Consider the following 144179-nt stretch of genomic DNA (forward strand, 5'->3'; position numbering starts at 1 on the left):
ACCTGTAAAAAAACGATTACATTCTTCCAGATTTCAATATTACTAATGTTAAAAAATAAAATTCATACAAACAATTCCCTTCATGTAAAATTAATATATTAATATTGTTAAAAATTCAAAATATGAATCTTACCTAACCTAATTTTCAACAATATTTTTTTATTATAAATACTTCAATTTTGTTTATTTATTCTGAATTCTCTATTAACATATAAACAGAAAACAAAACTTAACGATGTAATACTAATTTCAAAATAAAGTAATATAAATTAATTTATATTTGTGGATATTTCGAGAACGGTTTCATGTATCATGAAATAGTAAACAGAATTAGACTAGAATGAAGGCTCATATCATTGTCTTGCTTAATCATCATTATAATGGAATTAACAATCAAAGAAGGAAATATGAGACAATATTTAGTGATTAATTATACTATGTAATTGCTTAATTATACAAATGATTAAATGCTTTCCATTTAATCTGAATATATTTGGACAACCGACATAATTAATTTTATACAAACTAATTCATTAAAATTATATATACTACAATAATAATAATAATTTAGAGAGAAATTCTAGTAAATACTAAATTCTCAGAAACAATACTGTGATATTACAATGATTTTGAATTATACAAGAGCACAATAATCTATTGCCTTTTAGCTCCAACCAAATAATTACCAGTACACCATAGAAATAACAGATAACTCATTTATTTTACATCAAAATATAAAAAAACAAATTTGGTAGATTTATTATCATTTATGTAAAAAGTTTTAAAAAACTGAGAAATACATGGTTTTTTTTTATTTGAGAGGGTTGACTGGTATGTTGCTATTGTCCATTCCTTTGTATTCTATGATAATCTTTCAACCTTATGTCCAATCTCCTCAATTTCTGTTTTATTTATGCTAATCATTGTCTTTATTTGCAGCTATTATTCTCCATCAGTTCCTCTGTCAAATTAATTTAAATCTGAATGTCTTAATTCACGGCCCACCAATCTATTTACTCTTTTAAAAATTCTTTTTACAAAATTTCTCTCCTCTTATTCATCTGAAGACCTCTTCATTTTAACTTTGACTCACTAATTTTCAGGCCTTGTAACATTACATTTAAAAGGCCTTTATTATTTTCCTTTTTTATTTTATGTCAATTATGTTTTCAATTTCGTAAGAAGATTTATAAAATCTGAAAAAAAGATTGTTCTTATTGTTAGAACAGTTGACTAGTTTGATGGAATTCTCCATTGTTTTCTGTTATGTGATAATCTTTGTTTAGTTCTGTAGTAGAATTACATAGGTGGAGCTTTTTTCAAAACGTTTTACCTACTTTACATGCAAATATTCTCAAGAATTTCTTCTTAATTTCTAGAACTAAAGTTCATACTATACTCATTATCATTTATATAGGTCGTTTTTTCCACCACCTGGTAGCATTTACTTGCCTTGTCACTCCCCACTATATCCCAAAACTCCTACTCTGCATGACTGTATACAAGTTACTATGAAAACAGTGCCATGCTTTCGCTGTGCAGTGTACGTGTCTTAAAAACTGTGATTGTAGGAGTGTTTTCTTGTGTGTGTGGTCTATTCTTAAAAATGTCACTACTTTTAACTGATTTATGAAGTCAGAATGCTGTGTATAATGTTTATTGTTATTTTCAACATTGATTTAGTGATGCTTTTTCACGAATATATTTCAACGTTCAAAAAGCTACAGCAGTTGCTTGTTGTGCTTCTCTCAGAACTGTCGAGAAAATTATTGTACAGGATAATAAAGGCGCTACCAAAAAGAAAGTTGATTACAAAAAAGTGTAGATTCTTTTTCTTCTTTGAAGAAAAAATGACCACATAAGAAAACCTGTGACAGATCTGAATGATTTTGATAAAGACATGATTCACAAGAAAACACACGTTACAAGAGAAAATTAATTGCAGTGGAGAATTTTTAAGGATCTCTTGGTTTGCAACTTAGTCACACAAACTATTGATGTTTTATGTGTGAATGGGGATGTAGGGTCAGAAAAAAGCATTTCATTAGAAAGGAATGGTCTAAAAGTGAATCACTCCCACCTCAACAGGAAAATGTGAACATGACCCATTGTGCAATAATAAAAATGTTTATCTACTTCCGTTACATATCAAAGTAGGATTAATAAAGAATTTCATCAAGGCCATGGTCAATACAACTGGTTTCATGTACTTAAAACAGAAGCTTCCTAAAACTAGTGATGCAAAAATTAATGACGGAATATTTGTGGGTCCACAAATACAATCATTAATGCAAGATGAAAAGTTTCAGGAACTATTGAATACTCTGGATAAAGCAGCTTGGCAAGCATTCAAAAATGTTAATCAGAAGTATTTTGGTAATCGAGAGGCGAAAAATTACCGTGATGTTGTTGACGATCTTATAATAATTTGGGTTGTATAACATATCCTAAAAAGTACACTTCCTGCACTCGCACCTAGATTTCTTCACGGGAAATCTTGGCGCAGTGACCGATGAGCACGGGAAAAACTTTCATCAGGAGATTTCAGCTATAAAACAGAGGTATCAAGGCAAATGGAATCCTAATATGCTGGCCGATTATTGCTGGAGCATCAAGAGGAATGCTTCAGACGAAATATTGCAGAAAATCGTATTTCTTACTTTCTAGGTGAAATGTTTGAATATTGTGTAGTTAAGAATGCAGTAAGTATTAAAATGTTTGAAATTATAAATGATCATCTCTCGGAAACCTTATGTGATCGGGAAAAACCGATATCATATTTGAATTCAGGAGAAAAAGTACTATCAGAAGTCTGTATAACGACGATTTAGAGAATCGTGAAAAAATAATGAATATTATATTGCTTGAATTTATTGGAATACAATAAATAGCATTTGCAAATGAAAATAAGGGAATATTAAATTAGATAATTCAAATTAATATTTCGTATAAATTTTTTATCGAGAAAAAATTAAAAACGTTATAACCATTAAACATTCATTTATTACAATGTCGGCAGATATAACTTACCAAAGATAAATCGTATTTTCCTATAGAAATTATAAATGCCTGTCTCTCGGAAACCTTGCGTAATGCGGAATATTACTTACTTTCTAGGCGACTCAAATGTTTGAATATTGTGTAGTTAAGAATGCAGTAAGTATTAAAATGTTTGAAATTACAAATGACCGTCTTTCGCAAACCTTGTTTTTTCCTATTCCTGAATATTTGAATTCAGGAGAAAAAATACTATCAGAATCATATATTTTTTTTGTTCTACAGTGTTATTATTGAGTAAAACATAAATAAAAATTTTTAACATCTGCAAAAAAAAAGGAACAATTTAGAAATTGCATAAATGACAGTCAATTTTTTATCTGAAAATAACTTAGTACAGAATAATAAAATTAAATAAAAAATCTTTTCTTTTTTACTTTTGTAAAACCTTCTGTTCAGTTAAAATAAAATATGTAGTAATTTTAAAAAAAATATAAGACTTATAAAGTAAATTACTTTGTAATTAAATTGTAAGATATTTAAATACATTTTCTCAACTACATCCAAAGAGAAATGATTTTAAGATAAACTTTCTATATTTTCTAGTAAAAGGGGGTATTATATAATTATATGAGATAAGGAATATATATATATATATATATATAATATATATTGATAATATATATATATATATATATATATATATATATATATATATATTTTTTATTTTCCCTGTACTTTATATTTTTATATTTTTTAAAGTTTCATTAACTTTACCTTTGATTTACTTCTAACTCCAGTCATCAAAAAATACTAACAGCCCAAAAAATGATTATTCTCATAGTCACTTCACTTAATTCAGAGAAAGAAATGTAATTTTGAAAAACATATATTGTATTTTATACCCTCTAATTTATCTCATGATTATTTTATGTTAAGTTAAGTAACTAAACAAGATAACTTAAGGTAGCTGAAAACATGGTGCAGGTGCACAGTACATTCTGTAAGGATAAGATGTATTGTTCATTAAAAATTAATATGTTAACCGCACTTAGTAGTTAATGTTTGTGTCATAACTCAACTCCAGCGATTAGCACTACAGAATGCATTACTATCATGATAAACAAAGTAAACACGTACATTATATTCTCATTCCATTGCATGCATAAATTGCACATAATATTCAGTTAACAAATTAACAATTTCCACCAATTATAAGTCAAAATTCCTTAACCTAATACTAAAGATCAACTATTTATTTCATAATATTGTTATCATAATTCTGATAATTGTGTTTGATTTTAAATAATTGTCTTATTAAAGTAGGAAAAAAAATTAATTTTTAAAAGAAATTTTCATGAACAAAATTTTGTAGTTTTAAAAATAATAATTTTCTAGCTTATATCAAACCCACAAAAAACAACAGAAAATTTGAAAATTAAAAAAAATATTTAAATAAAATTTACAAAGTTTGATGCAATAATTATCGCCATCTATAATAAAATTATTGTTATTTATTTCATACCTTCTCATTTTAATCGTAAATCCTAATCTGACCTGTCCTTCTGGTTACTTAATTGCAATCTACTACCTTTAATTTTGAGACTGTATCTTTTATAAATAAAATAATTTAATGTTAGTTACAGTGATTATTGATTGCACTTTATTCTAATAAAGGAAATTACATTTTAAGTACCTGTATTTGTGCTTTTTGCAAAAGCTGTACTATGATGATAAAGAAATTGACTTAAAAAACATTAATAAAAATTGAGCATCTTTTTTTTGCATTCTGTTGAACAGTTTGACTTTGTTAGCTTATTACCAAAAAACCACTGGACTTACTGTGTTGACATTTTCACTTGAACTAACCAATTTTATTATTATCATTGGTTCTGACAAGTTAGTTACCATCATCAACGTATGATGATATTTTATAAAATGTATTGTTAACCATATGTTTTTCATGAATTTCTATTTAAGAATTTTTTGTGTCAAGCCACTGAGAGAGAAGAAACCGTTCTGTAGGAGATTCATTCTTTTTGTTTTCTAATAGCTGTTAGGTATTGAAGCTACCAATCATTTTTCACTTAAACCTCATTTTCCTAATAAATTCCTTAGATACATATTAAAATAGGAGACATTTAAATACTTTATATGTAATAATAATAATTGCTAGTTATAATTTTGTTAAATTCATTATATAAAACATTTTTTTTTTTATTTAAATTATTTTTACTGCATAAGAAAACTACTTCTTGCTAGCAACTAAAAAATATTTTTTATGTGGGTTTTGTAATTTAATAAATCTAAGGCCTGTGGGTATATATAAATTAATATACTATACTATTACAGTGTTAATTTCTTTGAGATTAATTAGAGATTATTTTTAATTTTCAACGATTTGACAATTTACAATAACAGGTTGAATTCATGGAATTTAGTATATCTTTCCAAGTTACAAGAATATGGATAATTTATTCATGACAATTAATTTTATTTGGATTTGTATTATTAACTTTCATAAAAAAACGAAACAGTGAAGTAAAACTGACTGAATGAAGAAAGAAAAGTTAATAGGTAAGATGCGATTAACAATTTCTGTAAAAAAAAATTTTACATTCTGACACCTAAATTGTGGAAAAAATTGTAATACACATTCAAATGATTGCAGATTATTACTGGAAAATGGCCATATCGCTGAAAAAATTCTACAAAGTTCAATTTACTGCTAATGAACAGCGTTCTGATTCCGAAAGCAACTTGGAGGATGAAGAACTTCCTGATGACATATCACATGAATTAATGATCTATACAAATATGTATCGTTATAAATATATAGTAATAAAGTAACTGTAAATAAAATTAAAAATAAAAAAGAATTGGTTACATTAAAAATAAATTAAATTAAGGACCTTACTACTTGTCACTAATTGAAAAATATCAAGTAATAAAAAAAAAATTGCAACAGCAAAAGTGCAGAACCTTACAGTATGTACAATATTATTGTTGCCCTGAGTTGATATGATGGAGGTGCTACGATGACACACTTAGCAACCTACTTCCATGGTCAATGAGAAGGTTTTTTGTACCTATGAATATTATGTTTTTCTTTTCAATAGAGGCCAAAGCTCCAAAAATTTTCTAAATAAATAAAATCCTAAAAATTCATGATTAGCAACTCATTTATCAAATATCATAGTAATTAATTTAAGAATAAAGGTAAATGAGAATTGTACATGTATGTACACAGTAAAGATACAAAGATAATATTCTTTTATAAATTAAATATAAACACAAAAACAGTTAAAAATATTCAACTGAAATTTCAGAAATGTTAAGTATATAGAAGTTTAGCTTGTGTAAAAATTTTAACACAACTGTTCAAATGGTTTTTTGATAACAAGTGATCAAAATTGAGCTAACTACAGAACACTCGAGAAATCTTTCTTTTTAACAATGATAAATATCTTAAAAGTAAAAGTAAAATTAAAAGTTTATAATCATCTAATGCAGAAAATAATCAAAAAGGTGATGTAATCGCTTCTGAAATTGGATGACTGGTTTAACTTTAAATTATTAAAAGCTTCATCAGCAAATATATACATATATTTGCTGAGTAACAATAAGCAATTAATAGGAGACATAATTTTTTTTTCAAAAATAAAAGTATTTAATAATATAATAGATATAAATAACATAATGTTATTTAATTTTTATTGTTGTTTTGTTTTTTATCATTTTAAAAGAAAATTATTTATATCATTTAAGTATAAAATGAATCTTAGACTTGAACAATATGATCAACTGACATTTGGTAGGAACTTTCATACAAGTGTAGGAGTCAGAATTACAAATTTCTCATAATTATTTTCAAAATTGGTCAGTCATTACATTTTTGGAAATTCGTGATTTTTTTTTTTTATTTCATGAATCGGCAAAGTTCAGTTTAGATAAGACTTTCAAAGTTACAAATTTAATTTATTAAATCTAATTTTACTTAAAACAAAGGAATCCATACATATTTAACTTTTTAAATTTACTATGTTTAATATATAAATATTTAGGGGAACCTAAACTATTAATCAAATAATAATCAAATCAGTAATAAATAATAATACAAGCAATAGTAATAATAATAATGTACTAATGTTAATAGATGTTTCACTTAATTTACAAAATTCTAACAAGTCAGTGAATAATAAAAAATAATCAGGAGAGCTTTATTAATTATTTTTATTTACATATTAAAAAATGTATTTTCTCTGGGTATTATTTTGAAACATGTAGGAAATGAAGATGCTAATAAAATCGTACAGCTTTTCTTAATTAATAAAATCCTTCATTCTAAACAAAAAAATAAATCATGAAACAAGTTCTCCATAAATATTGAAATATTATTCATCACAATAAGACTATTACTTAAGCTTTCCACAGCATTAGTATTCGTGAGGATAAACACAACTTTTGCCTTTCACCTATAATTCTATTGAAATTTAAATAACTGAAGTTACTTCATTTAAAATGAAATGCAAAGTTATTATGAAGTTAGAAAAAACAAATTTCACACTGATTGATAGAGATCATTATAAGAAATTATATCAATCACCTAACTGTGAAATTTTCACAATTTTCTATAAAATTTTTTATATATAAAGAACAGTTCATCTGAATTTAATAAATAGGGATTAAACAATTATCTTAGAAATATATGGAGATTATGATTTATACAAAAATATTAAATTATTTTTAGACTATTTACCAATTCATCTACTTTCTATTTAAAAAACAATCACAATTAAGCACTTCATAAAGTATACACTAGTTTATATAAATAAATATATGTATATAAGTGGAAAGTATGGAATGTCTCTTTGTTTGACACCCTAAATTTTTGCTAAAGAGTATGAAGCTTAACTTCACTTGAATTTGAAGATTAAACTTGCTTTATTATAAAGACAAAAAAAATTGTGGTTGGACAAACAATTTTAATTCCTAATCTGATTTTTTTTTTTAATTTCTCATAGGAGGAGGAAGAAGCTCTGCCAGCTACATCCAACCACAACAGATGGTAGTGTTGGGCTCTCACCAACTAAAAAATCTCCCGTCTTCTCATTAGAACTGGACCTAACCATGAGGCATGAACACGGTTCCTATTTATGGGTGCAGGATACACATACTGTCAGCTTCTGAGGAGCAGGATCTGACATTTACCAGGAGTCATTGGCAGGTGGCAACCCGGATGGAACCCTGCTGCCCACTCCCAGAGACTGGCCGTCACCCACTACCTATCTGTCAGCTTACCCTTGATGATGTCCATGACCATACACTCTACCACAGTCCAACTCCTCCTAGAGCAGACCATGCAACCCATAACGTTATTAGGATCAGATGTCCCAGAGTTTGATAACATTCTGCCGCAATTGCTTCCAGTGGTGGCAGTTGAAGATGGTAACTTCAATAGAGACAACCTGTCTGCAGTAGATACACAGATCTGACTCCATCTGTCTGAACCTCTTCAGGTACAAGTGGAAATACCCATGTACTATAAGGGACTGGGTTAGCTTATACCCCACCTTACCATAGGTTCTCTCCACTCAAGGTTTAATCGTAGGGAGCAACCGCTGCGTCCAAGCACAAGCACTGTTCCTAGATTCCTCCCATCTGGCCTGCTACCTGTTCATCAGCAGTTCCTGTGCCTGTTCCTTCTCCATTCCATAAGATGATCATTTTGAGTCTACCTAATTTTCCTCAAACAAGACTTTACTGTAAATGCATATTTTATGTACATTATAAACTGTATGAATGTATATATTCAAATGCATTAGACTTTCTTTTAGTCAAGTTTCTTTTAAATAAATCGAGGGTTGACACCCCTCAATTTTTCTTAAAATCGACGAGAATTGTCAATACTTGCTTCCTCTGGCATGTACAAGAATTTGAGAGAGGCGGCACTGTCTCCTCTTTAATCTTTAATATAGAACTTTTTGATGCCTTCCATACCTTCAAATTCATATTACTCGATAAACAAGAATGATTTTGAATAAATGAACCGAGTTTAAGAATCCTGAATAAAAATTTAATCTCAAATGGTCAAGTCCCTTATGTTTTTGATTGAAAATAAATCAAGTTACAATGTGGGTTACTTGGTTGATTCAATTTTTTCTAACAGGATCCCATTTTAAAAAGAGACATATTGTTTTTATCCAACAACAAATTCTACAGGATGAATTCACTGAGATATGAAACACTATTAAGAATACTATTTAATAATAAATTGTGATAATTTACTTCACTACATCACTTTTGTTCAGATCTAGTACATAAATGAATAGCAAAAATCATTACCCTAACATAAATATTTTTAGGCACAGAATTGTATGTAGAAAAAATGTCTCATATTGAAACATAAAAAAAAACTTCATGTAGTAGGAAAACGATCAAATGAAAGTTTAGGCTTGAATGAATGTGTTTTGATTTCATTTTACATATAGAGTTGAAGATGGAATTGTCCATACATTTTCATGTAGAATTAATAAACATTATCTTATATTGAAATAAAAAATAAACTTTATGTAGTAGGCAAATTGTCGAGTGTTAAGTCATTCATGAAATATACTTGATGGGATGTGTTTAGATTTTTAAAACTATAAATTATCATCAATTGAAAATAGCTGGGTGAAGAAAAATTTTACACAACCAAACATCACCTGACTTCTTAACATCTCAAATTTACTCCAGATTCTACATCAGTATAGTAAAAACTGTATGAATTATGGAAATTTTCAAAAGTAGTTTCAATTGTTCAAAAGTGACAGACTGCCAACTCAGACTAGAATAACAATTCTGAAATTTTGCGAAGTTGAAATTTCTGGGAAACAGATGAGTTACATTAGAAAGAAGTGGTAAAAATTTTAATTACATTGATATAGTGTAATATGCATTTTCACAGTTCACATAATTATTCACTTCAAAATAATAATAACATGTTCCGAGCCATCAAAATAATAATAATCAAATAATCAATACACACTTATGGTTCCGAAAACAATAATAAAAAAAAGGTGTTGTGTTCTGTATACAACTCAGCCTTGAGGAGTATATGGACTTAATGAATTCTGTTTGACTGAAGGAGATTAAACTTTGGAAATAATAGTGATCTTTTTGTTTACATCCATCAACAAGAAAACAACAACGCACTGTAAATTTTTATTGTTATAGATTAAACATACGCTTAAAATAAAAATTAAAACTTTTTTCTTTTTATATATATATATATATAAAACTTTTGGCAAAGATTTAAATTAAAATGATGTTTGACTTCATTTAAAAATGTATATATATATATATATATATATATATCAGCACATATGTTGGTGCCGGAACTGAAAGCTTATGTACTACCATTTAGCATGCAATGACCTCTGCTACAAGCAAACTAAAAACATTGTAATTTTCTATGTCTTTATGGGTATGGTAATAGATACAAAAACAGGTTTCATAAAATTTCTGCAGGGGATGTAATTGTTGAGTTTTATTTTAAATTATGTACTGATGTCGTGATCTTCCTGTTGTATAGCAACTAATAATAGCAGAATCATTCTACTATTGCAATACTGTGCCAATAATAATAATAATAATAATTGCATTTACTATGGCAATAATGTGCCATTTACGAATTGTAAACACAACACACAATTCTAAGAATTTCAATTACTTATTTTTAATCTACTCTAATCATTGGGCTTTGAAGAATCATATGTCACAACGTTTGTAATTATGTTCTAGAAGTGATTATTATAGAAACATTTCTTATGGAGTATATTTTACATAATGAAGTGAATAGGTGTTAGTGATTTATTTTTACTATCTGTTGAATTGTTTTCATTTAAGGCTTTGTCATAAATTCAGTCATTTAAATTTCTAATATTTCAATATAGATATTTGCTTTTAAAATGCCCACATTATGAGGAAAAGGTACAGTAGTTCATAGTCAGATCAGGGAAATTGTATTCTATGTTTACAATTTCTTTTTACTAAACAATGCCAGAACTGGAATAGTGAGGAAAACTGAAGTGCTGAATGCAGTTCTTCAAGTGACAAAAGTATCAAAACGAAGAGTCCAAGGAGTTATAGCAGAAGGGATATCAAATGAAACTGAGAAGCCATATGTGTTTGTTTTACAGAGAAAATGTGTAAATTGCTCCAGTACCGTGAGCAATTTAAATTTGTTTGACACAGATGCTTTGAGGTGTTTATTAATAATTGTTCATGCCTGCTGTAATAAAGGATTCATTTACAGTTCTTTACTTATGTACGAGTCAAATAAGAAAGAAGATTATCACAAATGATGGATTCTGAACCGATGAATTCACAAAATGGTTATGGGAGAAGTGTATCCAACTTGCCACCTCGGTTGATCATTGTACTAGATAACGGATTGTATTGCGATACAATCCGTAGAATATTTTGTAGTAGAACAATTTGATGTTCTACCACAAAAGCAGACAAATTCTAACTCTTTAAAAAGTAATATGACAGAATGGTAAACCAAATCCTGCTATGACAAAGACTGAATTATATGATTCAATTATTATAAAATTACACAAAGAAAATCAAAAGAAATTTTTAATAGATTATATTTTCAAAAATTACGGTCACACCGTTCTACAGTTGTCATCTTACCACCCTGACTTAAATGCCACTGAAATGATTTGGAGTCAAGTGAAAGGGCAAGTAGCTAAAAAAATACAACTTTTAACATGTCAGACGTTCTTAAGTTAGCTGAAGAAGAATTTCATAAATTGTTTGAAGTCGAGTGGAGCAATGTTTGTGAGCATATTGTCAAAGTTGAAAAAAAATTCACTGAAGATAAACATTTATATGATATGCATATCAACGATTTTGTGATAATGTTAATTCAGAATCGAACATGAGTTGTTTAGAATCTACCAATGACAGCAACCTCGGAATTTGCAAGCTACAGCAATTAAGTGGATAAAAAAAATAATTATTTAATGTACTTTAAAATAATAATATTAATTGGGATATGGGATACTAAAATAGTTTTAATTAAATAGAATCGTATGTATTTTTGGTTACAAATAACATCTATATTAAACAATGACAATGACAATGTTTTCAGTCGGCCTAATACTGTGCCAAATGTATGTTGAGTTCTAGTAGTTTTTTGTGCCAATTTACATGCTGATAGTTCTAATAACATGATTGTATGTTCTCCCATGAGGTCTAATGGTTAGGATATCTGGCCTTCAACCAGGAGTTCCAGGTTCAATTCCCAGCATGGGAATTTTTTTTTGCTAGCATATTAGGTACGTAACTATGTTTTGCATAAAAAAAAACAACGGAGAGAAAGTTAATGAAATAACTAATTTTTATTAGTTTAATTAGTACACTATTTTAAAAATTAACAATAATATTTGCTTTATTATAGTTACGGGACTAAATAACACACTTATGTACAGTTTACAGCTTCCTTTAATTATTGTACTGAAATTTTCCTGTATTTATAAACGAAATACCTTTTTGGCAGACCAGTAAAGTATGGTCAAAGTCCCATACTTGACTGGGGGGAGAGGATTGCTTATTGTTCAATAGTTTAATAGATTACAATCTACACATTAGGGAAATAAAAAATATTGTAAATTGTACTGAAAATACACTCTAATCTTATAATTTTATACACTAATATTTTCAGTTGAGTACTGCAGAATCAGTCATATTAGCTTTATCCAATAGGCACTTCACCATTAGATTTATTGTCCAGCACTTAAAAAAAACAAAACTGATCCATAGACAGCCCTCTCTCTATTTATCCTCAGCAAGGAAAAACTAATAGGGTCAGGGGTAACCCAAATAACTGGTAATGGGGAAGAAGGCATCAAGGATAAGGAAGGAAAATGGGTGCAAGATGAGAAAAGACAATCTATTCAAATGGGTAGATAAGAATAGTTTACTGTCTCGTCCAAGAACTTAAAATGATAAAAAAGCAACCCAGTATATTAAATAAAAAAAACATTCACACACTCATAAACAACAACAAAATGTTAATAAAAGATAATTAAAAGTAACTTAGAATAGAAAGTAGAAAATAAATAACATAAAGTATTTTTCAATTTGCTCTTTCACTATTTTTACAAAGTTAATAAACCCTCATGTAAAATGGCACTGACATTACTTACGATGAATGTTTTGATTTAAAAAAACTTTTGAACAAATCACTTAAACTTTCACAGTTGTTAATGTCACAAGATAATTTCTGCATTTCATCAGGTACAATATCGTTAAGAATATTTAAACATTCAACTATTGAATTTACAACAGTATTACTGTTAAGATTATCACTATTTGAATCTTTATCCTCGATTACATCAGATAATGATTTAAGAATTATTATGGTTATTTCATCAAAATAATTGGATGTTCTTGGCCAAGTCACTGATATAAATGTATACATTACCTGGAACAGGAGAAACAAAACCAATATATTTTAAAAATCATACAGCAAACTATTGGTCAATAATGTTATTCTAGAGGAACAAGCTGACTACACTTTTAAAACTAAATCTAGAATGATTAAGAGTGGCAAAGAATAAATATACTTTGATGGATATTCAAAAATGCAGGTGCAGTACAATTTTACCATCAATTAAATTACATTTTAAAATTAAAAACTTGTGCTTTCGAAGTGATTTTCAATTATTAAAAAAAAATTTAAGAAATCATGAAATTTTCCAAAAGCAGTAAACACAGGCCAATTTTCATAATTCTTCCAATTGAGTTGAAAAAAAATTATCTTCAGGTATCAGGTATTTTTTTTAATGGAGATTTTAATTAATTTTGTTGCCGTATTCAAACATTTTATCAGAATTACTGAACAATGTCAATGTTTTTACTTCCTTTACACAGTAAAGCAAGTATTGTGATCATGAAAAATCTCAGATTTCAGATTTTAACGGAAGTGTCCATTTTGACCATCCCTGAATCCATTTTGACTAGTTTCGGTGTGACATCTGTACGTATGTATGTATGTATATACATACGTACATATGTATCTTGCATAACTCAAAAACTAGCTGTAGGATGTTGAAATTTTGGATTTAAGACTGGTGTAAAATCTAGTTCTGCACCTCTCCTTTTGATTGCAATCAACTGAACCAAGTGTCCAAAAAAAGTCCATAATCTGATTTTTTTTTGGATTTTGGACTTTTTCTTAACTGCAGTAATAAGTCCTCTTTGAGAGCTTTTCAACGATATATCATAAAATGTGCTTATTTTCATTGGTTCTAGAGTTATAGCCAAATGAAATTTTAATTAATGAAATACAGTCAGCAACACAAATCCAAACCCGTAACAAAACCACTACCCAACACTGTTTATGAAAGACTCTCTTATTTATAATTGCCATTTGTCAGGTGGTTACGTGTCAGTGCAGTATACATTTTGTTGCAGTGTAGTATTGTAAGTGCAGTTGTGTTTGTGTAAAATGTGTTATTGAATCCAGGAGAGGATAGCAATAGTTGATGCCTATATTCATTCTTGATTGTTTGAAGAATCACGTCAAGTATTTGTACAAAAATTTCCGAATGCCTGTATCCAAGCGAAGCATAGCATATGCAATTTATTTAAAAAATGGCATACAACTAGTTTGGTTTCAAATGCAAAATGAAATAGAAAACCTTCTGTTAGGACTCTATAGGCCATTGCCGATAATGAAACAATTATTGCCAGTCAAAAAAAATCACTACACAAGTTATCCCAACAATCTGGTGTTAAATACACATCTTGTAAAATCCTTCATGAATTAAAATTGAAACCATACTATGTTACAACTATGCAATGACTGAAGGAGACAGACAAACTGAAATGACTTGATTATTGCAACTGGTTTCTCGAAAACATTGTTGGTGGACAGATAGACCTGATGTAATATTTCATGTCAGACAAGGCATGGTTTCTTTAATATGGCCATGTTGATTACAGAACACCAGGTATTGGATGGTGAGAGATCCTCATGAGATATTTGAGTGTCCACTTCACGATAAGAAAATTAGTGTTTGGTGTGCCGTTTGCAGTAATCGTATAGCGAGACCAATATTTTTTGACTGGACTGTCAATACACAAGTTTACCTCACAATTTTCAAAGAATTCTATGCACAATTAACTGATAATGAAAAAGAATACAGCTTCTTCCAACAAGACAGAGAAATATGTCATACAACAAACATTTCACTGGATTGCGTTCATGCAGCTTTCACAAATGAACGAGCTGTCAGCAGAGGATGGTGGCCTCCCGTTCCCCAGAGTTGCCTACTTGCAATTTTTTTCCTTTGGGGCCACTTAAAGGAGAGTTTGTGCATCTAATCTCCACAATATTGATGAATTGAAGGTGAACATTCAATGAGAAATCGACGCAATTGACAACAATGTTTTGTGTCAGATGACTCTCAATATGATCAGGTGAGCACAAAGGTGCATCAATGTCCAGGGTAGTCATTTTGAACATCTTTTTTAACAATAAGGTAAATACATTTAAATTACATTTTATGTTTTTCTTATTTAATTTATCTGTCATTCCAACATAACCTAACGATTCTGCAGCGGTTACATTACTGGTTCGGTTTTATGTTGGTCATTCTGAATTTATATCTTACAAGGGGGAAGGCACATCGATTCAAATCAGACTTCATCTCCCTTTTTTTTTTTAATGTTAATATATTGATTTTATTAATAATTATTAACCTCTGATTGTAAGAAAAAGTTTTACGATAAATAGTAATTCAATAACAATAAAAATAAAAAAAATATAAGAAGATATTAATGAAGTAAACTTTTATGTACTTTTCATTTTAAAAAAATGTGTATAATAGGCGTACAAAGAAGCCATGTGGGGCCCACATCAGAATTTTTTGATATAAAGAATATCATAATTACATGGTAAAGCAGATCATGTTTACTCACAATGCATATAACAAATAAATTAAACTGTCTGATAAAATTAATATCTATTTGTATAAAATCAACTAGATGTATATTTCTTTAAATATAGATCCACTGAAATAATAAAAATAACAGTTTTTTAATATCTTACTAATGGAAAATTTTTACCTTTACTTGTTAAAATATGATGATCAATTTTTTTTAATGTATATTTATGATTAATTTATTACTTCTAAACCAAAACCATAATAATCATACATAATTCCAGGAGCCCATTTGCTGGTAATCAAAATATGTTACTGATGAAAATGTTCACCTTGCTCATTGTTGATAAGAGACAAAATTATATAGAACAAGGAAGGAAGAATGTAAGAAATGGAGTTTTAATTAAAACTACATCATAAACAATTTATTTACCAATACAACATATTTTTCATCCTTCTGTTGCCAAGAAAACTCCACGATATTACTGAAGACCTTCCACGCGGTAGGCGCAGTTGGCAATTCTATCATTCTTGGTCAAACTTTGTCTAGAGCCAAAAGAAAAATCTTCAAACTTTTTTATAAGTTCAAGCTTTATGTCAACCAGGGCACTATTATGATTTTATCAGGGTTTACATATTTCCCTGGCAATAAAATTCTGTCGCAGTAGCCGGCCCTTTAATTGGTAATGACTTTTTGTATCATGACTACCTCATAGACAAAAAAAAGATAACAATGGTTCCTTAATTCATCAAGTAAACCATGAAGTATTACAGAAACTTTCCTTTCAGATTAAGTCATAAACATAAGTGGATCAAAAATTATAATGAAGTTTTTAAAATAAAATATGTTGAAAGAGTTTTATTTCTGGTTCTACACATATTAATATTGGTTTTTTCTCTAAAAGATTTCATATTATTGTCTACACAACAGAAGTTCAGCTTGTTGATTTGATAACTTCAAACCAACTAAATCATTGAGAGCATCTAAAACAATGAACTGAACCAAAGTTCATCTTAATGAATTAAATGAGAGGATTTATTACCAAACAAAAGGATGAAAGTCTTCAATATTCTCTATACCATCTGATTCTTGACCTTCTACCTCAGTTCGACTGAAGAGAGGGCATTTGGAGCTCTTCTACATATTTAGATATTTTATGAAGTTTCTATTTTTCAAAGAATAAACAAATATGTTAATCAGAGAAAAACAGCAGTCAATTCAGTTCATATTATCAGTATAACAAATGGCTCGCTCACTGATATCCCTTAAGGCATTCAGTTTGAGTAACTGAAACAATGAGCAAATAACAAGAGCCTCTATTTTCTCTTGATCCTACAGTGTACTATCAAAATAAATCTTGCATGTTGTTTTAATCAAATTAGAAGTAGTCTTTCTTTGGCTATATTTAACACAGACAAAACAAAAATTATCTAGATGATTTACAAACACAAACCTTTGCACCAGCCAAGTAGTTAGTGAATGTAAAATTGTGACAAATCACTTTTTTAATAAATAAAAATTACAGTAGTATACTAAAACTTATATACAAGACAAAGTAACACAAGTCACATTAGAGTACATAAAATTTAAATGTTCTGGAGTAAGAAAACAAAAATACACACATGTACAATGACTCTGTATGTGCACAACTACTGTACAATGACTTCAATAATTTAGGCTCATATTAACTTATTTATTACCTTTTTTTTGTATAAAGCACGTATATAAAGATAAGAAATAGTTTCTATTTCAAATTGTAAGAAATAGTTTCTATTTCAAATTGTAAGAAATAGTTGATCAAAATCAATTTACACCCTACAATTTGTCAAATTTAAATGTAAATGTGTCATTTATGTAAAATACTTATGAGATATTACAACTGAAATACTACATTTGGTACTGCACCAAAATTAAAGACATTCATAAGATAACAATTAACATCAGAAATTAAAGTCAGAACTAAATTCAATCATGTTAAAAACAATTTTTTCTTTCTTGACAAGTAGAATTAAAATTGAATGGTCATTAAAAACTAAAGTGGATTCTTGAAAAAATTCTATCATTCAATAAGAGTAACTGAATATTATAATTTCACGCTCACTTTAATAACAATATATCTTAAAAAACATAATTGAGCAAGCAGGGCAAATACTTTTTTATAGATACACTTAGCCAATAGAATTTTACTGTGTATTTTTTGAACTTAATACTCATAAATTGTATAACTTCAAATAAAGGAAAAAGTGGAAAAAATAAAATTAAAATACAATCTTGTAATTCAAATATACAATTTAAGTACAGGATTTCTTAAAACACAAAAATAAACTGACACCAATTAAAAAAAGATGTTAAGTACTTACTTTAAAGCAATTTTCTCTATCAATAGGTATAGCAGCATACTCATCAAAAATTCTTATTAGTCTTTTTGACCATCTTACACAACTTAAACCCATTGACTGTAAAAAAACTGAAAGAGATTCCATATGTGCTGACCTAAATGCTAATTTTTGCTCCATTTCAATGGAAGGTAACCAAATGTTCATTACATCATCATAATGTGTCCACTATAAAAATTAATAACAATAAATATCAATAAAAAAGTTAAACAAAAATGCATGACATGATGTAAGAGAAAGAAAAATAATGAATGCAGAACATTTTTTTTTTTGCAAAAGAAATTTCCGAGTTCTCATTGCTTAGAAAACAAAAATATGAAACATAAAATAAAAAATAAAAGCTAATAAGACAACAACAAAATTAAAATAAAATAAAAACTTAAACTAAAATGTTAAACATAAAAATATTCAACTACCATAAAAAAAAAAAAACGATTAAAAAGTATGTAAAATACTAATACTTTGAAGAAATAAAAACACCCAGTCAAAAATGATATGATACAGTTTCACAAAAATATAATAGATTCACCAAACCATCATCATAAAAAATAAATCATGATGATAAACAAAAGCACATATTAAATAATATACACTATCATTGTAAACAACTCCAAACCGAGCAAAAGAATGAAGAAGGTCAAATACTCTATCCTAGAATCACATTTTTATAATTTCTTCAACATTGTGTTGAAGAATACTTACTTGTATTTTAGTAACAGAGATTAATAACCTGTTTTAAAAACGATAAAAAAATTTCACGAAATGAACTGCCAAATTATAAATAGTATTACAGTATATAATAAAGCAGTATAATTTTAAAATGAAAGAATATTTGAAAGTACCAGTCCAAATATCATTCTCAACTAAGCTCTGCTGTGCACAACAGTACCGAGTTCCTTGTTTTATGAGAAAACACACAAATGTCAAGATACGTAAAATTAGAAAAAAATATGATTATCAAGAAAAAAATGTTAAATAGTAATCAATGTGAAAACCTTTTAGAAAAATCAGAAAGTTTACGGTTAAATAATTCCAAACATAGTTCAATATATCTAGAAAAATAAAATTTATTACTAATAATTGAAAATCATTTATTCATTTTATGTTAGGACAAACGATGTAGGACATTCAAGATGTCCGAATGAGGCCTGCAGCAATGGCAGAAGCTGAGTTTATAAATCGCTGATGTAGATGTATACCGAGGCATTTACATCGTTGGCATCCCAAAGAGGCCTGGCTTATTACTATGAGATGTAAAAAGTTAGAGGGTGAAAGACAACTCCCATTAAAGCCCATCAGGGCTAAGAACAGGGGTGTGGTGTAGAGACCGGAAGCGTCATAAGGGGAATGTCTTCCCCTATGGGGCAGGGTTGGGAGCATTCTTCTACAACATTCTTTATGCGCTCTTTATTCTTCTTCAGTCAAGGATTCAGTATCAGACTTTTCAGCTGCAAGAATTCTTTTATATCTGCATAAAATAAATGTCTTCTCAGCAGGTTGTACTTCTCTTCTATTGTCAGTGATGTAATTTGTTTCTTTTCAAAAATAAATCTCATTCTTTTCATTTTATTTTATTAATGTGATTCCACGGAGACATGTAACTATCTCTTCATTCCATGTTCTTAATTTCATCTCATAAATCAAACAATCCTTAACAACTTATAAAAATTGCATTGCTAAAGGTTGACCAGATAATATATATGATCAGCCTTTATAAAGATGAATTTACAACTAAATTTTAAGGCAATGATTAGCTTACTGAGACTCTTTTTGCTGTATTCTTTCCATTATTCTGGAATAAATTGAAGTAATACCCAAATGGAGGGATTCTGAATGTCGCAGGTAGTCCTCTCTCTCTCATTTTAAGCAAATACATGACAGAAAATGCAGTCTCAGAAAGATACATAGGTGAAACAAAGAAATCTCGCTGTTATTTCATGAATATGTATATAATAAATTTCCATTCAAATTACTCAGAGAATTAAAAAACATTCCTGGCCTTTGTCCAATAATTCAAAAGTTGAAGAGTTTCTTCGCGGGAAAGGGGTATGCACTCCACATATTGTGCTATGAAGATCCTTATTTTTGAGACAGTACTATTCAATCGACATCTTCAACTGGGTTCGAATAATATCTGAAACTGAATTCTGTGAAAAAAATATCAGCTGCCACCAAAAAATAACCTAAGCACAACCAAAAAATTTCATTACTTCTTTTTTTTATTTTACTTATTTTTATAATCATGTTAAGCAAAGTTTCTTTCTGAATGATTCAATCTTGTTGTATGTGTACCTTAATGTTTTAAATTTAACTTGTTTAGGTAAGAAAACATGCTAAAGTATTACTTTATTTAAGAATCAGATACAGACTGCCTTAGTTTTACTCACTACAAAACGTTTCTTTATATCTCCTCACAGACTGGTTACTGACATGTACAATAAAAATGTCATTTTAATCAATTTTGAGAACAGAAATTTTATTGCATTGATTTTTCAGTGTAGTTGTTAGTTGAAAATGGAGTACGTATTAGATGATACTACCCATTATTGTATTTGGGATGCAGGTAATTTTTATGACCAGTCGTAATGGCCGTGGTATTCGCTTTCATGAATGTTGAAATATTCTGATGTCTAAATATTCCTAATCATTCATGAATACTTGCACGCTTAAAAACATATGGCTTAGTCAATGACATTTTCTGCAAAGATATTATTATGTATGTGTTTTCTCGGTTGGAGCTTTTAACATATTCATGAATATTAGTTTCTTCACAATATTTGTATTATAAAATATTTATTTATGAAAGATGCTTAGAAGACTAAAATAAATTCCAGAAGAACCTCCTGCAATCCAGTATAATTAATTCCAGGGCTCAGTAGTTGAGAAACACTGTGTGTGTGTGTACACACACACACTGCACAATAATTTAAATTAATATGAATATTTCAATCATAACCAAATTGTATCACATTCTAGATTTTTAAAAGATTGTACATGTTTTAAAATGCATTTTTTAATTCAATATTCAAACTTAAAGGGTAGTTGCCAATAATCGGAGAACTAAGACTAAGCTGTTTAAATTCTAATTAAATTTGATAAGTAAGCATTATTAAAATTTTTTAGAAAATATATTAATGTTAACTGAAAGAATGCAGTCAAGTTTATTACATAAAAGACAAGTGCATCTACAATTTATCAATCCAAATGTTGATTTAAATCTCATCAATGCCATTATAAGCTATTATTTATGAAAAGCCTCAAAAGCACTGGTGAAGTGTACTAGGTAAAAAAAAAAAAAATAATGAAGCAACAGCAAATTCATTTTCTCCTTAATAAACAATAATTTGATTTTATAACAATAAAAAATATTATTGTTCAAAACATTTACTTGAACCAGTATAACGTTCAAGGAAGAGTTTTGTAAAATAATAAAAACAAATTAGGCTTACATTTTTTAATAATTTAGAATAAACAAATAATGCCTGGTATTAGAATAAGTGTAAAAAACACACGTGCATCAAACAAAGTAAATCAATATGATGGACAGGTGGATTAAGTAATTTCAATTAAAATTCACTTACCTTTAATTTATCCTCATTTGACACAATTTTACTTAATACAGTAATTAAACAATTGATTAAAGAATTTAGCAAATTAGGTTCTAGACTGTACATCATCGGTTCTAGTGTCTTATAAAGTATTTCACCTTCACAATACCATGATAGCTCGGTTTTAGTCTGAAATAGAAAATAAAGTATTAATAAATTAATCTTTCCTTCATTAAGATATAAAGTGTGTGTGTACGTGTGTATATATACATATTTTACACCTTTAATACAAACTAGCATACCAACTAACCATAAATCTCATAGAATATTTGTCTCAGATACAATAATCATAAAAAATTGCTATTATCTTATAGTCAAAAACACAGTTGTATGTTTTTATGAAACCAACCCAATCTCATATATGGTTAATTTAATATATTATAATAACTGCACTACCCCTTTGGAGAAGTAAAGAAAAAAGAAAGCAGGAGGAAAACATTCTTGATTAAAAAGAGGGTTTTTTCTACACCACCTCTGAGTGAAAGCAACAGAAAAAGGATCCTTATCTTTGGAGTTATTTAACAATGATGGCCATTTCATAGATAGCTCTGTAATTCAGTAAAGGAGTTTTAAGGTACAATAATGATAAGTATGTATCACTGAAACTGATGTTATCTTCATGATAACAACCAGCAGTATCTATAATGAAATAAGATTTATGCTGTAATGGTGTTAATCAAACATTAGATTTTAATTATTTGTAAGGTTTACAATCAGTTTATATACCTATATAGACATTTTTGGTAAATATGTGTTTTTTTTTCTTTTTTAACTGTATCTACATCAGTTTCTATTCCATTCTAAATCTGTAACAAAAAATCATCAGAAAATTTAGAACATGATCTTTATCGATGACCACACCATTCTGGTTTTAGACCCAGGAATACTGGCTCTAATAAATTTCACTTCTGGGAGTTTTTTGGTTGTCTTAATGCCAACATTTATCGTATTCTAAGTAGCAACAAATGACCAAGCAAACTTAGCACGCAATAAGCTATGTTTAAACCTCGGAAAAAGATGGATTCAAGTATGTGTAACTGTATTAGATATGCCTGATTTTCCAAATCATACATATTATGCCTGTATTAATCCATCCATTTTCCAAGTCAATTAAACGTATAGCTAAGAAGTGAGCCTCAGGTGTCCCCTGCCATTTGTAAAATAACCAATTCTGCCTTGCCCTCACACATATCCTGTTCCCTTCTGTGTGATGTGTATGAAACACACTTTTTTTCATAAAAGTAAGTGTAAGATCTCGTTAAATTGAAATTTACTCATATTGAGAAATTTGATGTTATGGTGTACATAAAAAGAAACAGTACCTGTTATATTATGTATAGATTTGCTGGTCAGTTCTTGCAAGGAGTGAGAGCTCACTTGGGATTAATGTTCTATATCATGTAATACCAATTACAAATTAATTACACCAAATCTCTCTGAACCGACCTCCAGGACCAACAGTTTTTTTTAAATTAGAAAAGTTTCTAATATAAAGAAGTCAAATAAACACAAAAAATCTAATGCATAACTGTTATTTTACTAAATTTTATACAATATTGCTACTAAATTGAATATTTTTTAATTTGTAATATGAATTTTACAAAAACCCACTTAGCTGGTCTAGTGGTAACTCATTGCAAATCACTTGTTTAACAGTAGATTTTTAAAGTCAAAGGTTCTGAGGTTCAAATCCCAGTAAAAGATAGCTAAGTTTATATTGTAACAAGACTGACATAACATATTCCTACCAATTAAGAAGAAAGTAGTAAAAGATACAATAATGGGAGGAATCCAGAAAGGGACTAAAAAAACTCTTTTAGTCAAACTAATAGATCTGTTTAACAATCGTCCTTGTAATACTGCTCGCTGACACAACTAAACAGATGTTGCTCAATGAACAGGGGTTACCAGACAAGCGTAGGAATCTCATGGGGAAAATGTGAGGGTGGACGATCATTCTCATGCTTCCAGTTAGGTCTGACCCTGCAGTTCAAAAGGATAAGAGGATAAATACTCTAAGAATACAAGTTGACAGTCAGTCTGTGAGGAGAATTTACAAGACAGTGCTACAATGAGTTCTGCAGGAATGTTCTAAGCAAGGAGTTATTATGACTGTTTGAAGCAAGAGTATTCTACGAGGAGGTCAATGAAGGAGTGAATTTCTAGTGTGTACATGTTCGAAGCAATTAAAGTGACGTCACAAATAATTCTAGTGTAGACAGACATGAAAACAAAAAATGGTTCATTGAGTTACTGTTAGACTAAAAGTGAAAGAGATAATGCACTAAATTTCATTCATAAATTGTCAGGGTAGTTTTATTTGTGAACAGCAAAAGTATTTGCAGTGAAAAAACTTTATACTAGTCTTATCTGTTGTACTATTGTTGTAAATGCAAGACTAGTAGTTAAAAGTGTTAAGATTAGCGGTCATGCTAATGTCTTTTATCAATGGGACTGAATTCAGGTTTTCCATATTAAACTAACTGCAAATAAATCCTGACGATTACTTAAAATTCTGTTTTGTATGTAATTGCTGTTCATTATTATTATTGTTGTCATTGTGATTACTATTGTTATTATTTGTTAATTATTGATTTGTCTTACTTATGTTCTTAAACTAATAAATTGTTAGTCTCTCAATATGCTAATCGAGCAGCAAACACGTGACAATATTCATTTACATATTAGACACTGGATACCCCAGTATACTTTGATGGTTGGGGTTTAATTAACCACACCAATGGTTGTTTTGAGTCTGTACAAAACTACACCTCATCTACATGTCATATGTATCATTGTGCCATGGGGGTGTTGCTTATTGTTCACTTAGTTGAACAGACTGCAACATATACATTAAGAATAAGGTATAAAAATACTTTACAAAGATAAAAAAAATTCACAGTGTGTTACTGACATTCGCAAAATCCTAAGAGTAGCATAAAATAAATATGTATCATGATACAATTGTGTAATATGTAACTAATAATCCAAAACCACTCATAAAAATACAAAACATAACAGCAGAAGAAAAATACTAAAGGAAAGAATAATCTAGTAAGGTAAACAATAAAGTAAACTATGTAAAGTAAAACAATCATAATTACTGTAATTAATTCACATCAGGTTACTGTATAACCAAAAATACTTCACAAAACTCACCAAATAAAACTTAATTTGTAGTAATGGATCTGAAACAACTGTACCAAATTCTTAGAAAATGCATTTTAAAAACTAATTAATTGCTTTTTATATCTTATTTATACTTCGTATTTAAGAAAATCAATATTTCATTACATATAAGATAAATCAAATGTATGCTTGACAAAAGAAAAATTTTTATTATTCAACGAACAACATTAAATTCAAACACTGGATATTTATTAAATAGAAAGAAAATTATTTTTTAAAAAAATTTTGTTTAAAGAACAGCTGTCTTTTAGTTCTGAAACTATCTTGTAGCTGGAATATTTGAAAATAAAAATCCAGAACAAACTGTAATAAGAAATACTTGAAAAGAATAGAAAAAAAACTTGGTCTGATTTTGAAACAGACTCTATAAGAGAAAAATGATTATGAAGCAATGTACTTAAGTTAAGCCCGATTCTAAAGATAAGAAAAAACTACTACTTGACTTATTATGACAAAAAATCAATTTTCATAAATGGCTTTTGGAAAAAGAAAAAGATAATAAAATAGTTTAGCTAGTATATAAGGCGAATAAAATTTATATTAAGTCCATCAAGATAGTAAGCTAAGTGACTATGATAGAAGACAACATGACCAGAAATACATTTAATCTATTGAAGAGAAACTGTCAATCAGAAGAAAAAGTTATGGAAAATGATTACCAAATATTCCCTTGTCAAAAGAGAAATATTAAAAAGATATTAGAAAACAGACACAGACAAGAATTCTTGGTCCACAGGAAGAATTGTCCAAATGTCATGAACATCTTGCTGTAAAGAAAATAGATTTTACACTCTGAAAAGATTTCATAAACAATACCAAAGTAATAACTGTTGCTCCTGATTTCACAGAGCAATCAGATTTATCTTAGAGAGAATAAAAACAAATTTGTTTTTCATAGAGAAAACAGAAATCAAAGTGATAAAATATTTCAATGATAAATGAACTGCTAGCATGCACGCAAGGTTTCAACAGCTCTACCTACATCACTCATACATCACTGTTTTGTATTTATAAAGATACCTGCATTTAAACATGTTTACTATAAAGAAAAACATTAGTTCATAAGAACTAAAAATTTTGAATTTTCCTTCTGTTTATTAAAATTATGTAGCATTTTTTAAAGGAATTTTTGAATAGGGAAGTATCTGCATAATGGAGGATCAATTTAGAAAGGTTTGACTGTATTATTCTATTTCATTTTATACTGTTTATATGAAAATCATATGAAAATTTTGAGTCAAAACTTTTTAATTTTTTTTCTAGATTAATGATTAATAAATAGTTGTACTACAAAATTAACTCATTTATTTAAATTGTTATTCAAAGTTTAATGACATGATTTCAAATACATAATTAGTAAAAAGTGGTTAAATGTTTGTTTTAATATTGAGAAATCTGATAATATTAAATTAAAATTTCAGAAGTTTTTATTTTTTGTAATATTATAATAACTAAATGCATTTATCACTTTCTTATCGCTGTAAACTGACAGTTCTTATTATTCTAAATTTTAAAAGATTTTGTGGTATTTACTTAAATCAAATTATTTCATATTACTGGTGCTAATGTTTTTCGCCACTGTCATGCTCATTTTATCAGTTTATTCATTTCATAAGACTATTTAAATATTTTGTAAATTTTCTGTTTGTTTCCACAACATGCCACAAAAATCATCAATCTCATTTAATCAACAGTTATTTCATTCAGTTCATTTTGCACATTAAAACAAATTTGTATGCATATGTTATAAAAACATAATAATTAAATATTATAAACAATTATATTCTAAAATCCAGTAAAAGTAAATCACCTACATTTCCACATACAATGAAACCTGCTCATGAAGACTGGTAAACTAAAAGTAATAACTGACCTAACGGACCAACACAAAATTTGCATCACCAGATTGCTGAAAATAAAGATACAGTAACCAAGATGCTGTGGAATCTCAAGGATATAGGCTGTACAAAGGTATATCTGGCAAGAGAATGATGAAAAGTATCCCACACTTTGGAACAGGCTAAAAATAATAAACTCTATACAAGAATTCAAGTCACAATCTCCAAGAATCTTAACACTCACCCTAAAAGCATCTAATAAAATCTACACCATAATTATGCCTATGCTACCAATAATAAACACAAATCACCAAAAAACCATAAACCATAAAAGTTATGGGACCTACTCAACTAGACCATAAATAACATCCTCAAAATCACGTTAGACAAGTAATCGGAGACTTCAACGTTCAATTAGGCAGAGAAAGATACTGTGACATTGTTGAAAATGGCCCGCAAAAAAGGAACAAATGAAAATGGAACAATCTCTGCAGAAACCACAACCTTATCTTGAAATCCACATATTTAAAAAGGTCACTACAAAAACTCTGAACCTGGTGACACCCCAACTACACTAAAGGTGAATACAACTAGATCATGTCTTCATGGGCAAATGTCACCACAAAGAGATCTACAATATAAAAGTCCTCAGAAGTATAGACACAGGCTCAGATCATTATGTAGTCAAAATTAAACTTAAATTCACTACCCACAGGAAACAACAAAACAAAGCCCGTAAAACTAAAAGAAAAATATACCCAACCAAACTAATCAAGAATGAAAACCACCAAAAAGCAACCGAAAAAATAACAATCACAGATAAACTCGAAGACATAGTCGACAACCTTAAACAAATCGCAAAAGAATTTGGCCCAATAAAACCCAGTAAAAAACATGAATAGCGGAACAATGGATGCAACGAAAAAAAGGAGAGGAGACATCAAGCATTGCTGTTACACCAAACCCAAAAATTAAAAACATCCTTCCAAAATCTAGTAAAACAAAGAAATCAAATCACCCAAACCCTAAGGAAAATAAAAAGATAACACCATAAAGATACACTAAAGTCAATAGAATTCAATAAAATGCAGTCGACAGACTACCTCAAAACCTTCAAAAAACAATTCTATAAATATGAACCCCAACCCTAGTAATGAAAGATGGAAACCACAATCTGGCCCACAACAATAATCACAATATGGAAATCCTAGCTAAATATTTCAACAAACCCATAAATTGCAAGAAAACTGACAGAACTCCTAAACTTTGACATCAGCACCCCAATAACAACAACAAAACATCAACCTTCTCACAATAACAGAACTCTAGCAAACACTGCGTAAGATGAAGTATTACCAAGTGACGGGAGAAGATCACACCTTTTAGAGATTTGAAAATATGCAGGAAGATAGAAAAAAATCGCCCTTCATCAATATCTGTTAGCTTGCCAACATCTGGATCAAAGAACTACCAGAACATTGGACAAAAGTCCTCATCTACCCACTACACAAAAAAGTGGACAAAACAGACCCTAACAAATATAGGAGAAACTTACTCCCAAACACAACAAACAAAATTTTTTCAAGAATCATCCTCGACAGGATCGGTTTATTACTTGAGAAAGAACTAGAAGAATATCAAGGAGATTTCAGACCCTGGAGGAGCTGGCCAGACCAGATCTTAAGTCTCAAGCTAACAATGGATTACAACAGGAAAAGAAACAGAGACATGGTGATAACATTTGTAGATTTCAAGAAAGCTTATGACTGCATCCACAGAGAATCCCTAACCGTTTGATAAATCTTCTTACCAGTTTATTAAAAATATAATTAAAATAGTTTATTTTACGAAAACAATCTCTGTTGATTAATTTTTAAAGAATGCTAGCTAAACATTTAAAAAAACCTATTTTTTTGCATCCAATTCAATGTAAACAAAATCATGTACAAAATAATTTTCAGTAGCATCTTGTGAATTATTTTGAAGTAATTTTTAATATTTAATATATTTACGTAACATTTTTTCATGTGTTTTGTATTTAAATAATTAATATGAACTTTAAACAAATCTATTTTTTTATCATATAATTTGGTTTTATTTTTTTAATTTATCTTGTATAGATGTGTTCAAAATGTGATAAAAATAAAAATTTATTTATCACAAAAATTAAGCAGTAAAAAAAGTTATATAATCATGAACTCAAAGTTGCTCTATTAATTTATACAGGATATTTTCCACTATAGAATTGCACAGCTTAGACTGTGCAGTTTCTTTCATTAAGTTGATATACGTATGATTCTTTAGTACATAGAATCAATATAATTCAACCAAACATAAACTACGCTATTTTGCTTGCTGACCTTGTGTAATTAATGTTAAATGCACAACTTACATCTACATAACAAAAGTAAACTAAATACAATAATTACTGATACTTAAAAATCAGTACAATAAATTCAGTAATTATACTTATGGCAAGGTTATTTTAATATCAGACTTCTACAGTAAAAAGTTAAAGCCTTGCCTATAGTGATTGGAAAAGATTCATTATACAGATAAATAACAGAGAATGCAAATAATTTTTTTTATTAAAGAATAAAAACAATAATAATAATGATAGTTAAAACATATTTGTGATAAGAAATTTTCAGACAATTAAATGAAATCTTAGAATGGTTAGAGATAAAATTTAGAAAATATTTGTTAAAGATTGAAAAACAAATTATTAAACAAAAAACAATTGAGTAAACAATAATATTAATAATAGCAACTTAATGTCCAGATTTAAAGTGACAAGAAAAATAAATAAACGAGCGTAAAATAAAATTCATAGAATTAATTATATACAATGTGGGCGTGTGTTTAATAAAATCATTTATAATTGCAAACTGTTATTATACTGATTGTATCATAGTATTGTTATATTAAAAAAAAAGGCTTTAGTTTACATTAAATTACTTCATATTTTAATATTAAATTTTATCTTAATGTTTTATTTCAATGATGTATATTGATTTGACCTTTAAATTAAAATTGTTTAGGTCTTTTATCCTTATCCAACAAATAACATTTTATTTTATGTAGAAAAATTAAATTTTCAATAAGAATTGAATGTTTGCATATAAATCATTCTTGTTATTAATATTTTCATTTAAATCTTCCTTGTATGACAGAAATGTTGTTTGTTTATTTTATTTTTGGAAAGAATATTTTTATTACAAAATTTTGTATATACACATACACACACACACACCAGGGTCACTTAATAATTAAATAAACAAATACATGTACAACAAGAATGGTTTATTAAATAAATACAATTTTTTGTTTACTTTTCCATGAAATCCCCACCAACTTCTCAGCACTTTTCCCATCTTTTTACGAGTCTTCTTATCCCCTCAGCGACGAATTCTTTATCTTGATCTCGAAACCAGTTTTGTACTTTTTTCTTTACCTTTACATTGTTGTTGAACTTGATGCCATACAATACTTCTTTCATTGGACCAGGGCTATAAGGAGGATGAGGTAGGAGCTCCCAACCCAGTTTGCCAATAGTTTCCAGTGTCAGTTGTGTCGTATGAGGTAGAATGTTGTCTTGACAAAGAAGCACGCCTTTCCTCTGCCATCCCAGACATTTTCTCTTCAACGTGGGCTTGACTCTCTTCTCAATCATGGCTGAGTAGTATAGGCTGTTGACTGTGAGTTACTCTTTCAAATAATCACAGAAAATCAGACTATGAACACTCCAAAAGATGGTTAACATGACCTTACCAACCGATGGTTGCGTTCTGAATTTCTTATGGACAGGCAATTCAGGATGTTTCCAATGCATGCTTTGATGCTTGCACTCCGGTTCAAAATGGTGTATCTAAGTTTCATCACAAGTTAAAATCCTGTCCATAAATGCATCACCTTCATCACTGAAATGATTTTTGAGATCGGTGCAAATGCAAAATCTTTCAGCTTAGTGATGAACGGTAAGCTCCCTAGGAACCTACCTTTCAGAAGTCTTACGGTAGTTCAGTTTGTTTTGAATGAAAGAATGATTTGTGCCAACACTTACTCAGTGTTTTTCAGTAATCTGCTCAACTTTAAGTCATTGGTCTTTTGGATAAGTGAATCAATACAAGAATCTAATGCCAAGGTCAACACTTATACCCATAACGGTGCTCATCAGTCATGCTTTTGTGGCCACTTTTGAACTTTTCCACCCACACGTAAAAATTCCCACGGTTCACGCAACTTCTGCTGTATTGTTTGTTCATCCGAGAGAATATTTCTTATTATTATTAATCATGCCCCGTTGGTATTGATATAAATTAATTATATAATAATTTCCACTTACCAACTATTTTTATTATTATGTCTGAGCGCTTTCAGATATTAATCCATCATAGGAACATTTATGTGTTATAATTATTTCCTTCACAAATTAATATATTAAATGAATTTTAAAAACAAAAACTATGAATACAATTAATCATCAAAAGGTAAAAATAATGTTAACGTTGTCCGTCATGTCAGTATAAAGCTCTTAATTGTTATTATTATTTGTTGTAATAGAAGAATATTTCTGACAGTTGTATACTTTCTGAAAGTAAAAATCAGATAACAGAATGTTGTTCTTCAAAAGTACTTTCTTCGAGCAGACACATCACTGCAACTAAGACATTAGAGGTTATGTTTATGTAAATATTAATCAAACAGCTGACTAACACTCTTCACAAGGTTGCCAACTAACATTTACACAAGTTTCAATTGCCTACATTAAGGGTTTCCTTCACTAAAAATATTTGTCTAACTAATTATTGAATGACCCTTGCATATATATATATATATTATTAATTTTTTAATCATGTTGTCCTGTGTGTTGAATTATAATTAGTATTTATAAACCACCAGACACACACATATAAAGCAAGATTCATCTTACCTTCAATCAAATAAGGCCTTTTCAAATACATTAGATTAATTATCAGTTATTGAAATACTATAATTATCAATAGCAATGAGCTTGCTTGATGAAGTAGCTCATATATATATTTTAAGTTAAAGAAAAATAAAGATTAGGTAACAATTCTTTTTATAAGCAAACAATAAAAATATGAGTTCCAACAGTTCCCAAGAATCAAATAGGGAAAAAATAGATGAAATTTATATCATTAAATAATTCTAACACTTAAAAAAGTTATTTAAAAAAAAATTTGTTGGTCTTAATGAAAATAGCTTAAAGGTCAAGTTATATATAATTTTATAACACTGCTGCATGACCTAAACATTACATCTGGAATTGACCGGCACAGTTCTGCGATCAACACTAACATACAGTGCATCTAATTTAACTTCACGTATGGGAAAAGTGTGTACTAACAGATGACAATTAAAGCAGATGAAATAATCTACCTGTTTTTCATCTTCAAAATATTTAACAAAACACAGACTAAATTTAATAATAACTGAAAATTCTATAAATAATGCAAAATTAAATATTAATAATCACATTGAATAGAAATAGTAATAATAAAAGGTTATTATATTTAATAGTAATAATAACAACAGAAAATAATGCCTAATATTCAATATATACACAGCTGTAACACACACTCAACGTGTTTTTATTTGACATCATATTCTAGTCAACTGGCGGTTTAGAACTGTTTAGTTAACATTTTTTTCTGCATGCAATGTTAACTTGATCACACTGTAATTATGTTTAAAAAATTTTAATATAAAATAATAATAAAAAACAAAGAAATTAAGGTAAAAAAGTAGAAATAAGGTTGAACATAGAATGTTTGAAAATACAAAAACTATGGATAAAATAAAACAAAATGACAAAACAATAAAGAAAAACAGTGTAAACTGTATTGTTCTACTTGAACCATAATAAACATAATCAACAAGATATATAATGTCTCAATATAATATTGAGTGATTAAGACTGCAAATAAAAGAGTATTTAAAATCCTTCAGCACTTATAAATCATTTGAAGAATCTAAAAATCTGTAATTCTCTGCAAAACAATGTGATTGAGCACTTTACAAATCACAACAGTTCAACTAAGGGTCAACTTATATCAAATTACCAAATTTACTATTAAATAAGATGCTTGATAATTCTATAATTTTTTATATTTTATGTGTAATATTGCCAATATATTGACCTTTTAGAACAAAATTTCATATCCATAGAACACCATATGCTATATTTTACAAGACTCATAAGGAAGTAATAGTAATTGGAAAATCTTATAACATTATAAAAGGAATATACAATAACATTTTTCACATAAATAATATTTAAATAAAACTACAAGATAAACAGAAAATAGTTACCTTACATTTTTCAGTTATTATTTTTAATGAATAATAAATATTTTTTACAATGTATAAAACTGACCTTTTAGGACCTTAATTAAAAAATAAATCAGATAAATTTAATTTGTTTATGTTATTGTTTTTACTCATTCATTGTAGTTACATATATATTAATTTCTTTTAATGAGAACTAAAAGCTCAATTTCCTTTTTCCCCACCATTTTCCTTCCTAGTAACTACCCTGATTGTAGTTACTATCATGTGTGGACTATTAAGCCCTAATGACAACACCACAAAAACACACCTGCTGTGGCTAACAAAATGATACACTGCTAGCTGTCACCATGAAAGAGCATAGGATATTCTTCAGATGTCCAAGAACTGCTGAACAAGATGACCTCTTTACAGTTTCATCAACCTATAACCCAATAAAAATCAATGTCTCGCAAGTATTCTGAATGCCTGAGGAAAACAATCCTCCCCAGCAGTGTCCTACTGGTAGCAAGAAATTTTTATTGGGAGGCGGATCTCCACCATATTGTTCAAGGTCCAGTTTTAGGAATGGTCAATTTACCATAACGTAACTACATACTTACAGCTGATTTACCGTGTAACTGTTACGTGGGATAGTATTAGGACAGAACTACCCACTAATAGACAGGATAGACAGAATAAATAATAGATAGGATATATTTACCCAGCAACTAATCAGAGGGACTTGAACCTGAACCATTAGGATTACCTGAAATTTGAAAACTAATAACTCAAGCAGAGCAGAGCCCTGGGTCTGAAGCTCCAGTCTTACCACCTGGTTAAGTAATAAGAATAATTACTACAGCATCCATGAACTGAAACCTCAATCTGCTGTCACATTGATGTTAACTCTATGCTGCAGAACTAACAGACACCAGTGATAAAAATACCCACATCACAGTTTGTACATGGATCAACAGTCAGCCATCTAACTAAACTAAGTGCTTTTTGAATGTAGACATCTGCACTAAAACTTGTAATTCAGTTAGAAGCAAGCTCAAAGTAAGCTGGCCAGCCAGTTTGTATAGTCTGTTATTTTTGACTAGACAGTTAGCCAAGTTTTGAAAAATAAAGGATCAGATAAATAAAAAAAGCCCTACCAGGAAACAATTAAAATGAACGCAAAAAACTATATTATATAAACACTTTTAGATTTGGTTCATGTATTAGATAGTAAACTAAGCAGTTTTATAAAAAAAACATATTTTTCATATTTTTTTTTAATGAATTTTTGCACTTTAAGATAAAAAAAGCTATTATTTACATTACAAAATAACCTCATTATTACTTACAACATTCTCAATTATATGGTGAAGACAATTGAGACCATTTATTCTATTGGCAATTACATAATCATCTAATAATATCAATGTTGTTGGCATACCTAAATGTAGCACTGGACCCATATTAGGGAACTATAAAAGAAAAAAAAGGAAAAAAGTTTAACAATTTAATCTTTACTACATAACATTGGAAATAGTTCTTACAAACATTATTACATTGTTTTCAATCAAATTATGCATACATTATGATATATATGATATAATATATCATAATATATATCAATATATATCATATAATATATTAATCATCATATAAGTATGTCATTATATACATACATTGTTTTCAATCAAATTAAAAAAAAGTTGCTCCTTAAAGAAACTAAATTAATAAAATTTTTTTATTAATATAGATTTTTTTTAAATAATGTGCCTGAAGGGAGAATTATAATAAAATACAATTTATTGAAAACAACCATAAGATCTGAGTATTTAATTTTGTACTGAGAAAATCAAGAGTAAGTCAAATTTACTCTATCCAATGCACTGTCGTTGAGAGAGAGAGAGATTGACTAGGAAGGGTACATCAGGAATAGAGATGATACCATAAGTTCAGTTTTTCAACAATGGTAGCCTTGCAACAGTTGAAGACCGAGATCCCCTCTACCACAGTCTTCAACAATCTTGTCCAAGAAAGGTATCTACAATTTTAAAATATAGTTCTATAGAAAATTGTTACACTTGTCATTCTATCCAATAAATATAAATTTTATCACAAAATTTCATAAGGTAATTTTTACAATTCATTAAACCATAACTGTGTTACATATACACAAAAAGATTAAATAGCGAATGGCTGAGGTAGAAGTAGTTATAGCAATACTTTTATATACTGTGAGTGGTTAAGTTAAAACAGGATCTCACTGCACTTGTCAATTATTTATACCAACACTTTTATAGTATAAAAAAGTATTTTTCTTAGTATTTTCCTTTAAGCCAACCCAATTTATCAATCTTTTCTTGGTTTAGATTACACACTCTGCAGACCGACTAAACCTACGGTGTAATGTCAAATCTTACGTATCCTTGATATTCTCTTTTTATTACAAGGCTTATTAGGCCTTCTGCAGTTTATTTATTCAAGCCTAATTGCCCTTCTATCAGATAAATTTAGCTGTATTACTTCACCAAGATTTGAATTTCCCCATCTTCCTAATTCGTCTGAGGTTTGTTAATGCCTAGTATTGGCCATGTTCTCAATTTTAGAACTGATATCCTCCTCAGACCTGTTTTTTCAGCAATCTCCATCAAGATGTTCAATAATTCCTCCACAGTTTTTAGTCCTCTGTTAGGATTGCAAGGTTCTCTACAAAAGTGATACAATCTATGTCCAGATTTTCTTTAGCATATCCTAATGTAACTTTTATAATTTTTTTTCTTCACAGATTAATGACCTTTCCAAGACCACAATGAAAAGAAGCAGAGATAGGGCTTCTCCTTGCCTTACACACGTCTGAATGCTAAACAGCTGTGAGATTTTTCCTTTGAACTTAATTTTTGATATTGTTCCTGTTAGGGTTAACGTTACAAGGTTCAATGTTTTTTCACCTGCACAAAATTCTCTGTTATACAATGATGAAAAATTGTTCTCAGTAAGTTGAAAAATGATGTTCTGTCAATGTAATCATACGCCTAAAAAATCCATACATGACCACTATATTTTTACTTGGAACATTATATTTTCTAATTATCAATTTCAGGTTAAAAATCGGTTCAGTACAAGATCTACTTTTCCTAAACCTCCTTGATACTCTCCTATGCATGGATCTATTTGTTTTTCTAATCTGGCGAGCATGATTTTCAAGAGGAGGATCTTGTGTGTAGTAGGTAACAGTGAAATTCCTCAGTATTTACTAACAATTCTTCTTGTTGCCTTTTTTATGAAGTGGTTGAATTGAAGTAACCTTTCATTCCTCTGTCTTTCTCCCATATTCCCATAATAATCTTGTTAAATGTTTGAACAGTATTTTCACCTGCATTCTTATACATTTCAGCCACGATTCCGTACCTTGTTTCTTGAAGGGCTGCTATTAAAATATTTTGGGCGTTCACTATCATGAAGAATGTTACAGTGAAAAGTGAAAAAGGACTCTATATTGAATATAATAAACATAATACAAAGAATTAAAGAAAAAAAAAACAAAACTGAATACAATTGATATTTTTTGTCAGATGATATTAATAGATATAGAACTTTCTAATCGCTAAAACAAAAATTAGCTCTACAGTTAAAACAAATTTAAAAATAATACAGTTAAAAAATTATTGGAATAAAAAAAATCTTCCTTACAGTTACTTAATAAAATAATAATACTAACCTTAATTTTAAAAACAATCCAAGTATAAGATGAAACAGCAGCTGGAAAACATTTCCATGTATCTTTCAAAAGTTTTGGTTTCAGTTTATTAAACAATAATGGTAGCAATTTATTATTATTAGAATCATTTAATAACTCAATGATGTTTTGACAAGAATAAGTTTTGCACATAAATTCAATGATTAACTGTGAATATTTTACTGTATCACTTGTGGTCCATTCACTCTTATCATTCTGTAAATGTTCACCACATAATAACAATAAATTAACAGTAACATTGTGTATTAAAGTTTTCTTTAAATTAAAAAACTTACCACTGCCACTATCATTAAAATTTTTACAAAGCAATTTATACAACAAATTAAAATTTTTAATTAATATAGCTTTCTGCTCAACAAAATCAGTTTCTTCAACGGGTCTTTCCAAGCCAATATTTACTTTTTTTACATAAGTTTTTTCTATTATGAGTAAAATATTTTCCCATACTTTTTCATTATCGTCATTATCAGATTCTGAAAATGAATCTTTGCAGTTATCAAGTTGACCTTCCATTTAATTTATTTTTATTTCAAATGCAACTAAATTTAATAAAACCATCACAAATGTTGCAGAATCTTGACAGGAATACCTGAAACAAAAATATACAAAAATTAACAATACACAGAAAATTAAATTAAAAATATCTATATAATTTATTCTGCCGGTTTCTTATTTACTCTTCTGAATATATTTTTTATAGCTACTACAAAAATAAGCCCTTTTATATAGTTTATATTTTTTATGATACATTTTTAATTATATGTATAAAAAAATAATTGGTTGAGATCATTTATGAAGTTGATAAAAAGAAATATTGCTTTTTTTTACCAAAAATATGTTACGTAGAATTTTCTGTAAAAATCTTTGATAATAGGCATAATTTCAAAAAATTATATAAAATGTGTAAACAAGCCTGTCCTACTATTCAATCCTCAGTACAAAAAAGATACCATCTCTACATTTCTACTTATGTTCTGCTATAAACTCAATTTACTCCCACTCTTAAGTTACAATTATTTTTTTAATATGTAATACCATGCAAAGGGTTGCGTTCTGATAAGTGACAGATTCCTACCTAGTTGAATTTATATGGCAACAAGGATAGAATAGATGTTGATTTTTTTTTAGTAAAATAGTACCCAAATAATTCATGTACTTTCAGTAAATAAAAATTTTACTGCCTTGTCACTTTATCCAACCATCTGATTTTTAACATTCTCCTATAGCACCACATTTCAAAAGCTTCTAATCTTTTCTTCTCAGTTACTCCAGTCGGCCAAGTTTCAATTCCATATAAAGTTACCACTCCAAACATATACTTTCAAAAATGTTTTCCTCATGTTTAAATTAGTTTTTGTTGTAAGCAAATTATATTTCTGACTGAAAGCTCATTTCGCTTGTGCTATTCAGCAATTTATATCACTCCTGCTTCGTCCATCTTTAGTAATTCTACTTCCCAAATAACAGAATTCTTCTACCTCCATAATTTTTTCTCTTCCTATTTTTATATTCAGTGGTCCATCTTCATTATTTCTACATTTCATTACTTTCGTTCTTTTTATTTTCATGCGGTAGTTTTTGTGTAGGACTGTATCCATGCTATTCATTGTTTCTTCTAAATCTTTTTTATTCTCAGCTAGAAGTATTATATCAACAGCAAATTGTAGCATCTTCATCTTTTCACCATGCACTGTTACTCTGGATCTAAATTGTTCTTTAACATCATTAAATGCTAGTTCTATGCAAAGATTAAAAGGTAACAGGGATGGGAAACATCCTTGTTGGACTCGCTTTTTTTATTATGGCTTCTTTCTTATGTTCTTCAATTGTTACTGTTGCTGTTTGGTTCCTGTACATGTTAGTAACTGTTCTTCTACCTCTATACTTGAATGCTAATTTTTTTAAAATACTGAACATTTTATTCCAGTGTACATTACTAAATACCTTTTCTAAGTTTATAAATACTAAGTACGTCAGTTTGTTTTTCTTTAATCTTCTTTCTACTACTAATCTGAGCGCAAAAATTGCTTCCCTTGGCCCTATACTTTCCTGAAACCAAATTGGTTTTCACCTAACACTTCTTCCACTCTCCTCTCGATTCTGCTACATAGAATTCTAGTTAAGATTTTTGATGCACGAGTAATTAAGTTAATTGTTCTGTATTCTTCACATTTATCTGCTCCTGCTTTCTAGGTATCATCACAACACTCTTTTTGAAGTCTGACAGAACTTCACCTTTATTCTAAATATTACACACCAGTTTGCATAATCTATCGCTTCCTCACCTGCATTGTGCATTAATTCTGCAGGTATCCCATCTATCCCAGAAGCCCTTCTGCCATTCAAATCTTTTAATGCTCTATTAAATTCAGATCTCAGAATTGTATCTCCCTTTTTATCTCTTCTACTTCCTTTTCTTCCTCTACAACACCAGTTTCTAATTCATTTCCTTCCAATATATTCCACCCAACTACTGACATTTTCTTTCATATTATAAATCAGTGCACTATCTTTATTTAATACATTATTAGATTTTAATTTATGTACCACAAGATTCTCCTTCACTTTCCAATGATCATTTCTCTTTCCACTTCTGAACACTTTTCTTTAATCCTCTCTTCTTTCACTAATTTACACTTCCTGTTTACAGTATTTCTTAACTGTCGATAATTCCTTTTACCTTCTTCATCAACAGCATTCTTATACTTTCTACATTCGTCCACCAGCTACAATATATCCTTTGATATCCAAGGTTTTCTACCAGTTCTCTTTGTTCTGCTTAAGTACACTTCTGCTGATTTAAGCGTTTCCTTTTTAACATTATCTTATTCTTCTTCTATATTTTCTATCTTATCGTTTTTACTCAGACGTCTTGTGATATCCTCCTCAAAATTCTTCTTCACCTCTACTTTCTCAAGCTTCTCTAAATCCACAGATTTATCCGACACCTTTTCTTCAAGATTTTAAACCCCAATTAACATTTCATTATCACCAAATTATGGTAGCTATAAATGTCTGCTCCAGGATATGCTTTGTAGATGAGTATTTCTAAATCTTTGTTTAACCATGATATAATTTATCTGATACCTTGCGTATCACCAGGCTTTTTCCAAGTGTATATTCTTCTATTATGATTTTTAAACTGGGTGTTGGCAATTACTAAATTATACTTTGTACATAAGTCGGTCCCCTCTTTCATTCCTTTTGCCCAGCCCATATTACCCCATATTATTAAATTTTCATCCCTTTCTTTTATGTGTTTAATTGCTTCATCAGTTTCTTCATATACGCACTCTACCTCATCCTCATGGGCACTAGTAGGCATATAGATGTTACCAATCGTTGTCAGCTTAGATTTTGATATTTTTCTTATTACAATAATTCTAATGCTACGCTGTTTGAAATAATCAACTTTCTTCCCTATCTTCTTCTTCATTACGAAAACTACTCATGCTTGCCCTTTATTTGAAGCTGTGTTAAATATTCTAAAATCACCTGACCAAAAGTCGTTTACCTCTTCCGACCGAAACTCACTAATTCTTACTACATTTACATTTAACCTATCCATTTCCCTCTTTAAGTTTTCTAACTAACCAACCTTTTTTAGACTTCTAGCATTCCACATTTCAACTCAAATATTATTTTTTAATTTTCTGGTGACTCCTTCCTTAGTAGTCCCCACCCAGAGATCCGAAGAGGAACTAGTTTAACTCCAGAATATTTTACCAAGGAAGGCGCTTATATATATATTTTGGCCAAGGAAGGCCATCTTTGTTATGTGAAAATACAGAGTTACAATTTCTTCGAAAAAAAAACAGCCTGAGTTTTCCATGCTTTCAGCTGCGCAGTACTCAGGACACTGAGTGATGGTGATATGGCCGTTTAAGCATTCTCCGGACCTATGCCCTTCACAACTACTGAAAGAGCTGCTGCCCTCTTTCAGGAATCATTCCTTAGTCTAGCTCTCAACAAATGGCTCTCCGATGTGGTTGCACCTTCCGTCCAACTACACTGTACCACTGAGCACTCAAGCCCCCTCACCATCGGCAAGGTGTCATGATTCATAGAGGGAGAAAACACAACATAAGAAATAGAATTATTAATTTCCCCTAATGATTAGACTGTTCTATTATACTATTATCAGACATTATTCTATTCATTTAAGCTAAAAAGCACTTTTATGCTTTCAGTGTCAGAAAGTGTTCCTATCAATAGAAAAGATCTAAAATTCATACTTTATTAAATAGGTATATTAAAATTATTTGATTCATATGATTTCGGGAAGTTTCCAGATATATACTACATCTTATTAATTCAGGATCTATATTCACTTGCATCCCTTGTTCATAAATTGAGTGTACTTGTAGTTTGTACACATCTCTGAACATCAGAACTGTATGTATAGTTAACTAGAACCTACCAACAGAATAGTGGTCAGAGACAGAAACAAGGAGCCAATATCATTTAAAATAACTATTTCTAGTAGCCCAGCTGACCATAATAAACAATATTAATCATCATCCATGCCATTCCAGGACACATACGTTAAGGTATGAATACGAGTTACTTGAAAACAGAACGAAACTACATGAGTTTAAACATGTAGTTTAATGAAACTACATGGATTAAAATTCTTCTGAAATAATAAATAGTTAATTTTCAGTGTTGTATATTTTTTCACAACTATGTAAATACTTCCTTATGTTTTACTATATATTTTATCAATACACATCATTAATACATACATACTACAGTGGGTTTGAAAAGTAACCATACACCTATATAGATATGATTAGATGTTGAGAGATAGTATTCTGTATGCTGCAAGTAATATTTTCTGTAAAAGTTGGTAGTCTTGCATTGTGTAGTTTGCTTTCATGAGCCAGTCATGCTGGTGATCTTGTGACATGAAGATATCTAGTTCTTTGTAGTTCATTTGAAGTCATTGCCTTTGAACAACTGAGACCATGTCTTTCCATGTGCACTCAAAATGGTGTTAACTTTAGAACAGTGAATATTTCTCACTGAATACTTCTTCCATTAACATCTGTGGTACACTGGTTCCAAATCGACATATATAAGAGCACTAATTAAGAAATTTAGAGAGATGAGTTCGATAAAGGAGTATGAGTGAAGTGGTAGACCATCAATACTTGATTAAGAAAAACTGCACGGTATGTCAGCTGCTATACAATATAGTCCCAACAAGCACTTGCTAATGTTAGCCTAACAGAAAATCATTAGTACTGCAATTATATACAAGGCAGACTGTAAGACTCAATCTCATTCCATATAAAGTGAAACCGGCTCAAACATTATTGGCCACAGACTGTGGAAAGTAAATTCAATAATGCGAATGGTTTTTAACAATCTCTAGCGTACAATAGCACATTACTCACATTTATGGTCTGACAACAACCCAAATGTTATACATGAAATTTCTCTACATTACCAGATAATTGGGATATGGATTGCAATACCCAGAAAAAAATTGTTGGCCCAATATTCTTCGTAGAAAGAATATATTTAATTCATTATTGTGAAATCATTTACCAGTTTATGGGAGAGTTAACCACGACAAAATATATACAGTTTGAATCAACAAGACAGTGCAATCACACATACAGACAAGCAGTCCATAAGTTACTGGTTTTCAGATAATCATTTCTAAGAGCTTGTGAATAGCTTGTTCTCTAGATTTAACCTCACCAGATTTTTACCCCTGGAATTATGCAAAAAGTAATGATTAACAAGAAAACCCCCACAACCTCCAGGAACTTCAAACTGGTGTTTGTGATTTTAACTACAGTATTCCATATGAACAACTTGTGAATCTTCAAGAACAAGAAGAAATGCATTCAGATATGTCATGGGAATCATTTCCAACTATTGTAAGGTAAGTTGATACATATTGCTGTATCAGTGCATGACAGGTGTATAGTTCATTTTTGAATGAACTGTAGTTAGAAATCCAGATCCCACCTCATCTCCTAAAAGTTAAATACATTCATAAAATTTTTGTTAAGAAATCTAATCAAAATTTAATAAATGTGATATTAAATAAATTTAATAAAATAAAAAAATCTTTAAATATGGAAGTGGAATTTACTATCAAAATAAACTGAAGCACAGGCAGACAGTATCGATGAACATTATCATAACTGAATAAACATAACTTTAAAATGAAATAAAGATGAAACATTTTTAATAGAATGATTTTGAAATGATGGCAACAAGCTTTTGTAAGCCAAAGGGGCACTCTTCCTTCTGAAATTCTACTCAGTCTAAATTTACAATCAGGGTTAAAGCCAAATCATCATCTAGTACTATAAAAAAATTAATTACATGTTTAAGAGTAATGATGCCTTACACAATCAGACATCATTTTTACAGTAGCAATGTAACAAGTAATTACAATAAAAATAAATTAACATCACAGTAATTATCAAACAATTATAAAATTGCGATGGACATTACATAATTATTAAATATTTACGAATGTAGATAAACCACAATTAAACAAATGAATTTCATAAAATCCATTGAATGAAAGTACGGTATCTGATTATTAACACATTTATTTGCAAATGCATATTTACAAACACATGTGCACACACGAGCACGCACACACAATATAAAAAATATATACTCTGTATATATTTATTTTTAAAAATCAAATAATTTTATCAGCAAGTATTGATTATTATCATTACTTATCATTTAATTAAAAATATTTAAATTAATAAAAGGTGGGCAATGACAGAAATATTCATAAAATAGTTATATGTTGTTACAGTGACTATATTACTAGTATAATACAGCAACTAATAGTATTTTGAAGTAGTAGGTCAAAATAATTAATCTTATTAAATACCACGTAACTGTGAGAAAAATGGTAATCACATTAATATTAATTTCAATAGCTTTATTATCCTTATACTTGTATTATTACACAACTTTAATTCCAAAAAATTTTCCACCAGGTAAGACATTAATTTAGTAATCAATTATAATAAAAAAAAAATTATATTAATGAAAGTGGAGGAATTAATTTTTAACAATATTAATTTGCATTTATTAATAAATTAAACTTTTTATACTTATTTTCCAGCTGTTAATTTATATTAAAAAAAAAAAAAAAAAACAGAAAACAATAAATTAATTAAAATTAAACTTACTTTTTCACTAAAAATAAAAAAAATTTAGCTTTTCTGTCATCTGAAATTGTTATGCATAAATTAAAACAATTATAACTTCTTAAAAATAGTTTCCATCAAAATATGCATAAATTTATAAAAAAAATTTTTTTTTAATTTAATGTCTTAATATAAAATATATTACACATTATCCAGTTTTTTTTTTTTTATATAACCAGTATTGATGAGATATATTGATTACCTAGCACTATTGCATTAAATTTTAAATGTAAAATTATTAGTACAGATATTAAATTAATTTATCTGTTTACTTTTACACTTTTCCAAATTGAAAAACAAAATCTTTTTATACCATTCTTTTCTGAATTACTCCAGAAAGTAATTCCCTGTCTTATCCACGAAAGTAAGTTGTATTGAATCTGATGTTTTTACAACAGTACATGTGTAATTAACTTAATTTTATGGAAATTATTAACATTATACCAGTGGATACCTGAGTGTTCTTTGATGGTTGGGTTTTAATTAATCTCAAGTCTCAGGAATAGTCAACTTGAGTCTGTTCCACATTACATATTTACTGGTACATTTACGCTTACATTGCAGTTACATCAGGCCTGAAAAGCCGGTAATGGTAATTGCATTTGTCTATGCGCACATATCCAGACCCAGCAGTAGCTGGAAAACTGGTTAAGAAAACAATATTAATATTTTATAAGTTTATAAATAACAATGAAAACAAATAGAAAAACACAACTCCCTTGTTCCAAAACAACCAAATTACCTGTTGTTAGCATTTAAACAAATAGATGCATTGAAAATCTGATAAGAAATAATTCCAAATGAGTCAGACCTCAGCAGCAATAACAGGCAGCAGAAATGAAGATGATGCAGCTTGCCACTTATTATTGTAGCCAAGGCTTGATAGTTACCACAGACAGCTTATGCCAATTTCCCTCAAATCAAAAGAAAGAAACATTTTCTTTTTCTTTCAAATGAATTAATAATCCTTCCTATCATAATATTGATATAGATTTGCCTTATTTATTGAAAAAATATTAACACGGTTTACCAGCACAAATCTCTACCTGTTCTGCACATAATATAATTTTACATTTAAATCCAGTGTCTTACGTAGAAGTTTTTACACAATAATATGATTACAGAACAATTACCCACAAATGGTTAAAATGATTAGATATAGAATTAAGCTGAATATATTAAAAAAATGAAAATAAAATAGTCACACCCAAATAGTTATATAGATGAGCTCCGTACAAATATATGATGCATAAACCGCACAGTAAAACTGGAAAAACTGAAATGTAACTGCTAACTTTTAAATGTATTTTTTAAAAGTTATTTAAACTACACAAAGAACTAACTAACGGTAGTACGCATCAGTAAATAATGTCTATAAATAAACCTCTATGAAGCTTAATTCAGTATTAAGGCATATATAAAATGGAAAAGGAACTGAAACCATACATAACACTCCATCTTAAGTTTTAGATGAAATCTGAAAACCTTTAAAGGATGTTCAAAAATTTTCTTTGAATTGAGGAGCAACCACTTTTTAAGAAGAAATCATTAACATTAAAGCGTTGTAAATTTGATGTAATCTGTTATATATGTTAATAAATTTTACAGCCAAGTATAAATTTTGTGCAATATTATACATTAATATACATTAGATATTTATATTTATCACCATTTTTGCGATTACTTGCATTTTTAATATTTTGTAATATTTGTAATCAATTGTTAATAAATAAATTCAAATGATAACAATAAATAACAAAATAAATATAATAAGAAAAATAATAATTACCAAACAGAATGGTAAAGTAAGTTTTTATTTAGTTCACAAAACACAGTAGTCTTCTAATGTACTCTCTTTATCAATGTTTAAATTTTTTTTTAATATTACAAATAATAGAAAATATTACGAAGTGTACAATTAAAATAATTAATAACTATTCCTAGCAGAATTAATCTGATCTGTAAAAATAAAAATAAAATAATATTCATTAATTTGGTTTGTGTAATACACAATCCAAACTCAAACAAATCATTACTCTCAAATTCTGTCTGATTGTTCATTAATATATGTTTAATATATATAACATATGTTTAATATGTATTAAATTTCTGCAATATGTGTTAACTTTTTATCATCATTACAAACTTCTAGCACAATTAAATTATTTTCACAGTTTGGGATTATGTATTTATTTTTCAATAAACATTCTCTGCTACCTTTCATGCTGCCATACAATAGCTCTGGAATAAAAAATATTTCAAGATACAAATTATGTTACATTCCATAGAAAAAATAATGTAACAAGCCCACTTTATTTGAGATTTGACACCAAACATGAACCACCAGGTACATTAAGTTCTTTTTCCATAATTAAGCACAGATTTTTATATGTCCAGTAAATGCAATTATGATAATTTACTAGGTCATTTAATTTCAACCGCGCTTCAATGGACGATATGTTTGAACTAGAGAAATAAGGATTCACTCCACAATTGATAATTTCTAATAAAATTCCACTTTTCTGTCAAAATCATCTTCATCAATTGATCTTGGCCGATATATCTTAAAGTTGAATTTCTTTTGAATCTTTCATAGACATATTCTGGGTACTTCCACCCTAGGTTGATACTTGAGGAGTAAGAATCCTTAGGCCTTAGTAAAGATCATTCATAAACTCTCTAGAAGTTTTTTATTTTCTGAAGTGCAAGTAGTTCTTAGTTTACCCAATTGTGGAGAATCACCTCCAGTGGTTCCAATATTGTTAGATTTTACATTCAGCAAATTAAAAAATCTTGCATGTACAGTAATTCTTCACTGATGGAAACAGTGTCATTATTTTTCCACCAACACTGAAGCATAAGTATATTAATATAAAAATAAACTTTCTCAAACTCATTCTTGTTTTATATATATATATATATATATATATATATATATATATATATATATATATATATATATATATTTAAATGGATTTTTTCTTAAAACATGTAAAAGAATAAAGTGTACAATAACAGAATAGTAATTAAAGTAAATAAATTAGCTAATTACTACCAATGGCAAAACCACTTGTTTCAGAGTTTAAATTTATATGTACAAGAAATTGACTTTTAGCCCATCATACAATATATATTATACTGTTTTCATAAAAAGTTTCTTTAAACATTGTTGGAACATTATGAATGATAACTGAATTTGTAAGAAATTTGTTCTATTAAGAATTACTTCTCACCTAAAACAAAAAGAAAAAAAATTTCCTATTTCAATCCAATGAATTTGTTCATTCAAACCAAAAATCAATTATCTTTCAGCTAATATATGACTCCAATATATAACTTAAGAATTTTTTTCTTTGTAAAATTTCTTTTTCCTTATTCTGATTATAAGACAAATGACATCTTCAGGATTGGTAGTATTAATTCTGAGTAGAAAGAATTGGACACAATACAAATATTTTTATAATATTCCACTTCTTTGTTTCAATAATATTTATTTTTCTTCAACTGCTTTTATTTATTACTACCACATGGGGGACTTTGGTTTAAAATATTCACTACTGTTAAAAAAAAAAGAAAGAGACAAGGGAAAAATTATAATTACCACAAAATTAATGACAGAAATGGTATCTGTCATCAAAGGCTAATGGCAACATTTAATATATGATTTACAAATATGAATAAAACAAATATAATTAAGTGGTCAAAGTAAAAATGTGATAATACAAACAAAAAAATTGTCAAAAAGGTATAGTGCCTAATCTATAGCTGGTAGTAGAAGAAGGCCAAGTTAAACTCAATCTACATAGCAGATTTCTCTTAATCAGGATTCAGAGGCCTCTAAAACTCTCCTTTGAGGACTCAAAATTTAAAAGACAGTTTTTCTGAAAAATCAGGATTAAAATACTTGTGTGAATTCTGAACAACTTTTTAGAAAGAAAACAACTGCAACATTTTCCATCAAACAACATAAAGCTATTTTACTACAGCCTGAAACTTAAATTTAAATCTCTGTCAATCTCTGAGGCACATCTCTCCATCGCAGTGTGTTTGTTTTCATCTAAATGATTCTGGGTTCAAATCCCAAAACATCATATTGTATTCCAATTTTGAAAAACCAACAGTTCGAATATAATACATTTTTTAAATTAACATACATGAAGAGTGCAAGAAGAATCTGAAACATTTCTTCTACTACTTCTACGCAGTATTATGTTTTCTGAATACAAAATGTATTTTGGAAAAGAAATTGAATGTTGCAGTATTTTAATTTTTATGGGAGCACATTGAGAGAGCATCTGTAGAAGTTAGATACGTTTAAAATAATTTCAATGTTAATTATTGTACTCTATTCCTCTTATATAATCAGATTTGTAAGTTTGGTGGATCTCTGATAAGTGGTAGCATCACAAATATTTTATAAATTACATACAATATCAATCCAGTTACCACGAACAAGCAAAAAAGTGTCAAATGTAAGTGGTTATATAATTAATATATTATGACCCCTATGACTAGTAAAAATTATAACTTGAGAGGTACACTTTCAAACAGGGAATTCATACCAGTTTAATAATTCCTGAGATTACTTTGGACAAACAAACCAACTGTGTTTATATTAGGATTTTTAGGAAAGTTCTCAGCCACACACAATGATTTTGCAAGTATAAGCAAATGACTATGATAATTTTCAAATATGATTCTTTAGATGCTGTACTGTGAAGTTTCAGACACATGCATTAAGTTGCACATTTGTGGCAATTGAGTTAGTGAATAAGTTTTGACATTTTCTGAAAAACTAATAAAATTGAAGTTCAAGCTGTTAAGTACTTTGTTAATAAGGTTTAACACTGACGGACATGCAAAAGAGTTAAATTCCACTTTAAAGGATTCTTCCCCTTCGTTTTTGATGGCAAAAAAATTGGGTTTGTGAATTTAAACTTGGTCATATACCCATTCATCATGATGAATGCTCGGTAAGCCCAAAACCACTATGACCAATGAAAGTGACTCAAAATTTCACAATGGCGTATTAAGCAATTGGTGAGTAAAGGTATGCGAGATTGTTAATATCGCAAACATCTCAATAGACCGTGTCCCCTATAATTTACACGATGTTTAGAGTATGAAAAATATTTCCAGTTGAAGAGTGCTGTGTTTGTTAAGTTGATTGGACACTTCTTGAGGGTGTTTAATATTAAAAAGTGATTTTGCTAATTTCTTTGACATTTTATAACAATGAAAAATGGATTCACCATTACAAACCAAAGACCAAACAGCAATCCAAGCAGTGGGTGAGAGCAGGTGAAAGTACACCAAAGAAAGCAAAAATGGTTCAATCTACAGGATAAGTCATAGCTATGGTGTTTTTGGAATTCTCATGGTGTGGTGTTCATAAAAAAAAAACCGGATCATTAAAGGGGAGTACAACCGCTTCACTAGTGGACCAATTGAAGGGTGCAATTCAGGCTGAACATCCACATCTGTTCAAAAGAATGTGTTTTTTCACCACGATAATGCAGCTGCCCACTCTTCTTGTTGTTCCAAACTCCAAGAATACGTTTTAAAATGCTTCCACCTGCTCCAAATTCACCGGATATGGCTCCCAGTGATTACTTTTTCTGAAGAAAAGGCTTCAGAATTGTTGGAAAAGTTCTCAGCCTGACACAAAGATGGTGCAGGTATGACCAAACAACCAAGATATTTCTCAAATATGATCCTTTAGATGCTGGTGCTGTGAAGTTTAAGAAACATGCATTCAGTTGCTCTTTATGGCAATCGAGTAAGCAAACAAGTTTTGACATTTTCAAAACCTAACAAAATGGCTTGTTGGACAAACACTCACTTCAAATTATGAGAACAAAACAGAGACAACTGCTCATTTTGCAGAGTTTGACAATTCATACTTTAACAAGGGTATTCAAAGGTTGGAAACACATTGGTCTAAATGTATCAAACTGCAAGGTGATTACATTGAATTATAAAAATAAAAACTTTCTGAGAAATCTTGTCGTTTGTTACTGTGAGAACTTTCCAAACGCCCCTATCCTCTCATTATTCTCATTTCTAACAAAGTTATTATCTCTAACTTCTACTACTTACCCTAAATTAATATAATCTCTTTATCTTAAGTTTTGACGGTTTTACTGTATTTCTTTTTCAACTATTAAAATGTTAGTTTTTCTGTCATTTTGGGGTCTTACACTTAATTAACAAAACTGAGATTTCTATATTTGAATAACCTAAAACCTTATATATTTTAGTAACCTTACATTAGCGAGTTAGAACCAACTTGACAGCTTACGCCGTAAGCGTTACTGTGTAATGATGATTACAAAATTTTAATTATGATGGCCATTTTGAGTTAGACCCGACAGCCGATCACAGATATTCATGTATTTTTGTAATCCTCTAAAGCAACTTAATCTGAATCAAAATTGGAGACAAAAAGTGTTCACACACACACACACACGCGCGCGCGAGAGAGAGAGAGAGAGAGAGAGATTCACATTTTTTAATTCAATAATGAACTCTGTTCATTGATAATACTTCATGATGATGTGTAATTTTTTTACTGCCGAATTACAAAATTATAATTTTGAGACAATAAAAAACTAAACTTTTCTAAAACATTTGCTTTGGAGATTCACAATTACACATCTGTAATACAGAACAATGAAATTGGTCTTCTTTATCATATAAAAGTAAAAACTTTTGGAAAAATTTATGGGAGATATTCTGATAACTATATATTAGAAGTTTATGTTTTCTGTAGCCCATGATTTACTTTATAGAAAAAAAATATATCTACTTCATATAATTCAAGTTGATATAAAGAATGTACATAATATATGAAATTATTATATTACACATGAAATTACTTCAAAACCAAAGATTTATCTACTACTTTAAAATACGTTTTTATTATTTTAGTTCACTTTTCCTTAACACCAGTAGTTACCTACAAGTTTCATTTCCAAGAATACAAAAAAATGTTTCATCATTTATTTTTTTTAAATAAAACTTACCAAGTTTTAAAAGTTTCAAGTTGTTAAAATCTTTTTATTTTATGTTTGTTTTTTCTAGGTCCAAAACGATTCCCTATATGGGGTAGTTATTTTCAATTATTGTTCGAAAATTACAAATTTCCTTATAAAGCAATTCATAACATGGCAAAACGTTACAAAACAAACATACTTGGTTTATACCTGGGTGGTTTACCAACTGTAATAGTGTGTGATATGAAAACAGTTAAAGAAGTATTGACACGACCAGAATTTCAAGGAAGAATTGATGCATTTATCTCTCGTTACAGATCTTTTGGAGAACTGTTAGGTAAGTAATCAAAAGAATAAATCTCAATAATACAAAATAAATATGAAAAAAATTAACAACACAAATTAACAATCAATAAAAAACAACTCACAAAAAATTACTAAAAAAACCCAAGGTTTATCAAGAAAGGATTATAAAATGTCCATAACTTCCAAGTTACTTTTTATCATTTAATTTTTCAGACTGACACTAAATGACAATTTATGTTGCAAAACATCTTTTCAATGATTTTCAGAAATTTTCTCATTTTCTGAATATGAAAATATTTTAATTAAAGTAAAAGTCTGCTTTTTTTCATTTTACACGGTTTCCATCTTGTAAAGATAAGAGCTTTACTTTAGAGGTAAAAAAACCAACACCAAACATTTTATGTTTTTTTAGCTCTTATCTCTTAATCCAGAATAATCTCTGAATAATTCTCTTTATCTAGAATAATCCATACTGTTTAGTTAAGATGTGCATCTGTAGTACTTTTTTTATCCTAAATGAGTTTTGTTCTTAAAATATGAGTGACAAAAAGGTTATTGATCGTACAATTATGTAATATGAAAATATTAATTTTGAGTAACATGTAATAGAAATAAAAAGAGAATCATATTGATCATGATGAAAGTGACTTTGATCCAAATTATATATGATCTATCTGATTCAGATATTAGGGGTGGTTAAGACAGAAATAATGACTCTTCAAAAATTGTTGCTAAAAGCTACTCCAAAAGATGTTTTCAATTTCCACCTATAGCACAAAAAACATTCATGGGAATCACTTTTTTACACCCTTCTGTTAAAAATATAAATAATATGAAAGACTTGCTATTTCTGCTTCTCACTAATAATTACTAATAAGCATTCTCACAAATTGAGCAGCATACTAACTCATAGAACATAGAAATAGGAATGAACTTCTTTCTGGATCTTAATTTTTATTGGAACATTCTACAACTGTTGAGATTCTCATGGTTTATGGCTACAAAAACAAAATATGCTACAGGCATTGTTATGATTAGGAATATTTTAATAATCTTGAAATTATTGATTTCAAACACAAAATACAGTTCAAAAATACTATCTTTGGTAACAAACTTTCTTGATTTAAAATATACAATTTGTCCTTGGATACACATCACATACACGGAAGTTAAGCAAGGAAAGAACACAGAGCTCAAAATGAGGATTTAAGAAGAATAACAGTGAGGAGAAGCTGATGACAGAATCTTATAAAAAGAAATCATTAAGATATATATATAAGTGTAGTAAATTTAGCAACAGATGTATATATGAAACCTATGATAACAAATTTGAAAAAGTGTTCCAACACAATATATGAGAGATGGTATGGTATTCATCTGTTTTATCATGGGTAATATGGCTTTTTAGTAACTTTTACACACTTGATGTTAATTTCACATTCTTAGTTTCTGTTTTATACATAAGGTTAAGTTTGGTATTAAAACAATTTTTTTGACCAAGAAAAGAAAGGATATTGATTTATGTTAAACATATAGTATTTATGTTAAATAGGGAAAAACTTTCATACAGATTTTTAAAATAACAAAACGCTTCTATAATAATAATAATAGTATGGTGAAGGAATGCATAAAGTTTTCGAAAAAAGAATGAATAAAGAGTTTTAAAGAATAACAGTTGAGAAAAGTGAAAAATTTAGATAGCTGTCAACCCAACTGAAGACTGACAAATTGATAAAGTGTATGCTATTATTAGAAAAGTCATTGACAGACTGTGAAGAGTCAAAACAAACGGGAATCTCTGCAAGATGGTATTACTTAACATTAACATAACATGTTGTTTGTACTATGCATTAAGAATTAAATGTTCTTTTCACTTGTTTATCTACAGTCGTTCCCAAGAAACAATATGAAAAACATATTGCTGTCTGTCAATAGTTTTGCATCAGTCAAATGATAAAAATATTTTGAAAAATCTCATAATCTGCGATTAAGAGATGATAGAAATAAAAGTACTCTCACCACAGTGGGTGGACAAATCATCACCTCAACCAAAACAGTATGGTAAGTTGGTTCAAACATCAAGATAGTTTGTTTATTTTTTCTGACTGAGCTGCTCGAATCCATCAAATTCAACCTGTGATCAACAGGACTTGTGAAGTCACAAAGAATTTTATTTCATTTTATTTTATTTAAAGATTGAACTTTTAGAAGTGACCAGTCACTTTTAAAAGTTCGCAGTGATCGCAAAAAATGGGCACCAAAACAATGTAATCGCCCACAAATTGTTCTTTATTAACCAAGCTATGGTGAAACACAATTAATGTTGATTCTCAGACCTCCTGCTCTACCAAATTGACTTCTGATAACATTTTTTTTGATTTAGAAACTAAAATAAACTTCGAAAGCCAAACTTTAAGACCATTAAACGGATTTTTTTTAAACTTTTTGTAGGATTTACACACTATTCCATAAACAAAATTCCAAGAAACTTACCAAGCCAGGGAGTAATGAACTAACAGTGCCAGGAGAATATTTTGAAAAAGGTACTTATGCATTAAGAATTAAATGTTCTTTTCACTTGTTTATCTACAGTCGTTCCCAAGTGCTATGTAAAGTGCCAAAAAAACAATATTTAAACTTAAATTTAAATTCAGTTTCTTTATGGGTGGCCCTCATTGGGTAAAATTTGTAAGATAAAGAGTGTAATTTCATGTATAAAACAGATAACTGAGGATGTAAGATTTAGTAAGTATGTTGAAAAATTACTGAAGAAAAGAAAAAAGAATATTATACAAGTCAAATGACAAGATTAAAATAGTTTTTCTTATATAGAAAAAAAAAAGTAAATATCAATGGATTTTGCACTAATATGGTTAAAAATGGAAAACACTAATTTTAAGATGAGATATGCAAAAATATGTACAGAGCTTTATGATACTGTACAATATTGTTTGCTAACTAAATATGAAAAAAGAAAAGTAATACAAACAAAAGTAATTTTTTTAACAATCAGTAATCAGCCACAATCAATTTTTAAAATCACTTCTACTCTAATTTAGAATAGAGTACATTTTTTACATCACGCTTGGTGTACAATAAAATTACAGAGATTCAATTGAACTGAATGTTAAATAGAACTCTGTAATTGTTCATTTAACCTTCAGAGGTTCAATTAACATGTGTTAAGTTTTCTTTGTTTTTTTCAGTTGGATCTGAATAGGAATGGAAAGCTACTACCTTCCCATTAAAATATTTTACTAAGGGTTACATAAGTTTGAATAATATGTAAATAATATATTCATAAATATATGAATCACTTATATAAGTTATAACTTAAGTTATAAGTTATAACTTATAACTTAACTAAACTTATAACTAATAAGTTATTAGTTATAACTTAAGTTATAAGTTATATAATCACTTATAAAATTCTTGAAATTACCTTAGATGTATCTATTTAGAGACCAACATTAGCACATTCTGTGGTAAAAGGATCACTACAAAAAATGGGATTTTAGAATAGTTGACATATTACAGTTTATGTCATATTACAGTTTATGACATATTACAGTTTATTAATTATAAACTGATTCTGGACAAAATGCAGAAAACATTTTTAAATGTATTTGATTTTAGAATCATCTTCAACTAGAGCTCATATTTCTCTAGGTTATCTCTGTTAACAAACATCAATGTTGTGAGTTTGAAGTGACAACCAAAAAATGTTTTTGCTGCTCATGTTATCATTTCAGCATGATGACTAATATTTCAGAAAACAATAAAAAATTGTGATATCAACATTATAATGTGGCAAAAACAAGTGTTGACTACTATCGACCAAATGGCCAAGGCACTCACTATAAAATACAGTACATTCTGTCACTCATTGTCACTATGCTGTCTAAAAACAAGAAAAAACTTATAGTAGGAAGGGACTTTGTTTGTCCAATGCAGGACTAAACAAATTTTTTTTTTACAAATACAAATCAGCTAAGAAAACAATCTGCATCACATTAAATAAATATCTTGCAAACATAGCACATAATAAAGATACTAAAAAAAAATCTGTCAAGTGAACAAAATTTTGAAATATTAAAAATGAAGAACCACACAACTTAATATTTTATTTATAAATTACGCAAGTAGATTTTTTTTACGAAACAGTATTAGATAGAATAAAAGATGATTTAAGAGTTATTGTCTTAACTTATTTATTATTACAAATTAATATAAAAAGATGCAATAATATAAATGTCAATTATCAAAAATATTAATGGATTTAATATGACCCTCTTTGGCAGATACAAAAAACTGATATAAATTTTGAGTTCTTAGAAATAAGTGAATCATCCCCTTTTCCATACAGAAATTTGTTTTAAGACACCTTAAACGTTTCTAGCTACTAGTTAATTTTCTAATTCAGTAAATAAGAGAATTACATTCTTCTTTTAATGTATTTTTTTTTAAAGCTTTACTTCCAGAAACGTATTTTTTAAATCTCAATGCAAACTGGAAAAATCTTCATGTACACAGAGTAATTCCTATCTTTTACAGCACAAAATACAAGGGCTACTCCAAAACTGACTTCTGACTGGCAATATCCAATAGTCAAAGAAACAACAACACATGTGCAACACCGCCAACAATCTGCAATACCTTTACACATCCATGCACAGAATATTCTTTAAAGCAGGTAAAGCAACAGCGGAATGATGAATCATGGGAAATATTGCTCCTACCAACTGTAAGGTATATGGTGTGATATTTTATTCAAGTACACACAGTGGCACTGAGATCAACAATTATGCCATATTTTTGGTAAAAATGATTCAGTAATGCTATTAGAGATTGATATCACATAAAAGTGATCAAATGATCACATTAAAGCAGGAGCACTGATATACAATGAGGAGAGGATAGCACCCACTCACTGCAAGAGAATTTTTGATTACATTTATACAGGGTCATTCACGGAAATCGGATGTTTTTGAATTGGGTTGTACTCGGGCGTTGGTGGTGGGAGGGGCACGTGGCTGGTGTCTGACGTTTCCTTTGTTCATAGCATTTACATTTTAGTCGTTGAGATGGAGCCGTGGACGCTAGACCAACCCCTGTACGCGTATGACATTTTTGTGCGAAATGACGAATCCGTAACTGCTGTTCAGCGAGATTTCCGCCGTCAGTTTAATATCCATCGTAATGCAAGCAAGTGTCCCTTCTCGTAACACAATATTGCGATGAGTAAACAACCTTCGAACAAGCGGTTCAATATTGAAGAAAAAACCACCGGGTCCCCGACGAACTGCTAGCACTCCGGAGAACATCGAACGAGTAAGGGAAGCCATTGTCAGAAGCCCACACCGCTCTATTCAGAGGCATTCAGCAGCGCTTCAAATGAGCACAAGTACGGTACGAAGAATTCTGCATACAAACCTGCATTTCCATCCTTACAAGATAGCCGTCGTGCAGCAGTTAAACGAGCAAGATTTCACGCAGCGATTACAATTTTGACGACAAATGCTTACCGTTTTTGAAGAAAATGAAAATTTGTTATTGTTAATGAGTGACGAAGCCTATTTTCATCTGAATGGCTTCGTCAACAAACAGAATTGCCGGTATTGGGCAGAAAGAAACCCACATCAGCTTCACTAGAGACCACTTCATAGCCCAAATGTGACTGTCTGGTGCGCAATAGGAGGTCGGTGTTATTGGACCATATTTTTTTGAAGAAAATGATGCTGCCGTAACTGTAACAGCTGATCGTTACATTGCGATGTTGAATACGTTTTTCATCCCTGAGTTATAAACCGGGGAATCGATTTTCAAAATGTGTTATTCCAGCAGGATGGAGCTACAGCGCACACAGCGAGGGCATCGATGGCTGTTCTCCGTAACTTGTTTCCGGGGCGGATCGTTTCCAGATTCCGCGACATTCCTTGGCGCCCTCGGTCCCCCGACTTGAGTAGTTGTGATTTTTTTCTGTGGGTGTTTCTGAAATCGCGTGTGTACGGCAATAAACCGCGTACATTGGAGGACCTAAAGATCGCAATTCGTCATCACGTCACCCAGATTGATGTAGACATGCTGCAAAGAATTGAGGCCAGTTACCGTGAAAGGCTACAACAATGTACTGCCCAAAATGGACATCACTTGTCGGACATAATTTTCGCTCACTAGTAACAAATGCTTTGATTTAACAAGTGTTTCAGTACCAATAAAACTTTTTTAAAGTAAATATTCAATTTTTTATGATTATTTTAAAAACATCCGGTTCCCGTGAATGATCCTGTAGAACCTATTACCACAGAAAAATTAGAAGTTTATGGTGGTAAAAAGTGCAGAGGATTCTAATGAAAGATTTTATTCTTTTGCATGACAAAATATGGCCCTCTTTCACAGATCACACAAGGGTGTTATTTGAATAATTCAACTGGAAGGTTTCTACCCACCCACCCTGCAGTCTAGACTTGATACCAACTGATTGTTGTTTCTTCACTTACATGAAAGTCAAGTTAACTACCCATCACCTTGAAATGGATAAAGTCAATAAAGGAGTAAATAGCACAATGAGTACCACAAGTATGAAGTTATTCAGCAAGAGTCTGCAAAACCTGTTTTACAGTATAGTAAAGGTCTGAATGTGCTGAGAAGTAATGGAGATAAGCATATAAAATTGTTCATCTTGCAGAAGTTAACTTTGTTTAGAAAATGTAAATAAAATTAGCATATTAAAAGAAGCATCAACTAATTTAAAATTATACTACAACAATTAGCAAAACCAGAATGCAGTCTGCTTCAGGAGTGATGACTGTAAGCTATTGGATTATAACTACATTATGTTCTAAATTATTGATTGCATAGATTAAAAGGCCAAACTTAATGAAAAAAAAAAACAGGTAAGTATAGTAAACTACATATTAAAATCTAAAATAATATGATTGCATTGATTAAAATTAACTGAATTTTTATTATAATAATTCATGCACAATTACTATATTTATTTTATGCCTGTTAAAAAATAGGTATTCTTTTTACTGATGGACATTTCTGGCTAGATCAACGAAGATTTATGCTTAGAAACTTGCGCGACTTTGGGTATGGGCGACGATTTAACTCTTTAGAAAATGAATACTTAGAAGATGTGAAAGCATTAATTGATTTTTTGAATAGAAATAATCATGTAAGTAAAGATCCATTAAAATAAAAAAGAAATATATATAAATAACTGCAACACAAGTTTTATTACACGATTTAACTCAAAATGTTTGTTAACTTTGTAAACAGATATATAATACAAAATTAATCTGGATGACCCAACAAACAGCACTATATTATTATAATGAACTAACCACTCAGGAAGCAGAGTCTTCTGGACCACTGTTGTTTTCATTTTATATGTAGGACACTGATCATATTAATTTTTTTTCACAATCTGATGTGGGTGGGGGATATTGTAAAAAAAAAAAACAATTTTGATTTTCTTCAGAGATATTTTAATGAAAAAAATTATTAAAACTTCTACATGCAAAGTATATATAAATAGAATTTCAAAAAATCAACTCCCACTCCTAAAATTGAAATATATTTTTGTTCTTTTGCCCTTAGGTTTAAATATTTTTCAATTTTTATTTTTAATTTTATACTTCATATACAGAAAGTCTACAATTTTTTTTTAAATTATAAACCCCAGACCCTAAAATGCAAAAAAAAGTATTTTTCAAGAATTTTCTTTTCTTATTTTAGCCTTTACTGAAGGGGGTGTTAGATATAGAGAAATCTTTATTTATTAATTGTTTGCTTGCATATGAATATTTTTAAAAAATGTTTCTTAAAATTTATTCCCCACTTCTAAAAAATATATTCTGTATTTTGTTTCTTAGCCGTAACTCAATTTTTTTAATAATAAAATTAAAAATTCACCTTTACACTTTATATGCTTATGGAGACATAAGCATATAAAGTGTTTTATTTTAAGGCTTAATACCATATTATAATACTTTTTTTTAAAATAAAATTTAAACAGTAAAAAAAATCATTAATATCTTAGTTAATTTTATTTCTGTTATAAATGTAAATTTGTAATTTTACATTAAACATTATAATGTCTTATTAGGAACATTAAATATTTCATTATCAAAAAAGTTTTCTAATCATATTTGTACATTTTTTTTATAGTTTTATCACAACCACCAAAAAATTCATTGTAAAAGAGTTGGTGAATTTCCTTATGACAAAACATGAAATCAAAAAAATGGTGTATAATGTAACCCCCTCCCCACAAAAAACACTTGTGTGATGGTATATCTAAAAAAACCCCTTGTGCATCCCAAATTAAAAAAAAATCTATATTTTTAAAATTTTGTAATTTCTATAATTTTGTAATTGTTTCAATTACAAAATTATAAATAGCAAAATAATGTTACTCTAAATAGATGTAGCAACTAGCAGCTTGTTTGTTTTTGTTCTTCTAAACCAGTTATTTGTTATATTTTTAAACAGCCCTGTGGCAAGTAAACCTTTGTAATTTTAAAAATATGAATTTCTTTTGGATTCAGGACAAACAATTGTTTTTTGAGGGATACTTCAACTGTAAGTGTCTTTCAGGGTTTGTATTATTTACCATTTTTCTAAATTCATAATGTTTTTGTCATAAGGAGATTCACAACACTTTTACAATGAAATGTTTTTTGAGGGATGTGGTATCACTTATTTTGGTTATAATATCTTTCAACACTTTCATCACAAAATAAATAAAAAACAAATATACCATTTTATCTTTCAATTGTAATTGTCAATTTTCCCAGCAAAAATACTTACTTCATATTTGTGCATTATTTATTAATTTATTATTTACTAATAATAAATATCATATATGTAAATTTAACTGGTAATTAATTACTTTATCATAGACCAGTTGACTGTAATTCTGCTGTAATTTTACTGTTTACCCTTCATCATATTAATACACAAAAAGTATAATGATTTTTATGATTAATTTTATCAATAATTAGTCAATAATTCTAACTGAATCTAATATTTAATATAACTTATAAAAATGCATAAAAATAGTGGTATTACCAGTTATCATGTCGGTGCATGTTTTTTTAGTGAACAAAAAATCACAACCTTTCATAAGAAACTGTACAGTAACTGTGAATAACACCCTTTTGTGGTTTTGTTGTGTTTTTATCACTTTTGTATTTTTTTTTTTTTTGGTGAAGACTGGACTCCCAAATAGATGTCTTGATAAAAAGATGAAAATATTATACATTACAAAAATAAAAGTCAGACTCTTAATGTTTGATTTTGCAGTGAAAAAGCTGTGTAAGATATTATATGAATTGACTGGCCCAGCTGGGAAATGTAGGAAATTATAAATATTGTATTATAAATAATGTATTACTGAGTTGGATATTTCCTTTCTTAAAGAAATTTAGAAGTTTTACTAAACTTCTTTTAGAAATACTACTGTATTTTATTCATATTTTAACATATATAATGCTTTTATAAAAATTTGTACCTTTATTTCTGTAAAATAGGTACAGTTAACAGTTTGTAATTATTATGAAATTGTACTACCAATTTATGTCAATAAAGATTATACTATTACTATTATTGCCTAGCCAGAGAAGATAAGATTATGGTACGAGGGAATAATCAACCTACAGCAGGATGATTCAACCTACAGCAGAGCAGGATGATTTGACATATTTTACACCATACTTAAGAATCACAACCAAACAAAAATTGGTATTCATATAAAATAGATTTTTAACTTGAACAATGTTGAAACTAATAATAAATATCTCTACCCACAACAGCATTCCATAAAAAACAATTTTTGTTAAATTAAAAAGAAAAACTAAACATAAGCTCAATACATATAAGAATAACTAAAACATAATATACATATTTATAGTAAATATATTTTAAAATGGATTTTCTTTAGGAAATATGCAAAGATGGTTTAGCTCTAGTTCCAGAAATATTTTACGCCATAACAGCAACTATGGTATCAAGAGTATATGCAGGAGACTGTAAATCATTTGAAGAAGCATTCAAATTTGCCGATGAAATGGTAAAATTCGTCAGAGTAACAGATCCAACGCCTGGAGCTTTGAATATAACACCGTGGATGAGATATTTTGCACCCGGTCGAACTGGGTTCACAGTTACTGAACGTACAACATTATATTTACAAAAATATGTACAGGTAATTTTAATACATTTTATGTATTTTTTTAAGATAAATATAATTTATAAAATACGTAACAATTAAATGACATTAAGATATTAATTGTTGAATAAATCATGTTTATAATCAATCATGAAATTTTTTAACTCATTCAGCAACAAATTAATTACATTCAGTGGCATTTCAGAAGTAATTTTAAGGAAGAAGTAAATTATGACCACCCAATAATACCAGAATTAAATGGTACATCATTCAAACAGTTTGATTAGTATACAAGTTTTAAGTTTACTTTGTTCAAGAATATGATTTGTATTATTCGTGTTATAATTAAACAGAATAGTGAAAAAGGCATATTTTCTGGATCAAATATATATTTTTTCCCCTCAGGAAAATAACACAGACTTATTACTAGTTACAGCTACTCTAAATCTTTTTTTGTGATGATAAATGAGTTTTGCAGCATATGAAAATACACCAAGCCTGGCTGCAAAGAGTCCAGAACACCTAGACAAAAGACAGGTATGCCAACATTTCACCATGGACATGGCAAAGAGGTAACTTCTATGGCAGAGGTTGGCTCACCCACTTGTGTGTGTGTGTGTGGGTGTGTGTGTGTGTGTGTGTGTGTGTGTGTGTGTGTGTGTGTGTGTGTGTGTGTGTGTGTGTGGGTGTGTGTGTGTGTGTGTGTGTGTGTGTGTGTGTGTGTGTGTGTGTGTGTGTGAGTGAGTGAGTGAGTGAGTGAGTGAGTGAGTGATGTATTCGTTTTGTATTCTCTTTTCAAGTTTATCCCATTTTGAGTGAGTGAGTGTATGTATAAGTGTGTCTTTAAAAATATTATATTCTAATATACAAATTTTATATAAACACCTGATTTTAAACATGATTAGCCCATTTTTATTTCAGGTTTATATTCATTTAACATATTTTAATTTTTAATTCTACTTTATAAACTTTTTTCATTAAATAAATTATAAACTAATGTACAAATAATAAGACAGAGAGAACTTTATAGGAATAGTTATAAAAGTTTAAGAAAAAAATAAGATAAATAACACGCATATTTTTTTAAAAAACATACACCATATTGCTTGAAAAAAATTGACAATTATTGTAACTATAAAGTAAATATGTAGAAATAAATGTAATAAATATATGATTAAATTATTCATTATATTAGGCATTGCGTATAGGGATACAATAAAGCACAGATATTCACAACACAGTTTTTTAAAATTATCCTTTAAATTTTTATTTTAATAAATTGTTATAAAATTAACAAACCCTACTAACAAAAAATTATTAATAATAAATAGTAATAAGTTACTAATTATTATTAATTATTAATCAGTGACAACTTTAAAAATTTAACATTTTAAAATTAACAGAGTACTAGAATTCTAACAATTTTTACTTTTTGATGTAAATCCTAAAAACCCACATCATGATAAGAATATAGTGAAATAATGTGGTTTAAAACACATATAGCAAAAATATTAAAATTTGTAAATAGAAATATTTTCATAATGAGCGATGTACAATAAATAATTCCAGCATTCAGATATCAATTAATGTATTAATATAATATAATTTAATTTTGTCTAAAATATACATCATAACAAATACACATTATAACAATCGTCTAAAACATACAATATAATAAAAAAATAAGAACAGTGGATGAGACATGTAAGTAGCCCTAACCTTGTCTGGTTGACAGAGAACCAAAGGATCACTTCAAGACCAGGGATAACACGGAAGACTAGACATCAGGGAACAGCTAACACTAAACACACTGTAAAATATCTTGATATTCTCTCTGCTTTACAACCAGGGTCTCACATCCACAGTTTCCAATTCCAGTATTACTAAAAACAATGGAATTAGATTAAAATGAAGCTGCTGATGATGTTGAAGGTTGTGCAGATTTATTAGATGATGAACAAAGGAGAGACTCAGAATTTTTAGAAAATACAAATACTACACTTAATTCAGAACTACACTTAATTCATCAGTCAGAATTAAATGATGATATTCGTGATCTAAATTTATACAAGAATCAAGCAGAAATCAACATGATTGAAAGGTTGGAATCTTTTACAACATAATATTAAAATAAGTGCTTTCTGTAACAGACTGTGTGAATTTGAATGTTTCTTCTTCCAGTACAAAAAACATAGTTTACTATAATGATGTGGGACCTTTACTAGAAGCTTTGGAACAAACGCACTATCCTGATGAATAGCATCTTTTTATAAACTCCTCAACGCATAGTTTGAAAGCAGCTCTTCTTCATGTTGGACATAATATCCAACCAATCCCTTTAGCTAATGCAGCTCATAAGAAGGAGTTGTAAACTTGTATTGGATATGATTCAGTATGAGAAACATCTGTAGCATATTTTTTGAAACCTGAAACAAAGCACTATTACATGGTTCACAACTTAAATTTTGTTGCTTTTTGTGAAAGTGGGACAGCAGAGATAGAATAAATCATTATGTTAGCAAGCCTCTGTGGCGCAAGTGATAGCATCTCAGCCTTTCATCCAGAGGTCCTGGGTTCGAATCCTGGTCAGGCAAGGCATTTTCACAGTCTATTGACATTCATCTCATCCTCTGAAGCAATACCTAATGGTGGTCACGGAGTTAAAAAAAAAAAAATTAAAAAAGATGGTCAAAAAACAAAACATTGATTGTAGTAAAAATAGCATTGTGAATGCAAGTAAAAACTAGTAAAAATCTGAAAAGTTTATCCTCCACCACTACACATTAAGCTAGGTTTAATGAAAAATTTTGTTAAAGCAATGATCGTGATGGGACTGGATTTCAGTTTCTGAAAAAGAAGTTTCCTAATATAAGTGATGTTAAGATAAGGATGGTGTATTTAATAGACTGCAAATTAGAAAATTAATGAAATTGAATTTGAAGACAGTTTAAATTACTGTAAGGTTGCTGCACAGAAATTTAAAAAAAAGTTGTTAACAACTTACTTCCTTGGAAATCATAAGGCAGATAATTAAAAAGAACATATAAACATACTTCTTAAAAACTTTAAAGCACTTAGATGTAATAGGTGACTGCAGCTCCACTTATTAGATTCCCATTTGGATTTTTTCCTACCAATCTTGGAGCAGTGAGTGATGAACAGGGAGAACACTTTCATCAGGAAATATCCCACCATGGAAACATGCTACCACGAAAAATGGAACCCAAGAGTGCTGGCTGACTACCACTGAAAGACTGATATACCTACAGCAAACTTCACCAGAAAATCTAAAAGAAGCAGATTTTAAAAATTCCAAAACAACCACAAATAATTTGGAAAAGGAGATCAAATTTTTAATTCTAAAAAACAGATTAAATAAAGCAATATACAAAGCCCGTTTGGAATTACTTAACATTTATCCATCTGTGATGTACAATGTAGTACAGCATGCCAATGCAGACATTAATGATGTACTACAATGTATTTGTAATAAATAAAATAATAAAATTCTTAATATTAAAAGTAAAAACAGCCGGTTGATAAGGATAATATCTTTTATGAAAGTGTTTCTAATTTAATGTCTATAATATTGAGTGATAATGAACTGGTACTACTTAATAGTTGTTTAAATTACAACTTCCCTAACAAAATGGAATAAATAATTTAAACAACTAGTTGATACAGAAGCAGTTATAAAATCATTACCTGAACCCCGATTACAAAATGACATGTTGTTTTAAATAATGATAGAATTAAGTTTTAAAAAATTGATTTATTATTATCAATAAGTCTATTAAACAATATAATAAATGGATGAAAGAAATAAAAAACTTAAAACAATTTTTAAATAAAATCAATAAAAATGCTATCATACTCAAAGCTGAAAAGCTGACAAAGGTAACACCCTAGTTAAAATGAATATGGATGAATATAAAACGAAGGTTGACAAGTTTATCAATGATAAAATTAAAATGTTACATAAACATCTCACTAATGATGAATGTGCTAAGCCCTAATGAATAAGGTCATTTTATCGATACCACAAGACACAAAAAAACCTTTTTTTTTAATAATGAATTAATTAAAACTGTAATTAATTACATTTTCAGGCCTTCATAACAGAGCACAAGGAAAAGATTACAGATGACACAACTAATGATTTTATTGATAGATATTTACTTGAAATAAGAAAGAGAATGATTACAGAGGAAGATTCACCATATTCTTGTAAGTATAAATCTAATAACTTTATCAAACAAAACTATTAAAAAAATGAGATATTTAAAAGCTTATCTAAGTGTGATCTAATCCAAATTGAACAAATTAAAAAAATACCTCTTCATTATAACAATAAATCAGATTACTACAATTTCCAGTTTTAGTATTCAATAGAGTAAAAATAATTAAATTTTCTCATTTAAAAAAAAAACAACTGACAATCTATATTTCATTCAAATACATTTTTGACAATAAAACAAAGAAAAACTGAATATAGTCGTATATACTAAACACCTTGTGTGTAGCATTCATCATGATAAATCAAAGAGCATTATCAGAAGAGAAACAGGAAAAATTTTAAGACTGGATTAACAAACAGATCGTCCATTATTAATCAAGAAAAATATTTATACACTAAGAACTGACAACATTCCAGATGTTAGAGCAGTAGCAAGGTACAACTGAAGAAGTTTTGTTATTTAAAGAAGTGGTTGATTAAAATAAACACCAAATAGGCTACACAAAATTATTATAACCTTTTTATTTTATATTTTTGAAACTAAACTGTAAAAGTACTTTATCTGGTGGAAAATTAATTATGATTTCATTCTAGTTTGTTTCAAAATTGTTAATAATTTTTACACATATATGATTTAATTTAAAATTGGATTTCTCTTTAAATGTAAACATGATTTTAGTGCAGTAATATAATCCTTAAAAAACTGAAAAAAATCTCAATGTACAAACAATAATGAATCACATTAAAACAAAAAAATGTAACAGAAATAAATCCACACTGATAAAACAAAAATTCTTTTTAAATGTCTGAAACAGAAATATAACAGAAAGTTGCTACTGGGCAATAAATTAAATGTGAGCAATCAATAAACAATCATACAATTTTTTTCTTAGATAACATACAGGTCAGGCAATCAATCAGATTTCTTTGTTAAATACTACTGATCGACTAACCTGAAACTTATCAAAACTACGAACATTCTCTGGGTGTTGATTGTTGTCCCCAGCTACAATATATTAAGAGAGTTCAGATTTAATAAGGAATACATCTTGTTATGCTCCCAAACATAAAAGCCTAAACTGTGGCCTTTAAAGTAGGCATTCTCTTGAAAAGTAACCAATTTTCAAATACTTTCTGGACATATCAAGACCAGATGTGAAACTGATTGCTTCCTAAGACTTTGCCCGAGTAATCTTTGAATTTTTATAGGATTTTTACCAAGTTCCTCAACAAGACTTGTTGGTTAGTTCTTACTAATTAAATAACCTGTGTTCCACAATTTAGTTTAGTTTTGTTAAACATGCTAACTTCAGTTTTTTTTTAAATCGAACAATTTTATTACATACAATATTCAGGTTCCTTATTACATACAATATTCAGGTTCCTTATTACATACAATATTCAGGTTCCTTATTACATACAATATTCAGGTTCCTTATTACATACAATATTCAGGTTCCTTAGTACATACAATATTCAGGTTCCCTAAACAGCAAAAGCCAAAAAAAAATTTACACTTCGTTAGTACCCCTGGGCACAAGCAATTTTTATAACTATACCACATAGAATATCAATGTAACTTTTAAATATGGGATCAACCACACCATTAACCACATATCTAAAAACAAAAAAATATTTGTTCATAGGAAAATACGGTACAAATATAAATGTTTTGAAAACTTGAGTAAAAACATTCTGTATTTCCTGAGATAAATAATATTACGTTTGCTGTACTTGCCTATTTTTCAACGAAAATTGTCATCAATTAATGAGATGTACAAAAACTCCAACTTAAAAAGAAAGTCTACAAAACAGCTGACTTCACAGACCATCTAATTGAAGGAAGTTGGTAGAATGGTAACGATGTCTTTCATTTTCAGTAATGGAAAACCTGATGGCTCAATAGCTAGGAAAAACTTAAGAACTTATCTTGGAAGTCCAACAGCCAAATTCAAGTTGAAAAATAATCCAATTCCCATATATCACTTAAGTTAGGAATATAAAGTATGAGCCTTCTTTGTACATGTTTGGAATTTTTTGTTATTTAAGTATAGTAGTAATTGCAACTTAAAATATTGTTAAAAATACCCTTCATTATTGTAATTAGTGAATATTAAAAAAAAAAAAATTTAAAACATAATAAATACAATATACCCTTCTTAAGACACAGGATAACAATATAGCACATGTATGCAGAGATGCAGAAAAGTTTCACTTCTTTCTATTTGCGTTACGGATTACAAATCTCTTATCAGAGTTTTGTCTTTATTATAGTACCATTAACACGGTCTACAGGCTTACTATAGTTTGTCTCACAAAATTGTGCAACAAATACAAATTCAGCATGAATGATCATAGCTCAGCAATTTAGGCTGAATTATTCTGTCACACGTTGGTGTGACAACTGCAATTACTGCTTTATGCATATAATAATGTACTGGAAGCTATTATTTGTCTGATGTTGTGACATGATGATGATAACATGATGAGTCTTTGTCTGATGTTTAATAATGATAGTATCATTTGTAATACTTTACAAAATTATTCAGATCAGTGAAAGAAAGTATTTCAATCTATGTTATCATCTTACTATATACGGTATGATACAGTTTTATAACAGTTTTATTCAGGTTATTTTCATTAACTTTAATTTACCCTGTGTTTTTGTGCTAAACTGGTTTTAACAATGAGTAATTCTGTTGTGAAACATAAACTGGGAAAACCCTTAAATAGCTCTGGAAAAAAATAATTAGCAACAAAGATATAACAAGATAAACAAGATAAACCTGAAACTGCAGTCAGAGACATTGCTTGGAATGCAAGCAATGCAATAGTCATTAGCAAAAGAACAAGTCTTAATGTAAAAAAAATAATACAAAACTGATTAGAAACATGTCAGCCCTAAAAAGACTTGAAAGTATATGAAAATGATTGAATAAATGGACAACGTTACTAAAACCGCAATCAGAAAAAATTTCATTCATTTTATTTCAATAATGAGCTTCCTAACTTGAACAAAATCTTAAATGTCGTGAACAACAATTCTGAACTGCTGAATAGAAGTACATTACATTGTTTCAAAGTCAATGAATTTTCATTTCATGTCCAGAAAAAATAATTCTTTATTGACTGAACATATGTACATATTATTTCATGGAATAGGAATATGTAAAAGAAATTAAGCGATTTCGTGAAGTAGGTAAAACAATTTATTATTTAGATGAAACTTGGTTAATGCAGGACATGTACAGGAAAAGGTATGGGTGGATAAATAAATACAGAGTGCAAAAGACACTTTTATGAAGCGTTTGTCAACTGGGGGTGAAAACTCTGGCTGGAAAAGGTAAATGATTAATAGTAATACACATAGGAAGTGAAAATGGGTTTTTGAATGGTGATTTATGGATATTCCAGATCTTCCCAATGTATCACAATGAAATGAATGGCAATGGTGGCTTAAAAAATTGTTGTTGAAGGATCTGTCATTATAATGGATAATTACTAACATTGCCTGAAAACTAAAAAAACTCCAAATGCTTCGACCTGAAAATCAGAAATTGCCAAATGATTAAGATTGCGTACATTGAAGACATACTGAAAGCAGAAATTTTAAAAATAGTAAAATCAGTTAAACAAAAATATATTCATTATAAAGTAGATGAAATTGCAAAATAAAAAAATTGTGTTATGTTGCATCTTCCTCCATGGATACATGTCAAAGGCTATATTAGTTGTAATAACACAACATTAAGTTAAGTGACGTAAAATTTTTATTGATAGAAGCAAATGCTTGTAAAAATTGCATTCAACGTGATTAAAGAAGAAAAAAGAGCATGGGGAGTGAGCAGACAGTTTATGTGAAAGTATAACTGAAGATATAGTGATAAATTTGGGAAACGATGACTGTAGCTCAACATATAGCAGTTTATTGGGTACTGAAGAAATATATTGAAGTAACAAATATTTTTTTCTGTTTTACTTGATAAAATTTTAATATAGCAGTTACACATTCTTAAAAAATATATTTTTAAGGTAAATAAATAATTTTATCACAATTTTCTAATTTTTTTTATTACAAGTAATTTTTATATTAAAAGAAAAGGGAAGTGGTTTTTGTTCTCAGATGGATTGCACTAAATTAAATTAGAATCATCATACAGTTGTTTTGGTTTGCTGCAGGCTTCTGTTCGACAAATTATTAGTCTAAGAAAATAAATTTTAATAACACTGATATAATGATTAGTTTATTCATTTTTTTTTTTGTTACAATTAGAAAACTTAAAAAATATTGACTTTTAAAGATCACCAGCTCTCAGTTACAAGAAATAAAACCAGTAATAACATCAAAATGATTTACCACAGGAATTCTCTTCCTATTGTATTTTCTACTTTTCTCTTTACTCTTTTATGAACACTAACTGACTGCATAATACATCTAAAACAACTGTATACTTTTTCAATTTTTTTAAAAAACATTCTTAAAACTATACAGAACAAATGAAAATAACATGAATTATTAACAAATAAAATTTAAAAAATAAAATTTCATGAAAATAATTTATTATTACAGTAAAACAACTGCACGTAATTGGTATGGATTTGCTATTAACTGGTACAGTAACAGTATCATTTATGTTGGGGTTTATAATATTACTATTGGCAAAACATCATGATATTCAAGAAAAATGTCAAAAAGAAATTGAGGAGATTGTTGGAAGGAACAGATTACCAACACTATCAGATCGCCAAAAGTATGTATGACTACAGTTTTTCTACAAAATACAACCTTTCAGATTTTTTGGTAGTTTATGAGATATGATATATTTTTTTATTGTACTAATGCACAATAAAAGAAAATCTGTAGCAGACTACAAACTGTAGAATAGTCCGTTTTTTTTTTTTATAAAACAATGCCCAAAGTGTGTGTGTTTTGGTGGTATATTGGTGCCTTTATCTGACTTTCCAGCAGTTGATTTTCAAGAAAAAACCATCAAGCAATTCATCTCTATCATAACCTTATATTGAATATAAGGGAAAAACCAAGGAAAAAATTAGAAGAGACTAATTTAAAAAAACTTCAAAAATATTCTTTGGAGTTCTGATCAAAGTTATCCTGATAATATTAAATAATTCATAAATAAATATATACAGCGTATAACACTTTTTTAAATATCCTATTAAGTTTTTAAAAAAGAATATTTCAAAACCCCACTTTACTTACATGTAATTTTTATTCAGAGTTGCATGCTTCAATAAAAAAAAAAATTGCACTTAAAAGGGCCATTACAATCAATAAAAGGGCCACGCAAGTATCCTACAAAACTAGGGTATGGATATTTTGATGGGAGAGAAATTCAGTTTAATAAGTAAGACCAAAAATGACATGTAAAGAAACATAACGAACCAGAAGAAAATAAAGAATATTAAAAACATTGGAACATAACATACCTACAGAAAGATGATGTTGCCAAAATTTGTTATTTAGATAGCAAAATTAACAGGATTACATTAATAACAGTTCATTAAATTAATAATTACTTTGTTACCTTTAACAGCAGTTTTTTAACAAAATTAATAACTTTGTTTCTCTAATCTAAAATCTACCTACTACAGTTACAATTTAGTAAAAATTCTTCTAAATCTTTTATGTACTGCATTCCATAATTTATACACAATATACAAGTTTATCCAGTCTTATCTTTAAAGGATTATTTATAATCACAAAATTCCCATACAATCTCAATAACTATGTTGGGAAACAAACTGAAATTTTTTTTAAACAGCAATGGTTCTGTTTGTTCATATAATTTGACTGCCTTGTCAGTTATATGCTTTCTCTGGCTCTGTTCCAATAAAACGTTTCTGTGAGAAAAAAATGTAATATGCTAAAGAGTAACAGCAGTCTATAAAACAGTTCCAGACAAAACAAATACAGCAATAAGTAATATAATATAGTACAATACCACCTTAACAGAATTCATCAACCTAAATTTACCATTAGCAAAATCTAACTAATATATATATTTTTTTTATTATAGAATGCCTTACATTGAAGCTACAATTAGAGAATCCATGAGATACCAGACTCTACTTCCTTTGGGTTTAGCTCACACAGCACAAGCAGACACAACACTGGGAGGGTACTTCATTCCAAAGGTAAGGGAAAATATATCTTCAAGAAATAAGTACTTTATATATATATATATATATATATATAATAAGAAATATTTTACTTAAAAATATTATCTATTAATCTCTTGGGTTAACTAATCAACTACACAAACTTATAAATTAAATACACTATGTTTCACTTAAAATTCTCTAAGCTTCCTCAGATGACAATACACATCATACAAAATACGCTTACAAACTAAGAAATTAACTAGTCTAAATATCCCATATAACAATATTTTATCCCCACCATTGTTGTAATAGATCTCCCTACTTAAACATGACTCATCTTTATATAATTATTATATTTATCTCTTTATATAACATGATTGCTAATTCCTGTGTACTGAAACCTTTACAATGCACATAGTTTTCTCAAAAATTACAAACATTAAACATTATTTTTTAAATTAAATTACATGCATGTTACTTAATCCGGCTAAGCCCAATCTATTGTTGACAGTGTTTGTATTTTTTTTGCTGTTTATCATTTCTAGATGGTCTTCTTACATGCATTTTATTCTTTGTCTAATATTTTGGTGCTATTGAAATCGAACAAGTATTTTACTTATATTCTACTATATGTTTTGTGAGCACTGTCATTTCCTTTTTTCTATATTTATGGACTTCTATTCTTTTCTTAAGGTATTGAGATGTTTGTCCAATGTACAATGTGTTACAATCTTTACACAAAATGCTGTATACTATGTTGGTTTGTTGAATTTTTTTTCTATTTGTGATTTTAATTTAGAAGATACACTATTCAGATTGTTGTAATTTTGATGGGTGATTGGTGGCATCCTTTTGTAGCAATTTTTTAATTGAACTGCGATGTATGGTAATGTAACATAATTCTCAATTTTATTATTTTTATTAGGACGGCAGGCTGATGTATTATTATAGTGTTCATGTATTTGTATTTTTAAATATTTTATTTATGATATTTTCCAAATAATTATTATTTATTAATAGATCTTTCTTTTGGTTTTTATATATATTCTGGTCTATCCTCAGGGTTTGTAAATTTTATTACTATGTTTGCAACAAAATAGTATATAAAACTAACATCTTCAGGCAGATACCTAAATTTCCTATCAACACAACCAATATCCCATAAAAAATCAGTTGTCAAGAATCTTGCAAACAGAGTAATAAAATTTATAAACCAAATACGAAAAAATCAACAGAAAAATTATATAATACTACGTAAAATTCTATATATTTATACTGTTAAAGAGAATGGAGGAAAGAAAAAACCAAAGTAAAAATGTTGAATTAGAAATTAAAAGGGAAAAAATCAAGAAAAGGGTGGCAACATAAATTTGAGGAAAATATTATGATCAGGGATATATACATGAAAATTGGTTATAAAAGATGACTGATGTGGAAGGTAAAAGAAGAGTATAGCAAACAATCCACTGTCTGACCCAGGTTACTGAAAATGAAGACTAGGATAAAATACAAGGCATATTCATAAAGTAAGAGCCATTTGGTCATTAAAAAAAAAAATAACTCATGAGAAAAGGTTGTTACTTACACTTTTAGTTTACTACACATCTAGTTCAAGTTTCCACATAATCACCATTCAGTGCTAAGCATTTTTCATAACGCGGCACCAGCTTCTTTAACCACTATGCATAAAAGTTTGCCGCCTTGGAATTGAACGAGTTGACAACAGCAATATTGAGTTCCTCGTTGTTTTCAAACTATTCTCCACCAAGCTACTTTTTCAAATGCCAGAAGAGGAAGTAGTTACTAGGTGCAAGGTCAGGACTATATGGAGGGTGGTCAAAAAGTTCCCAATGAAAATCTTAAATCTTCTTCTTCATTACAGCAGTGGTGTGAGAAAGCGCATTGTTATGAAGAATTACGCCAGATGACAGTATCCCACATCGTCAATTTCGGATCACACATCTCAGTTTGGTGAGCGTTTTGCAGTACACATCAGCTGTAGTTGTTGATCCACGTTCCATGAAATCAACCAAAACCCTTTTCGTCCCAAAAAACTATAGCTAACATTTTTCAACTCAAGTACAAAGATTGCTTAAACTTTTTTTGGTTTTGGGGAACTTGAGTGGTGCTGTTTTGATTCTGCATTGGTATAGGAGATCCATGTCTTTTCGCCCGTAGCAAAGTGGGAAAACAAATCATCTCCATCTTGTCAATAGCGGTCCAAAAACACTCATCCACTGCACATTCTTTGTTCTTTGTGTTGGTTGGTGAGCATTTTCAGTACTCACCTTGCACACAATTTATGATATACAAGCTATTCTGTGACAATCGTGTAGATAGAGGTGCATCCAACATGTGGAAATTCATCAGCCAGAGTACTAATCATCAATTGCCAGTCACATCACAGTTTTCGGTTCACTTCTTCAACGATTTCGTTGGTCTGACTACCGAGCCTAACACTTCGCTATTTGTCATGTACATTTGTGCGGCCATTTTTAAAATCTTGACACCATTGTCTAGCCTTTCCTTCACTCACTACTGTAGGTCCATACACTAGGCACAACACCTGATGAATTCCAGCAGCTGATGATCCTTTTGCACACAAAAATCGAATCCAGCGTGCACTTCACAACTGACGGGAGAAACCATTGTTGTGGACATTGCAATCACTGACAGGCAAAAGATTATTTAATCAAAACAACTACAATGGCTTCGTAAATAGCCAATTGATGGCCCTGCTTGTGTGAAACTGTGTTCAAACCTGCTAATATTTAAATATAAGCCAACGGCCCTTACTTTATGAATATGCCTCGTACAAAGAATGGAATCTTATATTGAAAAGTTTCATTACAAGAAAACAGTAAAAATTTTCACAATATCAAGAACTTTTACACATATCTTTCCAGTTACAAATCTCACAAACAGAGTAGTGAAGACCCTATTGATAGTAACGGGTTTCAGACTCTTAACCTTACTTTTAGAGAAAATAAAAGTAAAAGCAATTTATTTTAGTGTTTATCTTTCTTCCTTTAATATAGAAAGTTATTAAAAATAACTGAAAAAGTACTGTATATTTATTATGAACTAAGATGAATTGAGACTACTCAAAATTCCCCAAAATATTTTTTTCAAAATTGAAAAACATACAGAAAATTTTTTTTAAATGTATAAAGATGTCAAAAAATGGAATATCTATTACCATTTATCAATATCTACTGCCATTTATTGTTATCGCATAATAAATTAGTTTTAACAAATCAGAAATCATTCTTTGAATAGTTAGTAAAATTTTTAATTTTTAAAAATAATCTGACACCAACAAGTACTAAAACAAATAGGTTTCATAAGTATTTACACACAAAACCTATTGATTGGATGAGAGAAGTGTATGTAACATCAGCTGTAAGAACAGCTGTTCTTTTACCAGATCCAGATACAAATCCAGTTAAAATTGCTAATATTTTAGATTTGAATGTATACATCATTGATGTAATTCAATAGTGAGGGTGGTTTAACTAGCAGTATTTGTTACAAGACTGGTTAGCTTACAACCATATACAATAAATTCAAACTGATCTATAATTGTGTTTACAATTAATTAGTTCTAGTGTAATCCAAGTTACTGAAAAAAAAAAAAAATAATTATGACATCTGTTACAGAACACAGCAGTGTTTGCATCACTATACAGTATTCACAGGGATGAAACCATATGGGAAAAACCAGATTCATTTATTCCAGAACGGTTCATAGATGCTGATGGAAAACTAATAAAACATGACTTATCATTGCCATTCAGTGCAGGTATGTTTACATATCTACTACAAAATTTTTATAAATTAATAGATTTAGTTTTTCTATAAATTAATCTATGATTAAAAATATTGAGAGTTAATGATTAAATTAAGTTAACCTAATATTTATAAATATGAGAATATTAGCATAACATAATTAAACTGCAGAACTTCAAGAAGAACTTTTAAGTTTCAACTGAAAAAATCCACAAATAAACATTTATTTTGTAAGACAGAAGAAAGTTTTGATGATTTTTCTTCTGTTAATATTAGAAGTTATTTTATTTTCATTTCAAATTAGTGATTTTTTTTAATTTGTTTCTTTTCTTAAATTGTATATTTATTTTAAAAACAAAAAGTTAGCCACCAAGCACAATAAAATCAGAGGATTAATAACAAAATTTGTACAGAATAATGTTAAAGTCTTTTTTTAATTTTGTTGTCACCATTGAAATAGACTCTTTAATTATGCCAATGATGAATACATATAATATTGTCGTGTGTTCATGGCTCGATCAGGATATTGCGAGACTGACTATTGAAAATGTTTATATAATTACAATTTATTAGTTAATGAACATAATTAAAGCAAGCCAAATCAATAATAATAATAATGACAATAGTAACAATAATAATTAGAATAATGACAATAATGGCAACAGCAAACAATAATAATAATAAAAAATGTCAATAATAAACTTATAATAATCGTAGTAATCGCAACCACAACAACAACAATAATAGTAATAATAATAAAGGGTGATTATATACAAAACAGAATTTAAAGTAATCATCAAGATTTATTCACAGGTAAATAAATAATGAAAAGCAGAATTCAGTACCATTGACAAAAGACATTAGCATGAACACTAGTCTTGTATAACAAAAGCAGTACAATAGATAGACAAGTATAAAGTTCTTCCATTGCAAATACAATTGCTGTTCACAAATAAAACTACCCTAACAATTATGAATGAAATTTAGTACATTATCTCTTTCACTTACAGTTTTACAATACTCACCGAACCATTTCTTGTTTTCATGCACTGGAATTACTTGTAACATCACCCTAGTCACATTGAACTTAATTCACTAGAAATTTGCTTCTTCACTGACCTCCTTGCAGAATACTCAGTTGCTGGAAATGCTCAGTTGCCTTGGAATTACTCAGTTGTTTTGATGTCAGTCAGTGAGACTGACATCAAAACAACTCACTTACACTGATTTGGTAGTACTAACCTCGCCAACTCTCTTCTCGCAGAACTGATTTCAACTGTCCACTCTGGATTACTCCTTTGCTCTTTACCTGCCAAATTGGACCCAACTCGAAGCATGAGAATGATCATATGCCCTCATACATCCCCATGAAATTCCTACCCTGGTCCGCTAACTCTTTTCACACAACATCTGTTTAGGTGTGTTAGTGGACAGCATTACAAAAGACGATTGTTAAACATCCCTGTTACCTTTACTAAAAGGGTTTCTTTTAGCCTCTTTCTGGATTACTCCCATTATTATATTTTCTAGTATTTTCTTCTTAATTGGTAGGAATCCATTACTCAGGTCCGTTACACCAGCCTTGTTGTAATATGAATTAAATTTTAAATCTTTGGCTACTTTTTTTTTTGAAGATCCCGATTTTGAATGTCCCTTGTTACACTCTTGTATTATAGTTCCTTGTTTCACTAATGAAGAGATATTTTAACTCCTTTACTGATTTTTTATTAGTAAAAGACATTTACTGGTCTCTTATTAATTTTCATATGAATAAAAATTAGCTTGATTGCCTGTGCAAATTAACAATGATAATCAGCTATGTGGCCAGAAAGATAATACCAAGATGCCCAATAAATGGATAAGAAAAAATTGTAAGATACCAGGAGAGAAAATAAAAATCTATTACTACACAAAGTAACTTTGGGGTTAGAGTTCTTATACTGTAGAGTTCTTATACTGTAAATAATGAAGTGCTTTACAAATGAGAAACAGAAGTAGACAAGACCTTTGGATGTATAGTTTTAGAAGAAAATTGAATATTTGGTGTCATCTTCTCAAACACTTTTATCACAAAATTAAAGCAAATAGTTTGAAATTTTGGTCATAAAAATTTATTCAGTTATTTAACAGTTATAAAACACATAAAATTCTCAAAAACATCACCATCCTTTTTGTAGCTCTCTAATAAAACTGTAGTTTAGAACATAGATAATAAAATCTTAATTTGATGAAAATAGAAATGTAAATAAAAATGAAGAAAACACTTGAAAAACATTTAAATTAAATAACTGAAAAAAAAGTTAGGGGATTGAAAAAATTAATAGCATTCATAAAAAGTCAGCAGTAGGTTGCTGTACTTTCCTGGCACTGAGAAATTTAAATTAGACATGAAAGGGGTTGAACAATATTATTAAATAAAGCAAAATTATTGAGTTTTGAAATTATAAAAATGAAAAATTTAGACATACTAAACAATAAATAAATTTTTAGGAGAGGGATGAATTTCTGGCAAAATTTTATCTTAAAAATGATACTAACTCTTCATGATTCTGAAGCATGCATATGTGGTAATTGTAGAACTAATCTTGATTTAATTAATTTAAAGAATTTGTTTAAATTGTATACATGCATTTTTTTGGGGAGGGGGAGTAAAAATCTTGCTAATTATTTTGTTGAAAGTTTATATACTACCTAAGCCAGTGGACGTTGGAGCAATAATAGGTTAAAATTTGTTACTACTTCATTGAACAGCATTGTATGGTATAAGATTAAGGCCAATTTGACTTAACTAGGCTCAAGAATTTAATCAAGTTGTTGTAGCAGTCTTTGAAGTTTAAACAAAATTGTTGAAAACTTCTTAGGTTTGAGTAAACTGAGACACAGGGTTCATGCTTCAGCAGAAATGGTTAACAGCAATGAAGGCAACAAAGTAGGATAGAAAAGTGAAGATGCTCGAAGAAACCTTTGGAAAGGTAAAAGCTGAAAATAAATCATTAACGGAAATTTTTACTGAAGCATTAGCATCAGTGGCTAGGCGGGTTCATCAGGTCTAAAAACAGAGGTAGTAGTACGATGGCTGAAACTGCCACAAGGTGGGTTTTATCTCTTAAGAGGGAGGTTGTAAGAAGCCTCCACCTTAGGGAATCAGGACATTACCTAAACATTGTACCTTTTACTAAGGATTTTTTATCTAAACAATCTAATTACAAAGTCAAAAAAATCTTTCCGGGAACTCTCAGAAAATTTACACAAAATTTTAACACAAGAAATACCTTATACATAGATACCTACTGACAAAGTTTACAAACAAAAAAGAAAAATCAGTTCATCCAGTCTAACAATATTTAGCTAAAAGTAGTGCAACACATACATCTGAAAAATGTCTCTGTTTTTTGGTCTTAATGATCAGGATGTGAAACATCAAAGTTTGTCAAAAACCTGGTAGATGATTTTTTGCCCGATCACCATACTTTCCCATATACACTTATAGCCAGGAAAGTAAACAATGGTATATTAAAAATAATAAAATATGATTCAGAATAATAAAAAATTAGATCAATATTCACTTTAAATAAATAAAGTAGTTTCAATAGATGACTGAAGCTGAACAACAATAGGTGACTGCAAACTGTTAATACTTAACCCTTTTAATAATAAACTTGATTCATACCGGTGAATTTTCAAATTGGAAACCCATCTTTCTTAAGAAAGAAAAAAATGTTCTAGGATAGACCTAAAGATAATTAAAAACCAGTTCAATAACTGAAAAGCTTAAGTAAAATCTCTGATAATGGTAGCTTAGGTATTCAGAAGATTTTAATAGTAAACAAACCTAAAAATAATACTCTGTACTAAATAAATATGACCAATATACTTTTCAAAATGTCTAAGCTGAATCTCTGAAAATGAGGGTACATACTTTTTTACACCACTTTTATAAAATTGTTTTTTTTTTAAATAATAGTTTTTTACGATTTAATTTTTTTTTTTCTAAAGTACCAACTTATTACTTGGGAAATGTTCACCAATGACACTTCATACTCATGAAATGTTGGGTTAACAACATAAAAACATTTAAAAATAAATTATAAAAAAATACATAAATAATAAATTTAATTTTAAATAAACTATAAAATCATATAAAATAAATTATAATTCGATTGAGAGTAGAGGGAATATATATTCACAAACATTGACAGATCTATAGATTCTCTAGATTGTAACAAAGAGAATTCTGGAACAGCCAATAAAACTAATTTCTGCTAATTCCAAAAACTGAAGGCATACCATCACTGTATATAGAAGATATATGCTTCCCTACACAGAAATATAGGTCTTACTTAATTATTTAAAGGAAAACAGAAGCATAACGCTAGTTTTATAAAAAATAAAGCAATGAAACAATTTTAAATAAAAACAATTAAATAAAGGCTGCTTTACTCAGAACAAAATTAATCATGCATTACTGTTATAATAAAATAAAAATCAAAAAATATAGCAAGCATCCTAATTATGTGCAAACAGAAATCTATTTCACTTTTAACTTTTTTCTATATTTCAGGGAAACGTGTATGTGTTGGTGAAACATTTTCAAGACAAAATATGTTTATGATAATAGCTGGACTTCTACAGAATTTTAATTTCAATAAACCAGATGATAAAGATCTACCAGACTTAGATGAAAACATGCCAGGAATTACTGAATCGCCAAAACCTTTCTGGATAAAAATAATACCAAGAAAATAACATTTTTATGACTATACAACTAATTATAATTCATCAAAAAATGTGTAAAATTTTATTTTAAAAGATGTGTTTTTTATACTTTTTCTTTCACAGAATTTATTTATTTTCTTAAAATAAAAATAACAATTTTTTATTTAAAAATAAACATTTTTATATATATTATGAAACACCAAATAATTTAAAATTTTAATAAGAAAAATAGACTAAATTGATTAAAAACAAATGAAATAAAGACTAATGTTTCACTCACATATCATCTAGATTTCAAACAAATATTCAGCAAAAAATTCAATTTTAAATCCTACAAGGCAATCTCCATTCCAGTCTTGACCTCATTTAATTTATTGCAGAATTATCAATAACCTCAGAACTGATGCAATTATGCTACGTAATATCAATAAAATTAAAGAAAGGTCCAATAAAAAAAAGAAAATTGTTTGTGTGTTTCAATAAAATTTCATAAAGAAAAAGAACTGATAAAGAATTGATTAGATCAAACTTCATGGTAAAATAATTATTTTTTCTTTGGATCTAGATTAATTAAGTTTTTATTATGACCTAAACTTAATTTTTAACAGTCATAATAATTCTATTTCCATAAAAGTCAAGAAGAAGAAGAAGAAATTGATAAGAATGAAATGTAATGCAATAAAGAATATTATAAGGAATTTCAAGTACCATAATTTAATGTTATAGGTGATCCACCATCATCATCATGAGTCAATCACATACAGGATCTTTTAAATTAACAGGCAGCATTTCTGAAATAACATAACTAGGATGTTTGTTTGATTTGACAATTACCAGCATCAGCGACCTCCCACACTTTTATTGCAGCTCAGCTCTAAATTCAATTTTACTCCCACTTTTTCTTTAATATTTTTTTTAATAATATCAAACTGAATAAATGGTTCAATTTATGTGACAACAGTAATGTGAAAATGCTGATTTTTATGATAAAATAATAAAAAATATTGTAGAATTCATGCTGCTTCCTAGGTAAAGTTAAATCAGGATGTACGGTTAGTAATACAAAATTATAAATTAATATCTTTACCCTCAGCAAATTAATCATGTAAGTAACAAAACAATTAAAATGAAAAATGTTAAATTATAATGTTAATGTTAAGAGAGTTAAATTAATGTAAAAAATTTAATGTCAGTGAATATATAAGACCTACATGAAAATAAAAACAATAAAAAAATGAAAACTTAAGACTCCATTGTTGGAATTTTGTCTGATGCATTATTTTAAGAATTACAACTAAATTTGTCAGTTACACTTTCAACAATAGGAAGGAATGCTGCATGTTCACAAAATAATCCACTGAAATCTTTAAAAACAAAATAAAAAAACATTTTGTTCAAATCACCTAATATTTAATAGGGTAAATAAACATGTAAATTAAGAATGAAAAATGTAAATAATGTAATGTTTAAACTAATTAGATTGAATGCACGTTTTCCATTACCACGTGATGGCAGATCTTTAGTATCTCAAGGTAACACACCAGGAAATCAGAATGTTTTGAAGCTAGGATTAAAATGCCAAAAATCAAAATCCAAATTTAATAGATTAGATCCTGTAAATTTCTAAAATTAAACAATACTGTTTGCAACTTCACATTTATTAATAACCAGCAGAAACCGGCAATGCTTGCTATTGCTAGATTTGATTGTATATAGATTAAATAAACACAACTGAAAGTTTGATAAAACATAAAAAGCTGAACATTAAGGAAGTTCCCAAAATTTAACCTTTCACTTTATAAAAGTCAAAATGTAAATAAATCCAAATGTCAAAACAGCACTGCCTATCGGATTTAATTCAAACTACTCTCTAAACACAGTAGTCTGTTCAAAATACAGCTAACTTTCTTTCTACTAATCAGATCGAAGATTTCAGTACCTTTCAACTTTCTTCAGATATAGCGGACTATTTTGCAAAAAACCATGCGTAAATCAGTCCAGTAGTTTTTTAGTATATAGCAAACACACATACAAACCATTGTCTTCTATAAATATATAGAAGAAGAATGTCTGTTTGTATATCTGTTTGTTTAGTAAATATCTCGACACCAGCACCACCTAGCGGGAATAATTTTTGCAAAAATGTTTCTTTTAACGTAACTAATATATATTCTGAATATGAGCAAAATCAGACCATAATTACAATTTTTTCCAAATATCTCTACCCCAGCGCCATCTAGTGGGTCCATTTTTTGCAGATGTATTTCTTTCCATATAATACATATTCTGAATATGATTATTTTATAACTGAAGCATCAAATTTATATTAATTTTCAGAAAAAAATATTCAAACCTTACCACCATACAGGAGAATTTTCAGGATTCAGTTGTCTGAGGATTATCAGGAAAAGCACTCAAATAAAAAAAATTGTAATCTAACTACAAAATGTTTTTTCATTTTTTTAGTAGAGTTTTATAAAAAGTTCAGTATTTTTTTTTTATTCATATGTATAATTTTATTACCACTTATTTCAGAACAATAACCAAAGAACAGGACTAATTTTTGCTAATTTGTATAACTTTTTATTGGTTTAAAAACCATCAAAATAATACTTTTATAATTGCTTTTCTCTATTACAACAAAAAAGTAAGGTTATAAGAGTAATAATAATTTTCAAAAATTCTGCTGATGAGCAAAGCAAATTTAATTTTGATACTTTTGCAATGAACATGCATCAAAATAAACAAGAATTAATTGCAATTGTTAAAGTTACTTATTGAATAGATGCAGTTAAAATGAGAGAGAAAATTACTGAGCTTTGATAGAAATCAATCTAAAGAATACAGATGCCATAAATTAAATAAATATGACACTACAGATGATGAACTTCAAACTTCACATTTTATTCTATGTAAACACTTTTATTTCCCAGAAAATCATAACTTTAACTAAAAAAACTCTCAAATCATTTCCTTTTAGCTAGAATTTCATATCTAACAATAAAAAATGTATTAAAAATATACCAAATCTAACATGTTAAGCGTTATACTTGATCTTCCAGGTGCATCTCAGCCCCGAAATGTGATTTTCAGGAAAAACACATAATTCCTAATTCTTCCTGTAATTCAACTTAATCTATACTCTATCTTATGACTGATTATTTTTTTAACAAACAAACAAAAATAGTTATCAATTTTAATTTTGTATACCTAACTGTACTTATCTGTAATAATTACATAAAAAATTACATTACATTAGAATTTATAATTACCTCAAACTAAGAAATGATATATAGTTCCATTAATGCCAGGAAAATCTCTACCTGAAACAGAATAGAATGTTAGCTGATTAAAAGCTGAAACTGTCTAATGCTGCTATTGCTGTAAATAATTTTGGCATTACTGTTGAGATCAACTGTTATGTAACACAAAAAACACAAAACAAAATGTAGCAATGACAAACCAATACTTGTGAGTAATTGATATTCATAAGATATTGGCAATAGTTTCCAGTTAGTTAAAACAATTTTTCTGAATTGGGATCTATAGCTAGTTTTGATCTCTTACCAATCTCTGGGTTAGCATTTTTTTCCATCTGGAAAATTCTAGACTCAAACCCCAGTTATGCTAGCAATTTTCATCATGCTAGCATTAAAAAGTTCATCATTTTCACGGATAATTATTATAGAATTTAAGTAACAGCGGTAACCTTATAAATAAATAGTAGTAACAGTAAATTACCAAGATGCTTGTATTTTTTTGTTATATTCCAAGATGTGATGTTAATTAGAATTCAAGAATAGAATGGTGGCCAGGAGACAATATCAATGACACAACAATATTAAAAGGTAAGCTAAATCCAGGCAATAACTAACTAACATTCTACATTAGAAAAAAAGAACTAAGAAGCACTTTATTAATGATTGTTTTGATTTACTGCAACACACATCAATGACTTGAATTATGCTTACTCCCTAAGTAAGAGGTCTGTTCAGAAAATAATCAAATTTTATTTTTTTTTATGTTTATCATTAATTTTACAGATTGTTGGTCCTTGTCACCTTCAAAGTACTCCCTTCCCTATTCAGACACTTTTCTCAGCAGTGTTTTCACTTCATGAAGAAGTCCTTGATATCTTCATTTGAAATGGTCTTTCAGGTCCGTACATATTAACTTCAATGTCATCAATAGTCTCAAAACAGTGTCCTTTCATCACTGATTTTAATTTTGGAAATAATAAAAAATCGCAAGGAGCCAGATCTGGCGAGTAGGAAGGCTGAGGGAGAAAATTTATCTGGTTTTTGGCACAAAACTGACAAATTCACAAAGCTGAGTGTGTGGGCACATTGTCGTGGTGAAGGAACTATGATGAGTTGTCTCGCCACAAATCTGGCCTCTTTTTGCAGATTTATTCATGTAACCATTGTAAAACCCCACATCTCAGGAATAGTCGACCTGAGATAGAACAAGACTAATTTCATTTACATTCATACATATCCTAAGTAATATCTTACAGTGGTTCCAGAGGCAAACTGAAAAATAAAAAAAATCATTCTAAAAGCAGAAGTAAAAAATTCAGTCAACAAATTAAGATGTAAGAAAGCTACAGATGTGATGAGTTACCAGCAGAGGTGATAAAGGCCTTAGGGGAAGATGTGCAATAGATAGATCGAAAAAACCTGGAAATAGCCTATTGGCCTGGACTGGCCAATAGGCTATAAGATTTAGCCAGAAGATTTCCTTAAAATACTTATGAAACCTGTGACAAAGAAGAAAAATGCCAAATATTGAAAGGATTATGGGCTGTAAGTCTAATATCCCATGCTGTAAAACCATTTACAAGAATAATACTGAACAGGATAGTGGAAAAGATAGAGAATGTTGGATGATTGGCAGTTTGGCTTTAGAAAAAGAATAAGAACTATGGATGCAATAGGTTGTTTGAGAGTTTTATTGGAGAGAATGATAGGATTTAAACAAAGTCTTGTACTTATTTCAATGATTGGGATTTCATCAAGATTAAAAAGCCTTTGATAGCGTTAAATGGCATAAATTAATAAAAATTTTGAGGAAAATAAGATTAGATTGGAGTGGATAGATAGATTTATTAAGAAATTATACAAAGGATAAAGGGTATAGGTTCAAATATAAGGAGAAGAAACAGAAGCAATAAAGATGGGAAGAGGAATTAGACAAGGATGCTACATGTCACCAATCCTTTTTAACATTTATAGAGACCAACTAACTGAGGAAGCTTTGAAGTTCTTGAGGAGGGTGATTATCTGACAGTAGGTGGAGAAAAATTAAAACAATTAAGTATGCAGATGACCAAGTAGTAAAGGTTACAACTGAACAGAAGCTACAACAAATGATGGATAAAATAAGCAGGGTAGAGAAAAGTATGGAATGAGAATGTACGCTGATAAATCCAAATTAATGAGAATATTGTGGAAGTACGATGCAAAAGGGATTTTTATTAAGGAGAAACAATTGGAACAGGTTGGTAGTTTTAAATACCTTGGAAGCAAATAAGTTTCATATAATAAACTTATTATATACTTGTTATATATTGGATATAACCCATCCTAAGACATGACTGTTTTAAAAAAGTAATAATTAAAGGAAAGACTACACTGTGACAAATTAATCTTGAAAGTAAACTCTTTCTCTCTCTCTCTCTCTCTCTCTCTCTCCACATGTGTGTATATATATATATATATATATATATATATACACATTTAATATTTATAATAAATTTAATTACCAATGATAAAAATAAAAAAAATAGCACAAAGAATATTAAGTGTAGTTCATACACACAATAATTCATTTACGCTGCAGGATTACACTACTTTACACAAGTTTTTTTCTGTAACAGATATCATTCAAATAATCATCACATCATTAATACATTTTTGTTTTATAAATATTCACATGTACAAAAAACTATGCTAAATACAAATATTACATCATATTTTTTTATATGTGAAAAGCAAGACATTTCTTAAAAATATCTCAGTTCTCATGTAATCTTTACTATCTACAATAAAAATAAATTTGTTAGTGATATGTGAACTGTTCTATACAAACTCATTTAACAGTAATGACAAGACCTTTTTTAGCAAGCGGGTAACACTTTTTCTTTCTTCCAAATCAGTAGGTATCTGTAGAGAAATTAATTATAAATATAATCTAATCAAACATTTTTTTAACCACATACGGCCAACAGGTAACCGCCTAGAAGACGTTGCCTCAGTTAACCTTATGTGACGCAGCGATGTCTAGCCACTACCCTTCAGGATTGTCCACCCATTGGACCTTCCCAACGGGGTCCCTCCTGGTTCACTGAAGCAACACGATCTCCGCTTCTGGATGCTGTGATGCCTCTCCCCAGGAGAGCTACCCTCCCCGTCACTACTCCTAGTTGGGGTCTGAGTATGCTCCCATGCATAACCCCCCGCCCAACTCTCGTGCACCCGCCCTGCCCTTCAAACATCAAGGGTCCTTAATTCTTCATCAGAGTGTCCCGACCCAGTCACTCATGTATGTGACCGGGCCAAGACATCCTCAGAAAAAAGGTTCCGTGTTTCGACCTCAATGGCTACATTATTTTTTTAGCCAGCTCCTAGTTATTTATTTTTTTTAACCTAAACACTTCTTACAAAAAGCGCTTAGAGGGTTGCACCTTTAGATGACAAATATCAGAAAACGAAAGCATGTGATAAGAAAACACAATTATAATAAGGAGAAACATATAAAACCAAGACAATAAATAAACAATAAAGGAGTCACAGCAGAGTATACATCATAGGACAGAGTTGTCTCAATACGAGACAAAAGTGTACCTGACAGAAATCTATATAACTAGAGGTTATTAATTTTCATCTATAGCCCATGGCTAAACACAATAATCAAACATAACAGTAGCAAAAAAGAGAAAAGGAAACAGGTATCTTATTACAAATAACATACATGAACAGTGATAAAAACTTATAATATTGGGCAAAAAAACAGAAAAAGGTTTCCCTCTAGAGATCGCTAGAATATCATGCCTAGTGTGATCCTTCGATAAGGTTTAGTGTCAAATCTAACCAAACTTATCCTACACTCATGTCACTCACTACTTAAGCTTAGTAAACATAGGTTAAGTTAGGTTAGATTATATATATATATATATATATATATATATATATATATATATATATATAATTATAAGCAATAATGCTTATATTGAATCTCTCTCAGATACATTTGGAAGACTCATGTTTGAATAAAACCAAGTAAAATAAAAAAAAATGCAGAAGACTAATCCAAGATTGATTGTTAATATGGAAAATTTATACTTTTTCAGTAAAAATGTTATCTGGTTATTGGTTTATTATTACATAAATGCAAAAATGCAAGTTTTTATTGTAATTTTTGAAAAAAAAAAGTGAACTTTTTTTTCTGAAGTTTATATTAGCTAGTTTACATTTTCTGTGATTTTTTCCATATGGGTTTTTGAAGGATCTTGAGTGTGTACCTCCACTACCTATTGGACTACTAATATCTCATTTAAGGTCCTCCACAGTAGCTGGATATTTTAAGTTATTAACAGGTCCAGTTGCTATCACCCTGTGTAGAGAAATTTTATCTGCTGAAGAAATGTAAGCAGAAAATATGTCCCTTAAAACACTCTTTTGAGTTAGATTATCTTGTTCCATCCACTTTCAATTATTTTTAATCGTTTTCCCTGGTAGTGTTGTATGGATTTCATGAAAGAATAACCAGATCTGTATTAAAATAGCAGGGACGTGTTTAAATTATAATGTCCTTGATATATGTACAGTTTAGTGGAAGTGGATAAAACTATTGAAGTAACCAGAACCATTTTCCAAGCTGGTAGCTGTATAAAAACCCAACACAACAAGTAAATACAGGCCTGCTAATCCCTGCAAATTCCTAATACAAAAATTCTCTCATTTTATATAAAATAGATAAACTAAAATTGTATTTAACTTAAATCTTACGTTAAAAGGATTACAGAAGTTAACATTTTTCTTTTAATTATCCCTCAATAATATTACTAACTTTAGCAAGTGAATAAAAATTGAAAAATAAACTAGGTTTCCTTTTATTAAATTAAAAATGGGCTGATTTCTATATCTTTTTTGATCTTTCCAGTCTAGCTTGTGAAAATAAGTTAAATTACTTGTACAAGTTTAATACTACAATATATAATCATTTGGAGGAGCTATATTGAACAAACCATTTTAAATTATTACTCTATAATAGCAGTCCTACCTAGTTAACAGAAAAACAAATTAAGAAAGCCTATTTATTAAGTGATATACAACATATTTTTAGTATATATGTGTATGTATTGTAACTTTAATCAGTGTTAAACTTGAGATGGGAAGGATTTCATATTAAAGGACAGTTAACAAAAAAGTATCCATATTATATTATTAAAAAAGATTTGTCAAAAGAAGGTTTGAACTCATTGCAGCATAATGATTTGACTCAAAGCTAAGTTCAAATTTCATATGAAAAAACATATGAATTAATTACCTATGCTTTTAAGATTATATAAAATGTTTCCACAAATATTAATTGAAAATCTGTTCAATAGTTCAATAACTACCACAGATCCCACACACACAAAAGCAAGTGCATTCCTTATGGCTTCATATTAATAAAGAGTGACACTTTGCAAACTAAAACTCATTTTATTTACTCTTCCACTTTGAAAATTACATGTACAAGCTGAATAAATTATGAAAATATAATTTTTCAACTTTTCTTTTTTTTAACTTTTTAACCCAACATTTCCATTATAGAACAGTTTTATATATATATATAATATGTGTGTGTGTGTGTGTGTGTGTGAGCGCATGCATTTTAAAGTTTGCTAAATGAGAATCAGTAGTTACAGTTCCATGTGCATTCTGTAGAAAGTTTAGTTGAGATCCACCAAGTACAATAACATCTGTCAATGGCACAATCAGTTAGAAACAATCGGGTGTCTGTGTAAAGAGAAGAATAATACAGAATGATCCCAGGTACCTGATAAAAATGTTGAATGTATCAGGGAGTCTTCCTGTGTAGTCCAAGAAAAAATCTGCCAGGAGTCTATGAATTAGCAATACCAGTTATGACGGTACAAAATGTTTTAAAAAAATGCTTACATATGCATCATACTATTTACAGATGTTACAGGTTTTAAGCCTACAAAGTACATTATTCCTGCCAACTTCACAATCAAAATGCTACAGCATGAAGATGGCAATTTTCTTAATGTATTCTGTTTAATAAGACATCAACAATACATCTTGGTAGAAAAGTTAACAAATGATGTCTGTATCTGGGGGTCAGAAAATCCCAAGATCTCTTACAATGTGAAAGGGACTCACCAAAATCAATATTCCAATGGCAAGTTTACAGGCCATTCTTTGTTGTTGAAATAAGCATAACAGGAGTTATACTTACTTGAATATACTGTATACATGGCATACACAGCGTACATTGTCCTTCCTCAACTACACATAGGACCAGTGAATTTTATCTCGTAACAAGATGGTGCAGATTCTTACTGGTATAACTCTGTACAGGATTGTTTGAATGATGTTTTCCCCAACTGCTGGATTGGTTGGCATGGCTCCAATGATATTAGCTGGTTTACACTGGCCTCTGAAGCCATTTTCTGTGATTTTTCCAATGGGGTTTCATGAAGGACGTTGCGTGCGTACCTCCACTACCTACTAATTTACTCTGATCTGATTTATGGTACAAGACTGAACCAGTTGTCACATATATTACACAAACATGTTGGTTAAAGTACGGGACAAACTATACTTTTGGTTGGATGTGTACTCTGTGATGAAAGGTGATCACATTTAGCAGTTAGGAAAAAATGTAAGAGTACTGTATTATTTTATTTGTGATTTATTACCTTAAGTCAAAGTAAGAAGATACTAAATAGCTTTAAAACACTGACATTATTTTTTGTACACCTCTATATAATAAGTTATTAAGATAGAATTCTCATCTTATAATGATAGTTAGTCATTTTATAAAGTATAAAGTAGTACACATTAAATTATAATCCTTCCAATACTACATAATCTGTAACTGTAGTTAAGTTTACAGAAAAAAACTTTTCTAAGGACAAACAGAGATTGTTTAACTTCGCATTAAATGATCCTCATAAAATTCTTCAATAATTTGATGAACTAATTTTATGTAGTAAGCTAGTCAAAATAATAACTAAGTAACTAATCATAATTAAAAGTGATTTTTTCAGTTTGATTGTGAAAAATTAAATCAGTATTTATTCTTATATAAAAAAAACAATAGTGTCAAAGAAAAAAACTGATAGGTACCCATCAAAGATAAGACACTTGGGAATATGAAAGGTGAAGGTGTAATGACAACACATTTTTTTTTACTGTATATAATAATAGGTTAGCTGAAGTAGCATTCTGCAATAAAACCATAGTACATCCATCCTATTACACCCAGAAAACAACTGCATAATAAATAAAAACTTTTATGAAAGAAGTCATTAGTCAGCGATAATGCATTATCACTCAATATGGAGGTATGGATTTTATGCTCAGCATTTAATACAAGCTAACCAATGTGATTAAACTGGATGGCAGTTTCTCGTTTAAATCATTAACACATTCAATCCAACCCCATTTAATATGCTTGTGGACTGATAAACCAGCGGTCTGTGTAATATTAAATTTAGTATAAGATTCAAAAGCTGGTTTGGCACAAAATGAAAAGAAATTTCTTTTACTTTTTTAACATTAAATTTTTCACATGATCAGATTTTTCCCCTTATTTCTTAAAACAATCCCTGTTTCTTGTAAAAAAATAAAACTATTTTTATAAATAGTTCAAATATGTTTTTTTTGTCAAGAACAATAACAACTTAATAAAATTGAATTATTTGTTTACAAATAGGTTGTAGAACATTCATGAATAAGCAATATTCAAACAACACATGATATGCATATATTTATTGTGATGTTTGGAATAAATTCTAACACTAATGATGGATCAACTTTAATAAAATTGATTAGTTTGATATGTTTTTCAAGTTTAATTTCAGGTAATCTCAAAATGTTTTACCCACTCAAAATTTGTTTCTGTCTTAATAGAAATCAAAAACTTAATAAATATTTAAAGTTAACAGTAAGAAGCAAACTCTACTTAAAATTTTATGTTAGTCATATCACAGCAAGGTTAGGATTACAGGGAAGTTTGATGTATGTCACTAAAAAAAAAACCTCTCCTTCAATTTAGTTTCCACATGCTTCTTTTTACACGACTGTTTTTTTATAATACAAACTGTTTTAAAATATCTCACTTACCCTGTAATTAAATGCAAGTAGAATAAGTGCCCTAAAAAGATCCTACATAACCTTCTGTTAGACGTAAATACAACAGTCACTACATTTAAACTTCAAACATCAATGATATAAGTCCTGACAGCTGGAAAGTGCAAAATTTTCAACTAAATAAATTATGTCAACAAATAAAAGATTATTCTAACCACTTACTTGTACTATTCTAACTCATAAAGAAACATTGACGTACATAATTATTCATATAAATCTCAGCTTACACACCAATTAAAATGTAATCCAAATAGATAAACTTTTTATTCACTAACGATCCATATACGAACAATATAACTGCAAAAAAAATACCTACCAACTCACTACTGACAACTGAGAACCGTCGTTACTAGTTAATGGTTACTTTAAAAATTACCTGGTGCATTATGGGATAATGATAGTTTACTTATAAACGATTCACTTGTTTGATTACTTTTTCATCAGTTTTCATGTTTAATAATCTTGTGCCACTGAAGTTTTTTTTGGCGAAAAACGATTTCACATTATCATCGCCCGGAAAGCAAAAATATAACAAACTAAAATATTAAAAACAAAAAACATACAACTACTAACACAGCTAACATACTAAAAAATTCCTTTTAACAGATAAAATCTTAAAAATAAATAATACTTTAAAACATATATAAATAAAACTAAAATAAAATTAACATAAATTTAACGAATTCTGGGAGAAGTGTGAAGAGCTCCTTCTTGAATAGCCGAAAGAACAATGATTTAACATGAAATTCATAAAAATTATTTTAAAAAATACAATTATAACAATAATATTACATGCAATGTAAAATACTAACATTTAAAAAAATAAAAACACCAGCTATAAAACTTCTGTATCATAGCCCAGGATTCAACTAATGTTTCTGGGACATTTAAATTTACTATGTTAGGCCTCATAACATATGCAATCCACAAGGATGTGGCACACAGTCAAGAGGCAATTGCATTGTTTGCATAGTGGTGCGTGTGCTGCTGACATGAGGTACTCGTGTGTGACTTTGGTATGTCCTAATCGAAATCGACAGAGGACCACTTCCTCACGACGAGTTTTTCTGCATGAGGAGTCCCATGACAACACAGAATCTTTAATGTGCCTGAGTTTGTTATCAACAGTAGCCATCAAGTCACCTTCCCACTTTGCTTGAAGAGAGTATTTTACACAATTAATAAAACTGCATGTAGTAACACAAGTGTTGAAGGAGGTTGACTATATGCTTCTTTGGCAGTGGAATCTGCACACTCGTTGCCCGGAATTCCCAAGTGGGGAATTCCTAGGGATCCAGCTGAAACTCACTTCTGTGTTGCAATGGTTGAACTCAGCAATTGCATTATAGATTTCAGTGATGATATGATGCCTAGAATACAAATTTTTTAAAGCTTGTAGTGTACTACACAGGTCACTACAAATAAGGATATGGTGGTATTTTGGGTTAATAATATTTAAAGCCTTATTGATAGTTTACAGTTCAGAAGTAAAGACACTTATAATACATGGTAGAACAAACATATAGAATCTGTCATTAACTACAAATGCCCATCCTACAGTATTATTCTGTTTCAATCATCTGTACATATTACTGCATCTGGATTTGTCTCAGAAAGAAAATTAAAAAAAAACATTTGCTGAATGACAAAAGGAGCTGTTGATTTTTTGTTTAGTATGGTAAGGTCAAAATTAAATTCTATAGGGTTGATTGTCCTCTGAATATATGAACAGGGAATAAGCTGAAAAAATAGAATGTGTATCAAAATTTAGAAGTTGTAGTAAACATCGGCTAGGAACACCTGTGGTCAGTATAACGTGGATAGTTATCATACCTTTGTAAATTAGGTTTTGCAAGGACTGCATCAAAAGCCGGGTGATTCGGATGTCCTTTAAGATGGGCAAAGTAAGGTGCTAGAAGTTGGATCTATCTATCCCAAAGTAATGGTTCACCACATGCAACTAGTATGCTAGTGACAGGCCATGATCTAAAAGTACTTGTATCATTTCCATCTTAAAAATATTCTAAAAATAATACAGATCTATTTAAAGTCATAAGAGCTAGATTTACCTTCACCTTCATGGGTTTCAATACAGAACCTGTATAAAATTCCACCCATAACTCTTCCTTTAATAGGTCCTACCCAGTAAACCAGAAAAATACAAAAAAGAATCAATAAAATAAACATAAATAAAAAAATACTTTGAATTTTTTTCATTAATAATTTTATTTAATTTATTTTTCTCATTAAATGGCAGAATTATTTTTTATGAATTGTAATATTTTTTATAACATTCTGCAATTTCCATATAAACTGTCATTAACTAAAGCATTTGTTCATATTACGTGTACATATATTCCCTTGAGTTATTTATACAAAAACTCCTAAAAATATATATATTTCTAATAATTACAGGAAAAATGTATTACACAAATCATTTGCAAAAACAGACCAAAAAAAGAAGGAGAAGTTTATTTTTATTGTAGTAACATAAATACATTTGTAGTTCACTAATAATTAAAATTATGTTTAGGTTAACAGAAAAAGCTAATGCTACTTCCTTTAACCAATGCTAATAGTTTTCATTAATCAAGTACAGTAGGACTTTATAATTCAAACTTTGAGATTGGATCAATTTAAATTTTCTATTTGTTTGGTTTTTTAACATAAACTATTAAAATAACAGAATAATTGTGGCAAAGCAGTAAATACAAGAGTTGTATATTTTTATTATTAGGTAGAAAAACTTAATATTTGGATAGCATTATGATAATTTATAAAAACAATAATTTAAGAAAAAACATAGTATAAATTCAAAGAGTAGGACTGGACTGGAGAAGAAAACTTGACGTCTCTACATCCATGACAGGGGCGAGGAAGAAGACTCAGTATCCAGGACAGCACAATCGAAGAGGACATGGCAGCCAGAACAGGATATGACTGGAGAGGACTCGACTTCTGGCATGCAGGAGAGCAGCACTTGACTGAACATGAGAAGAGGACTTGGCATCCAGGAAAGAAGAGGTCTGTAGGAATAGACGGTTCTGCATCCAAGACAGGAAAGTACTGGACAGTAATGGATAACTTGATTCAACAACTCAGTATCCAGTGCAGGATAGGCAAGAGGGACTTTATGAGTTGGTATCCAGGATAGGAGAGAAGAGGGCTCCAGGAGAGGACAGAACAATAAGACTTGGCTTAGAGGACATGATCACTCCAGGCAAGAGGAATTTGGAAGAAGAGGATCCCAAGGTAAGATATCTGTCAGGACAAGAGGAATTAGCATCAAGGGAAGACTGGTTGGTCTTTATGACAAGGGTGGCCAGAACCAGAGTTTGCATCCAGGACAAGATGATTCGGCACCCAGCACCACTCCTGGATTAGAGGATTCAGCACCCAATGTAGCTTCACGACAAGAGTACTCGGTACCCAGAGCAACTTCAAGGCAAGAGGACTTGGCATGGAGAATGACTTCAGGATTAGTGGACTTGCATGAAATTGAATGGAATTTCAAAAAAAGTAAGTAATTTTATTTAATATAATCTTAAATCCCATTAATAATTTTTATTCTATATTCTATACTTAATTTCAGGTTACTATTTATCAGAACAAGTCTCTAGGGTGTTTTGTATTATTGAGACCATTTGTAAAAACATTCTAAATTACGGTGTAGCAATAGTATCTAAATCTGGACAAAACAAAGACTAAATATACCTCACAGAAATATAAACTACATTTGGAATTCCATTACATGAACTGCGCCTTGTATGTGGATTAGAAAATAACTGTGTCCTGTCAGATAAGTTATGAGAAATCTATTGAAAGTAAGAAAAAAAATGATAGGTCAGAATTATAAGGAAAAAGAATGATACATATAATTCAATTTTTAATATTTATATATATATGCATCCATATCTTCTTGTCAGACTTAAGTCTAGGAGAGGATTTTGTAAAATTTTGTTCACTGAAATGGAATTCTTTAATTAAACAAAAATATGGAAACTATCTATAATTTCATTAGCTCATTGTTTTAAAATAAAAAAAAAATCAATTTTTTGTAAGCTCTAAATTTAGAATTTTCACTCTTAATTCTAGTTACTACCTTATATTATACTACTATAAATTTAAGCTAATTATCTAAAATTCTTTTAACAGGATTATGGTGACACAAGGTAGAACGGCAGCATGTTTATTAATTCAACCTTAAAATAGTAATGGAATTAATCTGAAGATTTGAGAAATTAAATGTATTGTCATATATTTATAGTTATTTTAAAATAAATATAAATTTATATTATTAATTTTGATATGTTATTATTATTAATATAACAAACATAAATAAAAATCTAAAATCTACTGCTACCAAATAAAAAAAGTGCCATAATTCATAAAATACTCTAAATTTGTTATGCTTATCTACTTATATTACCAGTTCATACAGATCCCTGTAAAAGGGATATTTCTCCTCTTCATAAAATATTTCAGATGAAACTTAACTAAAGTTTTACAAAAGCCATAACAATATAACCTCTTTATTGTAAGTAAATTGTAAAAATATGATAGGCCATTCACAAAAAAGGTATATAGAAGGAGAAACAAAGGACTGACTGGATCATTGAGACAAAGGGAATATTAAATTTTAAATCAATTATTATAAATTAGACCCAGTGGCCTCCCTATGCAAATCATAATTATCTAGGGTGAATGATGCAGTAGGCAGCAGTTAATTTTAGTATTACCCAATAATTAATCAGTAAGATCGACAATGTTGAATATTTAAATGGTAGCAATCTTTTGAGAAAGGGTTTAAAAGCTTTGAGCAGAGCTAGTAAATTTTTATGCCTCCGATAACCCTTCTGATGGAGGAAAGATGTGTGAGATAAAGGGGTGTGGACAAGCAACTGGCTAGGGACATGATGATGGATCCATGGCAAGAAAGATGGGATTGGACGTTGACTGGTTGGTGGAAACATCGGCAGGTTCCCTGCTTGAAGATGTGGTGCAACAGGGAGTTCGGCAATCTAGATTTTTGGATGACCCAGTGGCTGTCAGGCCACGAGTCGTTCCATGCCTACCTACAGAGGTAACGAGAGAGTGATAGTGTGCTAATATTGTGATCAGTTTGACGATGCTGAGCACACCTTCTTGAGATGCCCCAGGTAGAAACAGATGAGGGGCCGATTTCCTCAGAAGATATCATGAGCATTATGCTCTCCTCTAGTGAAGGATGGAGTTAATATGGACTGTGGTTCCATAACATTCTGCATATGAAGATGATGGAAGAGGAGCAGTAATTGGGGAGTGTCCAGTTGGAGAGTGATTGGGGAACACCAGCTGTCGAGGGTGGGCAGTGGGGGTCCAACTGGATCGTCGCAGCTGGGTGCCCCCAGGGGACGCTGGAGTCAGTCGCTGGACAATTACACTGGAGTAGCCATTTCACACGCAGTGTGAGGCTATGCCTAACTGGTGGTTTCCATCACTGTATTGTGGGAGGATGAGGGTTTTAGTGGGTGCCTGCTTCGGCTGGAAACCCCACACACCCAGCAGTACATGCTGCTGGGCATCTGGTTGCAGATTTTCCCTCCTCCTACACAAAAAAAAAAAAAACAATTTGATCTGCACTTAGTGGTGCAAATTTTGACTGTTGCAAAGAAGGCTCCCGTTAAAGCCCAACAGGATAAGCACAACAGGCTCCCGTTAAAGCACAACAGGTTGTGGGGGGGGGTTTAGCAACCGGAACGTCACTAGGTGGGTGTCTTCCGCTATGGGGTTGGATGTTGCAAAGAAGGGCTTTTAACTTTTCATTGTAGCTTTGAAGCTACACACCCTGCATCTACACTGGTGTTTCACCTATAAAAACACTGGGCATTCTGAGTTTTTAAATTTGATTTATTACAAGGAAATTATGTATGTGTGTAATAAATAGTTTGTTCTACTTTGTTTATTGTTTTGACTCCTTTATATCCAAACTTTTTACATTTTTGAGCTATTTTCTTTAATTTTCATTAACATTAATATGTTATATTCTTTGTTTTGTTTAGAAGAGATCAATCTTATCTACTGGACATCTTTTGTGTCTATTTGAGGAAGTGTTTCAACCACATTCTAAGTAATTGTCTCTCTAGAAAAAATCTCTCGCCATTTTTTGCTATAATTTTAATATTTATATTTATAATTTTAAATAATTTTTTACTGACTGTCCTAGAGTCTAGAGTATTGTCTGTGGTATTTACATGTTTTGTGTTGCTGTGTACTGCATATGACATTTTTACATTTTGTTTTATTTAGTATACCATGAATGTTAATTATATTTAATTTTTAATTGTAGGTAAATACTCATAATTAAATAACTTGTTAAGTATGACATGAGTATTTTTATCTATGAGTATTATTAGAATGTGAACGTGTGTGTGTTTATTTTTTGTTACACTACATAAGGCCCTTTATACCTTATACAATGTGATTTTGACAAGTACATAATACATATCATAGCATTCTTGCAATAAAAGACTAATGGCCTCTGAAGCTGATACCTTCAAAAAATAAACAAAATAATCTTTATAAATTACAACACATAAATGTCTGTCCTTTAAGTGTTACTATATATATATATATATATATATATAAATTAATTTATATATAACTTGTAAAATTAAATAGATGTTTTTTTATTTGTTTGAATTAATTAATAGATTGATTAATTAATTTTGAATTAATAATAATAATAATTGTTGTTTATTATTATTATTATTATTATTATTATTATTATTATTATTATTATTATTATTAACAACATATTTTTTTATTAAAATAAAGCTGTGAAATAATTGATAAGTAAATAATATTGACAGAAAATAATAGTTAAAAAAATAAAATGGTAATAAAGTACATAAAAAATTTCATTCTAGTATTATTTACTAACGTTAGATTTGATTTTTTGTGCTGAGGGGAAGTATGTTTATAATTCATTGCATCATTTCACAAAAAGATATGTTTGTTGTTTTAATCTGTTTTTCTCAGGCAGGGACATAGCTGAACTTGAGATAAACAGAGTATAGTTATCAATTTTATGGTTGAATATTGTTTCCATTTTGTTACACTTAAAATACTGATGTTATATAGAATATTTGTTTAAATAAAAAGGACATTTTAATTCCCCTTAATTCCTTTACTTGCTTAATGTATCTAGTGGATGATTTTATTATTCTTGAGAGTGTTTAAGTTGTTTTAACATTACTTCATAACAGGTATAGTTATTACACAAGTTTTTTGTAGTCACTTCATACAAAGGTCTAGCAGAAAAATCTAATCTCAAGGTAATCTGCAGCCCCATCCTTTGCTGGGAACTAAAAATTCATGGAGAACAAAGCTCCACTGTAAGACTGACTGTAGAGACTTTCTTATATCACAGATGAATTAACATTCATCTGTTGATGTGCAGTTGGACATCAACTGATTAGAATTAGAATTTATTAAAGTAAATATATTGCTTACGGAAAGTAGAAATATTATACTTTCAAAATCAGGGCATCCCTGTGTTGCCTTGTTCATCTCATGTTTCAATCTGATATCATGTATTGTGGCCTCTACCTTGAGTACTATATGCATGTGTATTGTTCTATGTAGCAGATGATCCCAGGCCTTGTCTGATCTTCCTGATTGGTTACTCATCAGTGGAAAAACCTTGTATTGCAGAGTGAGTCAAGTGATTAGATCAGAGTAGGATTTGGTTATGCCCACAGTCATTGCTGAGCCCTAAATCAGCTCTACCTCTGGCAAACATCAATTGCTCTTGATATCAAGTCCTTCCAGGAGTGATGGATTGATTCTAGGAAAGGGATGGTGAATGTGCAATAAACTAAATGCAACTGGAAACAGAAATGAACAGGGAAAAATCGTTTTCCCTAACCTGTGATAGCATGCAAGTAGTCGGAGAATATTCTCAGATAGTAATAACTAACACTACATAAATTGACTTTATGTAGTTTCACCTTAACTGGTGGAGAATACATGTAATCCACTTGAAAGTGAACGTATGTTGGAATAAGAAAGAATCAAATAAGAGGGAGGGCTTAATAGAATCTAATAAGGGTAGAGGTATATTCTTTCTACTGTATGCCCTATTCTAGGTATATATTATTTGTCAGCCATTGCAAAGGAAGCCTGTAAGGTTGGGAATTCTGAATGTTTCAACCTTTAGAAACTGCATTTAAGACATCCTCCTGGGATGGCGTTCCTAATAAGGACAACTGTCTCCTAGAATGCTTGGTGAATTTCTGGAAAATAATTTTTTGTTGCAGTATATATTTATCTTAATCAATGTAAATTCATTAATGAGAAACATGTTTATTACCTTCCATTTGGGTAAAAGAGTCTTGATTTGCGACATAATGCTAAGAGGATGGGTCTTACTGCTTGGATGAAGCCTTTAGCTTAATTATTTTTTTAATCTTTCTTATCACCTACCTTATCTTTAGTCTTATATTCCTCTTCCTCCTTCTAAGAAAAATTAATTCCATCCTGAGGAAGCCAATACTTGCATCCTTTGTTTGATATAATGGGGGATGTTTGTGAATAAACCTTGTAGTTCTGAGATATCTATTCACAAAAACCAGCTTTATAAAAAACACAGTCCTATTTAAAAAACAGAGTAGCTTAATTAAAGAATTTTGTGCAACGACTATTTAACAGATCTCTAAGTGACTACTTAAATCATTTTTGCACCTTAAAGATAGGAATTCCTAGAGAATTCTATAGATAAAAACTGGGGGTTACAATGGCCCCAAATAATAAGCAGCCTATCAGTGTTTGCATCTATTCATTTACATTGTCAACACATTCCTGGCCACCAGGAGTATGCTGACAATGTAAAATTGAATAGAGAGTAATATCTATACATTTTCAAGTCCAGTGTTAAAAAACAATTGGAAGATTTTAGGCTTTCATCAGAGACTAATGCATATTTTGATAAATGAATGTATTATTTTTTTTAAAGATATATCTAAATTTTAAATGACCGTGCTAAAAAATAAAATACTGATCATGAGTACAGTCTCTCTAAAAAGACAAAGTTAAGTATTAATTGTTTTTTTTAATTTTTGTGTGAAAATTGAATAACAGGGTGACATCAGACTGTATTGTTACACTAAAATAATTGAATATTAAGGAATGATTATGACAGAAAGATGAAAATAGCTTAAAGAAAGTAGTCTTCACAGAAAATGTAATTTTTCATTTGTTTAAATTTTGTGTAAAAAAACTTATAATGAAGCCACCAAAAGAACTTCTTCAACTAAATACAAAAGCAAAATATTCATAAAAATCCATCTGTTTGTTAAGCAATTAACTTTAAATTAAAAAAAGTATATATAAATTAAACAAAGTATATATTATACTGGATTGAGAACATTTTTTTTTTGTAGTTTTTTTAAAATATGAAGATAGTTTAATAGATTAAAAGGTATACTATTAATTATTAATGTCTGACTCCATTACTTTAGCAATTAACAATCAAATTTTATACTTTGATTTACACTGTTTTAGTGATTGCTTACCATTTATTAATAAAAGACAGTCATTAAGAAATCATGTTATTGAGATTTATAATAATAATACCTGTAAAAAAATTCCATCTCTAAGAGTTCTGACTGACTGAGTGAGTTATAATTGATTTTGGATACTTCACAGTTCATGGACAATAATAATCTATAATTCCATGTATCGGCAAGGGCTTTTTTTTAGAAAGTCTGAATCTGTTCAGTTCAGGTTGCTCTTTATTTTTTATGGAGAAATATCATGTATTTAAACTAGTAATATGAATATTCGGTAATATACTGACTTTATGGTGAGTAAAGGCATAATACAGGAATCATCTAACAAAAAAAAAGCATGATGGTATAGGAATTATCTAACCGATATAGAAAGATGGCCACCCTTGATCTAAAGGAGGTCTTAAAGTTATCTTTTGTTTCAGATTATTGTATTACTGTAAATTTAATGCTTTTTCACCATCCAGTACTTTTACCTAACCTTGATTCTTACTTTTTCATTTTAAGATAAACGGGTAAAAGGTAACCATGGTGATATTGAACTGTAGAAATGTTATGGACTTTCTTTCCTGTAGACATGATGGTCTGTGATGTGTCTAATTGATTTTTTGCAAATATTTTAAATGTGTGCCACTACAGAAAATCCTACCCAGTAGTGTATGTATTATTTACCCATTGAGATTAATCAGGAACTATGTGATATATTTGAAAGGATGAAATGAGTGGAGGTGCAATAAATCAGTGTTGTATTATATTTAAAAATGACTATTCAAATGATCAATGAAAAACTCTGTGGTCAGACTAATGTTCTGTCTGACAAACTGATAGCGAAAATTGATGAAAAAATTCGCGCTTATACAGCTTTCATTTGTTTCCGAAAATTTCACGCATCCTTTTGTTTGTGAAAAAAGTAGTTCCAAAACTTCTTTCAAAACAAAAAATATAGCATATGGCAACTGGTTTTAACTTTTCAATCATGCTACGAACAGCATAGACATGGTAAAGAGCGATTACAATTTGTTTCCTCACATTAAAAATCTAGCTGGCAACTAAGCGCTTTGATGACGTCGACGGACTCCAGGAGTGTCACTAAGCGGCTGAAAGACCAGGCGGCATAATTTTTGATGAAAGAATACAAAAACTCATCCATAAATATGACAAATGCCCCAGCCCTCAGCTTATTTTGTATCTACGTAGAAAAGTAGTTTAAGCATGTATTTTCAAATTGTATGTAATATATTTTTTCCAACAGCTATTGTTTTTTGTTTTTTTTACACCAAAACATAATTTACTTTCTGAACAGCCTATATATGATTCTATTTCGAATAACAATCTTATTGGCAGAAATACTTAGATAAATCTGCTGATAATCTCCTAATGAAATAGGATACACTGCAGATTTGTAAACTAAGACTATTTGTAATTTAAAAATTATCTTACTCCATTGAAAAATGTATTTTCTTTCCTGAATAACAGAGCTATCAGTTTACTGCATAATTTGTTTTTTTTATATGCTGATATTCAAGATGGTAAACAAAATATATTTTCTGCAGCGAAAGATTAAATTTCATAGTTACCTAAATTTATAGATAAATTAAACTTTTTATGTAACAGAAATTTTGATTTTTTTACATTATTTGTACAATTTGGCAATTAATTGAAAATGTGACTATATTTTTAAATCATTATAGGTTATTATCACACAAAAGAGTATTTTTTTTTTATTTACTTCAAATTGATAAAGAAAAAAATATTTGTAATATTATGAAAATTTTATCGTTATTTATTATTACTGTTAGTTTTGGTATAATATAATGTAATTTTCTTGAAAAACTATAAAGTATGTTTGTCAATGTTTTCGTTTAATCTGAACGATTATGTTAAATATGGCCAGAATTAAGTAAATTGTGTACTCACGTACACGTGCTCATTAAAAGACATGTAACACATTATATAGTTTGGTTTTTATTTAATAGATAGCGGTATTGGTGGGGGTAATGATTTAATTGCCGACCGGGAGGTTTAAAAGTTACCCCTACAAGGTGCTGTTATATCCTGTCTTGAGAAACGATTTTGTGTTCAAATACCACCTTGTCTTATGCTAAGTAGTTATTCATTATTTATTTTTATTTATTTACTGGTGTTTGATTCATTTCAGCTGTCTGTATTTATTCTAAATAATTAAAAATCAATTTTTAAAAATAACTTATATATTAATTTGGCAGTTGCTTGTGATCTAATATATTTTTAAACTTTATCTTAGATTAAATTTGTTCACTTTCTATTTCTTAGTCAAATAATAAGTATATGTAAAGGTAAGTGGTTTTTTTTTACAGTAAATATTTCCATTAAAAATAATATTTCTGCCAAGTTACACTTCTCAAAAATAATATATTTTTAAAATATGTATTTTTGTTAAAAACACAGAATCAGTAATTTGTTATCTATAGATATAAAAAATATTAAAATATACTGAAATTTTAGTTGTGGGTCTCATCACACCATTTGGCTAAAAAAATATATTTTTTTTTTTAGAATTTACCATTTTCAACACATTCTTTGTAAGTAGCCAAATAAACAAAACATAAACTTTATAGAATTTGTAAAAAAATTTATAAGATACATATTTAATTTACAATGTATTTATTATTATTTACATTTTGAGTGGAATGATTCTTTTCCTACAAGGTAATATAAATAAATAATAAAAATATAATAAAACATACTTTAATACATTTTTTTTATTGTAAATCTATGCATGTTGTGTATTACAAAAGATTAAATGTCTTACCAGGCAAAGCCACAAACAAAAGCTTTTACTTTTAAGTGAAGGCATAAATATTTTTTCAAAGCTGAATTCATTAGATATGTGGTCAATCTAGTCTGTAAATATAATCAAATATTTTATCTTAAAAATGGACAAAACCACTGGATTTTTAAAATACTCGTATATTTAACAATTGAAATAACCACCTAGTGTTAGATTTTTAAGTAATTTTATTTTGTAAACAATTTTTTACTGCTTTCTTGTTTTACAATTTATTTTACTAAAGTTTATTCAGTTATTTTATTTTTTTATTTCTACAGTCTGTTTTAATATTTTATTAAATTTATTTAACATAATTATGTGTTCAATATTAAAATGATCTTGTATTTAAACTGACATCATCTATGAATGAACAAACCAATTCAATTTAAAAAATCTAATTTGGACACCACATGACTTTCTTGTATGCCTTTTAAATTATATATACACTTTTTTTTTTAATGAAAAGTACATTTTAATAATACCTTCTGATTTTTTTTCATATTTTTTTTCTTCTGTTGTTATTGAATTATTATTTACTGTAAATATTTTTTTTACAATCAGAGGTTAATAATTATTAATAAATCAATATATTTAAATTTAAAAAAAAGGAAATGAACATGGATTCAAACCGATGTTTCTTCCCTTACTAAGATCCAAATATTTCATTAATTAAAATTTTATTTGGTAAAATATTAAGTTTTAACTCCGGAACCAATAGAAATAAGTACCACTTATGATATATCATTGAGAAGCTCTCAATGAGCGCTTCTCATTGCATTACTGCAATTACTGCAGTTAAAAAAAGTACAAAATCCAAATTTTTGGATTTTGGGTTTTTTTGGACATTTTTGATCAAGTTGATTATAATCTAAGGGGGAGGTGCACAACTAGATGTTACAGCAGGCCTAAATCCAAAATTTCAACATTCTATGGCTAATCATTTTTGAGTTATGTGAGATACATACATAAGTACGTACAGACATCATGCTGAAACTAGTCAGAATGATTCAGGGATGGTCAAAATGGATACTTTCATTGAAATCTGAAAACCAAAATTTTTCACAATTACAATAGTTCCTTTACTTTGTACGTGAAGTAAAAATATATTTTAATTAAGACTGCCATCTACAATAATAAAGATTTTCATTTCAACTGAAAAATATTAAGTTTTAATTTACTTGACTGTTGAGAAATAGTATATATTTTTAATGTTTATTTTGAAATTATGCCTCTGATAATAAAGGATTCACTGAAAAGACCATATTAAAGTACTATTATAATCTAATATTAGCAATTTCATAAAGATATGTGCTTTAATTTTTGAGTTTTTTAAAAATTAAAAGCATTTATGTTACTAGTTTCCATTTTAGAAATATTGGCAGCAGAAATTTTATATTTATGTGGTATTGAATTCTTATTAAAAAAAAAAAAAAAAAATAGAAGAAGATTTTAATACAAAAATCATTGTAAACAATTGCTCATGAATGGGTGATATTTTTAAAACTGATCATTGTTTGAGGCTTCTCTGAATTCTAATTAACATTTTAAAAAAAATTAAGATCTTTTTCTTTAAACCCTGATATAGTCATTATTAGTAACAGAATTGAAAGTTTGAAAAGTTAGTCATGAAAATTTAAGAGACGTATATTTTGTAAAATTACGTGTCACACCAAAATTTTAACTGACTTAAAAAATGGATGAGATTTCCCATCCTATCCATGTGTATTTTTTTATGAATAAGTCTTACTTTTTTCCAGTTGCACTAATTTGTAATTGAGTTTTTATTTTATAGTTTTCTAAAAACTGTATGCTTGTGTTTATTTTTAGTTTTTCTGATAGTCCTATTTCATGATAATTTAATTTTTTAATTAAAAATTAAATTGTTTAAATAGAAAATTTAAATATATTTGTATTTTGTTTGTTTTGTTTTTATAATTGTATTGTTATAGGGAAATGATACATTGTTTGATATTATTAAAATATACAAAATAAATTTCATATGAGGATTAAAAAAAACTGTTAAAAAGTTAAGGTACATACTTCACAGTAAATCGAGAAATACATATTTCTGAGTCTTAGCACTGCTCTGTATCAAAATCTGTATGTCCTCAATCTGTATTTTCATTTTTAGTTTTATCAAGACTGTTGTACGAGGGTTTTATTTCAACTGGGCAATGTATTTTTGTGTTCCCATCCTTATTTAAATAAAAACAAAAGGGAATAACTAAAATAAACATTTGTGAAAAAATTAAACAAATTTCAAAACATAATGAAGGGTTAAAAAAAACACTTACAATTTTTTAATTTTCAACTTTTGCACCTAATTAAAAACCTACCAACTTAAGAGGATCATTTCAAGAATGGAGTATTGGGTTTTCACAAATTTTTAAGTTTTAGGTTCCTCCTAGTTCATATAAACCAAAAAACATATGTATATATGTGAGTACATATGCCAGTATGTATGCTTTTGGCCTTATATTGCAGTATTGACCAAACCAATTTGCTTAAAATTTGACTCAAATATTTCTATGTAAAAGGCATTAAACACAATTTAAAAAAAAAATCATTTACGGGGTGGTGGATATTGTGAGTAAACCAATTTCAGTTTTCTTCAAAGGCATATTGGAGAAAACTTCATTATAGCAAGTTTGTTATCTAAAATGCAAAGAAAAAATTGTTACCTACAATGCAAATTTGTTATCTACAAATCTATCAAGAAATGTCTATATTTTTTTAATTATAGTCCTCGGCCTGAAACATACAAAAGTTTTTTGAAAAATTTTTTTGTTATCATAGCCTTTATTAAAGGAGGTATTAAACTTAGAGGAAATTTTATTTAAGCAGATATAGGTAAGTTTTATTTAATTCATTTTGACAGTATTATTTTTGGTCTAACATAAAAGCATTAGTTACAAACAAATAGCTGCAAAACCCATATACTATACTTTTGTACTATATTTATTTATTGGCTATTATTTACTTTTGGCTATATGTACATTTGCAGAATTTTTAAATCAAAAGCATTTTTTCTAAAAATGAACTGTAACAAATAAAAGAAATGATACCTTAAAATATGTTATGAAAGTAGTATACTGAATTGATAACATCTAAACATTTTGAATCTTCATGATGACTTCTTTTCTCATTGCATAAATAATATTGGTAGATCTCAATCTCAAATAAATAGAAAATCATTTAAATGCTATTTAGTATTCAAGCATTGCTTTTTATTGTCTATTTAAAGCAGTGATTCAAACCCTTTTTAGCTCCACAACCCCAAAAAGTAAAAAAAAATTATGATGAATATTTTGAAAGCCTCTACCAAATGAAACCTAGTTAAAATTATTTAGCTGCATTGACAGTGATGAGTATGAACATGTATGAAGCGTATAAACATGAGAAATTTTCAGGTTCCAACTTGATCCATATGAGCTCCTTGTAATTGGATAATTCCCAAACCCCACACAATAGTAGAAAACCTCATATTGCCTGCTGCTATTGATATGGTCACAGGTTTAATAGGTGTGGAAGAAGCAAAAATTCACCTTCCTACTGCCACTATCAAGGCGAATCAATGAAATTGCTACTGATGTTCATGAACAGATAATTCAGCAAGTGAGTTCAAATGAATTTTTTAGTATTCAATTTAATGAACCAACATATGTGGCAAACATTTTTCAATTCTTGTATTTTGTGAGATATGAAAGTGATAATAACAGATCAATCAAAGAAAATATGCTGTTTTGCAAATCAATACCTGGTCATGCTAGAGGATAATGTCTGTTTGATGTTTTTTATGAAGCTTCTAAACACTATAACATAGATTGGACAAAATGTATTGTAGTACGTAGTGATGGTGCAAAGCAATAACAGGAAACAACATTTCTTAAAAAAATTAAAATCTTATCTTATACCAAGGACGGAATGGACATACTGTTTCCTTCAGAGACATGCTTTTGCCACAAAATCTCAAACAAATTCTTTGTAAAGCTGTAAAAATATTAATTTTACTAAAAATCGACCATTACAGAATATACGCTAAACTATGAGATGAAATGACCGCAAAGAAAAAATCTCTTCTTTTCCATATAGAAGTCAGGTGTTTATCGCGGGGGAAAGTGTTAACTTGGTTATTGTAATTGTGAGATGAATAATAATATTTTTTCCAGGATAAACAAATGCCACTCTCATTGTTTTTACAGAATAATTAGTATATGTTGCTGTTGGTTTACTTTACTGATGTACTGTTTAAAAAATAACTATTATTTTTTAATTACGCTCCAACGGAGATATTTAGGGACATGCGATTGGCAGCATTGTGTTCCGCATAACCTCCTCTGTAACCACATGAATTGTTGATATCTCGTTTAGTTTTTGTGTTATTGTTGTTTAAGTGTTGGTAGTGATTTTTTTATGATTGAACTTTTGTCTCAATGTTGTAGCCGTAAACCCAGCTTTCGTCTCCCGTTACTATCCTTTGCATCAGTGTTTCATCGTCATCAGCTCGTTCAAGGAGTTGCCAGCAATTGTCCACTCGATGTTCTTTCTGCTGTTCGCTCATCAAATGAGGAACAAACTTTGCTGCAACTCGATGCAATTTTTCAGTCAAAATAAATGTCATGGCATGATCCAATCGAGATGCTAACCCTTTCTGCAAGTTGTCTGACAGTTAATCGGCGATTTGCACCACCAAATAGTTGATTTTCTGAACGTGTGTGTTACCAGTTGAAGTCGAAGACTTTCCTGTTCGAGTGTCATCTTCAATTGACTGACGATCTCTTTTAAATCGTGAAAATCATTCGCAGTATTGCGTACGATCTAGAGCATCATCTCCGCAAGCTTGTTTCAAAACTTGAAAAGTTTCTGTGAAAGTTTTCTCCAGTTTCACGCAAAATTTTACGTTGTATCGTTGCTCCCAAAAAACGCACATTACAAAAGTCACCACTAACACAAACACGTTGCACTCAAATAAGAATAACACGATAACTAAACGAGAAATCAACAATCCAAGAACATGTCGTTACAAAGGAAGTTATGCGGAACACAATGCTGCCAACCGCACGCCACTAAATATCTCCGTTGGTGCGTAATTAAAAATGTTCTGTTATTTTCTAACGGACCTCGTATTTTCACATTTAGACGACTTGGATGTGAATTTATAAGGATAGGATAAAACATTTATTAATGATAGACAAAGTTCATAATCTCATTAAGAAGAAATTTTTACATTAAGAAATCAAAAATTTTGATGTTTCCACTCTCCTCCTAGTATATTTTGAAAAATTTGGATGAAAAAGACACACTTATGCTCTACAGTTTGGATAGCATGGAGATGCATTTATGTGAGCTAAAAATTCATTTAGCGGAGTATTTCCTGAAAGATAAAACTGATTTCTCGAAGAGATGGGTACTGAATTCATTTAATGAAAAAGTTGCAGCTAAGTTACCCCCTGAAATTCCCGATCAGCTCATCGAAATGTCTGCCGGTAAAACGTTACAACTACAATTCACATTTGAAGATTTAGATATGTTTTGGCTTGCTCATCAAAGTGAATATGGACATTTAGTCACAGAAGCACTAGAAATATTAATCCCTTTCACCACGTCTTACCTCTGTGGAAAGTGATTTTGTCTACAGTTGCGCTAAAATCTTAATATAGGAATCGTCTTTTATCACTTGAAAACAATCTGTTTCTGTCCACGTATGGAAAAAATTTAAAATGAAAAACAAACGTAAACTGCTAATAAATGATTTTTTTCTCATAAAGTGATTTCATTATTGTTCACGTATAAAGTTGTAGCCTAATTTCACCCCTTTTCATATCACCCAGGTTGAGAAACGCACTAAATAATACTTCCAAAAGAAATCTGATGTCTAATTTTTCTTTTTATTTAATAGAAAACTAGTACTATCCATTGCTTCCTTAATTACTATTTCTCATTTAATACCTGAAAGTAAATCATTAATTAAAAGAAATTTCGTACTAAATGGCTTAAAATTGTATTTTCTTCATTAATTTTTAGTTCCTTGAAATATTTTAATACGAGTAAATTTTTCAGCTACATGTATATCATAAAAAATGATAACCTTAATAATATGTTTCAGAAAAGTTAATTTGAATGTTTCATACAATAATTTTATTGCACTTAATATTCATTTCTTGAAATTTTTTATTAAACAAAGATGTAAATTTAAAAAAAAAAAGATTTGTAAAAGTGATTTAATTTTCTGTTCTGTAACTCTTTCGTGTGCATACTCAGGGAGTAAATGACAAAATTTATTTTTCATCAAAAAAGAGATGACCTACTAATAATTATTTCAAGTTAATATATGACAGACATTGCTTAGATTTCACTAGTGCAAATTACAGTATATAATGTAATAAATTTATTGTTCAAGGTTTGTTTTAAAATAATGTAATTCATAACAGATTTATAGCAATTCATGAATTTGGAAGATTAACCTAGCTATCAGCATTATATTAGTATTTTCATAAACATTCAGTATAATAATGTTCAAGTTATTCTTAATTACAGATTATTTTTTGAACAATTATCTACCAATATATGCTCTATAAAATTATTATTTTTATTTTATGAAATCATAATTATTAATGTCACCTAATTCTGTTTTCTTTCTTTTAAATGTTGATTTATAAAAATTACCAATCTTCTATACTTGGATAAATAATTTTTTTTTAAATATATTTACATTTTTTATTTAATTTCACTTATCATTTCTTTGCATTAGGTTAGCACAACCTTTAAAATTTTATTTTGTTTTTTTTTACCGTTTTATCATAACTGTTTCATTATTTTGTTTGGAGATAACATTTAGTGAAGGTCATTAACATTAGACTTCATCTTAGTATTGATATAGACATTGTACATTAATGTTTACAAAATAAATTATTCAATTAATGATGTAATACAGTGCTAACAGATTAACTAATATTTATCATAATTTAAAATTTTGATCAATAATTTATTTATTTTGTTTTTAATTAGATATATTTTTTCCAATTTATAAAATCTTTATTAATTGATAAATAATATTTAATCATTTGTTACTACAATTTTAGTTACCAAAATTGATTTCATTTCAAAATTATAATGTTAATTTGAAAAAAATTAAATGATTTATTTGATAGTAGACTATACTGTGTAAAAATGATTTTACTTCTGGTAGTAATCATCATCATTGCAAGCTTTTAAATTAATTGCTGGCATGAACTGTATTGTCACATACAGTTGGGCATAAATATTAGTTGAACGGACAAAAATGAAATTAGTAGGATTAAATTGAAATAAATAGAGGCATTTAAGCAAAAGCCATTTGCTATAGCTTTTTGTATGGAATGCAAAATAGTACAGAAATAAAACTCATTCTGAAAATTATTCATATATACATGTAATTTAAATTATAATTATTGAACACAGATAGTGCTTGTAACTAAAACTGTATGAAATTGGTGGTGCATTAAAGTTTTCTATTAAATAACTTAGCTCATATCTCAAGTACAGTTTACCTGATTTTAATTAATGAAATATGAAAATAAAGTTCAATTTTTCTTTCTAAATTACTCTTGTGAGAACACAATTGTGTTGGTGAATAAGAAAAAAGTGTTACAAAATACATTACAGTTTCCATTTATGATTTACTGATTACCCAGTAATGATGAAGTATGTATTAAAAATTCACAACTAAATGTCAGTGAAACCAATGGTAAAAAATCATTTACCATCAGCAGCTATCTTAAGAATTCCGCTAGATGAAATAATTCTTCCTCATTAAGGAAGGTTCTCTGCGCTTAATTTACAAAATGATAGACCGGTTTTGCTTTAGTTCTTATTTTCTAAAGAATTTTAAAAAATAAACTTTTAACATTTCTTGAAAAGGGTAATGCATTGACTCACTTACATCATGGTTGTAGGGAAAAATTGTCTAATGATAATTTTTCAAGCTATTTCCTAGTTTTTAGAAAATATTTCATAATGCATAATAAAAGATATATACATGAAATATTGGTCTTACCTTCAAGATGCAGAACATAGAGCACTACAGAAAATTATCCTTGGTCTTTTCCTTTTCCTATTGTTTATTATTGGTCTGCCTCAATATTTTGAGACTTTAATTTTCCTCTTTGCAGATGATTCAGTTGCATCTATATCTGAAAATGGATTGTAACCATCTAATTTTAAATATAAATAAACCTGTTGCATTGTGCTTCTCATGTAGATGTTAATAATAATAATATTTCTGTTGCTCCTAAAGCGAAATTTATGTGTTTTAAATATGAAAGATTCTCTTGGATTGATCAAATTGATCTAATTTTTAACAAAATCATACTGTACTGTTTTGCTTTAAAATGTCTTAATAAAACATTAAGCTTGTCATTATTATTATATATTTGTTATACTTTATGTATATTCCAAACTGAAATCATTTCTTAGGGTTTCCCTAAAACATTAAACAGAGTTTTTATGATACAAATATGAGCTTAGATTATTGTTTGTTGCTCATAAATAAAAATCATGTAGATTAATATTTCAAAAATTAAAAATATTAACTAAAACATATACTTATATTAATAATATGCGATCTTTCCTAAAAAGAATTTCCACTTATTCTAAAAAAAGTAACATTAACCATCTCTGCCTTAATAAACAATGGAACTGTTTTTGTAAAACTTAACAGTATAGACTATCAGCTTACAAGAAAGGGCCTTATTTTACTTCCATTGCCATTTTCAATAAATTATCAAACTAATAAATTTAAAAAAATTTACAGAAATATTAGAAAAATTACTCTGCTGTATTTTTAAATAATACTAATTTATAAATAAATTAAAAAATGGAATTTTCTGCATTTCTGTTCAATATGTACATAAATATATGTTCAAATAATTTTCATTAACATCTGCTGAATTGTGAATTATTTTAATTATATTTTATATTTAATAGTGTCATTCATTTACCATCTTATCATTATTTCATGTATTTATTTGTTAAACAATTAACGTGGATTTTAATCAGACCTTGTGTTATTTTGAAGTTAATTTTATATCTTATGATGATGCTGTGATCAAGGTTTTACTATGGTTTCCCTTAATCCATCCATGCAAAAGTTGTTGCAGTTTCCTTTTTTTATTTATGGAGCAGCAGATATACTTATCCCTGATATGAGATATGATTTATTATTGTATACCAAATAGAATAAAAAATTTAATTATTAATTTTGTCCAGCTGCTTTAAATGAACATTGCTACAAACAAACACATGAACATTCTGATTTTTATGAAGTTAATTCTCTCTTTGTGGATACCATTTTACTTTAACTCTCTCATAGGACAGACAATGTATTATTATGTATTTTGATCCATTATAAAGGACACTTTGTTGGGAATGCGTGGGCACTGCAATTCAATCAGTTTTAAAAAAATTAGTACCTCCCTATTCCAGGCAATAAAATACTTTAGTAAATTACTATTAAAAACGATATAATTTAGTTGAAATAAATCATACATGAATGATTATGGTTATTTCACTTAGATGAGAAAGCCACGTATCAGTTACCATTAATGTACCAAAATGTCACAGTAGGTCCAAACCTACTGCGACCATTACCACTTTAGTGGACCTTTACCACTTTTTAACAATATCGATTTTAATAGAAGGTTTCACCACAAATCCTGCTGATGCCAATGCCAAAGAGTAATTGTATATTTTGTATATCTTCTATTACCAATGAAATCATCATTTATTTTCTTGTTGTGAATTAAAAAGTAAAGACTTGAAGATAAAAATTGGCCCCAAAATTATGCAGTTGCACATGCTTCTACATGTAAGAAGTAATGAAACATTTTACAAGGGTTTTCTGTCAAAAGTTGGACTATTATCAAGAATTCAAGAATGTCATTGGGGATTGAGACTTATTGTGTAAACAAAATGCTCAGAATTAGTCTAAGAAAAGTTTTAATCCCAATTTTCATTATTTTTTTTTTCATTTGTAGGAATTCACTCTATTATATATGTTTGTAAGAGAAGTTATTAAGTTAATTTGGAGCTATCTTGATTGTCAATTTGTATGAAAAAATTCTTTTTAATGCTATTACTGTATTACTTGTATATTTTGTATAAGACAAATTAAGTTTAATAAATATATGTAGTTTTTGAAAAAAATGATTCATTTAAACAAATTAAAGTTTTAACATAATGAAAATATGAATTCTTCAAGAACAATTCCTGTATAATCTCAAAACGAGTAATTTTTCATTATCAGTAATTATAAAATGTTGCTCTCTTGGAAAGACTAAAACTGGAAGATATTAAGCATAATAAAAAATAGACTGATTTTTTTTTAATAGATGACACATCCAGAAAATCGTGCTCTTGGTTTTCAAAAGAAGATTGACCCAAATTTTGGAACAAAAACATGTACTGTTGGTCAAGCAGCAGAACAGTGGGGTTATATGGATGCTGTACCACCAATTTGTGTCTCATCAACTTTTAAGCAGATTGAGCCAAATGTAACGGTTAGTATTAATTATATATATATATATTAATTATATATATGTTTACGCCACTGCGTAAAGTTGCGTTATTTCCAATGAATTCAAAGCTAGGGTTGGGTCTTGTTGTTTGTTAGTCTTGGTAAATTTATTACTATGTTTCGTATTGGGCTTGTCATATTTGTATCTGTTTGATTATATTTGTTTGATACCTGGCGTCAGTCAGACGGGCGATTCTGTCATCTTAATAGTGACCGCGTGTTCTTTTCTCGAATTATTTATTGTTGCCTTCACACACCCTTTTTTCTTTCTTTCCCATTCTAAAACATGCACACATCTCTTGTTTTTTACACACACTCTCTCCTGTCCACTGCCTAGGCTTGGTTTTCCTCTCTTTTCATTCATGCCATTTTTTCGGCAGAGTAGATCAGACATTCACGATGTGCAGTCGACTGTGACTTTCTCTCTCAAACTTTGAGATAATTACTTTCATCGTATTCTTACTTATAAACGTCGTGGTCATTCTCTCTTGCTCTTCTCGTCAGCTTTAGTGAATTTCGCAGATTTCTATGTTTCATCTAGCCTCATTTCTTCGACAAGTTTATTTTCAAATCCAGTATTTCATGTCTCTGCTGAAAGTGCTTCATTTACTACAAACCAGCCAATTCCATCAACTCCGAATCTTCTCCAACTGCTTACTACAATTTTATAAATGCAGAATTTCTCCAAACTCATTGCTACAAATCTGAGACGCCACGTCCTGCTCAACCTCTGGTAGGGAACGCTTGTGGCATTTGCATCGGTGACATCCTGGGCCGAGATGAATGAGAGATGTCGTATGCCAACGTTTAAAAGATTACCTTCAGTAAAGCCCATCAGAGCTGGGTATGGTGAGGGTAGTTGGAGAATGTCTTCCTCTAGGGGATCAGGATGTATTATTATATCTTATGTTATTTTGCGTGTAATACAATTTTATTAAAGTTTAATAGTTAGATAGTTGTTTCTAAGTTAGATAAAATAAATTATATTAAATATCATTATCATTAGGCTATTTGTTGTAAATGACAACTTGAAAAGTTATTCAAATGTTTCTTAATTTAATAAAATCATAAACTGAATTTAAAAGTCAGTTTTTTAAGTTAAAATTGCAATTAAATGGATATATAAATATAATTATTTTTGCTAAAAGATAACATCAAAAGAAAATCTGTGTAATAGAAAAGACTTTTTCTCATTTCGTACTCCATTCTTTTAATTTAGAGTAATGATTCTGATGGTTGATTATTGCATTTATTATATGTGTTTTAAGATTTTGACTAGAATTTATAGTTCCTTTTGCCATGAAATCAACAATTTATTCAGAAGTCCGGCCCCAGAAATCTTGCTACAGTCACTTTCTTCTGCGCAGAGTTTACTTGACTTTGTTTTAAAAAGTTCCTGAATGGTGTCATTATTTGGTGTATAGTTATAATTGTACAACTGATCCTTGTTTTACTACAGGTAAAAATATGATCAAGAATTTCATCGGTTTTTACATCAGAAATACAAGAGAAATTTTAAGGTTGCTTCCTTTCAATTTTTTATTATCTTTTTAAACTGATTGAGCACCAAATTTGGTGCTGATTTTTTGTATCCAAGATAATCATTAAAAATTTTGTGTAGAAAGGATCTTGGAATCCTAAGAGAATTACCTAATCTATTACCTGTAGTTGTAGATTTAGTTAAGTTTTCCCTTCTATGTTGTAAGAGGACAATTATTGTCCAAAACAATCATTAATATTTGATTTTTGTTTATTGAACTCAGTGCACCATCTCATATTTGATTTATTTGTAATCTCAACACAATGTTTTTGTGTTATTTGCATTTAAATTTTTGCAGCGTAGATATTGCTTGTATTCAAGAATTAATTCTATTGAATTTTACATTGGGTGGGACTTAATTTTATTTTCACTGATTTTAAATACCTTAACATAACAGTTATAGCTTGTTTACAGTGAAAGCTTAAAAATATTATGTCCCTCTGCTTCTTAGAAGGAAAAGGTAAATATCATTCGTAGTTTAATACTGTGCAGAGTTTTTTTTTTGCGTGGAAGAAGTTTATATATGATATGCAAGAGGCTGTGAAGATGTGATTTAATTGGAGATCTGACAGATTTTGAACCTCTGTTCAGATCAGCTGGCTAACAGTGATTTTACATTGAAGAAATATAAGCCAATGATTACATAATCACTATAGTTATTCAATAACTGCATGTCTGCCTTGCTCTGATGTTATCAGTCTTAGATATTGCAGAATGCAGCTGCTATATTTTACTGCTCTTTTGTGGTGACTATGCTTTTGAGATTAGTAGTCATTTGTGATGTATCATAATTTGAAGCTAATTTTCATTATTTAATAATAATTTTTAAATATACATTTTAAAAAAACTTTATACATTTCCAGAGTTATTTAACAAAAAATGTAAACATTAACTTATTCTTTTAAGTTTGTAATATTATTCATATTGTAATATTTTTATAATTATTTATCAATGACTGTTGATTTAAAGTACAATTCCATGATCAATGTATAACTAGTTATAGGTTCAATTTTGCAGTAATGTGTATCATCATTTATATTTATATCATCCATATTTTATTATTTATGATCTTTTTCCAAGCAATGAAATATTTCACATCATTGTGGATAAGTAGGAATAATGCAGGTTAACAAAATGATCCATCACTTGCAACAGAAATGGTTATATAATTAATTCTATGAAGGATTGAAATGAGGTCTCACCTTTAGATTTCATAAGATGAAAGTTGATATAAGTAAATTAATTATAATTATTTATTATCATATATAAATAAGCAGTATATGAGTAAGTACTATAAGCAGTATTTGTATGAATCTTAAACCTGATCAGCTGAAGAGAAAGAGAAATGGCAATGCTTTTTTATTGTCATTAATTCATTCAAGGACTGTGGATTATTCCACTCAAGGAGACAACTGTTTATTTTGCAGATTTGGACAAATCACATTATACTGAGGGTATTAAAAAGTTGTTGGTCTAAATGTATTGAATTACAAGGTGGACTAATTAAATAAACTTTTTAAAAATTTCTGAAAAATCTTATATTATTCTGTTAGGCCAGGGACATTTTGAAGAGCCCTCATATAACTGACTTTCAATACTGGTTGGAAGGAGGTCATCTGTACAAGTAACTTAAAATCCTCTACTTTCTAGACAGTTCTTTTATTACCTAGATATATGACACTATTGAACTATTTATGTATTATTAAAATATAGTAATAAGGAAATTAAATAATTATGTAAATTGTTTTTTACAGAAATTTATGTATGGTCGTGAAGGAAATCCAAGTAGAAATTTACTGGAACAATGCCTTGCTTCCTTAGATAATGCTAAATATGGTATTTGTTTTGCATCAGGTCTAGGGGCACTGACATCTGTTGTCACTTTATTGAAAACTGGTGATCATATCCTTGCTGTAGATGATCTTTATGGTGGTACAAACAGGTTTGTGTTAATGTTTTACATCTTCATCTTTTTCTTTTATATAACCATTATCATGAGAGAGGGTTGCAAATCTGGAAATCTGCTTATTTTTATCCCATCATATTCTTCTTTGAGAACTTTCTCTGCCTCCATCTTCTATTAAGTTTTTCTTTATACAATCTAACGTTTTCTTGGACTACCTCTACGTCCTCTTCCTTTATATTTCATTTAAAAGTTTTATTTGCAACTCTTCTATTTGGTATTCTTTGTAGAATGCCAAGATTAAGATTTGATCCCTAAACAATTATAATCTTCCCTACCCAGTTTCGTCCTGCAGTTCTCTTAAGTCCTAGGTCTTTTCTTACTCAGATTTCTTATCTTTATTCAATTATTTCTTAAAAATTTAATTTCAGTCATCGGTATTTGACTTTTCTTATGTCTATACAAGACATAAGAAAAGAAGTACATATTAGAACAGAGATGTTCTCATGAAAATTGTCTTTAAACTAAGTGAGACAAAAATAGATGTAGATATATATATATATATATATATATATATAAATATTACCATACACACAACACATACATGTGAGATCCATTAAAGTAAGATCCATTTTGAATTTACTGCCTTTATACGCAATGTAAACAGATGATGCTTGCATAGTTCAGTTATTTCAATCAATAATCAGTTAGCAACAATAGTTCAGTTATTTGTTTGTTAATTGTTTATATTCGCCTATTTATAATAAGTGCTACAATTTGTGATTCCACCAATTGTGAAGTAAGATGAGTAATACAGTTTTTGTGGAAAAAATAATTCTATGGCTGAAATTCACTTAAAATCACATGCTTAAAAAACTACTAAGAAAGTGATTCCTTTCATTTTGAGAAGGGTGCTGAACACACATATGAAGAATGTAGTGGCCAGTCGTTGGTGATTTAACTGAAAAAATGATAAAAAAATAATTAATATATCTAAATTTTGGTACACATATTACTCTTTAACAATTTGATAAAATCTATCAGCTATCTGTTCCATAATATTTATTTCCTGATTGATTGATCTGATCTGAGGATCAAATCTTAATTAAACATTTTTGTAGTTTCTTTTATCTTCAGATTGCTGCTTTCAATTCAGTCATTTGTTTGGATCATTCATTTTTTTACCAGCGTTTTGCTTTTATACTACAAAATTTTGCCTTCTATTAATTTACATTTTCATATTTCCTTATTCTTCCACTGTAGTAATATTTTGGCTTATTTTTTTTTTTACTGTTCTTTCCTTTTCTCCCAAAGTAACAGTGTAATCATTCAATAACTCTTGTTCCTTGGCTTTCTATTTTCTTCTTCACCTCCTTATGAGCTTCATCTATAGCAATGGTATGTGATTAAGGTGAGCGTTCACTGTAGTCTAAATTCCACCAAAAAAGTTTCTTTCAAGTTATCCTTTCTACGCTTTTATAATTTTTGTAAATTCCTTAATTATTTCTTTAATTGCTAGGAGATCTAGAAATCAATGATTACAACTATTTATTGATGAAATAATTATAAACAGTTACTAGTTATTAGTTTGATAATGATTTTAACATCTTTGATTAAAACATGATTCATGTCACCATATATTAATTTTTTTAAAATCCAATTTTAATGTTATGTTAATTACTAAATCCTTTAATTTTAGTAAACAATAAAAAATCTTCATGAAGAAAGAAGCAAACGCAAAAAACTAAACTGACGAATACCATAAAAGTGTTTTACTGACATCTCATAAGCTGAAAATCGTTGAATGTTTATTGGGGCAATAAAAAAAGGAAAAGTAGGATAACAGTGAACATTCTAGAGGGGAAATTCGCAGTGTATTTTTTTTATCATCTGGAAAAGACCATATTCCATTGATTGAGAAGAGTTGGGAGAATAAGAAAGACCAGATTATAACACTTGATCATTTATATTCGTAGTTTTTATGATTATTATAGTTTTAATACATATAAGCTTGAATTGTTTTATTATTTACATGAGGTAAATAGTAATAAAAACGTATATATATGCAAGGCTCAAATAAAATATGCAATACTCTTAATAGATTAACGAATGTAATGAGTTAATAGCATCTACAGAAGTAAGGATAGGTTAAAGTAGCTATTTTCATTTCTCGCAGACAATATTTATTTATTTTTATTTTTTACTTTTAGATTTTTTAGAAATATTGCTCCACGATATGGATTGGAATCTACATTTTTAAATGCTGAAGATCCAGAAAAGTTTGTTTCTGCCATGAAACCTAACACCAAGGTACTGTAAATGTTAATTTCTATTTTAATTAATATTGTTAAACTTTTATAAAAATCTAAAACTTAAAATTATTTTCCTAAGTAATTGGAAATGTGCTTCCTCAAAATCTTTTCAAAACTCTAATTCAATTTCTTCTTTAATAGTATTGAGGGTAGCCCCTCATTGTTCATAGCGGTTGTCTTAAAAACAGTTTAAGCAGTTTGGGGAACCTATCTATATGTTTTAAAATAGTAACAAGATATGCTAAATATATATATGTATTGAACATGATATGTCTGAGTAAAATTGCTTTGGGAATATAATTGCCCTAGATTCCAATTAAGAAATTTTTAGACTAAAAATTAGTTTTAAGTTTGGGTGCAGTATGGCGATCATTTTTGGATCACGTTGTTGAGAATCTGCTAAATGATAAAGTTTAGATTTCTACCTAATTTCAGTTAGTTCTTCACAGTGATCATATGTTGGAGGCAAGTTTTGGGTCCATTCATTCATTTTTGGTTGTTTGAGGCAGCATAAACAAACATATGTTATTTTTCTCTTAATCTAGGTTGAATATACAGCTATCAGCTGATTATTATATTTTATTGATCAATATTTATCCATTGGATTCTAGATTCAGATTGCAATACTAATGTTATATGTATGGTAATCTCAGACATAAACAACATGGCATCTATACTACAGAAAACATTTTGTGTTCTACAATTTATCAAAATAACAATTAAGCTTGAATTTTGACTGTTTCAGGATTGATCCACCCTTGATTAAGAAAATTCATACTGGTATAAACAATTATGTTTCAGGATTGATCCACCCTTGATTAAGAAAATTCATCACTGGTATAAACAATTAGAAGAATTGGGGTTTTTATGTAAGGGGAAGAAGAATCCCGGGAAGCCATACACTTCAGAGGAAAATGTACAACGAATTCAAGAGACTTAAGTTAAGAGATTCAAATGAAGAGTGAAGCCTGAAAAAGTTTACTTGTGCTAGAGAGCTTGCGATCCCTCAACTGTCTGTTTGGTGTGTCTTAAGACGATGCTTCATTTCATGCTATACCAATCACAGTCAGTAATGACAAAAGAAAACAAAGATTTTTGTGATGTGCTCGTAGTTGATATGGAAGAAGATATTTTTTTAGCATGGTTAATTTTTAACTATGAAGCAACATTTCATTTAAATGGTGAAGTTTCACATCAAAATGTTTGCATCTGGGGACTTAAAAAATCTACAAAATATCTGTACAACAGGAGTGAGAATTACCAAAAGTTTATGTTTTTTTGTGTAGTTTCATTTAAAAAAATTTATGGCCCTTCCTTTTTTGAAGAAACACAGTAATTGGGCATTCTTATCTTGAGATGCTGTAGGAATGGCTTTTTCCACAACAAATGAACAATGAAAAATTCATTTTTCACCAAGATGGGGCCTTGCCACATTGGCACAGCTGAGTTTGTTGGTTTCTAAATGAAACGTTGTCTCAATGCTAGAGTGGCCATTGGTGCTACATTCTTGGTCTCTGAGATCCCCAGACATTCAGTTGTATAAATGTTACTTTGTGACATTTTCTTGGAATATGTGAAACAAATTATTTATATACCTTCATTTCGGCTGATTTGGGTCAGCTGAAAACCAGGATCACAGTTGCAGTAACTTCTGTAACAGAAGACTGTCTACAACATGTGGAAGAATTCAGCTTTCGTCTTCATGTTATCCATGCATCAGAATAGAGAGTTCATGGAGAGCATATAGAAAATTCATAACTTGGAAGAGAAATTTTAAATATTTTTTAATAGTATTTAATTTGCCTTTTAATTGTAATCATAATACAATTTATTATGATATATATCTGCTCTAGATTGGGTCATTCTTTTTAAAACACTGTATTTTTTGTATAATTTAGTATCTGACAAAGATATTTTGTTGTTCTATTTTTATATTTTATTTTACGTGTGGGAGGCACACCTTTTACATACAACTTGAAATATAATATTAAAATAACAGTGTGTACAAAATTTCTCTTCTAATACTTATAATCTAATCTAATATTTTCTAATACTTACATCTCTTCTAATACTATTTAACAGCAATCTAAAATTAGTTTTAATTACATATTTAAGTTTCGTAGTTTAAACATGCAAGATTATATGTACAGGACACCACCATGTGTACAGTACATTAAGGTAAATAAGAGTAATAGAAAAAAAAAACGAATATGCACTCTGCAAAAAAATTATGTAAATATTAAAGTAAAATCTATAACTTACTTCTGAAGAACTGAATGTTGAGTTAAAAATAAATTCTGTTGATACATAGTAAATAGATTTGTTGTCATCATCCACAGAATAACAAGTTTTATTCACAATTTGGTTTCATTAAATAATTCTTCTGAAGTTAATGTTTGATAATGTAATGCAAGTGTGATTAATTCACTATGGATATAATAATGGTTACTTTTCACTTCCTAACTTATTATTTTTTTTATAGAGTCCTTTATGACTTCATAATTTTCTTACATATGTGCAATGGTCTAAGTAGGAAAGTTTAGTGATATATTTTTCTTTATGTGTTACATAAACAGCTTTATTTTTGTTAACGGTTCTGTCTTTTTCTGGGAAATCTTATTCAATTTCTTTCTTTTATATTTCATTATATCTTGATCTCCAGTTGTACATAACAGAATATTAATATAAAATTTTATTTTGATTTTTTTTTTTTTCAGTTGATCTGGTTAGAAAGCCCCACAAATCCAACATTAAGAGTATGGGATGTTGAAATGATTAGTAAATTGTCAAAAAAGAAACAGAAAGATGTAATCATTGTTCTAGATAATACATTTTTAACTTCTTACTTCCAGGTATGATTAATATTAATTTGTTTATATGATATAGCTTTTAAACATTTTTGAAATACATTTTTATTATGAAATTTGAATGTATAAAAACTTTTATTGGAAATAAGCTTTATTTGTATCAGTAAGAAATGAACATAGTCAAATACATAAAAATTAAGTTGGCTGACAGGGCATTTCTTCCTTAATACAAACAAGTATTTTTAACCCATTTACATTCAAATTTTTCTCAAGCAAATGGTGTGTAAAATAATTTATTTTTGCAACTTATGCATGCCTACTAACAATTTTAGTCTTTTAAAAAATTGTTTAAAAAATTTAAATGGTGTAAATATACTATTATGTTTATGCACATAAATTGTTTATTTTTATTTTTTGTTAATCTGAAGGACTTTCTGAAAGAAGGCAATTTCCATGAAATATACTAAGAAGTTTCTATTAATTAAGAGAAGTCATAAGAAGTCTCTATATAAATTAGGAATATATTTACTGAAGTAAAATTTAATTTAAATGAAAAAGACTTGTTTTGTTTTACTATAAACAAAGAAACATAACCTTAATCATTGGTTTAAAAGTTGCTATTCACAATAGTACAAAGGCTGGTCTAGTGGTAAATTTGTCATTGCAAATCAGTTGTTTAACAGCTGATTTTCAAAGGTTTGAGATTTAAATCCTAATAAAGGTTAGTTGCTTTTGAACACTGTTAGTTGGTTTGAATACTGTGGACCATACTGGTGTACTTTGGTGGCAGGGGTTTAATTAAACATATGCCTCACACTTGTGTCTGTACAAGACTACACCTCATTTACATACCATACATATTATCCTCATCTCATTCGGCCATGGGGAAGGGGTTGCTTATTGTTCACTAGCTGAACAGATTGCAACATACAGATAAGAAATAAAAAAAATCCCTTTCAGCAAGGTAGAGGTAGATTTCACCAGTGCTAAGTAGGAGATAAAATTGGTTAGCTTGACATTTCTCACACCATCACCCCATTTGGTCGCCCTAAAACATAAGATTGAATGTCTGTGCCACAAACGGCAACTGAGCCTTGAACAGTTTAGTGACCAGTATTCTAATATAGCTCCTAGAGCTTACCTGACAGCCTGAGCGGACTAAGCATAGTGCCATACACCACCGGCTTATGTGTCTCAACTGCTCACTTGTCATATATTTGCTAAAAGGGGTAGGCACTCTCTGTCAACTACTAAAAATACGTATGACATCCATAGTAAAATTTATTTTGTCAAGGCAGCAATTCACTGCCACGCCTAGGTCGCTGAATGTCAGAAAGTACCTGTCCGCCATTTTACAGCGCTTGGAGCCATAATAATTGGCTGGTGGTTAGCCATAGTAAGGGTTAGCTTTCCACTGCAATAAAGTAAGAGTTTTCCCTTAAGCAAACTACAGTTGCTGGTTGAATAAAGCAACTTCATCTAGGATCTCCCACATGGTCAGAAAATGCGGCTCTCGCCAGATTGACTCGCCGCTTGTGAGTGGCCAATTTTCCCCATGACCTCTAAGTTGCAGGGTGGCCCAGTCTCTGGCCCCCCTAGAGCAGGACAGTCAAACATCAGGTGTTCATTTGACTGGACCTCCTTGCAGACGCACAGCTCATCAGTTGCCAGGCGGAACCAAAACAGATATTGGTAGCGTGGTTGGTGAGCACCTGAGCACCCGTTGCCCTTAAAAATGAGCTCAAGTCATACCATCCACCCAGATCTTCTATAAACTTATAAAAGCATCTTCCCTTAATTGTGGTGCCAAGCTTAATCCAGCTGCCATGCTTCAATCGCGAGCCTCTGCAGCCTCTTCCGCAGGCGGGAGATGGGCAACTGAACGAAATTTAGATCCGGTGCATTGTGATCGCTTCGGTACTGGCCCAGCTCGAAACCGCATCCCAAACACCTCGGCCTCCCGGCCTCTTCGCAATCTCCACATGTCTGCCCGAACTTTCACCACTAAATCGATTGGGAGAGCCTTTCCCAATACGGTGGTAGCCACGTAGGAGGTTGTTTTAAAAATACCAGTGCATACAATTAAAGCTCTGCGCTGGGCACTCCTTAAATTTTTAATTCATATCCAACTTGTGCTCAAACGGGCGCCGCGTAAGAGTTCGTGCTTTTGAAGATACTTTTGTGCACCATGTACATTTGACGGCCCAACAACCCGTAGTCTTTCCGAGCAATCCCCCTAAGTTTGTGCATCACTGAAACGGCATCTGCCGCTACTTGCCTAATGTGGCTGCTAAACAGCAACTTTTCATCAAATTAAACATCTAGTTACTTATGAACTCTAAATCTGCTGATTACACAGCCTTTATATTTAATGTGGGGGTTACGATTGTACGATAATTTGTCTGCACCCTTGAGAAGGATAAACTTCGTCTTGGGCACAGAAATCTTTATATTTTGAATGTCCATCCAGCCCTCTGCGGTTTACAAGGCCGCCTGCGCCCGGTCTTCTAGTTGCGGTCGTGAATTACTACGAACTAAAAGGAGTCAGTTATCGGCGAAAGCCTGGGTCGTGACCCCTTCTGGAAATGTCAATCCCAGAAATCCGTCGAATAGCAGGTTCCACAGCAGAGGACCGAGAACGGAACCCTGCGGGTTTCCCTTGGTAACGTATTTTTCCTCGACTAGTTGCGCATCCTTAAATAGAGCCGTACGGTTAGACAAATTGTCACATACCACGGCCTAGGCCTGAGTAGGGGATACAAAATATTGACCAAGATTTTGAGTCATTATATTTTATGTATCAATTTGAAAGTGATTACGGCAATAATCATGTCTACAAGTAAGTGAAAATATATATATATATATATATATATATGTGTGTGTGTGTGTTTTAAACTTTTGAACTGACAGTGATTTTGGGGTCTGGGGGATGTGAAACGTGAAGATATATAAAAATTTTCTGGAAGTCAAATCATGGTACACATGATTTCTTATGAAATCTACATAAAAAGAGTACCAAGAGTATAAAACATTTTCACACTTGGAATTGACATCCATAGAGGAAAAAAGTATCTTAGAATGTGTTACTTTTTCCTCTCTCAACATTTAACAGTGACTGAGATCTACAGTGATATCTTTAAACAAACTTAATTTTGTTAATCTATATAAATAGATATACAATGACTGTGTCTTTATGAATGAATTATCAATGCATATTAGAGGAATAATTGATTATCTGAAATATTTGTATTATGCAATTATTTATTGTTTTTGACCTATGTAAATTTTACTGGAATTTTATAATGGCTTATAAATAACTGCATCACCTTGCAGCTACAGGTTTGAAAAACTTAAAGAAAGCAATTATGATTTACATTTTTTGTCTTACATGCTTTTTGTGTCACTCAAATAAATGATAACGTTAATTCAATTGAAATGCTAATTAATCCCTTTAAATCATAAATTAATATACTGTGGTCACTGTCTCTATCGAAAGAGGAATTTAAATTTACAGAATTTTTAAACAGACTTTTTTTTGTATACTGTTATGAGGGGCGTTAAGAAAGTTTTCCGCCTGAAAAAGATAACACAAAGTTTTTTAGAAATTTAAAAATTTTTCAACATAGTCACCTTGCAATTTGATTCATTTAGACCAGTGACTTTGCAAATTTTTTAAACTCTTGATTTAATACCTTAGGATTTGTCCAAATCTGCAAAATGGGTGGATGTCTCAGCTTTGATCTTATCATTTGAAGTGAATCTTTATCCAGTGAGCTACTTCTTCAAGTATGGAAAGAAGCCAATTACAGTATACATGGAAGCACTTTGAAGAATAGGTCATGTAGTTTTGTAGCAACAAACTGAAACATGTGTGCAAACTCATTATCATGGTCAAAGAGTACTTTCTTTTTAGCCACATGAGGATGTTTAGCCTGAAAAGCAAACTTCAATTGGACCAGTAGTGAAGTGTAAAACCTCCCAGTGATATTCCTGCCTTTTTCCAGTAGTCTATATGCACTACACCCCAAGAATAAAAAAAAAACCCATCGAAATGAACTTCTCTGCAGATAAAACTGTTTTCACTTTCTTTGGCATACCTTCATCTGCTCCCACCCACTGATTGGTCTCAGTTTATAATAGTGAATCCCTGTTTCATCTATTGTTATAAAATGTCTAAGAAACTCAATGTTATCATGTTTAAATAAGTCTAAATACATTTGAGAAATATTTGCATTTGACAAATGCATCTTTGGCTGACTATTAACAAATGTGGCACTCATCAAGCAGAAAGGTTTTCATACCCAAAACACCGTATAATAAATAATGGAGATGTTTATTCATCAGGGTTAAACCTTTATAACAAAGTACTTGTTAACAGCATGCCATTTTAAGTATCATTATTGATAAAAATCATAATCATTTGATCTTGTGCCATCTCTGTGACAGACCAAGAACTTTCTGAACAAGCTTCATATTTTATAATAAAAAAAGATGGTTTAAATCATTTTATTTTATGTGTGTTTTTTAATTATTTTTAGAGACCTCTTGAGCTTGGTGCTGATATTGCTATGTATTCTGCCACCAAATACTTGAATGGCCATGCTGATGTAATTATGGGTGCATTGACATTGAATGACGATGAATTGTTTAATCGTTTAAAATACAATCAAAACAGTAAGTATATTTTTTTTAATCATAGCCATTTTGATATCAAAGTTTTCTAATAATGGTAACTGTGAGGTGTACAGCAAAAAGTAAGGAATTGTTGCTAATTAAAAGTGATTAATTTACTAAATAAGATGTTTTATGTACTATAGTTTCTGCTGGTTTAACAGATAGTTTGCAGCCATAAAATTTTGCCATTTGTTGTGGTTTGCTTTCCACTTATAAATAATGATGTTTATAGTAAATGGTTTTGTCAGTTGTGAAATCCAGTATGTTCATTTTTTTCAGCACAAAGGGTTGGCAAAATTCACAATAAATATTTTGCAGTTTATGAGCCTGTATAGCAGTAAAAAGTGATGTACTGTAAAAGACAGATTGTGGCTACCGAAAGTTTAATAAAATCTGTACAGATATTTATAATAAAAGAAGTAGGAGTGTTCAATTGGATGATCTTGAATAAATTCCATATAACGGAATAGTTGACAAGTTTACCAAGACATACAGTGATCAGCACCAGCCAATGGTTTTCTGGCTCTGTGTGTAGAGAAGATAATTGCTCAAGTCAGTTGCCAGTATTTGAAGCGATCTGTGATTCCATTGTTGCACAGTCTGTCAGACATAGTGCGTTTTAATTATTTTTTTATACTATATTTACATAATATCTTTTATTACTTATCTTTATTACTTATCTATAATATCTTTTTTAACTAAACTGAAGTGTATTTCTGGTTAATTTAATTAAATCACAAGAAGAATGGAAAAAATTCACGTGAAACAATTACTTAATAAAGATTTTTTTGATAAATGTGAGTAATTTGTGAAAAGTAGCAGTTAATATTGAATTAAATTCTTCATATTTTCTTATTTCAGAGTAAATTATACAAATGAACTTTCCATGGTTTATCTCCTCAATCAGGGTATACATGATCCTTGTTGTTTTACCCTTCCAGCAATAATACAGTAATGATAAATGAAGTATTTGCCTACATATTTATCACATATTTTTATTTATTTTTCCTATATTTTAACTTTTTCTTCCACGATAGACTGGCATTGTAACCTGATACATCAAATGTAATTATAAATGATAATTTTTATTGCTATTGAAGAGCGACTCTATGAACACTTCAAATAAATAAGTAAGTGTCATTACTTTTAATAATCGAATCAATAAACAATTCAGTTAAAACAGCCATATGTGCGTCAGTCAATATGCTTAAATGCATTTATAATAGTACACAGGGTACTATTTTATTTTATATATTTATTTTTTATTATATATTTTACATAACCAGATTTTTTACTACAATTACATGATAATTTCAAGTAAAATTATATATTTTCCAGGTTAATTTATCATTTAAGAACTCAAAAATTATAATTAATTATAGTAAAATGGAATCACATTTATTCATTGTTACAATTTCATTACATTCTACCTATATCTCTCTCTCAGAATCTCTCAAACTAGAATCTAGAAAGTGAAGATTTATCAGTTATATACTTCCAGAACAATAATAAAATCTTTAAATATAAATTACCATACTTTTATTCCATCCATGCTTTTCTAGGTAATATAGTATATATTGTATATTTATTTATTTATAAATAAAAATAAAATGGCAAACTGTAATTATTATTTGCAATTATAAAAATATCACTACAAAATGTAGTAAAAGCTTTTTTCTCCTTGACTCAAGAAGATTATCAAAGAAATTTTGTATATTCCAAGAACTATTGCAATATTATGTGTTACAAAAATAAATTTGTATGTTCGGTTTCATTAGCAATAATATTTTCTAATAAGAATTACTCATTATAGTTTATAAAGTTTAAATTCCGAGATGAGCAGTAGTTATACCTGGGGTAAATGAAGTTCTGTTGGTATACCGTTAATTGCAGTGAAGGGGAGGACAGCTTAGTTTAGACATCTAAATGTAATTATTAACAATAAATGCATCAGTGCTGTTAAAGAATGAGTCAATAAATGCTTCAATCAAAATAGCTGTCTGGGAAATGAATATGCCTCTTATACTCTGACTGATCAGAAACTTCTCAAAATCTGCCAAAAATAAAGACTACAAGAAAGCACTTGTAGTAGACTTATCTTGTAGTAGTCCCCTGCCAAGTTCTACACATCTAGCACTTAATTTTGTAAACTACACATTTATGTGTACCATCTTTTGTTTGATTTTTTCCTTGTTTTTTCTTTCCTCATTATTTTAAAATACCGAGCTATCCTAATATTATTCTCAGTATATTGTCAATCATACTTCCTGTATTTATAAGAGCTCTTACTTTTACATTGCTCACATGATCTCTTTTTGTCTTGCTCTAACTTGATTTTCTAATAAATTTCATCTCGACAATCAGCAGATCATTTTCCTCCTAAGTTACCTAAGCATGCCAGAATCCATGTGAGGTATATGTTTGCTTTGTTTATTTTTCTTTACTCCTGTTAATCCTCTAGTAACCTGATAAAAATCTCTTGCTCTCTTATATTCTTATTTTCTGCTAGCTCATTACCCAAACATGCTAAATTATATATCTTCTCTGATTCCATGACAGGATGTAATTGGATTTCCTCCATCCACATCTAATACATTCATGCATATACATTATTTTCTCCTTCCATTATACTGAAATTTCTTTTTCTATTAAAAACTAAATAATTCTAAAACTATGTTTATAGAATTTAGGGGCAATTAAAGATTATTTAATATTAATGTAAATAATAAAAATGAACATTAGTTGCAATATTCAAATAGGTGGTTTTCCTTTATCCTTAAAAATTATTTAATGAATTGATAATAGATTTTTATTATTATTGTAATGTAGATTATGGCTAATATTATTTATAAACATTAATTTCCTGTTTTAGGTACAGGAATAATTCCATCTCCCATCGACTGTTTCCTTGTTAATCGTAGTATCAAAACTTTGCACTTAAGAATGGATGAGCATATGAGAAACGGTCTTGCAGTCGCTAAATATTTAGAAGCGCATCAGGATATTGAAAAAGTTCTACATCCAGGTATGTAGTAACATGTTTAAATCTATCATATACTTTGATGGAACAATAAGTAATTTTGTTGAATGATTTCGGTTTTTAATAGGAGGCACTTGGATTTTTATGTTAAAACAAAGGTCTTTTTCAGATAAAAAGTGATTAAGAACTACAAATATATTGAATGTCATTATAAATTTATTTGGTAGTTATTCAACTAACATTATTCTGATGGACAAGGTTCCAGATGAAAACATTTTATCCATATAAAATTTTTTTCTGTAAAATTCCTGAACTTTTTAATCAAAAATATATTCCAATTAATTTAGGGTAAGGTAAGCAGAAAATTAGATTATGTAGAAAGAAGGATATTATGAAATGACTGTTGTCTCATGTTTTCCAAAAAAAGAAAAAACTGACTAATTAATAGTAATTTGTATGCTAGTTAATAGTGATTTGTGTGTGATTATTCTGCCCTCTGAAAGAAATACATTGTGAAGAATGCCCTCAGTCAAATAAAACTATCAGCATGATTTTAATGTTTGTTATCATTTGTCTTACTTTTTTCAGTTATGGGGACCCTTATAATGATAGAGATTTTGTTTCAACATTATACCCATAGATCTGAGTTTCATCTCCAGTAATGATATTTATACAGTTTTCATCTTCATTAGCTCGATTCAGAAGCTACTTTCTTTAGATCTGATACATTGGGTACATTGTCTCATTTGATTTTACAAAAATGATTTGATTGTGTTTACATTATCTACTCTGAATTAACTAAATTTCATTGTATAGTCCATTAGGAAATTGACAAAGGAGCTGTAGTCTTCTTTATTAAATTTTTAAAATTGGTATCATGTTTAAATAATTTTCAGGTCTACCTTCACATCCACACCATAAATTAGCATTACGTCAGTGGTCTGGATACAGCAGCATGGTTTCATTTTACCATAAATATGGTTTAAATGAGAGTAAGAAATTCTTGCAATCGCTCAACATTTTCTCTCTTGCTGAAAGTCTTGGGTGTCATAAAAGTTTGGCAGAAATTCCGTAAGTATTTGTCTCACTAATTAATGATTAATTGATTTAATTTACAGGTGATGTAGTCTTCTCTGAATTACATAACATTATTTAATTAATTTGTTAAGATAGTTGTTTAAATTTTAACACTATTAAATATGAACATTTTGAATTTTCTTGGTAAAATATTCCGGAGGTAAACTAGTCCCCCGTTCGGATCTCCTGGTGGGGACTACTAAGGAAGGGGACACCAGAAAATTAAAAAATAACATTCTACGAGTCGGAGCGTGGAATGTTAGAAGTTTAAAAAAGGTTGGTAGGCTAGAAAATTTAAAAAGGGAAATGGATAGGATAAATGTGGATGTAGTAGGAATTAGTGAGGTTCGGTGGGAAGAGGAAGGCGACTTTTGGTCAGGTGATTTTTAGAATAATTAACTCAGCTTCAAATAATGGGCAGGAGTAGGTTTCATAATGAACAAGAAGATAGGGAAGAGAGTAGTGTATTTCAAAACGCATAGCGATAGAATCAATGTAATAAGGATAAAATCAAAACCTAAACCGACAACGATTGTTAACTTCTATATGCCTACAAGCGCCCATGATGATGATGAGGTAGAGTGTATATACGAAGAGACTGATGAACAATTAAGCACGTAAAAGAAGATGAAAATTTAATAATAGTTGGAGGTTGGAGATTGGAATGCAAGCATTGGAAAAGGCAAGGAACAAAATATAGTGGGTGAATATGGGCTGGTCAAAAGGAATGAAAGAGGGGACCGACTTGTAGAGTTTTGCACGAAGTATAATTTAGTAATTGCCAACACCCAATTTAAAAATCATAATAGAAGAATATACACTTGGAAAAAGCCAGGCGATACTGCCAGGTATCAGATAGATTATATCATGGTTAAGCAAAGATTTAGAAATCAACTCGTTGACTGCAAAACTTACCCTGGAGCAGACATTGATAGTGACCATAATTTGGTGATAATGAAATGTAGATTGGGGTTTAAAAACCTGAAGAAAAGGTGTCAGATGAATTGGTGGAATTTAGAGAAGCTTGAGGAAGAGGAGGTAAAGAAGATTTTTGAGGAGGACATCGCAAGAGGTCTGAGTAAAAAAGATAAGGTAGAAAATGTAGAAGAAGAATGGGAGAATGTTAAAAAGGAAATTCTTAAATCAGCAGAAGCAAACTTAGGCGGAATAAAGAGAACTAGTAGAAAACCTTGGGTTTCAAACGATTGCAGCTGATGGATGAACGTAGAAAATATAAGAATGCTAGTGATGAAGAAAGTAAAAGGAACTATCGGCAATTAAGAAATGCTATAAACGGGAAGTGCAAACTGGCGAACGAAGAGTGGATTAAAGAAAAGTGTTCAGAAGTGGAAAGAGAAATGAACATTGGTAAAATAGACGGAGCATACAGGAAAGTTAAGGAAAATTTTGGGTTACATAAATTAAAATTAATAATGTGTTAAACAAAGATGGTACACCAATATATTATACGAAAGGTAAAGTCGATAGATGGGTGGAATATATTGAAGAGTTATATGGAGGAAATGAATTAGAAAATGGTGTTATAGAGGAAGAAGAGGAAGTTGAGGATGATGAAATGGTAGAAACAATACTGAGATCTGAATTTAAGAGAGCATTAAAAGATTTAAATGGCAGAAAGGCTCCTGGAATAGACGGAATACCTGTAGAATTACTGCACAGTGCAAGTGAGGAAGCGATTGATAGATTATACAAACTGGTGTGTAATATTTATGAAAAAGGGGAATTTCCGTCAGAATACAAAAAAAGTGTTATAGTCATGTTACCAAAGAAAGCAGGGGCAGATAAATGTGAAGAACACAGAACAATTAGTTTAACTAGTCATGCATCAAAAATCTTAACTAGAATTCTATACAGAAGAATTGAGAGGAGAATGGAAGAAATGTTAGGAGAAGACCAATTTGGTTTCAGGAAAAGTATAGGTACAAGGGAAGCAATTTTAGGCCTCAGATTAATAGTAAAAGGAAGATTAAAGAAAAACAAACCAACATACTTGGCGTTTATAGACCTAGAAAAGGCATTCGATAACGTAGATTGGAATAAAATGTTCAGCATTTAAAAAAAATTAGGGTTCAAATACAGAGATAGAAGAACAATTGGTAACATGTACAAGAACCAAACAGCAACAGTAATAATTGAAGAACATAAGAAAGAAACCGTAATAAGAAAGGGAGTCCGACAAGGATGTTCCCTATCTCCGTTACCTTTTAATCTTTACATGGAACTAGCAGTTAATGATGTTAAAGAACAATTTAGATTCGGAGTAACAGTACAAGGTGAAAAGATAAAGATGCTACGATTTGCTGATGATATAGTAATTCTAGCCGAGAGTAAAAAGGATTTAGAAGAAACAATGAATGGCATAGAAGAATTCCTACGCAAGAACTATCACATGAAAATAAACAAGAACAAAACAAAAGTAATGAAATGTAGTAGAAATAACAAAGATGGACACCTGAATGTGAAAATAGGAGGAGAAAAGATTATGGAGGTAGAAGAATTTTGTTATTTGGGAAGTAGAATTACTAAAGATGGACAAAGCAGGAGCAATATAAAATGCCGAATAGCACAAGCTCAACGAGCCTTCAGTAAGAAATATAATTTGTTCACATCAAAAATTAATTTAAATGTCAGGAAAAGATTTTTGAAAGTATATGTTTGGAGTGTCGCTTTATATGGAAGTGAAACTTGGACAATTGGAGTATCTGAGAAGAAAAGATTAGAAGCTTTTGAAATGTGGTGCTATAGGAGAATGTTAAAAATCAGATGGGTGGATAAAGTGACAAATGAAGAGGTATTGCGGCAAATAGATGAAGAAAGAAGCATTTGGAAAAATATAGTTAAAAGAAGAGACAGACTTATAGGCCACATACTAAGGCATCCTGGAATAGTCGCTTTAATATTGGAAGGATAGGTAGAAGGAAAAAATTGTGTTGGCAGGCCACGTTTGGAATATGTAAAACAAATTGTTAGGGATGTAGGATGTAGAGGGTATACTAAAATGAAACGACTAGCACTAGATAGGGAATCTTGGAGAGCTGCATCAAACCAGTCAAATGACTGAAGACAAAAAAAAAGAAAAAAAGTAAAATCATAATAATCAAATTACTCTAAAGAAAACATTTTCATCTATGTTGAGTTACCTTACTATTATTCTTAGAATTTCTACAAGGAATGTCTTAAAAGTAAATAAAATACAGTAAAACTTACACTGTAACCTGAATTCACAACAAAACCCACCCTTTCTAAAAATATTTGCTTATAACTATGAATTTCATTAAAAATTAAATGTTAAGTTCCCTTGATATAATAATAACAACCTATTATAGTGAACTTGAAAACAGAAACAATTTTCTTCCCATTTAAAAAAAAAAAAACTAAACATTTAAAAAAACGGAATTTGTAATTTTAAATATTTCTTATAGACATGACATATTTCATACTTATTACTAATATTTCTGATAGGCCATTTAGGATTTTTCAAAAAACTAACAAAAAATTCCACTTTTTTTATCATCTAGAGAAGTTTGACTTATGTTTTTTTTTTGTTTTTAGCACTTTCAATTGTATTGAACCTACTAACTTTCCATAGTAACTTCTTGAAACAAAATGATCAGGAACAAGATTGTTAAAACATATTGTTTTGTGATAATTCTATTACCTTTCAAAAATGGCTTCATTTCAATCCCTTTTTCAAGTTACATGTTGCTGTGACACAGATTCCAGTAGGAAATTAACAAATGCTGATGAACAAATTCAATAAATACGACAAAAATAACAATGTAATAAACAAATAATATAATATATAAATTGTTTGTAAATGGTGTTAGAGATTATATTTTACTCTTAATAGTATCACAGTTATTGTATCACTGTCTTAATAAAAAAATTCTCTATTCAAGTTGTAACTAACAGTTTCATTGTAAAAATACAATATTGTTCAAACTAATTCACAATGATAGTAAGTATACATATGATAGTAAGTAAGTGCATTTACTTAATAATTTTCTATATAGCTATTTTCAACTTCAACACATTTTTCAAAAAATTTCACTAGGTTTCTTCAAGAAATTCTGCCACCAGTAACTTAAACTATGCAATAACGCCATTTTTCAGTCTTTAAGGGGAAGAAAAGAAAAATATAGTTGCTGTGAGCTAAGTCAGGACTATAGGGTAGATTATTGATGATTTTTCCAACCACCTAACTGTCTGATTTCCCTTTTGTGGTCGGGCTGATGATACAAAACAAAATCCTGTGGAATAGCATACCATGTTGTTTTATTTCATAGTTCTTATAAGATTTTTTAATGTTTTGCAATACGTACCTGCATTCACAGTAGTTCTGCAATCTTGAAATTTCACAAGCAAGACACCCTCTTTTCCCCCAAAAAAACTGTACTGTAGCCGTAAGTTTGTTTACTGGTTGTTCTTGTTTGAACTTCAGTTTAGAAGTTAATGAATTGCTGCCATCATATTGACTGGTGCTTTGTCTTGATGTTTGAGTAAGAAATCTAGGTTTCATCTCTGGTAAGAATGTGATCAAGTAATTCATCACTTTCAATTTTATAATGCTCCTAAAAATTAATGGGCTACAGCAATATGTTTTTCTTTGTGTGTGTGCGCACACACGCGTGTCAGTTAACAACTTTGCCACCTATTTTTTCAGTCAAAACTTCATAAATCAAAGATGGTGAATCATCAAAGATAGGTGTGATGCACTAGTTTTTACAATTTTTTTAATCAAATCATCCACTATCACCAAAAACCGACCACTACATTCTTTATCATGAATGTTTGATTGCCCTTCTTGAAATGAACATCATTGTCTTGCATTAAAATCATTCATAATATTTGGCACATTAACATTACAAATATGCCTGTGAATTGCAGCTGCAGAATTATTTTTACCATTAAAAATCAGATTACTCCTTGTACTTCATACTCAGCGGGATCACAAATTGTAGCAATTATAAATTGGTAAATATAAACAACTAACAACAACATTACTTAATTGCTGTTTAATATTGTTGCTAACAGCTAACTATTGATTGAACTGAGCTGTGCAATCTGTTTATGTAGCATATGCAGACAGTGAATTCTAAATGGACCTTATTCTAAAAACACGCCTCATAATATGTCTCCCACAATAGAATTTAGATATGTTGCAAAAATAGAATTGTGATTTTTATTTTATTCAGTATGAGGAAGGATATTATATAAACATATTTTAATTATAAATACATATGTCTTATGTTGATTCAGATTATATTTTTAGCTTACATGTATTTTATATGTATATTTTTAGATTTAATTATATTTTTCAGCATACTTATGACTCATGCATCAGTTCCTGCCAATGAAAGATCTGAACTTGGAATCATGGAAAATCTTATTCGTTTATCTGTTGGTCTAGAATCAATACCTGATCTCCTTGAAGATTTGGGTCAAGCTCTAAAAGCTATGAAAATATAACTTCCTACATTAATTAAATAAAGAATAAAATTAAGTATCGAAGGGGGAAAATAATTAAATAATTGAAAAAAAAAGAATTATTTATAACTTGTTAACTTAATAAAAATATTATTTTGATATTCTAAGTTTTACTTTCTTCATTTATTTATCCTGTTTGTTCTGCATAATAATACATGAAATGTTAGGGTTATTAATGTTGGTTTGATGAAATGTTAAGATCCAGACTTTTATTTAAATATTTTTTTTTATATCCAAATTTTCGGAGGTATGTATAGTTCAGTTTACAATATCCACTCTTCACACCCATTCAACAGATTTTATAACCATTTTTTCTTGGAGAATATTACACTTCCCACTTTTTTCACTCTGGCAATTTTCATTGCCAATTGTAATATTTTTCATGATAATTATCCTACTTTTAATCCCTTCTTTTTCAAATACAAGATGGAATATTCTCTGTTTAAAAAAAAAAATTAACATTAAAAAACTAACATTAAAAAATCAAATTTTAAAATAAAATTATCTGAGAAATATATACTTTTATAAGTTGTTAACATTAATAGCTGAATAACAAGTTATGTGTGTTATATTTGAATAATTTTAAAAGTTCACATAAGTTAGTGGAACATATTCATGAATATCAAATTCTAGAAAATTCCTTTTTTTATTTTCTAATGAATATGAGGACAATTTTTCTTTATGATTCCCGTTATAGAAATGCACTAACTACATATCATGAATATGAATAAATTTCCTAATGCACGAAAAAGATTAATGTTGAGAATTTTGCATTGTTACTGAAGTTGCAAGACAAAGACTTTTTTGCAACAGTCATAAATAAGCTGATTTAAAGATCGGGACAAGTACGAGTACATTAAAGTAGAAAAGTGAACAAAATGTCACATCGATTAAACATTTTTTTAAGCTTCAGAGAAATTTGTCTTTAATAATAATTAGACGACCCTTATATATATATTTTTTAATTTTGGTTTCTTTATTATTTATCGTATAAGAAAATAATTATATCTATAGAATATACCGTTAGTAATACATAGTTGTAAAAAAATTACCTATTATTATGACTGGAGATGACGGCTACAAACGGTAATGAATGAAAGTTACCATTTTTATAAAATCAGACGGTTCCACCAAAGATATCCTGAAAAAAAACCGTAAATTATAATAGTTTAATAAATAAAATAAATGAATTAATTATTTACGACCTCTATGGCTGAGTAGGTAGCGCATTTAATTTGGTGGTTCCGGGTTCGAATCCCAATTAGGTATGATGGCGTTTTTTCATACGCTGCCGATTTTTAACCGGGCTAATTTAATCTAAATAGATTAAATTTAATTCGTTTTAATTTAATTTCTTTTTATTTAATTTCTTTTTATTTAATTTTATTATTTGAAATTTACTAATTTCCAAAATTCAATATTTATCCCACCGCCATCTCGGAACACACATAATACTAAATTTTTATTTATACCTCTTTTCTTGTCTTATAGTGTCCTTTAAAATGATGTATCGCACAAAGGATGTTAACCGTTTAAAATATTTGTTACAACCCATGAAGCGCCTCAAAAAAGGAGTTAAAATTCTATTTTTCGTCAAAAGTTAAATCGGTTGACCGATGCCTTATCCTGAAAGTTACAGTATTCTTTCTGGAACGGTTTTAAAGATTTTTATGGGTTTCTATAATTTGTCTCGCTCCATGAAGTACAAAATTTAAACAAAATTTTTGAAAAATATTTTAACCGAAGGGAGATAGAGTAAAATAAAATAAAATAAATATTTTTAGGGCGGGGTTTGTTTTTGGAATTTTTTTCTTGATTATTTATATATGCATTACGGGTAGCAAATTTTCTATAATATTGTTTTCTGTAAAATGCCTTCAAAAAAAATAAATCGTTTTTTCATGATACCCCACCTCTTAACAAATTTTGAAAAAATTATGATCGGTGCCACGTATATAGAAGTTTTTTAGCCAAATTTTAAGAAAACCTGAGAACGGCCTTATCGGACGAACTTTTAAATTTAATAATGAAAAACAAAGATAACAACTTGTTTTACAAATTAGAAAAATTTCATTGTACAAAGATTTTTACTTCCTTAAAAAGTATTGCGATCGAAAAAAATTTCGGTTTTCAGATTTCAATGAATATATGGAAATATCCATTTTGACAATCCCTGATCTATTTTGAATAATTTCGGCGTGACATCTGTACGTACACACTTTTAAATGTCGCGTAATTGAAAAACGATTAGCCGTAGACTGTTGAAATTTTGGATTTAGGACTGTTTTTACATCTAGTTTTGTACCTCTTCTTTTGATTGCAATCGACTGGAACAGAAGCGTCTAAAAAAGCCCAAAATAAAAAAAAAAACAAATTGGATTTTGGACTTTTCTTAAATGCAGTAATAAGATCTCATCGAGAGCTTTTCAACGATATATCATAAACGGTATTTATTTTCATCGGCTGTAGAGTTACAGTCAAATAATATTTTAATTAATGAAATATTTGGTCTTACAACGAGAAGGCACATCTATTCGAATCCGACTTCATTTTTTTTTAACTTTTTTAATTTAAATATATTGATTTATTACTAATTATAAACCTCTGATTGTAAAAAAACTTATGCTATAAATAGTAATTCAATAACGATAAAAAAAATCAGAAGTTATTAATGAAATACTAGGAAACTTTTATGTACTTTTAAAAATGCGTGTATGGAATTTAACAGTGGGAAGGAAGTTATGTGGTGTCCACATCAGATTTTTTAAAAGTTAAAAAGGGGTTGTACTAAGCGTATCAAATTTCGGGATAAGTATTTTGAAAAAAAATGCTAAATTTTGTGTTTATTAATTATTAAGATAATAATAATTAATATATTTTCTTTTATCATATTTTGACGCGTTTCGGAATTACTTCATCGTTAAAATTTATTGTACCGGTACTTTTATAAATTGCTGCTAGGCTGTATATAACATTTAGTCAACGCCGTTTCCTTTATTTGACATTACGTCTTATCAATTATGATATCTTTATCAAGTAAAGGGGAGGGCGTCGACTAATTATATAAAGACTAACAGAAAATTAAAAGAACCAGTAAAATAAGTTTTGACGATAGAATTATACCTTAAATGTGTCAACGTAAAAAATGAAGTAAAAAAAAGTTACGCAATACTCGACGTAGAAATTTTTGGTTTTGTTTTGATATTCAGGGAAATAAACGAACGATCCCAGTAGGTGGTATACCAGAAAACAGATGTTCATTTTCTTATCTATTTAGAAGATGAACCGGTTGCTTTATAATGAACATCAATACTTTTACTGAAAGTAATTACTATGTAGAGCCATTGTACAGCTCAGGAATACAGATTATTAAAAAAAAATTCATAAATAACAGTAAAGAAAAAATTATAAATATACGCTACCTGGTGTTCTCGTAGGTAAATTACCGCATACGTTATGCAGGTAGGATTTAAAGTAGTACTTCAAAGTACATTAGAAAGGTCCACGGTACATTTCGTATGTAATATACGACTGTAATGTACATCATAAGTGAATGATGATAGGTTTGTTAACAGGCGGTACAGCGGCCGATTAATTCTTGATGTCGACTACATCTATTTGCATATCACACAAATGTCGCTTTAGGGTTTACAGTAAAGAGCTTCAGTGAACAATCAAAGTGTACGTAAATGTTATGATTTCTAAATAAATTTTTCAAATGAGATTTTTTTTATAAATAAACTTACAATCGATATAAAACATATTTGTATTTAGTTATTTAACAGATAAAATGTAAAATACTTAAAGAAAAAATTAAAAATAATTTAACGTTGATATGCTGTCGATTCAAATTTGTTAATAGATGCATTTTGAGGCGTCAATTTAATATTTGTTTTAGTAACGCGAAGACATAATAACAATGTTTTCTGACCGCTGTCTATTTAGCAACGTGTGTTTGTAGGTCTGGCAACTCTGCACCCAACTAGTATGATGGTGAAGTGAGGGAGGAAGGGGAACCCCCTTCCACAATTCGTCTACATACAACCGTTCAAGGTTACACAGTTTTGAGCATCCCTTATTATACATTACTGTATTTTATAAAATTATAACTTAGCAAAAATATAAAATTAAACCCTTTAACACTACAAACGTTTTCATCACCGATGTATTTATTTTTTTATTTATTTATTTTCTATTTATTTTTTTATATTTATTTATATTATTTCAATCGAAATAATATAAATTATGATACATCTGCGATCTCCCTTTAGTTTTTTTTTTTTTTTTAATTAAATTAAATTTTATTTAAGATCTATGCAGAAGTACTAAATTCTAATGAAAAATAAAAGCAGTACGTACAAAAACTTTAATCTTGTTAAATAATTATATTCCGCTGTTAGAGGTAATTTTCTAAACTATTTATTAAAATTACTGTTTTATTACGTCATCAGATAGAAAATTTATTTACAAAAATAAAAATCCAACTCCTCCAGCATTTTAGTCGACAAATAGCTTGTGAAAGAATCGTACAAATTCTAAGGTTAGAAATTTCTATTTCAATACTTTTAGTTATTGTTGCCGATAGAAAAGCGCTTCTGAGTCCTATATGCGCTAAACGAAAACGATTTCATCGAGCAGCTACCGCTTTAACAAAATTAATTTAGTTTAATTTATTTGTTTACTTTATTTATTCATTATTTTGTTTTTTACAGCGGAAATCTTACCGGCCGGATTAGGAAAAAAATTAACGTCTACGTTACCGCCGTTTGCACCGATTAATTCTAGAGATCCTGTATGCAGAAATCATAGTCGAATATACCTTCAAGAACTTGAGTAATTCAATCTACGGGCGTTACGGAGTAAGTAATCTCTTTTACTTGTTTATATATTCGTATATCTCTTTGTGAAAATCATCGTTAAGCATTTATAAGTTATTATGACAAACTTTGTGATAGCCTATCGGTAAAAATTAAAAAACTCTTAAAATGTACATCGTTTTTAATAAGGGTTTCCATAATCGTAGAAAATTTTTACTTAAATTACTAGTATTATTTATCGACTGAAAAATTATATAGATACAAGGCAGTTTTTCAGCGTCGGAGCAAGCTTGTTTATTTGCGAAACAACTTTGCCGATGTCTTTATGCAGGTCTAAAATTAAACGATAAAAAAGAAACGCGAATGAATGTCCTGTCGCGTTGAACGTAATCATGTAAATTTTTTATTTACTCTGGATTTTCTTTTGTAGCTTTTGGTTTTTAATTTTATAAATCGTTGTATCGACACATCTTTTTTAATAAAAAATAATACAACGTGTCAACACGTATATATTTATATAGAAAAAGAACAAAAATAAAAATCATTACCGATTATATGTTATTGGGATAAAGCTATCATTTTTCGATTATTATTTTTATATTATAATCGTGAGATTTTGTATTACGAATATGTTATCTAGATTATTTTACGCTAACAGTATTGTTGAGAATTCCCTATTTAGAGTAAATGATAAATCAGTCGATTAATAGTATATCGAAAGCAGCAAATCTGTGGATGCCAAATGGAATGTGAATTGTGCGATAGAATCGACCTAAATTTCATCGGAACTATCTATAATCCATTCTACCAGGGAAAGTTCGAAATGTCAGAACCGTTGGGGATTACTTAACCTTTTCTAGTCGGGTTTTAATATACACTACTTTTTTAATATATACTACTTTTCGTAGATTAATTTTCCGTAGAAAATTTAATGTCCAGGATGTTAATGACCTTTATTTTTATCGTTATCAGTTTTGAATTTACTTTTCTCGGGAGGAATTTGAAATTTTTTTAGAAAAAAAGTCTATTTGTTTATTCGCACCATTAGTTATGAAATGAGGGATCATCCAGGTAACGCCTGTAAACAATAATAATGTTTTAGTATTAATTTTATTAAATAAGATACTTTGCTGTCCGAAATGTTTGCAAATTTATAAATAATAATAATTCAACCGCAATCCCCCGTTAACATTTCCCCCATACGATCACCGGTCGTTAAACCATTTTTGTCGAGATAACTCAATTATTATATTATTGTAGAATAATAACAACAAATAAGGATGTTTTTTTTTCTATTTCTAGTTGCTTTTTTTATAACTTGGCATTCTTAATGAATAGTTATTTTATATAACCCGATGTAAACGTCTTATTATAAAAGTTAATCGAAATTTATACAGATTACTTATGCGAAACTTCGTTTTTTTAAATTTAGCCTGTAAATTAATTTTATTTTTTGATATAATTTTATTCGAAGAAAAATAAATTATATTTATATATATATATACATATATCCATCAGGAAGAAAATCAGATTGAAAAAAGTTTTAACGTCGATTGAAAAAAGCTAAGTTCTAAAAATTAGAAAAAAGTTCAACATCTATATAAATAAGTAATAATTTTCACTGTATAGTAGCATTTGACCTCATGGCTGACGTAAGTTTAAACCCGAATCGGTACAGATATACTTCTTTCTTTTTCCTGTTTAGCCT

The 144179-nt window shown here is 29.3% G+C and overlaps 3 protein-coding genes across 14 annotated transcripts; 2 read left to right on the forward strand and 1 right to left on the reverse strand.

Annotated features, from left to right (window-relative positions):
• Positions 1 to 12998: 12998 nt before the first annotated feature.
• Positions 12999 to 92315, reverse strand: LOC142327934 (TELO2-interacting protein 2-like). 12 transcript variants are annotated; one of them, XM_075371320.1, is made up of 9 exons: positions 92261 to 92315; positions 91918 to 92038; positions 83830 to 83880; positions 44669 to 44858; positions 36980 to 37607; positions 34614 to 34736; positions 21917 to 22072; positions 18300 to 18503; positions 12999 to 13474 (listed from the first exon to the last, which is right to left on the reverse strand). In XM_075371320.1, the coding sequence occupies exons 5-9, from the start codon at positions 37529 to 37531 to the stop codon at positions 13193 to 13195; spliced, it is 1317 nt and encodes a 438-aa protein (XP_075227435.1). In that variant the 5' UTR covers positions 37532 to 37607; positions 44669 to 44858; positions 83830 to 83880; positions 91918 to 92038; positions 92261 to 92315; the 3' UTR covers positions 12999 to 13192. The 12 variants fall into 12 exon arrangements, with proteins under 12 accessions (XP_075227435.1, XP_075227438.1, XP_075227433.1 ...); XM_075371323.1 differs by lacking the exon at positions 44669 to 44858 and adding an exon at positions 44957 to 45128; XM_075371318.1 differs by lacking the exon at positions 44669 to 44858.
• On the forward strand, positions 43810 to 80808 carry LOC142327933 (putative cytochrome P450 304a1). Its single transcript, XM_075371312.1, has 9 exons — positions 43810 to 44001; positions 51298 to 51546; positions 58538 to 58695; positions 61465 to 61728; positions 65802 to 65919; positions 70500 to 70680; positions 71968 to 72085; positions 75713 to 75854; positions 80403 to 80808. Exons 1-9 carry the CDS (start codon positions 43911 to 43913, stop codon positions 80585 to 80587), a joined length of 1506 nt encoding a protein of 501 aa, XP_075227427.1. The 5' UTR covers positions 43810 to 43910; the 3' UTR covers positions 80588 to 80808.
• A 22353-nt stretch (positions 92316 to 114668) lies between the features above and the next one.
• On the forward strand, positions 114669 to 137636 carry LOC142328304 (cystathionine gamma-lyase-like). The gene is made up of 8 exons (XM_075372011.1): positions 114669 to 114836; positions 118148 to 118335; positions 120507 to 120606; positions 123326 to 123460; positions 127954 to 128089; positions 130962 to 131114; positions 131966 to 132140; positions 137489 to 137636. Exons 1-8 carry the CDS (start codon positions 114669 to 114671, stop codon positions 137634 to 137636), a joined length of 1203 nt encoding a protein of 400 aa, XP_075228126.1.
• Positions 137637 to 144179: the final 6543 nt, after the last annotated feature.

Source organism: Lycorma delicatula, chromosome 7 (genome assembly GCF_047948215.1).
Source record: "Lycorma delicatula isolate Av1 chromosome 7, ASM4794821v1, whole genome shotgun sequence".
In the NCBI taxonomy this organism is placed as follows: domain Eukaryota; kingdom Metazoa; phylum Arthropoda; class Insecta; order Hemiptera; family Fulgoridae; genus Lycorma; species Lycorma delicatula.

Excerpts from the sequence above, each read along its gene's own strand:
- LOC142327933 (XM_075371312.1), top strand. The coding sequence starts at position 43,911 with ATGGTAATCACATTAATATTAATTTCAATAGCTTTATTATCCTTATAC. Across the intron at positions 44,002-51,297 it reads TCCAAAAAATTTTCCACCAG|GTCCAAAACGATTCCCTATA; the intron begins GTAAGACATTAA and ends TGTTTTTTCTAG. Across the intron at positions 72,086-75,712 it reads GAGGGTACTTCATTCCAAAG|AACACAGCAGTGTTTGCATC; the intron begins GTAAGGGAAAAT and ends CATCTGTTACAG.
- LOC142328304 (XM_075372011.1), top strand. The coding sequence starts at position 114,669 with ATGACACATCCAGAAAATCGTGCTCTTGGTTTTCAAAAGAAGATTGAC. Across the intron at positions 114,837-118,147 it reads AGATTGAGCCAAATGTAACG|AAATTTATGTATGGTCGTGA; the intron begins GTTAGTATTAAT and ends TGTTTTTTACAG. Across the intron at positions 132,141-137,488 it reads AAAAGTTTGGCAGAAATTCC|CATACTTATGACTCATGCAT; the intron begins GTAAGTATTTGT and ends TATATTTTTCAG.
- LOC142327934 (XM_075371318.1), bottom strand. The coding sequence starts at position 37,531 with ATGGAAGGTCAACTTGATAACTGCAAAGATTCATTTTCAGAATCTGAT. Across the intron at positions 34,737-36,979 it reads GGATTGTTTTTAAAATTAAG|TTCCCTAATATGGGTCCAGT; the intron begins GTTAGTATTATT and ends TTTCTTTTATAG. Across the intron at positions 18,504-21,916 it reads CAAATGAGGATAAATTAAAG|TGGACACATTATGATGATGT; the intron begins GTAAGTGAATTT and ends TAATTTTTATAG.